This window comes from Enoplosus armatus, chromosome 22 (assembly GCF_043641665.1).
Source record: "Enoplosus armatus isolate fEnoArm2 chromosome 22, fEnoArm2.hap1, whole genome shotgun sequence".
Lineage (NCBI taxonomy): Eukaryota > Metazoa > Chordata > Actinopteri > Centrarchiformes > Enoplosidae > Enoplosus > Enoplosus armatus.
The window spans coordinates 17,673,643-17,817,821 of NC_092201.1; the positions used below are offsets into that span (position 1 = coordinate 17,673,643).

General features: G+C 41.9%; 2 protein-coding genes across 4 annotated transcripts in view; both read right to left on the reverse strand.

Annotated features, from left to right (window-relative positions):
- Nucleotides 1-789: 789 nt before the first annotated feature.
- mpped1 (metallophosphoesterase domain containing 1) lies at nucleotides 790-65,217 on the reverse strand. Its single transcript, XM_070929163.1, has 6 exons — nucleotides 65,039-65,217; nucleotides 62,393-62,574; nucleotides 41,952-42,177; nucleotides 8,855-8,970; nucleotides 4,379-4,492; nucleotides 790-908 (listed from the first exon to the last, which is right to left on the reverse strand). The coding sequence occupies exons 1-6, from the start codon at nucleotides 65,215-65,217 to the stop codon at nucleotides 790-792; spliced, it is 936 nt and encodes a 311-aa protein (XP_070785264.1).
- A 20,817-nt stretch (nucleotides 65,218-86,034) lies between these two features.
- scube1 (signal peptide, CUB domain, EGF-like 1) overlaps nucleotides 86,035-144,179 on the reverse strand; it is a 107,671-nt gene continuing 49,526 nt past the window's right edge. The window contains exons 5-23 of one of the 3 annotated variants that reach the window (XM_070929224.1): nucleotides 132,464-132,592; nucleotides 129,496-129,612; nucleotides 123,486-123,575; nucleotides 116,846-116,962; nucleotides 102,017-102,139; nucleotides 97,459-97,575; nucleotides 95,575-95,697; nucleotides 95,301-95,420; nucleotides 92,771-92,869; nucleotides 91,523-91,639; nucleotides 91,201-91,359; nucleotides 90,689-90,892; nucleotides 90,423-90,584; nucleotides 89,708-89,875; nucleotides 87,989-88,150; nucleotides 87,694-87,891; nucleotides 86,636-86,788; nucleotides 86,330-86,409; nucleotides 86,035-86,187 (exon numbers count right to left, since the gene is read on the reverse strand). In XM_070929224.1, the coding sequence (XP_070785325.1) occupies nucleotides 86,035-86,187; nucleotides 86,330-86,409; nucleotides 86,636-86,788; nucleotides 87,694-87,891; nucleotides 87,989-88,150; nucleotides 89,708-89,875; nucleotides 90,423-90,584; nucleotides 90,689-90,892; nucleotides 91,201-91,359; nucleotides 91,523-91,639; nucleotides 92,771-92,869; nucleotides 95,301-95,420; nucleotides 95,575-95,697; nucleotides 97,459-97,575; nucleotides 102,017-102,139; nucleotides 116,846-116,962; nucleotides 123,486-123,575; nucleotides 129,496-129,612; nucleotides 132,464-132,592 (2,591 nt within the window). The remainder of the gene's footprint in view (nucleotides 86,188-86,329; nucleotides 86,410-86,635; nucleotides 86,789-87,693; nucleotides 87,892-87,988; nucleotides 88,151-89,707; nucleotides 89,876-90,422; nucleotides 90,585-90,688; nucleotides 90,893-91,200; nucleotides 91,360-91,522; nucleotides 91,640-92,770; nucleotides 92,870-95,300; nucleotides 95,421-95,574; nucleotides 95,698-97,458; nucleotides 97,576-102,016; nucleotides 102,140-116,845; nucleotides 116,963-123,485; nucleotides 123,576-129,495; nucleotides 129,613-132,463; nucleotides 132,593-144,179) is intronic. The other 2 variants (XM_070929225.1, XM_070929223.1) reach the window with 2 other exon arrangements.

The following is a 144,179-nucleotide window of genomic DNA, read 5'->3' on the forward strand; positions in this document are numbered from 1 at the left end:
GCTACGTGGAAGGAGGAGTGGATAGGAAAGAAAGAGAAGGACGGGAAGTGCTGTGTGTGGTTTCCTCCCGGCCGGTTAAGAGGCTTATGAGGCCTGTAATGAGGCCCAGGGGAGCGGTGTCAACATGTCTGACACCCTGATTCTCACACAGCCCGTGGCAGAGACCTCTTGCTGCCCTCACACACTCACTTTGATCTCAAATACACACACACACACACACTGGCAAAAAACTAAACAAAACACACACACATGCTCTGGGCCTGAGGAGGGGGGAGGAACAGGAGGAAGAAGGAAGAAAGGAAATGACTGTTTGAAAGTAGGAAGGGCGAAAAGTTGTGTTGATGAAAATCCCTATGCAAATGTGGCTTGACCAAAACTCTCCTGTAGATGAGGCGTGGGGGGTTGTTTTTATTTCAGTCCAAGTGTTTACAGGTCATGTGTCTCTTTTGTCTCTCCGAGAGCCACGTCAGATTGTCAGTGCAGTAAAAGGGGACACAGGGAAATGTCCATTTGTCCACGTGTAAAAAGCTCTCTCCGCTCCGTCCATTTGTCTGCTTTCAGATTCAGTGTTGAGATGAAGAAATGATGGCACATAAAATAATATTAATAGCTTGGAGGGAGCGTCCACCCCCTCTCTTAGTCCGCTCCATGTACCATATATGTCGCGTTCAACACACACCTGTGGTATATTTACAGAATTCGGTTTTGTTCAGCCCACCGGCCTCACCTACCTCTCCGGGCCCCTTTCTCCTGATTGGCGATAGGTGTTTGGGGGCGAGATTCCTCTTGTCATGTGCTCCTGGGGTTAGGAAGGTCAAAGACGATGGGTGGGTTCATGGGCAAGAAGTTGACGGTGCAGGCTGAGGCGTTGACGAACGTTGTGGTGCCATCAGTCATCATGCCGTAACCTGGGGAGCCGTGAAGAAGGTGAACTCAAACCATCTTTGCATGTCTAGTGTGCATTAGGTTAAATACATGTTGTATTCAGAAAAAAAAGAGAAAGCCTTTATTTTGAATATTAAAATGACTTTTCAATGTTGGGAAAGCGAGAAATGTTTGCCACTTCAGAACGGAACAAGCTGGAAACACAACTCTGACATATCACCTTATGAAGTTAATGTGGTGACCCTGCAAACAGCTGCTTATGTGCACACCCAGCAGTCACAGAGAAACTTGGTCCTTCATGTGGAGTAGTGTTTCTGGCACCTGATGAATGGAAGTCCAATATTCACTCTCTGTTAGCTCTGTTTTTGGTTTCCACCAACTCCTGAGGGAAATATCTGGCTGTTTAGCTGCTAAATGCTCCACTATGTTCACCAGCTAGTCCCTAACTGTGTCTGTCTGCAGTTTGCTGCTGAGCAGGTGGTCTGCAGTGGCTTTATCAGAAAACAGCCGCTGTTGCTGGAGACCAGGTTGACGATGGAAGCTATGGAAATCAAAGAACTGAAATATGATTAAAAAAGCTCTGTAGAGCTGACGGGAACTGCAGAGTTAGGTGATCTTTGTTATTTTGTCAAATAACCCCTCTCACGTTACACAAAGTGTTCTGGCCCATTGTGATTAGAGCATCTTTAGAAATTCCTGAGCCCTTTCAGTCCCATCTGAGTCACAGTGAGATTCTTTCAAAAGACAATCTGGATTATACACCCTAAATTACCATCAGGGGCACCGCCTCTTTTATTCGCTGCGACATTCTCTACTGCTGTCAGTGCTGTGTTTTCATTGTCTTAACTATTACTGAAAACAGGCCGACGTTAACTTATCACTCACTGTTTTGATTCTCTCTCTCTTTCTCAGTGTTGGAACAATAAATAAATCAGGTTGAGCAGCTATTTGTACACATTTACATACTCTCGTCCCATATCTTATGCCTCTAAAGAGGAACACCTGAAATTACAAGTTGCACAAACTCATACACAGAATTTTCGGCAGTGCAGTTTTTCTTGTATTATACTGATGTAGTACTTTTTTTTATTGCTTACTACTACCTTTAGTCTCCCCAAAATTGAATCCCTATTAATTGAAAAAATGAAATCAGAGGAAGCACTGGGGTCCACTGTCAATCACACAATGAGAAGAATAGCATCATAATAAATACACATGGAGGTAATCTCTTGGATGTGCGAGCAGGAAACACCATAGCGTTTAGTATCACAGTGCATCTTCATCATTTCTAAAATTGTGAGAATCCTGTTTGAGCAAATGTATGCGTGAGAATGTGCCACTAACACCACTTCAGTTAACAAATCTCTGCTCAGAAGGCACTTTGGATTAACGTTCCCTCCAAATGGCAGATGTAAAAGTGTTAGCATTTCGTCAAGCATAAGTTAACTACCGTCTCTCAAAACGCACTACACTTTCACTTTGCACTATCCGTGTTTTTTTTAAAGTGTAGGTGTCACTTTCACCATCTCTTGGAACAGAACTCATGTCTGCGTTGGGCCCTTTCAGATTTGGAATACGTGAATACAGAACACAGTGAGGATTCATTTCTGTCTCTCTGAGTCCTCACATTAATGAAGAGGGCTGCTTTCAGCCCATTTCTCTGGGTATAAAATCTGATCTAGTTTCTAATCTGGTTCTCTCTGATGGGGGACCGCTGCTCCAGGGGCTCAGCGCTGACCTGATAACCCTGAAAAAAGCAATCCTCAGTCCAGGGAGACGGCCTCTCTGCCCTTGCTGGCCTGGATGAAATGCTGATAGGGACGTGGCAGCTCAGCTACTCTTTAATATGCATATACATATATTCATATATACATATATTCCTTTAATATACGCAGGAATTTAATTTTAGCTGATTTATGTAATAAAGTAAATGTTAAGGTGTTGAGATATGAAAGTGTCTACCTTCAGACAAAACACAGACACTGTAATTTAGGTCTTTCTTCTTCAGTTTATGATATTGCATCCTATGAATTCAGGTCATTAGGATTTATGTGAGCCTAAAAATCTGTAAACTGTGTTCTGTAAATAAAAATGGGGGAAATTAGTTTATATTTAGAGTACATCCCTGACTAAAAAAACATCATATTGAAAATATGTGTGTGCATATGTGGGGATATAACTGAATATACGCCCACACACATTATTCTGATATGAACATGTAATGTGTTCGGAACAGATACAAACGGCATTGAATTTGTGCAGGCAAGGGCGTCATTTCCACTGGGGATGGAGGGGACATTTTCAAAATCCTATTTTATCCCGTGACATTTATTTTTCAGTTTGGTTCATTCTCTAAAAGACTGGTAAACAGTGTCCTCCTCCTCCTGTCCAGCCACCAACATCCAGGGGAGAAGATCTGAGTTGATCAAAATGTTAAATGCTCATCTGAGTTGCCCTGTGTTACGACTGTGCGCTCACATCATTTAAGTTTAAGTAGCGAGTCAATGAGGCTTTTATTTGCCCTGGATTTTACCTCTCAGGTAACATACTAAGCTACCCTACATTCTTGGGGGAGGTGTTGGGGGCTGTACACAGCTTGTGAAGAAGACTGCAGATACTACTCATGGCCGAAAAAGTCCCACGACTCCTCTGTTTTTTCAGGGAAAAAAAAAAGACCTTATGTACAGATCATTCTCCAGGTAAAAGTAAAGGACAGAGCTATTTATAGTAAAGATGGAAATAAAACCTTATCTATTGAGTCTAAAGGTTCATTGTTGACATTGGAAATGGCAGTTTGAACTTTTTCTCAAACATCTTTTATATAACATCATGATTTATTTTATTTATCATAAAATGTCAGGTCTCTTTCAAGAGAATTATAGGTAATTATTGGGTTACTGCATTATAATGCAGTAATTTATGTGCCTTTTTAGTGGGGGTTCACTAACATAACTATGAAAAGCACAATAACCAATCATAATTAATCATAATTTATGATATTCTTTATTTTATAAATAGCTTTTCAGATTTGTCATTTTTTGTCAGAGACATCTTTATATCATCTGGGTCTCCCCTCATTACAACTTCTAGTTCTTAAAGAAACGTCGTTGAATCTGACCCCCATTCTGTTTTTATTATTCATGTCCATTAACATTTGATCAAATAACGCAATGAAGCGTTTAAAATAAATACATTCATTAATAAATGACTGTAACTGAATTAATTTAGTCTCTCCTGGGTGAAATGGATTTGTGTCACACCCCTCGTGTGTGTGCACATGTTGGTTTGTAAAAACCCAAATTAAAATGTATTTTGTTTTTTCTTGCTCATCTTGCATTTTCCGTATGCTGAAAATGAGCTGGTGAAATTAGTCAAACAAAAAGTCTGAGTGAGCACACTTGAGCATGGACTAGAATTTTCACTTTACACTGTCAAAAATATTCGTCGTTACCGCAGTATTGTGTGCACATGTTTTACAAGTACATGCACGTACCTTCATGAATGTGTCCGAACACATGTAATTTGGGCTGGACTCTCCTCTGGACTGTGTTGAGCAGCTCCATGCAGCCGACGCGCTGCATCTTTTTCGGGACCCAGTCCAGGAAACCTGCATGCAGTGACATGCAAAATCATCAAACACACCTCACGCCAAACGCGCTGCTCCATTTTTCTTTTTAAAGGTGACTATGCCCAGTAGAGGTGGAGTGGAGTAAAGTGTAAAACAAAAGTTCAATTAAAATGTGGTCCAGTGTTATGCATGTTGTATTTATATCTATTAAATCTATTATTTAAGTTTGTGTCTGTCAGATTTGACTGAAAATGAACTGGGTACAAACGATGACCTGTTCAATCCTTACTTTGACACAGAAATGTAGCAGTGATACAGTAATGATCCTGTTCGGATAATTTCAGTAATGTTGCACGGGCAACAGTATGATGTTTGATAGTGTTGAGTGGATTTTCTGTGTTTCCATGGCTGAATGTGTCTCCATGATGGTTATAAATTTCATCTCCTTTCAAAAAGCGATACGTCACATTTTAGAGCGAAGACTCCTTGTCTAATGGCAAACTGCACATCACAGCACAAAAAAAGAAGACTCTTAGAAAGCAGCCATAGAAAATAAAGATCAATCACAGCCTCACACAGATGCAGACCTCATGGTGTGTGTGACAAGGATGAAGCATGGAGTGTATATGATTTAGTGCCTGCTCTGCGAGGAGGGATGCTGCTTATGCTGAGTCAATAAAAGCATCAAGCCGGAGAAATGAGACTGAGGAGCTCATGCCTCCATCTTCCCTGCCTTCTGTCGCTCTGCCCAAGAAAGTAAACACAAAGGAAAAAAAGAAAAACAGAGTGAAGTAAAAAAAACAACAAAAACAAATGGTCAAATGAGGAAAGAAAGGTGAAAAGGTGGGTGAAAGTCACATAAAGCACAGCTAATCATAACTCTATACTATGTTAATTAATTGCTGTTAGGTTTATGCAGGGTGCGATTTGTGAAAAAAATCAGAGGGAGGGATGTTTTTTAGATGTTTGTATTCATGAAAATAAATCAGAAACCACAGTGGGCCCAAATTACACAAATAGAATGATTACAAACTTAAATAAAACAGAACTTGAACTTAATCACTGCATTTGCAGGAGCATTTTAATCAATTCTTTAGAATTTAATTAATCAAGTAGCGCGATATTTTCACTCTCACGCCTCGTCCTTTTCTCAAGCAGACACATAAGGGATGCCATCATACCATCATGTAGCCAGTTTAATTGATTATAGTGCCGCTCCACGAACGCTACGTTATGTGTTCAAATGTAGCCAAACCAGAAAGGTGTGGTGAGAAGTGTACTCCTATTCTCAGATTAGGAGATACTCCTATTCTCCCATTTCCAAAGCGTTGTGGGCCGACTGACCAGCAACTTGAAGTCAGGTCTAACGTATTTAAAGGCAAGTCCAAGTCAAGTCTCAAGTATTTAGGAGCAAGTCCAAGTTAAGTCTCGAGTCATTAAGGGCAAGTCCAAGTCAAATTCCAAGTCATTAAAGGCAAGTTCAAGTCTCAAGATTGTAGGGGAAAGTCAAGTCTCAAGTCGTTAACGACAAATCCAAGTCAAGTCTCAAGTCTTAAGTGTGTTACTAAGTATATTTATTCATCTGACGTGAAGTCTCCTTAGCTCTTTGCTTTCAAGTCAAGTCTTTAGGCAGCCAATTTTCAAGTAAGCCAAGTCTCAAGGCAGACGAGTCCATGTCGACTCAGGCCCGACATTTCAGCAGTAGTTTGAATTTAAAGAAAAAGTGACAGTCCTAGCCCCAGACCAAAACAATACAAAAGTTTGTATGCTTGTGACAAGTGAGCAGTAGCGAGTCACATGATTTTGGAAGCAGGTCTTCACTGGGGCAAAAGAAAAGAAGGAGAAAGGGAGAAAGATGCTCTAGGGATGATTTTATGATTCTTTATACATTTTTAGTTTTTACTACTGGACAGAGTGCTAAAAATCTCATTCAAGGCAAAGTTAATGGACCCACTCAGCACAGTTCTCATGTTCTCAGCTGGCAATGAATCAGTCATGCTGGTAAAGTGATACAGTCTGACTACTTTGTCCTCTAAATGTATCCATCTGCAAAAAAACCCCAGCACACTTTTAGTATCAGTTTAGGTATAAAACCCCTTAAAACTGTAAGTGTATTCTTTACAAGCCTTGGGAGACGGTAGAAGAGAAGTGAGAAGTTACGAGGGCTTTTTGTGTCTCGGGGTATTTTGCTCTAATGTGCCGTTTGTTTCAAAGCAGCTGCTGCTTTGGGCACCGAGCCTGTTTTCCTCTTTTTGTCTCACTTTCTCTCTTTCTCTCTGCTGTTAACTTCTTCCTCGCAGCCAGATAAAGAGGCCATATTTTTCCTCTCTAGCCGCTGATCTGCTGCTTTATCGCACCTCATAAAAGACGGGCGCTTTTGTCGCAGTGCGAAACAACGTCTCACTTGCACTCCTCTTTCCTTCACCGTCCATCGGTCTTTTCTCCCTCTTTTTAAAAATATTTGAAAGTAGATGTCTTTTCTTGGCCCTTTAAAGAATCCAGTTTCTTGTCCACACTTTCGTCCCCCATTCCCTTTTTCCTGTATCCTCCTTTCTCTATCGTGCCATTCCCTCTAGTCTTGCTCTTTGTGTGTGTGTATGTGTGTGTGTGTGTGTGTGTCTCATGCATTAGTAGCCTGCTGTAGCAGCTCCATATGCCAATGGCTTACGAGCAGATAGCTGGAGACACTCCGCTAAGCTGAATGGAAAATAAACGGCCGTGTTCGCAGCCGAGACTCAGACATAGAAATCAATCACACACACTCGTCTGAACACCACAGCTGCAGTGGGAGATGAGGTGTGAAAGTGTGTATGTGCGAGAGTGAGAGTCAGAGAGAGAGAGAGAGAGAGAGAGGAGTGTGTGTGTGTTGGTGTGTTTTTATGTGTGTGAGACAGACACGTGTGTGCAGGATGTCAGTTTGTGAGCCGGCATCTGTGTTTGTTCAAACTCTGGCGATGTTTGTGTGTATCGCGGGTGTGTGTGGGGATGAACACGAGTGTGTAGAAGCTGAAAGGTGATCACTAAGAAGGCTAATAAGCTCCTACAGGTAAAGTGTGTTTTCAGGCAGAGCTGACTGGCCTGTGTGAGTCATTGCTTTGATTCCCTTCACCCTTTATTCATCCACTCAATATGACAATGATTCATCAGCGCCACTTCCACTGCTCTCTGTCATTTCAGAGGAAAATAACTCATTTACAGTGTGCCTGTGATGTCTGTGTGTAAAATAGGTGTGCACAAATACCTGTATGTTGTTTATGTGGTTTGTATGAATATGTACAAGTGGGTTTATTCATATACTTGCACAACCACTGAGGTCAAGTCCTCTTTTATTGCAATGTCCAAGTATTGCATGTCATCCCCCATTTCTCTTTCCTCTCACTGTCATCCCCAATATCTAATGAAAAAATATAAAACACGGTGGGTATCTGATGATACTGATGCCAGTATTTATGTAATCATTGTATTTAAAGGGTGGTGGTCAGAGTGAGTGCGACTTTTGCGCCTGTTTTTCAGCAGGAGACGTGACGCATTCTGAGCCAAACACATGCAGAGTAATTAACAGATGCAGCAGGCTGGAGTCCCGTTTTGTGTTTCATTCGTCCAAGTGTTTGCAAGGTGCGTCTGCAGTGGTCCGCTTTGTGGGGAAAATGAAGACCAGGGGTAATTGATTAGTAGGCTTATATATAACTGAAAGCCCAGCATCAGATTAAGCAATTGTTAATGAACACAGTCTCCGATTACTGTAACGCAAACAAATAGTGGACCGAGAGTTTTGGTTTGTTGTCATCAATTTGAATTTGAACCATCAATGACCTGTAAAATCACCACAGGCTGTGAATGCATGTCGCTTTCTTTTATAACATTTACAGTGTACGTTTGGCTCAGTATAACATCCATGTCAACACCATCTTCTCTCTTTTTGCATGTTCGATTAGATTTTTTCCCTCGGGTGGACTTGAGCCATGGCCAAAGTAAATGTTTTGGACTCAAGATCATTTCAATATAATTTCTTTTCAAAGTTCGGGGATCTCGTAGAAATCCCAGTGTGGAACTGAGCTCTCCTCCACTTGCAGAATGCGTTGCGGAGGCAGTACCAGGAACAGTCCAGCTGACTTTCACTGTGGCCACAAACGTATTAAAAAACCCACCCCAAAACTATATTCCTGGAGGTGTGGAGAAGGTGAAATACCATTCAGACCTTCATGTTGGGAAATGAAATGTACCAAACTATAACTGTTAAAATGTGTAAACTGATGCCCATATGACCCGCATTTGTTGTTTATTTATGTACACATTGTAGAAACATGTGCAGTGCATCCCTTCATGTGTGTTTATGTGTGCTCATGTGTATGTATACACACATGCATGTTTTGTGTCTGTGTGCTGTAATGTGTATCTCACCCAGTGGGGGGCAGTGTGTGACCAGGAGGTCTGTGTTGTCGGGGATCTGGTTCCACTTGTCCAGCAGAGCCTGACCCCGTGGCAGGTTGAAGCCCCAGCCGTAGTACCATGGCTGCCTGCAGACTCGCAAACACACACACACACAAAAAAAGAGAGAAAAACAGACAGTTGGGTTGAAGTACACACTGTCAGAAGTACAGACAACATCATGTGCGATGTCTTGAACTTAAGAATTTATGTCCCAGCAGCGGCCACATGTTATACATCTCACTCTATCTCACTCCTTTCCCTGCTGTTATCTAATAATAATTAATAATACAAGTCTTTACAATGAGATTGGACATTTTCATATTCCACTCACATATGTAACAGTGGTCACATTGAGAGCACAAACCCAAACGGCAGAACATAACACACAACCTGCAACACTCAAATGCATTCATGGTGCAACGCTTTAAAATGTTTGAGTATTGACTATTTCATGTTAAACTGGACAATGTGAGTAGCTAAAGGTGCTAAAAGCTAAAAAGGTGTCCATGTGAGGGGAAACATTTGTAATTGAAGACATGGTGCGGCATGTACGGGCTGTGGACAAAATGACACATACAATTGTTGGTGTCAACTTGGGTTAAACATGGGGGGGGGCAAACATGTAGGTAATGACTGATGACGTCATTTTATTGGTAGACATCACCATAACAGCCTGCAGGGTTCTTTTCAACATGTAAATATTGAACACTTGTGTTATCTGGTGCGCCTCTTTTTGTTTTGATAGCCTACCTTGGAAACAGCACGATAGTTATTGCATTCGGGGCGGTGAGAAAGGCTCCGGCTGAAATCTACCAGCAGACACTGACCCAGCTAGCAGAGGTGAAAACACAGTATCGACGTGGTGTAGGATGTGGGGAGCAAACAGAACAGCCTACTGTCCTAACAACCGATGAAAAGAGTATAATGAAGAAACCTGGATTTATTGAATGTTATTTGACTCACGAACCTGGTGGACACACAGGTTACAGCAAGCATGGTGTTTTTTTCTGCTAATCTTTCAAGATTAGACCTTAGGTCTTTCAAAATCTATCACTGTAGCTTGTAGCTCTAGACCATATGTATTTCTTTCATATGACTACACTATAATCGAAAGCTCAAGTTAACTAAACAAGGCATTAAGGTGCTCTTAGTAAATTTGTTTCAGTCCCATGTCCCCCGGAGAGTCCCGCCCCCTTCCTCTAACGTAGCCAATAGAACAGTCTAAACTCGTAGGCTAAGCTCTGACTAGGCCGCTGCCGAGTGTCTGTAAGGAGGAATGTGAGACCTTAGAGACAGAACGTCCCCGTCTGCGCAGACAGTGTGTAGTGTGCAGCTGTGTTAGTAAATGGATTAAAAAGTTTTTCAACCCATGTTTTTCCCTGCTTTGCACCAAGATTAGATGGATGGCGCCACTGCATACAATACACTTTGGTGAAATCTATGATGTTGGATTTCTGCTGACTCTGGACACTTTGTTCAACTGGATGTTGGTGACGGCTCAGCTTTTTGATGATGATCTACTACAACACAGTTTTCCTGTGTTTAGCATATGCGTTTAACATTTTGGCACATGCGAGTGGACACATAATATTGACCCGTTTTCCCATTTTCCTAGCGGGACTTAATTGTGCTTCTGCAAAGATCATAAATCCAGCGTGGCCTCTCACATTGCTTTGTGCGGCCAACACAAACAACTGTCGGCCTGCGTATGAAGAGCAGCCATCTAGTGGAGGACGAGGGGAGGAATCAAACAGATCCCAGGAAGTGGGGGCGGGTGAGCAGAAACTTATATTAAACATCTCCTTGATCACAGTAACGCCCTGGAACGCTCCGTGACAGGAAGACGAGAGAAGAAAAGGGAGAAATGAGAAAAGAAGAGAAGAAGAAGAGAAAGAGGAAAGCCTTGATGGCTGGGGCTCATGTCCCTTTACTTTGATAGCGGGCGCCTCGGCCGTGAGTGACGGAGAAGAAATTAACATGTCACTTACAATCTGTACTCCGATCCATCTTCCTCTCCAACACGCCGCACATGTGTGTGTGTGTGTGTGTACAACCGTAGGCTACAACGCCCGCCACTGCTGCCGCTGCAACCGCCTTTTTTTAAATTGCCGAGTGCAGTCACTCGAAACGCCAACTTTATCGACGCTGCCCGACGCGCCTGTGCTCAGTGGAACATCAGATGAGGATTTTTTAGAATAATTTCCTGAGTGAGTGTGTCTGACATGCTTGGGGACTTCAGAGACAGATGGGGAGACAGAAAGATGGGCCTGAAGATAGGAAGAAATACATGTCACACACACACTGTCTGTGTCTATCTGTCTTTCTCTCTAATTTAGAAAGCTAAAAATGGTGACTTGGAGGTCACCAGCGCAGGGGGGTGGGGGGTGGGGGGTCAAGCACATGTGGCAGTGCATCATGGGAAATCACGCCCTATTTCAGCTGGAGTGCACGCGATTAAAATTCCATCACTTCCCGAACATCAGAGACTAAACATTTCTGACGAACGATCTGACGCTGCCATGAACACAATTTCAATAATTTACCCTTTGAATATTAAAATATTTAGACTGGCCTTAGCATATTAATAGGGCCTGTGGAATGTAATATTCATGTCCATCTTAACATGGACGTCTCAATTAAAATGAAATGAGCTCGGCGGTGCGATTGATGCTCCTGATTCCCTCAGCGTGAATGGAGGGATGAAGAGGAAGCAAAGGAGGAGAGGAAAAGAGGTTTCCCCCCGATAATGACCAACGTTTTGTCCTAACAGAGTGATAAGAAAGTCAAGTCAACTTAAAGGAGCATATTATACTTTTGCGGATGGATTTCTTATCCAACTCAAGTTTACTGCTCCTGCATGACGGCACTGCACTTTTTACTCTTTATACTTTATTGAGGCTATCGTCACCTTCGAAATGACAGTATCAGTTATGTGTTCAAATCCTTAAATAACCTATGTTTATGTTTACCTGAAAAGTAATGCCTTGTGGTCATTCAAATGATCATTTCATTGGTCTAATTTAGACAGAGACATGCATTCTGCCTGACAGTCAATAATCTTGAGGGCCTGAGCTGTACAATGGGCGGAGAAATTTCCCACATTGAATCTGAATCTCAACATTTAGCCACATATTTTGTTTAAAGATGTGGTACGCATGGTACGCGCTCCACCTGGTGAGCTACCAGGGCGGCCCTAATATTTACTCATTATGGTGGTGCATTCAACGATGTGCCTACATCCCATATTTGTGAAGCTTTGGTGTCAGAAAATTAAACCTAGGGAAGGAAAACACTGATACTGTCCAATAGATCATGTGAACTTGGTTTGACTCCTAAGGTTGTTGCTAAAAACACTATAGGGTGTCACACAGTCACACAGTGCTTACCTGCATTACCATGCAACAATAATATAACTGACCCCCCCCCCCAAAAAAAAATAGACTATATGTTAACTGTGATGCATTAGCTATCCGCGACAAGTTTCAGACTCTGAAAGTTTTTCATAATTGTCATAATGTACTGAGATGGACTGAAAGCAATTGGTTGCCTGCAAGGTTGGAAATCAATCTAAAAACTGATGGCACGCATTGGAAATCAGTGATTGAACAATGCTTTTGAGTTCCTGTCAAAGCTTCTGAAAATATGCTTTCTCAAATTAAAAACTTTCCTTTCTTTACATTTTTTTCGCAATCTAATTTTGGAAAGAAAAAAAATCATTACCTTAAGTTTGTCATCCAGTATGCCCAAAACAGTAATCATCCAGTCTATCATTTTGTCAACCGAGGATTACAGTATCCTTTATAAAGTACTGCAGCTTATTTTAATTTTGCGACATCAATCATTCTGTAAGAGACAGCGTCACTCCTTTTCAAAGTGGTTTATATCTCATTTTCTGCCTCTTCACGTGTCCACCGTGCCAGGAAAACGTTTCCATGCCGACTGTAGGCGTCTCCATCACAGTAGCTAAAAAGAGATTATCTCACGCGAGGAATTGACCGTAGCTTCTCTCCGTGAGAGACCCACTCCTGTGTTTGCTGAGCAAACCCGAGACTAACTGAATGTAATTCCATGGATAATATCCCTGCTCCAGAATTCTGATGTTTTTATCAGGTAAGGGATTACAATGGTACAAGTGATTTGTGTTAACTAAGAGGAGGAGAACCGGGCGAAGTGTGGAGTATATTAAAGACTCCGTTAATGTGCGGGGCTGGTATTTGTTATGGGTTTTAAAAAAGGAGAAAACAGATGTTTGTTAGAGCGCTCAATCCCCCGGCGCATCTTCAGGCAACACAGTGAAAGAAAAACAACACCGCTCATCCCCCCCCACACACCCACTCACACTTTGTCTTAAGGACAAGGGGAAAAGTCAAATTTAACACTTAATCTAAAATGCATTTAAGGATTTAATCAAACGGGGCAAAATTTTTGAGCTTGCATGTATGTATATGTGTGTATTTGTGTGTGTGTGTGTGTGTGTGTGCGTGTGTGTGTGTGTGCGTGCCTAACTAACGGAGGCCCACTGATATCACTGGAGTAAGTCCATGAATCATTGAATGCCTCAGCCGAGGGCTGTGAAGCACCCATGCCTGCGTCTCTCTCTCTCTCTTTTCCCTCATTCTCTCTCTTCTTCATCTCTTCCCCTCACATCTCTCTGTCCATTTCCCCTCTCCTCCTCCTCCTCCTTCCCTCTCTGTCTGCTCTTGACATACTGCTTCATCTCTCTCTTCCCCTCCTCAGCTCTCCCCCTCACTCTTGCTTGTTAGTGGGGGAAACGACCTGCTGCCAGGAGCAGCCTGCTCTCCGAGAGGCTGCCTTCCGTGTTTGATAGGGAATCTTTTAAAACCACATCAACGGCAAAGGTATTCTGAGGTCCAGCAGGGAAGAGGGAGGCAGAGTTTGGAGACAGTTCAGGGGGAAGTAGTGCTGGGTATCAAACTAGAGTACTAGAATACCGACCAAGTGGAAAACATTTTATTCTTTGATCACACATTGCCTTAGTACAATTTCCCCCGGGGGATCAATAAAGTATTTCTGATTCTGATTCTGATTAAACCTGCATGAATTCATTTTTTTGGCCTCTTGGAGGCAGACATATTGTTGCCTTTTAAATTGATATGGCTAACATGTTAGCAAATGTTGCCTATTTACACAGAGTACACAGAGCAACATTCAACAGCAGTCTTTTGGAGTAATGTTTCTGGCCACCTGCCTGCTGTGGCTGGAAACAAGGTGGATGAGAGTGGTGAGACATTAAATTAACTAGTTAACTTAGGTTTGGGAGCAGGGCCACGCCTCAACCACACCTCTAATTACCTGTCAAGCCTCCCTTTCCCGTTCCTTCTTTAATTCACCTTCCTACCCCATCCCTCCCTCTAATCATGCCTTCCCACATCCCTTCATTCTCGCTTCCATCCTCCCCTCATCCCTTCCCATTTTTTCCGATGCACACTTGTCTTACGTATCATTCTAGGAAGCACACCTGAGATGGAAGCCCCACACTGAGTCTCCCTCCGCCCCGGTCTCCACAACGTCCTCCCAGACCAGCATAACAGACGACATTCTTCTTCCACCTCCACGCCTCCCCTCCCTCTAACATCCAGTACCTCCACAATTTACATGACATATTGTTGTGGCGTGGTCCTTGCTGGTGAAAGTTACAGGCTGTATCAAACCAAAACAATGACCTGAAAGACACTAAAACACTGTGTAGAGCAGACGGGAACTGCAGAGTTGGGTCCTAATTCTCTGTTGAGTGGCACTTTCACACTACACAGTCATACGATCCATCGTTCATATGAAATTGTTGACTAGCACAGCTTTAAGTTATACTTTTGCTTATTTTAGACAGTATTTTTGTGTATTTGTATGTTAAAACTCAAGATATTCTACTGTAAATATTTTCTTCCAGTCAACAAATCTCATAAAAAGATCAAACCAACAGTGACTGTATCTACTAACACGTATTGTGTGTGTATCACAGCCTGATATATCTTCTTCCTCTGTGCCATAAAAAATATCATAAACACATCAATGAGCCACACTGTTACACTGGGTGACACATTCCTTCACCACCATGAACACACACACTGTAGTTTATTTTGACTCAACCCCACATACACCGCCCTGCTGACTCAAATACTCACGAGAGCCCCAAATGTGGATTCATCCGCTACTGAAAATAGTCCCCAACTGAAAATACAACATTTCCTCCTGTTTGAGTAACATCTGATTTAAAAACTACAATGATTTTTTTAAAGAAAGAAACTATATATTTGTGAGGTGTTTTAAAGATGTATGTCTTCACTAGGAACCAGTGGACCAGGGAAGTCAGAAAGTACCAAGAGGTGGACTAACACATTGTTGGTTTTGGTCTTTATATGGGATGTATTGACAATACAAAAAATCCAATAAAGCCGGCCTTATCCTATAAGTGTGAGGGTTTTGTAGGAAATACAAGGAAATAAGGATTAAAGAGGATTACTGTAACAGGGTCCACCGTAATGTGTAACTCGGGCCTTGTGCTAATCACTACATGCACTAACGCAGTGAAAACACCCAACCGTGATCACCTCTGTTTGATTTAATTAACTACTCATGACTTAACGACCCTAATAACAGCCTGGGAGGCAGGTTGGGGGAGTGGAGCTTGGCGGTCTGCATACACACACAGAAGCCACACACCCACATTTGTGAAGTGATTTTTTCTTTTGTGCGACTCTGAAGAATCTGCAGGTGCGACCGCCCGCCGGCTCGCCTCACAAGCAGACTCAGTCTCTGCTGAGGTTTTCCTCACTGCCTCACTGTGCTTTTCCTGCCATGTCAGTAGAATATGGTACGTGGGTCGTCTCCACAAGGCAGGGGTTAATGTGGGATGCTTCACAATCACTGGTTGCAGCTGGCAGCAGCTGTGTGGCTATCAGCTGACTTGTAACGACCAATCACATTCATGCAGGTGTGCCAAGCGGCCTTTATGACCTGACACTTCTCCACTCTGACACTGTTCACTGCCACAGGACCACAACCTCCACCTTTTGTGGTATTTTTTGGTATTGTTGATTTAACTTAGATCTAACGTTGTGTGTGTTTATTGAGCTCTTTCAGCAGAAATATCTATCTATCTCTTATAAATATTTGATGGATTGCCTTTTTTGAACATTTCTGCAGACATTCATGGTCCCAAAAGGATGAATACTAATGACTTTGGTGATCCCCTGACATTTCATCTAGTGCCACCATCTGGTCGAAATTTCAATTTGTCCAATACTTGTCCAATGGTTTTTGACCAAATACCTGCAAACCTAAGCCTCAACAGCACTGTGTTTATTGATAGTTAGCAAATGTTAGCATGCTATGAAGTAAGATAGTTAGTCATTGAGAGCTTTCTATAATGCACACCGTTGCACATGGCAACTATATGGTATCATTAAGGTTAGGGAAAGGTTGTGGTTATTATATGGATTATAAACTATTGCTAAGGTATGGTTAGAGTTAGACTTATAAATAGTAAATGAGTAAAACTTTATTTATATAGCACTTTTCAAAACCAGGGTTAAAAAGTGCTTCCCAGTTACAAAAAAGACGATCAAAACATTTGAATAAATAATTACAACGAGCAAAAAAATAAGAACAACATCAGGGCAAGGAAGCATCAATAAAAGACCTTTGAGATGAGATTTAAAGCAACAGAGTTGGCTGATCCCAGAGGGAGACTGTTCCAGGACAGAAAACACCTTGATCACCTCAAGCCTTGAACTCTGGGGCACATCCTGGAGCCCTTGTAAGGCCTGTAAGTGGTTAGCAACTCACTGATGTGTGGTGGAGCTAAACTAGTGTAGTAACTTAGAAGTAATTACAAGGATTTTAAATTCACACCTAAATTTAGCAGGAAGCCAGTGTAACATAGCCATCCCTGACGTGATATGGGAACTCATTGTAAAGTCATTGTAGATGTGCAATAACTTCTTGGCTTTTGAGAAGACAGATTTTAATTGAAAATAACATGACTGACTTAAGATATTAAAGGGGAAGGGATTTTAAACATGTGTTGGGGGAGTATGACTGCAAAGGTCTCCAGAGGGAGCTGTGGGAAGTCTGACCCATATCCTCAAGTGATGTCACTTTGCAGCATCAGTTTGAGGAAGTTTGAAAATGAATGAAATCTGTTGGTGTGGAGTTAGAAAGAAGTGAGCTCACCAGACTGCTGTAGCCCGCTGCTCACCTCTGCTGCAGGCTAGAGGCTCCAGGCTACATTGGCTGCTACTAGCCAATCTGTAGAGTTGAGTGAATCGTGTCAAGGTGCATCGTGGGTAATGTAGGCACCAGGTGCTGCTCAAGAGAAAGTGAGCACTGCCATGAAAAAGGTAATGCCATTTGAAACTTCAGTTATACGTTTTATAATCTTCTTTGAACAGCCTGCCATAACCAACAACTCAACAACTGTAACTAAAACATTATAGCTACAAGGCTGCTGTATTGATCCGAAGTAATAAAGTCGCACCATTCCTATTTCCAGTTATAAAAGTTAAATCCAACATTCTGTCTTTGAACTTGCTGCTAGTAATTAGCAGTTATATTGTAAACTTGTAGCTGCAGCTCTTAACCAGATCTCCTGAGCAGGAGTCTTGAAATCTAGTCTTGAATGCTTAGACCAGCAACAACTGTGAGGAGTGCCACCACCAACGCCATTGTTCCCTAAAAACACTCCTCTCACCCGACGACAGAGATGACAACTCAAAGCAAAGTCAAGGAATCAAAACAAGACATCAAAACACAGGATAAAATTAAAGTAACTCTTCTCGGCTTGGGGTTCAGAACAACAGCGGTTTTCAGAAAAGCGACGTGTGAAAGCGCCTTGTTTGAAAAGCAGAGGCACCCGTGGCCTTGCTTTCCTCCCGCCATCCCCTCTCCCCTCCCACACAATGGGATTAGCGGCGCTCGTCTTGGCAAATTTGACAGTTATAACTCAATAGACAAAGCGATGCTTGCGGACACATACAGGCGAGTGTGTAGAGGCAAAATGTGCCTGTGTGCTTTACCACTCATATAGCCCATGGTGGTACATGGCAAGCATGGAAGAGTTTGACTCGGTCAGCCCACTCAGCACAGCGGGGTGCCAAGTTAGAGAGACACAGAGCGGGAACAAGTTGTTTTATATGTTGCAAAGCTGCAGCTCTACAATTTAATTATTTACCGGGATTCAAAACCACTGCAGACACACGCAACCCCATTCCCTGTTTGCGCACAGACCTTGATGCGTAATCATGCGAGTCGGCCCGTCGTAGCTAGCCGAACCTTGGAGCAGAAGGAGGGACGGACGGAGTGAGGAAGCAGGGAGGAAGACAGCGCTGGAAGGCGTCTGACTGATAGCTGTGCCACACATCCTACCTCTACCTGTGTGTGACGGCTACCTTGATGAGCTGCCGCGGCTCGCACGCGTGTGGTGTCCACTGTGGTGCTGCTGCTGCCAGCCCTGTCTTTCTACATTGATTTTGCCTTTGATAATGGCCATCAATAACACCATGTTTAATTTCATTACATTATCAGTTTAATTCTGCGCCAAAAAACAAACAAAAAAAACAAGGTTTCCGCGATGCACACGTGCCGCTGATGCAGGATGTGTGGCCCGGCCGTAAGCAGGATCAGAGATCTGAAAGAGACTAGCCTGCAGCGCCCTTCTCGTCACTGTGTGTGTGTTGTTCTAACACCACCTGCCTCCATCCATCCCTAACTCACCAATTATTTTACTTTCCTTGTTTGATATCTGATGTGACTGAAGACAGCTGCTAAACGGACCTTGTGTTGAGAATGTTTGTTTTAAAGTCTTTACACACAACTGTATGTATGAACACCATTTAAGATTTCTGCAATACATTAGGAAGGAACATTTCGGTTTGTATATAGCTCAATTCAAAGGTCACTCACTGGCTTTTTGTTAAAAACCGCATCTTGTAGTCGTCATTAGTGAATAGAGTTGGGCTCAGGTGTCATCACATGACCGATAGCAAGTTTATTACAGCTGAGCTAAGAAGTTAATTCTCGACACAGCAGTTGACAAAACAAACTCACTCCAAGGTCCATTTAGTTCTGGAGCTTTTGATCATATGCCTGATCTCCATCCACAGAATTACAGGAATTGTTTTTTTTTCTGTTGAAATTGTTTCTGTTGGTGTTTTCAATGTCAAGAACGAACAGTGAACCTCAACTTTTAAGCCAACATGGACAAGAGGTTAGTAAAAATGTGAACATCTACAATTCCATCACGATTGCCCAAACCCCATCTACATCATATGAAGATCTTGTGATGTGATCCGAAGTGCCACAACAGCTACTAAATGGACCTTATTACCTTTATAATGGCCCTCATTCCAACTGGTGTAACTAATATCAATCATCATCATCATAAATAAGTTCTGCATTGCAATCAATGCGTTGCAATAATTGCTAAAGTTATGTTAATGTCATTCGTTCCTGCCACGACAAGTTAAAATGTTTGCTGTGAAGAAAGCCTATGAATATGATTCATTTGGGAACAATAAACAGTAAATGGACTTACTGTATAGCGCTTCTCAACCTTAACGGTTCCCAAAGCGCTTTACAGCTTGGTCTCATTCACCCATTCACACACACTGCCATGCAAGGCCATGCCATGCTGATCTACATCGGGAGCAAGTTAAGGGTTCAGTGCCCAAGGACACTTGGGCAAGACATGTGGACAGGGTGGGAGCTGGGGGGGGCGGGGGGGTGATTGAAGTCTCCAACTCAGAGGACAACTGTACCTCCTGACCTCGGCATCACCATGCAGCCCCATAAAGAACCAAGAAGGTGCTAGAAAGGATATAAACATTAAATTATTCAGAAAGCAAAAAAGTACAGGATGGACAGAGTTTTGATCATGTTCTTGATCATGTTCTTTCAATACATTTCAGCTTGGATCCTTTTGTTTCTACTGTAGTTCCCCCCACATTGTTACCTGTTGATAAAAATACAATACATTTCAGGTAAAACTGAAAGTAAGAGGACCCTTAATGTTGGTAATGATCGTTCAGTGTACATGGAAAGTGTGTGCAACTATGGTATGTACAGTAGATCCCAGTGGAAGCAGGAAGTGGGTTTTTAAACTGGGATAGATGTTTACTACAGTCACTTCAGGTCAGAATTTGAACCATCACCTTCCTGTTCTCTAACCTGCAGGTTTGTATCTCATGGTCTCACTGCTTGTGTTTCTTGAATCTATTTTTAGAGATGACTCAGTAATTAACTTGGTAAGTGCAATCTTATTATGACCAATAGGAATGATGATGCCAAAGTTGTGAACTAGATTTGAATTGAATTCAGTTTGACCGACTCCCAAACTTCCCAAGAGCCCCTGAATGCACTGACAACAGTAAGAGTGGAGAATGGAGAGTAAGCAGAGAGCAGGTTGTGTTGGATCCGAGGTGCACTGCTCCTTTAATCTGCCCTTCCTGTGGCCTTGGTTCCACCTGTGTGGCAGCGACTGTGTCTTCACCCCCACACCTCTCGACAGAGAGGCAGATTGGAGACATGTTGGCCCTCAGCATGACTTATGTAACTCACAGCAGGTCCCTGGACACACGCACCCTATCATACACATATGGACACACACATACAAACGCACACACACAGTCATTTCTAGTTGCTGTGCGTGTGTGTGAGAGAGAGAGCGAGAGAGTGACAGAGAGAGAGAGAGAGTGAGAGAGACCTGTAATGGTGTAATTGCAGGTAAGCAGAAAGTAGTGGAAGGATTAAAAGATTGCCAGAGCTCTGATCTGCACAGTGTTATACTAGATACAGTCTTCTCTCCGATAATACACTGGCAACAGGCACACACACACACACACACACACACACACACACACACACACACACACACACACACACAGTAGAGGGCCCAGTTGGGTTTAGTTTGCTTGTGTGTGTCCAAGCATCCTGTGAATCCTGGACAAGGACACTGTGGCATCACAGAGCCCATCTGTGGGACACAGAGTGGGGACATCTGTCCATTTGACACACAGACACACACACACACAGACACACACACACAAAGTGAGCGGACTTCATCAAGGTAACAGGGAGGGGACACAGAGAAACGCTACACAGGAGTGTGAGGTTGTGTGTGAGGCCTGGAGTGTATGCTCTGCACTAGCCTGTCTGCTCACAGCTGTGCTCATTCACAGCCTTCACACTCATCAGCACCATTACACACGCACACACGCGCACACACACATATACACACACACACTATGGGGGGTGGAAAGGGTCACGGAGGACAAGACGAACGTAGATATGTTTGTGTGATTATCCACTAAAAGTCCCATGTGTGTATGTATGTCTATGTGTGTGTGTGTCTTTTTGAGGTATAGTATTAGCATTTTCTTTTGAAAAATAATATTTTATTTATTATATATGGGCAAGATCCGTGACCTCCCCAGATTGGGACCAACACCAGGGCCCGTGCTTAATGTGTAAACCAGGAGGTCCAGGATCACAGAGAGGGGGCTGGTCCGGCAGGTCAGGGGTAGACAATAGGTCACGGAGCGCATCCACAGAGCCTGGAGTACACTGGACAACGCCTCTAAACCAAACTGTCATCACAGTTGGGTCAGGCTAGATTAGCAGCAGCAGCAGCACCTGAACTCCATGCAGGTGAGAGCTGCTGGCAGGATTTTGAGGTGTCTCGTTAATTGGGAAAAACAGAGCAGTGAATGGGTTAAAAAAAAGATTCAAAAAGAGAAAATAAAACAACATGAATGACAATACAGCTAAGACAAAAAAAAAGGTTCATAATAGATTAATATTATTAGCCTATAATTATTAGTAGGCCTGTTATTATTATCTCAGTTTGATTGATTGATTATCTGGAAAAATGACTAAAAACAAATGTTATATCCTGTTGTGAGTTATATCCTGTTGTTTGGTGCATCAAGCCCATAGTTCGTAATGTCATAGATCATAGAACTGCTTTATGATTTATAGTTAGTTAATAGATACATTAATTGAATTGAATAAACAGCTGGTGTCTGCTGTCTCGCTGTGATAACAGTGTTCACCTGCTGCTGCAGCTGAAGCCAAAAAACTCACATAGTTTTGAGGACCGGCAGTTCAAAACTGTAACAAATAATTATATTCATTATCAATTTATCTATTGATTATTTTCATGATACATTGATTCATTTTAGAGTATAAACGATATAATAAATTGGTTAGTGATTTCAGACACGGCTATAGTTTGTTGTTTGAACATTTCTGTTTGTGTGCTAATTAAACAAACCAGATACAATGAGAACAATTACAGTGTACTCACTAATCAACTTGGTGAGCACAATGTCATAGTAACCAATAGAAATTATAGCCAAAACTATGAAAATAAGACTTGCTTTGTATGAAGCCGGAATTATCCTTTAACCCTTTTTGGAGGAACTTCCAACAAATAAATGATTTAATATTCTGTCGGCATAAAAAGTAGTTTGGGACTACAAAAACTGAAAACAGTTTGTGAATAATCTGCTTTCCTCTTCTCAAACAACACAGGAACCATTCCCCAAGTGATAGCTGTCACTGGTAGCTGCCTCCCTCCAAAAACTGCACCGCCATCACACCAACTTTCTCTCATTTACCCAGTCTGTCCATCCATCTATAGTGTGCATCTATCCATCCATCCCCAAGGCTGTAAAATCTGCTTGTTTGCTGAAAGGCTGAAATATCACACCTCAAGGCCTGCATCATTTACACACTCACAACCACACATACACACACAAACACACCTGGCAAGTCTCAGTCTGCTTGATGTTTCCTGCTTTTTAATAAGAAAAAGTCTGCCATCGTAGAGGGATGGAAGGGGGGGGGGCTTTAGGGATGAGGAACGCTGGATAGGCAGACAAAGAGAAAGACGCAGAGCAAGCAGTGAAGGAAAAGGAAGAGGGGGGAAGAGCTGAAATGAAAGGAGATACAACGCTGCCAAACAAAGACACGAGGAATGACAGCAAAGACCGACACAGAGAGGGGAAAGTGGGATATTGCAGGACAAGCAGAGGCAAGGAATCATACACAGGATTAGTGACAGATGAATAGTTGAGTCCCCTGTTCCTGCTCTCCTCTGCTTTTCTGACACTCACTCCCTGCTCCTCTTCACTTTTCTCTCTCACCAGCCGTTTTTGCTCTCCAATCCAGTCTGATGTCAGGAGAGCCAGAGCTGATTCCAGCCCTCCAGGAAAGACGGTTTCATGTCATACACCCTCAGTTAAGATGATTTGGTCCTACGATGCGAAATCAACAAATGGATCACGCTCCCCGAACTGTAGACAGTGACAGAGCCATCCGTCAGTGAAGGCACATCACACGTACAAAAACAATACTGTAGTTTTTATGACTGCAGCAACACATCAGACAGGAGGTTCTGGGTGTTTCATGCGTCATTTTAAACACATTTCTCCACATTTAATTCAGCCTAGTGTATTTCTTTTTGTACTCTTTGGAAATTTTGTATTCTTGACCAGAATACAAAATGAACTTCTGTGGGTTTGAACAAAGCTTGACTGCACAGTGCTCAATTTGCAATGATGGCCCTGTCAAAAGCTCTGTAGGGTTTAAAAGAGTAAAAAAAGGGCATAAATTAATTCTCAAAATAGAGCTGACTTCTGTTCATACTGATGTTTTTAGTACCTCAAATTCTAATAGGGGACTATTATGGGACACTATTCACTAGTGTTCCCACCATGGCCGGTTTACCCTCGGGCAAATATGAGCTGATGGGCCCCTGTGTACAGCTGCACAGCTATTCTATGTTAGAATACAATGTAGTGCTCTTGAACACTACCTGACTTGTCAACTATGGTGGTGCAGTAGTTAGGATTGTTGCACGGGAAGTAGAGAAGGGTGTGTGTGTGTGTTCCATGTGTGTGTGAATGGGTGTATGAGACCTAAATTGTAAAGTGCTTTGGGAACCGTTATGGTTGAAGCTATATAAGTGAAGACCATTTACCCTTTAACTACTAAACCCACTAGTTGGTGCTTTTTATTTGATTTTAGCCAAAATCACCAAAATCACTTTAGATTTACAGTATTTCATGTATAAAACACCAATATGACTTGGTCCCTAAACCATTACACACACTATAATTCCACCCTCGCCTGCCCCTTCCTCCAAATTTGGACTGTTCAATGTGAGATCGCTGTCAAACAAATATTTTGTCCATCAAGATTTGCTGTAATTCACAAAAAGTTCCCTCAAGTACTCCATTATTTCTACAGAATGTTTGGCTTTTGTTGTAGATGGCACCCCGCCGGTCCTCTGCCTATTTGTTTACAGAACCCCCAAGGACAATAATGATTTTGTCGGTGAATTCTCTGATCTCCTCTCCCACATTGCTCCAAAATACGATAATATTCTCATTTTATGAGATTTCAACTTCCACATTTGCTGTCCCTCCGAAGTCATGACCCCATGATTTTATAAATTTACTTTGGTCTCTAACAATCTGTGAACGGCCAAACCCATGTTTGTTTACCCTAGATTTAGTTCTCTCCTCAGGTCTCTTTATCTCTAAATGTGAGGAGTTCCAAAACACACAAAGTTTTTGACATCAGAGCGAGTATTATTCCATCTGGATATAGTCTATCCATCTCTGAGAACACTGCAGTTCTAAATTTCCCTTAACTCCATCACTTTACTAGAACTTCATCATATATCTCTTGTATGAAGACCTCCACCTAAATAAACCCTTCAAAGAAGTTATTGGCAGCATTCTTTCAATTATCAATAGCTCCCTGGAAATCAGCCATGTTCCCCAATCTTTCCAACATGCAGTTGTCCAGTTACTTTTTAAAAAAATCAGTCCTTCAATAATTCAATAATTACAGACCAATCTCCAAACTCCCCTTCCTTTCTAAAACCCTTGAAAGAGTAGTTCAACCAACTTAACTCAAAACTGCATTTTTGAAAAATGCTCTTCACAGTACTGAATCTGCATTACTGAGAATAACTAAAGACCTCCTGCTAGCTGCTGACTCAGGTAACTGCTCCGTCCTCTTGCTCCTAGATCTAACTTCAGCCTTTGACATAGATCATTCTACTCTCATTCACAGATTAAACCAATGGTTGGGGGTCTCTGGTTCTGCCTGAAACTGTTTTTCTTCATATATATTCAACAGATCTTCCAGTGGCTCCATTACCAACTCTTTTTCTTTCTCAGCCCCCATCCCCTGTGGTGTCCCCCAAGGTTCCATACTTGGTCCAATCCTCTTCTCCATCTATTTGCTCCCGCTAGGCCACATTATTCAGAAACACGTTAAAACACATGTAAAAAATCTTGGAGTTATATTCGATTCAGGATTGAAGCTTTAAAAACAAATCATTCAGGTGGCTTGATACCCTCCTACCTCCATTATTGCAAATGGTTATATTTTGGTATCACTCAGTCTTGTTTATCTTGTCTCTAACTAGTTCACAATGCAGCAGCAAGAGTTTTAACAAGGTCAAAGAGAGGGAGCGCATTACTCCCATTGTGGCCTCCCTCACAGTGGGCTGCCTGTTAGCCATGGGATTGATTTTAATGATGTTTGTCTACAAAGTGTTGAATGGTCTCGCCCCCTCTTACATCAGAGAACTCCTATCCCCATATCGCACTGCGAGAGAACTGAGATCGTCTGACCAAAGACTGTCTGTCCCGAGATCAAGGACTAAGTGTTTTGGGGACAGGTCCTTCTCTATCGCTGCCCCAAAACTATGGAATTCTCCTCCTCCCACCATCTGATTCTCCCCCACTATTGAGATCTTCAAGAGTTGTCTTGAAACACTCTTTTACTCAGTAGCCTTTGACTGTGCTCAGGTGTTTCCCCTGAGGTCTCTGTGGGCCTGTGTTGTCAATATGAGCTCTGAGTGACCATGTGCTTTTATTATTAATATTATTATTTTTCTTCTCTTATGTTTGTTTCCTTCTTTTTTTTTTTTTTTCTGTGAAGCTTTTTGGTTTGGCTGTGTGTAAAGTGCTGTACAAATGAAGTTGAGTTGAGTTAATCCAGCTGTGACCCAACGTTTTATTTATCACCACAGTATATCTATCGCTTACTGTACGCCGATTTATATTCCACCAGTCAGCAAAAGGAGTAGCAGATAAATTTGTAATTATAACAGTGATTATCATAATCCTCTAATTGGGATCAACTGGTCATTTAAATAAAAGTTAAATTAATTTAGCCCTTATTTGAGGACCACTAATATTTGATTAGGTCCAACCACGCCTTGTCGTTCTACAATTTCAGGGTTCCCATGCTCAGAATTGTCAATGTTTAGGACTCAAATTTGCCTGTTGTGGCTGAGATAAGACATCAGTCAAAGTCAGACAGCTGTATGAAAGCAAACCTCCACCCTAAGGTGTAGGAGAAGTGAGGCCTTGATGTTTGGATTCAGAGAGGTGAGGCGCAATGATGAAGTGCCACTGAATGCCTTTTAAACAAGCACTTTGAAGGCTCTCCTTTCATTCATCCATTCATTACCTTTACGACTTCATTTAATTAGTCAATTCCAGCAACTTTCAAGGCCTGCGGGAGCCGTACAATACAAAACTAATCCCAGAGCCTTAATATGTGGCAAGATCTCCAGCCCATCTCATGCATATTGTAAAGGAATGAAGCTCTGCCAGGGCGCCATTGCATTTTATAGAACAATACAAAACTCATCCAAGAGCCATAATATGTTGCTAGATTAAGTGCAATGCTAAACTGTCCTATCCTAAGGAAAAATAATCCTTATTTCAATGTACAACACAGAGAAAGCAGAAATTCCAGCAATGCTTACAATGCAAACACAGAATACTTCAGTAAAACCCTTGTCAGGCTTCTGGATGAATTGATCAACACACTCTGATGAGGCCGACGCGCTAAAAAATGTGTGCTTGAGTCATAAATCTTTGCCTTCATAGCTGATTTCCTCCTTCCACAGTCTTCAGCCCATCTCATGCATCTTGTAAGCGAATGAAGCTCTGTCAGGGCCCCATTTTATAGTACAATACAAAGCCATGAACAAAACTGAATCACTGTAAACAATAACAGCGACATGACAAACGCCACATGGAAACACTCTCAGCACGTGTCACGTGACTCGCCGCCGTCCATCTCTGCCGACAAGAGTTACTGTCAGGAAACAAGAAAGTAACAAGCACAGGCTGTAAAAAAAATGCTTTGTGATGCTCCCCAGAGCAGGCAGCTCCAGACTATCCGCTCAACCCACCCCCCCACACACACACAAGCACATACACCACTCAACAACACCCCCAATCTGGGCTGGGTGGCGAGAGGGAACTGGGATGTGACAAATCAGCCGGGACCCTGGCAGTCAACTTCATGCCCGGCGATAATGAGCTCCCGCCGGAGACGACTCTCACAAGGAGGGAACAGCGACGTGGAAAAACGTTAATGACGCGCTAATCGGCCAAAATGGAGTGTGTAAAGAATTTTTAAAAGAAAAAAAAAAAGTAAGTTATCTTCTCAAGGAGGTGTGAATGTGAGAATGGAAGGAGGGGGAGAGAGTGGTCTGAAGACAGGCAGATGGGAGGACAAACATAACCAGGAGGAGGGGATGAGCGCGAAGTCTCCGAGGAGGCTCGGAGTGTGTGCTGGATGTGCAGGGGATGAGGATGGGCTGCATCAGAGCACATGGTTTCAGGCTGCGTAAGCCTCCCTCGGAACGGCAGGTGGAGGCTGCAGTGTGTGTGTGTGTACGAGAGTGTGTGTGATTACAGAGCAGGTGGGTGAATTGGTGTGTCATTTGGAGATGCTTGGAGCCTTACAGGTGATAAAGGAGGCCTAATTTAAGCCTGTGTGTGGGGACTGGAGGTGGAAGAAAAAGGTGTGTGGAACAAACTTCAAAATGCGTTGTTTGCGCATGCCCTCTACAACGACACAGAGAAGCATTTTCTCATCTGATGTCCTATCAGCAGGACCACATCATTTGCCTGGGTTGTCTTGTCATAAAACTGTCAGAAATCACATTTGAAAAAAACTATCAGTGTTATGATGTGACTATGCTATGCTTAAGGTTTGATTAGCTTTAGGCTAACTTAACCCCAGGATGAACATCATTTTGTTGCCCTCTCTGGTTGAAAGCTTCAAGGCCGTTTCGCCCCCCCACACCTCACCACTTATTACCATGTGTGTTTTTATTTTCCACCATCGGCTCAGGTTAATGTGACTTTGTGTTTTCACACCTGTAGTTTGGTTCATATGCTCAAACAAAGCAAGAGCTGTAAGCCTAAAATCACACTCACAAAGTCACAAAGAGCTCACCAAGGTACAACAACAAGGCATTTTGTTGTATTGTAATAAAATGATTGAACATTACAATGTGTAGTAAGGGTTGAAGTCGATCAGTCTATAGCTCCAAAGTGATTTACAGGTGGATGACGGCTGTCTGAGGTGCTGATCCTGAGACCTGCTGGGATGCAGGAGATGTAATCTTTACAGCATTATCAAGCTTCATTATAAATTGCTCAGGTGCTGTTTTGAGGCACCACTCTGGCCTTTTCGTTTTAGTCAGTTGCCAACATTCGAGTTTGCGCCTGGATGTCAATCGACTAAGAGTCACTGACAAATAGTGTGTATTCTAACAAAGTGAAAAAAAATGCCTTGAAACTATATTTTTCACATTAATATTGCTTGAGCATGATTTGTGCTGCAGGTGCTGTTATGCAGGCTGCTTGTTTTGAGTACTGCCACCGTCTTCATTCCAATCAGGCACTGGTTTGGGGTTTGTGTGGGATCAGAGAAAGGAGCTCAATTTCACTGCAAAAGCCTGTCAGAGAGCGTTTCTGCGATGCACGGCGACCAGTGGATTGTTATCCTGAGCACCGCTGCAGCAACAATAATTTTTTAGCAATATCGACAGTGATAAAGACAATTGGCTCCTCTACTGCTGTTAACAGAAAACAAGCCTTTTCTTCTCCTTTTTTCGGCAGGGTGGGGAAAGAAAAGGGTTGAGCCCAGGTTGGGCAACACGGCAGATTTGGACGTAGTACAAACACAACCAGTTCCGCCTTCAAACAAACCTCCATGAAATGTCACGGGGAGGAAAGTGAAGAAATCCTTGTCTTGTTGTGTCTGGACTGCAGCATGTGACATTTTACAGAACCGCCAAGACCCCCCCCCCAACTCCACTACCATGCCTTACTGTTAGCTCCAGCATAATGAAGGGCTGTTTAACTTGCATTTAGAAGCACTGGGGGAAGCACATTTGTCCTTTCCTGTTCTAAATAATGACCAATTACCAGGGAGTGTGAGGTGGGCTCAGCACCGTGGATGAGGCATTTCAGACAGCGGAAAAGCTGTCATGGGTGGGCGGCTGGGGGTTGGACAGTTGGGTTTAGGCCTCTAATTGGAGGCAGATTTCACACTGATATTTCTGATGATGCTGCAGCATGAGGGAAAGAGAAAGAGGGAAGGGGGGTTGGGTGGGGGGGGTATGAGGGCCTGAGCAAGAAAAGAGCCGATAAAGAGAGAGAGAGACAGAGAGACAGTGCAAGATGTGGAAAGTGGAATGAAGAGAGAAAAGAGAAGATAAAAACACTGAAAGAGGGATGATGACATGAAGAGGGATGAGAAGAGAGAAGAAAAAGAGAGAAAAAAAGGCCCCGCTGTTGTTTGTCTTGCAGGGATAATATTCCACCAAAGTCTAATACTGTCCATAAAAGCTGTTGGACTTTTTTTTCCCTCCCGCAACCCCCCCCCCCCCCCCCCATTCCTTTCAGAGTGATAGTTGCCTTGGCAACCGTGGCAAATCTTCCTTTTCTCAAACAGATGTCCCATTTAGTTGGAAATTAGAATGTGTAAAAAACCCACGAGACGCAAATTATTTCAAAGTTCTCCGGTGGAGAGAAGGAAACGAGGGGCGGGGGACAGGAGAAGAAAGACAGAAAGACAACAGAGAAAAGGGAGGGAGAGCCCCCCTCCTCTTGTCTTCTTTCCTTGCCTCCAGTCTTCTGCGCTTCAGCGTGCGAATTGTGGAGATTAGCCAGATCATCCAGAGCTGGTGGTTTGTTCGGGGGAAAGGGGAAGAGGTGCTGCGGCTGGTTGGGTGGGCAGCAGGGTGGAAGGAGGGGTGGCATGGTGGCCCCTACTCCTGCATCCGGACATGGGGTGGGAGCAAGTGGCAAGAACTGTAAGCCCGGTGCCAGCATGGCAGAAGGGACACACTTCGGTGGGGAGCACCGAGCTGGCCCCCAGGGAAGGAGAAAGCCTGCCCTGTGGTCTCTGCACACTGCAAAAAATATCCTGACTTCTAAATCTTTACAACTTGTATTCCTTATTTTCAATGCAAATAACCTTGTGTAAGAAAATATGCACCTTAACAAATTATTTATTGTTGTATTAAGTCAGAATTAAAGAGTCAATAATAATTTTTGTAAAACAACTTAAATTCTTGCTATTTCAAGGAGTGAATTGCTCAATACACAGAATGCACACAGAGAGACCAATCACACCACAGACAGTAGTCTCCATAGACCAAAATATGCAATGCAGCCTCAAGAAATGTTTGATCTATCTCAAGGCCAAGGAAGCTTCCTGTTTAGGTAGCATCATCGAAGGATACCAAATCTTTAGGAACCTAATGCTGCTGTTAAAGCAATTTACAAAGTGACCAAACAGCCTTACTTCTATCCATGATGTTTCCATCTACCGTGTTGAATCCAAAATGCTTCCTCACATCACTTCTCAGATGGTTTGGTATCATGATTACTCATTTATCACAGCTGGCTAGTTTTCTCCATTTGCGTTGACAATGGAAACAGAAGCCTGGTTTACTCAGATGGACGATGCATTTTAGGGACACGTATTTCACATTTCGAATAAAAGGTGCCAGCCCTAGTAGAAAGAGACTGGTGAATCAGCACTGACGTCACCCAAAGGGGGCCAGCTCGTTGGGAGATTCCAGGAGAGATAGTGGAGATACTGAGTTTTGCTATGCCGAAAGAGTGGATTGCTTAATTTGGAAACGTTACCATCAACCATTTTACCCACAAAATAAAACCTGAACTGCCTACATCAAGAGAGGAGCAGGGTTGTCGAAGACAGAAAATTCCTACCTGCTGGAGCAGCTCCTGCCACCACCTGCCTTACAGGTGGATGTTGCTTCACATCTTAGACCGCTGATAACTTGATAACTCAAGAGACAAACACAAATTTGCACCATGCAGAGCACAGGCACTTGTGTGGAAGGCAGGCCTTCTTTCTAAATTTCCTGCAGTACCCTGCCGTTTCACCACAAGTAACACTGTCGCTACTGCAGCATAACTTGTGTAAGGTTTCATGGTCAGTAAAGTGCCACTGAACAATTTTACATATAAAAACATTATTTTACAGCCAACAGACAGAGCCGGATTAACCCAATAGGGGTTGTTTAACCAGCAAAGGAACCTGATTAGGATGGTTTAAGGATGTATGACGTGACCTGCTGAATGAGATTGAGACTAATGCTTTGTCATCTACATAGAAAACCAACAGCTGAATGCAATGAGTCTATAGGCCAATAGGCATTCCTGTAAATGTAGGACTGAAACCAACATTAATATAATAAGGTGGTTACATACTGTACAAAAGAGTAAATTACAACAAATAACACCTGCAGTTACAATTAAACCTTCGTAATATTGTCAGAATATGCTCAGGTGTGACTGACAGGATTCTCTGTAAAGAAAATCTGTGGTCCTTCATTTCAGTACATCAACATGCTTCTCTTGCTTGAAAGGGTAATTTTAATGGAATTGGATCCGTGGTTAATCTGCCTTCTTTCACAGTGAACACATTTGTTTGTGCAAAATGAAAACTGTATTTAGAGGAAGCAGAATCATCATATTTTCTGGTTTCAAGTGTGTGACTAGAAAGACAGAAACGGAGACGATGTGACTCCCCAGTGTGGACACTTTTTGCTGCGTCCCTGGCATCCTGACTCTCCCGACTCTGTGGTCAAACACCGAACATAACCGCTCGGTGATGAACTGGTGAGACGGAATGAAGAAGAGGTAGGGAGTGTGTGTGTGTGTGTGTGTGAGTGTGTAGAGGCAAGAAGAGAGAGACTGAGGCGAGGTGGAACATAAGGACAGAATCACTTTAATTCAGTTTTTTTTCCTTGACAATGCCTCATGCCTTGGGGAGGGAAGGCATGTGTGAAATGGAGGAAAAAGCCCCGTAACATACCATAACACACAAGCACACACAAGTGCTGACACCCACGCACCCACGCACATTGAAGTCCTGCCCCTGGAGGCCATTTAACAGGTAATTTAAAGACAAATCCCTCCAGGGAAACGACACAGTAAATGTCCTCTCGTCTGCTCTTCCTCCCTCCATAACTGTTTATTCAGCTACAGGGTTGTAGACTGGCAGTACTTACTGAAATTGGAGAGGAGTAGGAAGAAAAAAAAAAAAGGGAAGCGGGGGGGAAGAAAAGATGTGTGAGAGGGTGGGAAAGTGACAAGTGTTAAAGTAGGCCAATTTTTTTCTTTTTTTCCCTCTACCAACCCCCTTAAGTAGCCGTTTATTAATGTTCAGTGTTCATAGGCTACTTTATTTGGGTCCTGTGGGAATGTAAGGGCTACGGGGATGGAGGTGGGAGATGGAGGAATGAAGGGATAGAGGAGGGGAAGGGAGAGAGGAGAGGACAGGGCCCAGGGGGTTTGAGAGTCTCACAGTGAATCTAATGTTAATTTAGTGTGGGCTCTGGTGAGGAGGTCCAGAAAAGCATTGAACTCCCAACTGTACGTCTCTCTGTCTTCTTACATCTTTAAAGCAGCACACCGGTGGGGCTGCTTCTTCAGCAGATGGAGTTTGCCCAGTTGCCATGGAGAAAATTCAGTTGTCACTGTTAAGATTTCTTTGTAAAACTTCAGTCTACTTGGTTAAGGATATGCAAAGAGTATTGGTCTTAAAAGAAACCAACGTTGACTGAGGCATGATGCAGACCAAAGTCAGACACCTTATATGCCCAACTGTCCACCACAAGTTCCTCCCAAATCCCTCGACCATATTAAAGGACCCAAGACAAGATTCAAATACTGCATTCGAAAGGATGCCAGTCATTGCAGAAGTTGTGAAAGTTTCAACTCACACTTGTAGGGAAGGTGTGCTTCGACTGCTTAAGGCATCTTGATAAACTTTAGGTAGCAAGAAGGTAGGCTATAGGAACGTAGGGGAAACCTAGACTGATGGATAAGCAGCAGATACTTTATTCCATGAGCTGATGTTTCGGCGAAAGCGCAAGGTCTTCAGAGCTGTGTCGAAGGTGAACTGTCACAGCTCTGTCAAAGTCTATGCTGCATATCTGTCATTCCAAATCTGTGTTCTTCCGTTTCCCGTGGAAAATTAAGAATGAATTTCCCACGGGAAACAGAAGAACAGAGTCGTTTTCTACATGGCTACATAATGGAACGCAACTTCAAACTAAATGGAGTTGAAACTGTTAACAGCCTCCACAATATAAATTTAGTGAGGTACCATGACTTGAAAAAAAAAGAAAATGATATGTTGATCTAGAAATAAAACACTTTGACGTGTGCCAGTACAGTGAACCTGTCACGAAATGCTGCCCAATTAAAAATAAGTATGTAAATTATGCACTCAATACAAACATGGCCAAAAGCTACAGACTTAGACTCACGCAATTTACACCTTTGCCTCTGAGAGAGGACAACCACAAGTGGTCGCTTCTCAGGAAAATGTTTATTTTAAGAATTTGAACAAATGGCCAATGCTGCTGAGCATTTGAAGAAACTCCAACACCCAAGATTTGAGACTTGGCTGCAAAACTCCAACCTTGTCAATGCAAGAAATGGCCAGAATCACTTCATCCTTTTCACAGCATCTATATTTTGCTTATTGTGTGTTTTCTGGATTTGAGTTCCAGTTTTTCTAGCAGCCATTTTTCACACCTTGGAAGTCAGACTGTCCTTGAACATACCAACGGGGACTGTTCTTCAAAGTGGTCCCTTTTTGCAACCACATTACCACATGATGACAGTGCGTAACAAAGGTAACCAAATGTTCACTCCGCTATCTAAGTTTTTGCAAGTTGATTTTCATAGCATCCTGAAATGAAGTGAAACCAATGGCTGCCTAGAAGGAAGGAAATCAGTCTAAAAAATGGCTGGCAGTAATGTAAACTAAAGACAATTTGTAGTTAATGGACTAAAACATTCCTTTAAGAAGTTGGATTTGTCACTCATTCATTGTTTTTCTCCATCATTCAAACTTCTCTTTCTCTGAAGTGTTTCCTCATCAGAGGGAGAACAAAGCAAACTCCAACAGCTCAGAGAAGAGAAAGAAGGTCAAATTACCATGCCATCTCCACCATCATTAGACTCATTATCATTAAATGAAAAGCTTTGTGCGACACCGCTGCATTTTACCTCTCCTTTTCCTCCCCTCCACTCTCCCTCCTTTCTCCTAGACTTCCACTGGGGCCATGAAAAGATGCAAGTTAATTAAAGTCGCAGAGAGTCCCTTCCATTTCTCGCTCATCAGTGAGGACAAGCCATCAAACGGAACGCAGGTAGTCCATTTCCGTCAAATGAGAGAGTGGAGGAAGAGGAGATGGAGAAAGAGAGGGAGGAGGAAGACGAGACGGGGGGTGGGGGGGTGGGAGGGGGGTTCTCTTCATCTCTTTAGTTTTTGATGAGCTTTCTTAATTGGGCCACTATAACAGGAGAAGTGAATCCTCAATAATTAAAAAATCTAATTAAGGAGTCTTTTGCATCTCCGTCCTTAATTATTCCATGCGGAGCAGTGGGGAGCGATACATTTCTGCTGTTTTCATTTAAAGAAGAAAAAAGGGTCTCTCGCTTTCTCTCCCCCGTCGCTCCACGCTAATCCCCCATCAACAAACACACTACTTTGCGTTTGTGTGTGCGCCTGCCTGCCTGTCTCACATTAGTCAGAGACCATCATTATAAACATTTAAAGAGATTTAACCCATTAGCACCAACGTATATAGACACTTTTCCTCCACTCACCTCATCTGCACCCTGATTGTCCTCTCTGGCTGTTTCTATCTGTCTGTCTCTCAACCCATTGACTCAGCCATTCTGCCGAGTTCAACAGCCAAAAGTACTCACAGACAAGATGGTACTTGAAGCGAACAACTCTCAACTAATGTATAGTACAGTCCCCGAGTTAGGCTTATATCTTGACCTTACCAAACATCCCCATAGGATTTGGAATCAAGTCTCCAACCCTATTTGTTTCAAAGTTATTGGGGCTGCCCCCTCAATTTCAATTATTCGAAGCATCTGTCAGAGACCCTCGAGCCAAATAGTCTCTTGTGACGGTTTTATGTCTGCTGTTGCCTTGAAAATAGGCTACATTTTTAAAGGATGAGGACATGAAAAGACCAAATCAGTGAATGTATCTACTGACAAGTATTGTGTGTGTATAGCGGCCTCACATATCTTCTTCCCCTGTGCCATAAAAAAAAAAATCAAAAACACATCAGTGAGCTACACTGTTGCACTGGGTGACATTCCTTCATTACCATGAACACACTGTAGTTTGTCTCAATCCCGCATACACCGTCCTGCTGCCCCCCCAAAAAATAGAGCACAAATTGGTCCAGTAAAAACAAACAAGATGCTGCGGTGGCCACTGAAATGGTTTTGTAAAGAGAAACCTCTATGTCTACTCACTTTACTTTACCTCACGACTGTCAGGACGAAAAGATAGGATGTATCAGATAGGAGTTTGTTCTTAATTGGCGGCTGATGAAGAAATTGCACAGAGCGAGAAGCGCATACTCATGGCTGTGTTTGTGCTCATGGAGGAGCAGATCCATAAATGTGCAAAGCTGCGTGTCCTGGCCATGCAGCTCATTATTAATAATGACTCAGATATAATCTGCCGAGGTTGCCAGATTGGTTTTCGCTGCCGAGAATCTTAGTTGCTAAATTATGAGTAGAGAGTAGTTCTGAGATACCGAGCATCCAAGATCTGTGATACCAGCTGGTGAAACTATTATGTACTTTCTGTGTGAATATTTAATTTCAAAAGTTGATTTTTTTAAAAGCAATATTCAGTCCAGTAATAAAAAGATGGAGTTTGCATTTAATTAATAAATGAACGACATTAACCTTATAATTATATGCTCATGGAATGGAACATAAATGCCGGAGTGCTCTCATCAATATTGTATATTTGTGCAAAATAAATCTCCATCTGAACTTGTAATTTACAGTCAGACTGAGTCCCATGATGTTACAAGTGAACAAATGTGCAGCAGATGATGTTTTTGCACTTTACTTTCCAAAAATCAGTGAAACAAAGGGTAATACACTGGGAGCAACTGGGAGATCTGTCACCCCACTGGCATCACAATTTGTGCTTATTGTAAGGAAAGAAATGGCTCACTGAGAGAGTAAATGTAAGACATTTTCTTTGGAGGAAGTTGACATCCCATAAAAATGGTATGGTATCTTAAATATAGCCACAGAACATTTTTCATGCATTGCTTAGCTCCTGTTGTTTATTATTTCTGACTTGCCGGACTGAATTTGTCTGAGCAAATAAATCAAAGCTTCTGCACACTGATACACTTTTTTTCTAAATTAGGTGTATACAATGGGGACAATAGTAAGGCAGCTTTTATTTATTTTGCATCAAACTTGCAGGTGTGCCATAGTTGAAAAAAAAAAGAAGCATTTATAGGTTATCAAAGTCAGTGTTTTTGATGTACTTCATTGTGTCACTTTTCTGGTGTGAAGACCCAACATAATAGACCCTACAGGTCTTTGTAGAATTCAAGTAATATGTACTGTAGAATGGAATTAGGACCCAGCAAGTGATTCTTGCAGTGTGTTGGAACCCTGGTGTGTTTGTCTGCTTGGTGTGGCCCAAACAATTGGACCGGGACCGCTTGAAACTGGGTGCTTCCGAGCGGACTGTGGTGTGGTCTGAAATCAAATGGACAAACCATAGAACTTTGTGACGGTAGATTTGTGATTTGAAAACCTAAACTACTATCAAATCCATCTGCTGATTGCGAACTGGTCAGACAGCGATCTGTATAAGCAATATACAGTATATTCATGCAAATCATTTTATAACCATGGTAGCACAAATACATGTCAGTCAGCTTGTATCCTACTATGTCTACTTTGGCCACAAGTCCATTACAAAGTGTGTGACATGGTGATCTCACAGCTGGGATGCCACGGTGAGGAAAATGTTCCCATTGGTTAATAAACTTGCGACAACACCAATGTTACTGGATACGCTAGACGTGCCTTGGCCCTCAACATGCCGGACTGCCACTCACTCCCACGGGCACACCTGCACGTGACGGAGGAAGAGCGGCGAACGGATGCCTTTGCGGCGTAGGAAACCAGGCATCCTCACAGGCACTTTTGCTTTTCGCTCTGACACCAAACCCTCTGCCATCGTCTTGTCGGTCAACTCTCCTCCTCTGTCAAGTGATGAATGGAATCTGACTGCTGCTACTCTGTGCTGCGACTCTCCTGCTGCTGTATGGAGCAGACACTTTCGGTTCATAATTGTAGCGTCTGTCATCGACTAAGTGTTGACAACACACTTAGTATTTAACAAATGACAGTATTTTTATTTGATGAACGTGGGCGGTGGGCAAGTAATGTAATCTGTGTGTAATCTGTGTATGTCCGAACACTGTGAAACACTGTGAAACACCATTAACACAGGAAGCCTATCTCACAGTAATACCCCCTTATAATTTTGCTGTCAAGATGGTTCTTTTTTCTCCTGTCTCAAGCCGTTTGTTATTATTCATAACATACGGTCGCAGTCTAATAATGCTCAGAATCAGTTATTTCTTTGTGACACCATGTAACATAAATTTACATGTTTTGAGAGCAGGTCATGCAGCACTTCAATGCTTCAGTCACCAGTACTGGATTTCCCCAAGCACAGATCAAAGCTCGTCGAAACTGTCCAATCAACTGTCGGTCTGTATAACTTCATGTTGAATTCTCTTGGTTGGTTTGTAAAAAGCCAGTCTGAACAGGAACCGGACCAGAACTAACAGTGCATTTTCTTTTTCCTTGGTCCGGACCACATGAACCGAACTATAGGCAAACAAACAGTTCAGCCAAGCACGTCATGTGCTGCCTCACCCAGTCAGAGACTGAGGAAGAAGAGCAGCCTGGCTGGATTGCTCTTCATCGTCAGATGTAAAGGAACAAGTCAGAGTGAATGGTCTCCCACTGTAACCACATTTTCTCTGACTGCAGCCACATGCACACACATTAAGCCACTCTCCACTCCTCATAATTCTGTTTCCGTTTCCTTTTTTTTTGCTTTCCAGCATTCAGCAGTTCCCTCTGCAGTGTCACAGACTACCTCTGTAGAGGAGAGAGAGGGAGAGAGAAAAGGAGAGGATGAAGTAGGAGTGAGGGATGGCAGAAGGAACGAGTAAATGGCCCGTGAAGCCAGATGGATAGAGGGATGGAGGAGGAAGAAGAGATGGGAAGTGGTGAAGACAATGGCAGACAACGGGATGGAGAATGAGAGGAGGTGACAGACAGAAATGAAGAAACAGAGAGCCAATCAGAACACAGGAAATGGGAGGAGAGGATAGTTAGGGCAGTCGGGCAGTATTATATGTTATGTTGGATCCGGTGTCAGGTCTGCAGAATACCCAGATTCACTAACCTCCAGCATTAACAAATCTCTTGTTGAAACTTTTGTCTCTCCTCCCTCTTTTTCATTAGCAAAGAGCAATGTACAGGGATGCACTGCAGGGATTGTGGCGATATGATAACCTTAATTTACTTATATGACGATATGTAAAGCTTGGGACAGTTAATAAGCCAGATATGGTTGAGTTGTTTTGATTTAGCGAACGCTCGCCATCACAATTTGGATGTAACGTTAGGTGTTAACGTCATTTCCATGGAGTCTAGTGTTAGCTAGCGTACATGTTATTCCATATTCCACTTGTACAACGTTACTGACGTTCGGGCTCTGGGACTACTCGTTTAACGTTACCATTTGACATTTGGATTCATTTTGGAACATGAGACTAATTTAGACATTTAGCTGAAAATCAGTTCAGTCCTATCTCATCTGTTCAGTCGAGACAGAAGACGGCAGTAGAGATGTTTGGATGAACAGATGCGAAGTTTCGGGGGGGGGGGACCACAGGCTTTGCCAAAACATCCAGTCTGCAGGAACCACAGACAAGGCCCAGCGGCAGAGGAATCTTCATCAAGAGGAAAGAAGGCGCCTTGAGTACGGCTGCCATTGTTCAGCCAATGCTCAGGAGAGCAAGAGGGCTACAGCCAAGGAGGAAGAAAGGGCCAGGTACAAGCATGTTGCAAAATATAACATAACCTGTGTTTTCCATTTGATTTGTCAGTTGTTGTGCATATTGAATTTTTGTTAGCTTTATGCACTCTAAACTCCCTTGACTGTTTTTTATTAAGTACCCTGAACTGATGTCTCCCTTACATTACTTTTGTAGCAATAAGATTACATTAATTCTTGGGTGAGTTTGTCTCTACGTCCTCATGCTTCCTTTTTTAAAGCTGATATTTAAAAAAAAAAATCTTCCCAGGGGGGCATGCCCCCAGGCTACCCTCGTGGGTTTGCATATTTGTCACCTTTTCCTTGATGAGTTTGCATCCCTGAATGTAGAAAAAACACAGGTTATGTTAGCAGGATTCTCACTTTTAGCCAGTGTTAATGGTTGCTTTAGCCAGATGAAATATCAGGAGCAGATTAAAGCAGCTTTAGTTAATTAGTGTTAATTCCGTTCTCTGGTTAATGTGCGTTCTGCTAGCCAGTGTCACGCTCAACAACAATGTGTGTGGCCTACAGTACATTTTCTGTTAGATCAGATTCCAGACTCACAGATTGATAAGCATTCACATAATCAGGCAGTCAGATAGTCAGACAGTCGGGTAGCACCTCAGGGTGGTGGAGGTGGTGGTGGTAGTGGTTGTGGTGGTGGTTGGGGGCTGGTAATGGGCCATAAACTAATGCCTGGCATCGCCATAGCAACGGAGGGACGGGAACAGGCCCCGTCCCGCTACTCCTGCCACAGATGGGAGCATGTGGAAGAGGTGGCTGCTGTGTGTGTCATTCATTTACATGCAGAGTCCATCAAATGATTGAGGAGGTGTGGAGCTGGGGTGGAAAAGGGTGCACAAGGAAGCAGAGAAGGATAGATAGAGGAGGTAAAGGAGGAGGGAAGAGGGAAGCAGGCAGTGCAGAGGGGGGGACACACGGTGCCTCCAGCTGGAGCCCCTCTGTGCTGCAGGAACACACCCTGAGGCTCACACACACACACACACACACACTAGCATTCAGTCCAAGGCAAGTGAGAGCACACACGGGTGCACACACTCACAGACCCACAGCGGAGCGTACATTCACACATTCAGACGGAGATATTCTTACAAACGCACACACACACACACACACACACGTCACCTCATGTGCCCATTACACCAGCCAGGGCCAGCCGGTGCATCTGAATAAAATTATCTTTTCCTAAATCTCCATCCCTTCCTCCCTCTGCTTGTCCGTCTCTTTCTCTCCATCCATCACCAGCTCTTCCCTCTTTCCTATGTCTCTCCTTTGTGTCTTGCCCTCCATGGGTTCTCTCATTTTCCCCCTCAGGCAGCTCGCTGCAGTGGCCTGAGCAATAAACTCAGGGGACCCCGCTATCACAGCCAACCAATTATCCAGCATTGGGGGCACACACAAACACTCTCAAAGATTGCCCTTGGGAACCTGTCACTAAAATACACACACACACACACACACACACACACGCCAAGCTGATCATGGATCATCACCTAACCAATTACACACATACACACGTGTTCCCACACACGTTATGGTAGAAAAATAGAAAGCAATGCAAAGCTAAATAAAGAAGCAAATAAATGATTAATTTCAATTATTCAAATATGGACAGACAAAGGTGAAAAAAGAACAGTAGGAGAACATTGCCATGATACCAAACATTTGAACTTTGGCACCAAGTCATGGCCAGATTAACCTGCTTTGCAGCCCAGGGCAAAAGTGAGCTGCTGACCCCCCTCCATAATGAAGGTCTTGAAACTAGTTCCTGACAAAATGAAACCCTCTGCCACTGTCAAACCGTTTGCTTAACCCTAATATAATAACCTAATATCTGGACAGAATGGTATGGATGATGAATAGATGAACATGTGTTTAGATGATTACCTTTCATGTTTGATGCTAGCAAGCCAATAATGGATTATGATGTGAAGGTAGAATATGCACACTGACAATATTTGGCATCTAGACTCAAAGGAAGCACCAAGCACAGTACAGCAGGGAATGGTAATAACTTTCTTACCTAGGGGGGATGTAGACTCAGAGCCTACAGCTGGATGCTGGGGCTAACCCACCTCCATGATAAAAAGGGTGCACTGAATTTATTTTTCAGTGAAAAGAGTATGCCATATAAATGTAGCGGCGGACTCAAGTTGACTGCCTGAAATAGCTCACAATAACGGCCTGTCTGAATGTATACACCAAACTGCAACCTCGATGCATGAGATGACGCGTCAGGATACAAATGATACAGTTTCTACAAGACACAATCGGTATGTGATCGGTATATGTATTGTTTTTTTTGTTTTTTTTTCAGGAGTTGGTTGGGGTCACCTGTGGTTAAATGTTCTCGGAAAAAAACTTAAAAGCAAAATCACTTGCATCTAGACAGCAGCAAGCAAGCACTCCAGACATAGAAATTTGGAGTCACCAAAAAGTTTCATCGACCATCCCTCCCATACATGACAGATAGAAATTTAGCTCTGAGGATTTTATAATTTCAAGGTACTTCTGTAATGATGTTCTTCAAACTTTTACAAAAAACTGCTGCATTTGTGGACACCCAACCTTGAAGACCAAAATATTGTGTAGAATCAAATCACAAGACTGTGTTAATTTTACAGAAGACAGTTACAGTAGATGTCACATGAAAGTGAAACCTCAACCAAGTACTTCTTTTTAATACCTGCACTAGGTGTTCACTCTTGTGTGCAGTGCAGTAGTAGAGGTTACTCACCAGGGGGAGCCGTAGATCTTGAAGCCCCGCACTGTGACCTCAGAGTCCTGCAGGTAGATGCAGTTGGTGAGCAGCGACTGGACGTTCTCGTAATTCTCCGGCTTCAGCTTGGAGGCAGAGGGGAAGTAGTAGAAGTCCTGCTTGATCAGGTCAGCCATAAACTCCTGGTCAAAGGTCAACTCGTGGTTTCCGGCAATTACTATCTTGATGTCATAGGGCAGGGTACCTGTCGGGAGGAGAGGGGGAAGAAAAGAGTGGGAGAAAGAGGTAAGGAGAAGGCAGGAAAATTAAAGAAAAGGGAAGATGGGATTGGTTGCTGAGTGGCAAGGAGAAATGTAGAGAGGAGGCGAAGTTTGATGAAGAAGCGAGCAAATGGGGTTGTGTGAAGATAAATTATGAGAGGGGGATAGAGGGGGTAAAGAGGGAGAAGGGAGAAAGAGGAGATGTGTAAATGAGGAGAAAGGAGGTGGAAGTGGTAAAGGCAAGAAAGAGGAAATAGAAAATGGAAGGAGACATCAGGACATAGAATGGGAGGATGGAGAGACAGGAAATGTCTTGGGGTGGCAGACAGATTGGGGAGGGACAAGGAGGAGAGGGAAAATTGAGGACGACGTGAAACCCATCCCAGACGGCTTGGCATTCACATGCGACAAGGCTTTCTCATTGTCCCCCCCCCCCCATTTCTAGCAAATCTGTACATCTGTCTTAGCTTCCCTCCATCAGTCAAGGTCTCAACCCAGTGCACTGCTGTCTTCTGTTTATGGAAGCATAGCTGAACGCATCCATCAGGGAATCTTTATCTGGAGGAATGATGAGGAGGGAAATCAGAAAGAGTGCTCATTGTGAAGTTTACGATGCAGAATATTAAACATTTACAGACTATGGCAACCGCTGCTGCATCTTTCCCCCCTTTCTCTCTCATCATCTTCCTCCTGTTAAAAAAAACCCACTCCTTCACATCACTGCCCCCCCCCCCCCATTTTCTCCTCTGTCTCAATGGCTTTAATTGGCTATTCAGAGCCTGGCACAGCAGGGCCCGGGATCGATCTGCGCCCATCAAACCCAGCAGCAGCCGGCCCTTCACAAATCTACATGATGTTTTCAAAGCTCTGCTGACGAAACAGAGAGTCAACACTGACAAACATCTGGGGGTCTGCTTTGTCAGATAGAGCAGATGATGGAGAGTTCAATCACCATGTCTTTTTTTTTTTTTTCAGCACTGCCAGGACGGCACGGTGAGCAGCTGAGCACACCGGTTTGTGTGTCAGCATGTGTGTTTGTGTGTCACTTTCCCCTCGTGTGCGAGTTTGCATGCATCTGTGCATGAACGTGTCATGTTAGAGAAAAGGAGTAATTAAACTGAGCTTTAAAAGAGGCTGACAGCCCGGCGAAGGCTCTGTCATAACAGCCAATCACAGCCCGGTGACAAAAAGAGAGAAAGACTGAGGGCATAGAAGGAGGGAGAGGAAGAAGAGAGCGACAGAAATACTTTAGGAAGCCCAAAAATTCTTGAGTGTGAAGGAGGAATAATAACCAGATGAAAGCAGCTGTCAAAGAGTGCCCATCTCCGCATTTTGGGCCGGGGCCGCCCCCTCTCCCCAACACAGCTCCCATTTGTTTGGCAGAAGGGCTTGTGTTTAGTTGTCAAGAAGAAACCAGAAAAGCCCCGTAAATGAGGGGCTGCACCTCCACAAAGGCACACGAACACACACGCCACCGCACAATCAAACAATGTTTTAGATTCCTTTTCGTCAGACTTTGACATTCCAAGTAGCATTCACTCAGTTGTCCCTGGATAAACCAAGGTTGAAGGAATACTCCCAAATAAAAATTGTATCATTATTTCTATCTCAGGCAAAGTGTTGAAGGTAATGGAGCTGTCTTCTTATACTGTAGCTCCATAAAATCCCTACACATTTTCTGAATGTCTAATGCAGTATCGTCAATGTGTTTCACGTATGCACTGTGGGTCATGAAGTCCAATATTTACGTCTCTCTCACAAGTATTGAGAAATGTAATGGGTGAGGAAATACAGAAATATTCAGTTAAACATCACACTTTTGGTGTGCAATTTGATTGGCAGGAAAAACTTGGATTACACTGCATATACTTGGGAACTTTCTTTTACCAATGTCCAGCTTTTGTGGAACTCCGCAGTGCACTGGTATTTATCCATGCAACATGTTATGAGATAAGAAAAGGTTTTGAGATAACCACTGAGAAACTCTGACTGCCACTGCAACAATAAAATGACAACTGAACAAAACATGCACAAACGTAAATTTAGATAAACGTATAGTCAATGTCAAACTAGCATTCCAGGCTAACGCAAACAGCCCATTGTGCTTTGTATGTCAGATGCCTGAAGCTGCTCCACATTAAAAGCCTTCAAGCTGTCGGAAATCTGACAAAACCAAAGCAGGAACAGGCATCACTGAAAAGCTTTTACTGTGAAGCAGCTGCAGGTACGAGACTTCCCGAACTCATTGCTCATGAATGACTGTGAGTCTAATATTCGTTCTCCTTTTAGGTCTGGTTTGGCCTCCATCAACTCACCGCTTTGGATAAAAGCGCTGTTTAAATGTAGCCATTTAACTCCTGAGAAAGACATCTGGTTCTTTAGCAGCTGAAATGCTAAATTTGCGGGTCAAACGAAAAATTAAATTCACAACAGAAGTTATCTCAGGGCACAAAGAAGAAGACAATGAGCTGAAAGATGCTGACAAGCTCCCAACTGCAACGCTGGGTGATAATTCTCTGTGATCTTTTCACAATGAGCGAGCCTTTCCACATTACACTTTGTCATTTGATCCTTTGTTGATATAAAAATATTAATTTGTCAGCTTTAAGAATAAGCTGGAATTAACTTGCATTTATCACACAGCCGACTATGTTCATTTCTAAGGTCTTTGCTTAGAGTATGTAGAAATCTCGTTTTATCGCATCTCATACCGCCTCACAAAATGCTACAAATGTATCAAACAACACATGCAGCCTTAATGACGACTTAAACTCACCAGCAAAGGAGCCAAGTAGCTGCATGGGAGCGCAGCGTCTACCTGGAGACTTATTTTGCTTGTTGTTTCAGTCTTTGAAGACTCGAGCGGCCTGAGTGGGACGTGATAGATTTAAACTGGACAGACCTGAGACTGCATGAATAGCAAAAACGCTAAGTATATTGTGAAAAATGAATGAAGTAAGTTCAAGCAGAAGCTACCATTAGTTACTTTAATCTTTGAGCTCTAAATTTGTAATATTTCTTTTCTCCAGTTCAGGGATTTTTTCTCTGAGGTGGCCAGCTTTAAATACAACAGTATGACCTTGTCTACCTTCATCTGCAAATAAACACAAAGAAATGTAATGGTTCAAAGGGAATCATCCATATCTAATATAGTGATGTTTCAACGACAGACATGATGAGGAAGAATGGAAGCTGCTTTGGATGAGATCATCAGCTAAATGCCTAAAATGCAAACATCAAAAATAAGTAAGGAAAATGGATATACTGCATGTGTGTCCATGCATGTGTGTACATGTGAGCCTGAGGGAAGACAGACAAGCGAGGTAACAAGGCTGTCATAAATTTTCAATAAATAAACACTATCTGTGTCTCCTCAGAAATTCTGCAACGTGAGCAGTTTTTCTCCCATGAAGTTTGATGGCCAACTGTAAACTGAGAGAAATAAATCACATGGAGAAATATAAAACTCCACCAGCTGGACACAAATACCACACCATCCTCCTACACACACACACACACAGACACACACACACCCACACACACCCACACACACCCACACAACGCACTCTTACTTAGCAGAATTAAATTTCAATTTCATGGATGAGTTTTTTGAAAGTTACCCCCAGAAAAAAAAAAACCCTGCAAGTGTGAATATGAGAATACCAACTAGCTGAACCTTACGTAGTTGAATCTGACTAAAAGCAGCCAGTGTGTGCATGCATTTGTTTATTGTAGGAATTCTCTGTCCCAGCCAACTGCTGTCAATAAGAAATAATGACAATATGGAAAAAGAAAGAAATGTGACAATACAGTCTCTTATTGTGCATGTCCACAAAGAACAAATCAATCACAAAAAGACTATTTCTGCATCAAATGAGAATGAATGTGCTGCTTTTGTGACAAAAGACAGAGAAGAAAAGGGACGAGGATGTGGGTGGAAGCGTGTGAGTGTGCGGGGGGGGGGCATCTAAACATTTGGGGCGACATTCCCCCCACAACACGCGGGCTGCTCTTTGTCGCCCCGCCATCTTTTGTCTTTCAATTCAAAAGGCTGTTTTTAAGCAACAAATAGTCTTAATTTGTCTGTGAGAGAATCAGCAGCGGCACAGGGCGGACGGCCATCGTGTTCTGCCACATCAAAAAACATAACAAAAGGAGAAGAAAAAAGTCAGCAAGTAAGCAACGGGGCGTGCAAAGACTTCGAGGAAAACATAGGACAGCGCAGGCTGAAAGCGAGGGGTGTGTTCAGGAGTGGAAACAGCTGGACTTCAGTCTTTCCTTCAGTCCCTTCATCCCTTTATTCCTCTCTGGTTCTTTTTCAATCCCTTCTCGTTCAGTGTCTGCTCTTTTGTCAAAGCGCCTGCCCCCCTCCAGTCATACGCATCCCAGATCTGTCTGTCACCACAAAAACGTCCGTCCTCCCATGAGCTCCACAAGGCGGCCTGTGTGTGTGTAAATGTGTGTAAAAGTGCTACATGTGCAGCCTGCAGGTATGTACATGGTCCTGGAGGTCTGTGCATAAGCATAATGGTTGTGTCTTTGTCTTGACGTGTGAATGCATATGATGGTGTGTGTGTGTGTGTGTGTGTGTGTGTGTCTATACATAACACTGGCTACAGTAGCTGTATGTGTGTTTGTGTGTGTCTCCCACCCCCGCCACAGGAAATCTTCCGGAGTTCAGCCACCATTGTTCCAATGCTGCGATGGGTGGTCTGCTCTTTGAAGAGGAAAATCCCTGCTCTGCCCAAAGCCCTGGCATGTACAGGGGGATTACTGCCCATTGTTTGTGCATGCGTGTGTGCGCGCTCGTATATGTGTGTTTGTGTGCATGCAGAAACGAACAAGCCAGAAATAATCTGCCTGCCAAGACAAACTTAATTTCTAAGGGTGTATATGTGCGGAGATACCAAAGACTAGTGGCCAAAACGTCCTGCCAAATAACTTAATACCAAATTGTGTGTGTGTGTGTGTGTGTGTGTGTGTGTGTGTGTGTGTGTGCGTCTAGAACGTCTATGAGTGTGTGTGCAGTTGCAGAAAACAGGGGCCAAATATTTCCTGCCAACCCAAAATGCTTAAATGAGTGTGTGTGTGTGTGTGTGTGTGTGTGTGTCAGTGAATTCATGTGTACAAGAAGCAGTTGCCAAAACTTTCTGCTAAAATTAAACTAAAGGAAAAGTTCCGTTCATCTCATTTTTCGTAACGTAGGAGCCTTTTTGGTATGTTTGGCGAAAGAAATTACAAAGTGATTATTATTATTAACATTATTGTTTTTCAACAAATTGATTTTTTTTTGTTATGTAGGCCAAATTTTATGTTGTTTTTTTTAATTGCATCACTCGAGACCTTTTACCCTCTCATTAGTAAGCTTTAGAACAGGTGTCCTAACAGAGCAGTTGACATTTTGGGGAATTCGCTTTCTTGATGAGAGATGAAGATCAATACCACTCTTGTGTCTGTGCTCAGAGCGCCAACAGGCCCGGCTGTGTCCAAAGTTCCAAAATACGCCTACTAACACTTCTAACCCTTATTAATTAACACACATTTTTACATTCCTGTTTGTGAACGACTTTAACAAATGAGATAAAACAGGCTAGCTGTTTCTTAGAGTGGTATCAATCGTCTCCTCTTACTCTCAGCAAGAAAGTAATTGAGCACACTTCCCAAAATGTCAAACTATTCCATAAATTAAAAAAAACTTAGCTTAGTGCTCTCAGAAAGTCCTGCATCCCGTCATATCAAGCCACTTCTAGTGTCTCTGTCCTCGTGGCATGAAGCTCACCACCTGTTCATGTTCATGACGGTCCACACTGACCTCTGTGCAGATATCCAGACATCCTTACACTCTACACAGAATGTACACGCTGATCGCACTACCTGTCCGCACATGTGATCGTGAGTTGGTATCATGAAGCCAATGGTCAAAATACAACAACGTTATTCTAAATATGAACGCAAATCACAGTAAATCAGTCTGGTGTATGTGTCACTTCACCTACAGAGTGCGGGCACGAGTAACAGGATACTGACTGCCGTTCATTTAACGGCACCAGTGTCTTTAAAAATAACGACTTTCTGAAAACTCCATATAGAACCTTTAAGCTGTACTCTAATGTTATAGTAGTAAGCCACGGCGGCATGGTGGCGCAGTGGTTAGCACTGTTGCACAGGAGGTAAAGCTGGTTACAGCGGGTTGGGGTTCCACTCATGTCGAAGTGTCCTTGAGCAAGGCACTGAACCCTAAGCTGCTCCCGATGGAGACCAGCACCTTGCATGGCAGCTCGGTCGCCATTGGTGTGTGAATGTGTGAGTGAATGGGTGAATGAGACTTAGCTGTAAAGCGCTTTGGGAACCGTGAAGGTTGAAAAGTGAGATCATTTACCATTTAAGTGTAGCTTACAGTATTTTATTACATTATTATTTACAGTATTTCCCTCTGAAACTTAGGAGTAGAAGTATAAAGTAATATAAAATGGAAATACTCGAGTACAAGTACCTTAAAATCCGAATCAGAAATACTTTATTGATCCCCGGGGGGAAATTATACAATAAGTAAGTACAAATTGTACTTACAGTAAGTACAGTACTTCAGTAAATGTATTTAGTTACTTTACACCACTGCGAAAGCGAAAATGATTACCCAAACTGCCACTGTAAACACCCATCACAGTCCAACGTGTTGGTTCAACTTTGACCTGCCATACCTTCCATACATATACACAATATTTTCCTGTGTCATTTTTAATGGCACTTCAGATGCAGATTGCTTACAACCTTTCTGATCATCTGACTGCTCCTGTTTCTTGCCATGAAGAACTTTCTTGTGGCAATGGAAGGATGGTTAGAAAATAAGGATGAGGTGGTAATAAACCAGAATAATTCTGTAATAAGTCAGAGACTGGGTTTATTGCAAGCACATATGCGTGTTTGTGTGTATACATCCCACAGCTTATGTATGTCTTCTTTATGGATAGAACATAGTGAGATTATAGCCAAACTGTGCAGTTTTAGCCGGCCTTTATCTGTGCCTGCTTAAACAGAAATGCAGTAATTCAAAGAGAGGCTTCAAAAGCAACGGCGCTGATGTTCAAAGACAGACAAGCTAAAGACTTAGCTCGGATAAGTCGTAATTCCTTTACAGCATGTGTGTGCAGTGTGTGCGCAGAAGACAGAGACAGAGAGGGAAGACTGGATGTGAGAGAGGAAAGTACTATGACACATGAAAGGGAGAAAAAGAGAGAGGTGAGTAAGGGATAGACATGCAACAAGGTAGAAATGGATGACGGAAGAAGAGAAGCAGCGAGGCTTCTGCCTTCTCACCTCAGCTTAAACTTAATACTCTCTCTTTCCTTTAACTCACCACCCACACACTGCTGCGTCTCATCACACACAAACATGTACACACACAGCCATACAGGCAGACGCAAAACAAAGACAGCCAGCAATTATGAGACGGTGTACACAAACACCACCTACTGTGCAACGCATCCAAAACACACATTTTATCTGAGTACAGCAGCACCTCCTAACACTTCACAATGTCCTCACTGAACATAATGCATTACACACACACACACACACAGAAGCAGTGACAAAGACAGATACAGCGCATCATCAAGCAGCCTCGTAGGTGGTCCCTCTCCTCTCTTTCTCCCTCCCACACTCCATCTCCGTCTCTTTCATCCTGTCTGCTCCACTTCCACGTTCAGTGTGACGACGTTGCCTCCAGGATAAAGTGGTTGAAGATTAAGCTGCAACTTTCACAACTCGCGACGTGGGCTTCTGCTGAACGCTGATGAATTAAGTGTCTGGCCACTCGCCATCTGTCCCATGTCTGTTTTTAAACTGGTTTGCAACTGATTCCACATTTAGCCAGTGTTAAACTACAATCTACAGTCTTCTGCAGAACGTCCCTTTATCTTTTTGTCAGCCAGTTCGCCACACAGAAGTGCAGCTGGGACTTTTTCTGAAAGCAGTTCCAAGTCGATGAGCTCAAAGTTTCTCCAACATCCAAGATTTAAGTGTTAGCGTGTTTGGTGCTGACCCTCCCATAGATCCTCTAATATACATGAAGTCTCATGTTCAGGCTTCACCAGGAACCAGGAGTGTCTTTGAACACACTAACAAGGCAGAGTTTTCATAATGGTACATGATGTCAATGTAACTTTACGATCAAGTGTTCACTGTGATGGTACCAATCTCAGTCAAATCCAAGTCTTTGCTAGCTGATTTTCATAGGGTTATGAAATGAACTGAAACTGGAACTGGCTGCCAGGAAAGTATTACTGTAATCTCAAAACAAACATCAGCACAGGGTTGTAATTTATAGGCTACAACATGCAAACCAGACTTTCTTTAACCTACATTTAAGATGCACGTATAATATATACGTCAACAAAGGGTCAATGACTCTGTGTCATTTGACTCACTTATAGTGATGAACCCACAGAGAATAATCACCCGTCTCTGCAGTTCTCCTGATGGAGCTCATGCATGCAACATTTTAGCTTCTTTCAGCTCATTGTATTTGTATTTCTGGTCCACAGCTTTGTCTTTTTGGTTGGTTGGTTTAGTCTCATGACTCTCATCAACCTTGTTTCCAGCAGGCAGTTTTTTTCTGAGCAGCAAACAGCAGACAGACACAGTTAGCAACTAGCTGGAGAACACAGTGGAGCATTTAGCAGCTAAAGAGTTGGTGGAGAGCAAACCAGAGCTAAAAGGAGAGGATCAGGTGGCCAGCAACGCCACTCCAAATGAATGAAAAAGATTCTCCCTGTCTGCTGGATGAGTAAATAAAGAACTATTTGCTGACATTTTTTCCACAACAACTTAACAAGGTGATAACATATTGTGTTTACAGCTTACTCCGTTTCCCCCAAGTAGTCAAAAACTCAATTAATGATTTGAGTGAGGCTTCGGCACTGGGCCTTTCTTTGCATTTCCTTTGTTCTTTATAAACTGGGCTGGAAGCTTCAGAAGTACAAGCCACCCAGGCACTCAAACTGAATCATTGTTTTGTCAGCCCATCATTATATACCTTGGAGTGATCAATTCTGAAGTGCAATTTTTCAGAGCCAATGCAGGAAGATGTGTGTCCTTAATGTAACTAGGTGTAAACTAGGGATGCACCAATCCGACTTTTTCTCTCCCCTCACCGATTTTGATACCTCAACTCAGGGTATCAAAGTTGAGTACTGATCCACCAGAGCTTTCATTTTCCAGATTAAATCTATCAAATCTTGGTTTCGCAGAATAATATCAAAGTTCAAGTTTTATTTTGTCCTTCCAAAAAAGATAATCCAGACATGTAAAAAGTATTTTTCTTTATCTTTATTTGTTAGACAGCAACAGTTGTCATCATTGAAAATACTGACAAATGTGAACAGAACCAATGACAATGGCTACACATTACATTGCATTTTGTTAAGTTTCATAAAGCAATTTGAATTTCTTTGTCTGTAGTCTGTATCTAGGTTTAACATTTGTCATCCTAACCGATGAAAGCGGTGGTCGAAGCGAACGAGAGATAATAGCTTTGTTACCGTTGCTTAAACTGGGTTCAGATGACAGGAGTTTTATAATCCTAACTGGTTTTGAAATTGGGTTGTATCACACTCATGAAGAGAATCTTCACAGATGTTCTGTTCAGATGAATGTCAAACATGCACACACTACAGGATATCATTAAGATTATGGTGCCAGAGGGAGCAATACACCACCTCACGTAATCTCGCGTGATCTCACGTGAACTCATGTAGAAGCAGATGTAAACAAACTGGAGACTGATGTGGTGCAACAACTTGCTGTAGTGATGCTTTGCAGTGAGAAAAAACAAAAGCAGAGGGCTAAACGAGTCTGGATGAGAAAATGGTTGAGGAGATGCTGTCAACACGGGTTGTCTATTCTTCAGCGGGAACTGGAGGTGAGATTTTAGTTTTAATATCTGTCAACAGTAGTATACTATGCTAATGTTAGCCTCAGGGGCCAGAATATTTATGATCCAGATTTTAACTCTTTATATGTTTGAAATTATCGGGGCGTCTCGACGAGTCTGCGAGCAGGTCGGGAGGTTTAAGACTGGATCTGCAAACTCCTCACATTACCAGATAATCTGGGCCGAACATTGGTACTGACCAAAGTCCAGACCAGATTTCGCCTCCGATTGTCGGGAACGGTGAATCAGGTATACATCGGCCCAAAACTCCTGTAGTCTGAGCACAGCTTTAGTGCATCCGTGGGCTTTGCCAATGCGGGTGTCAGAACAGAGTCAATTACAGGTGCGACCAAATCTTCTTTTACATTCACACACTAATTTTCACTCACATGTGGTGCAAAATGCTCGGCTCAGGACATCCCTAGTTTTATAGTGGGTCTGAACTCTGACCACAGTGTATAAGTAGAGAGTAGAAAAAAACCTGAGAGCTAGCTGTAGCAAAGTGGAGAGAATGTTTGTATAGCATTCATTTTCATTTAGGTCCCCTATACTGTACAATTTATTAAATGTATCTCGCTTGCTGTGCTGGTGCCTAAACATCTGGAGGGCAAAGTGGTTGATGCCTACATCTGTACACAGGCTAACTAATTCCCATCTGGCCTGGTTTGTTTGCTGTCATCTTGAAAGAGAGGGCTACTCCTGAATTCAGCAACAGTTTGTGTACAGCAAATTACATGCACTAAAGCTGACCCAGAAAACAAATCTGAAAGAGAGCGAGAGAGAAAGAGAGAGAGAGAGAGAGAGAGAGAGAGAGAGAGGATTGAATTGAATTGAAAGGGGAAATTATGACAAATACTTCACAAGCGATATCTGCAGATCTCTTCCGAATGTTTTCTCAACTTGGAGGGAAAAAAAGAAAAGAACTTGTTTGAAAGAAAAAGTGGAGATGTTTCTTCAGACCATTTTCACATCCCATTGCATCTTTTCCTTTCCCTCATGCTCACACACACGCAAGGAAGGCAGTCTTTTAAGTTTGCAAATAGAAGACACAAAAGCAGTGAGGGACAGATGGGAAATGGTTTGTTTAAATTTACAGTCACTTGGAATTCTGTCGAGTTTCCCAATGTTAAAAACCATAAAGGAGTGTCAAACTTCCTCGTTATGCTCTCCTCCAGCAGCACTCACTGCTGGGTAAACATAAGAGAGGGGGGTGAAGAAAAAAAGATAGGAAGGATGGAAAGCGGAGAGAGGGAGATAATGACAAGGAAAATGAGGCTTGGGCGAGGAAGGAGAAATGAGAGAAGCAGAGAGGGAGATAGGAGGAACGTGGAAAGAGAAGGAATGAGGGAATAGAGAGGGAGAAAGGAGGGGTGGAGGAAAGGGAGTGCAGGAAAGAAAAAGAGTGTGCCAGAAAAAGACAGCAGTCATGAAAGTTTAATGTCTGCGCTGTTACCAAGCTAAAGGGAGCAAGCTGGGAGGACAACGAGGAAAACTGAGGAGGTGAAGAGGTCCAAAGGGGTCCATAGGGTAGCTGCGGGGGGAAACACCTGACAGAGGATGGAGATGGAGGAGTAGAAATCACATACACATATGGATGCAGAGGCAGGTGCAGAGCTCCCGGGCAAAAAAACCCAAAACACACATACTTGCATTTAAAGTGCCTACACGGCAATCGCATCATGGTCGTCACTTATCTATTATTCAGCAGTGAAGGGGAACAGAGTACAGCAGGCGCTAAATAAAGAGTTGAAGCAGAGATGCTAAAGGCTGTAGACCCCTCAACCCAGAGTCAGAGAGAGAGAGGCCTGTGGTGATTTTTGATTAGGGGGACACTGAGACAAAGTCTCAATACCAAGATGAAAGTTGAGGTTACTTTGGTTTCAAGAGTCTCTTCTGTTCTCAGGAAGAGTTATTATGCATTTTTATCATCAAAATGCACTTAAAGCTGCACCAGTTAAGAGTTTTTATATTAACAATGGATCAAATGTGATGTGAAAGGTGTCTCATGTAGTGACAAACCCACGGAGAATCACCCATCTCTGCAGTTCCCAGAAACGGTTTAACCAGAAGTCTCGCTCTGAAATCTTGCGAGAGGTGAGTTGTTGCAGGAAGACAACTACTGGTTAATCTGGTTAAACAAACAAGGATCTTACTCTTTAACAAAAGGTCTATCTCTGTAGGGATACTTTCCATAATGCTGTCAATGCAGTAACAATCTGAGCACAATCAGAGTCACTGGCAAAAACTATGCCAGTTGCCCCCAAGTATTACGTTGCAGCCATTGCAGTGCTTTTGGCAATTATTACTCATTTAGACACCAGAACCTTTAAAAATAGGGCCCAGGCCACAATGATCGGCGCTATGGCAGCACGATGTGTGTAGGAAAAGGGGTGAGGCTTTCAGTCCAAATAACACCATCCCAACTGTGAAGCAAGGGTGTGGCAGCATTATGTTGTAGGGTTGTTTTGCTGGAAATGGGACTGGTGCACTCTACAAAATAGATGGCATCATTTGGAAGGAGGATTATCTGCAAATACTGAAGCAACTCAGCATCTCAAGACATCAGCTTGAAATTTGAGGCTTGGTCGTAATTGGGTCTTCCAGCAACAACGATTTTAAGCATATCGACAAAGTTGTGACAAAATGGCTCACAGACAACAAAGTAAAAGTATCTGAGTGGCCATCACAAAGCCCTATGGACTGAACTGAAAAGCCGTGTCTGAGTAACTGACTGAGGTACACTAATTCTGTCACGAGTAATGGTGGAATTGTGGAAGGCTACCCTAAGCGTTGGATTCAAGTGAACCAATTGAAAGTCAATGTCACCAAATACTAACAGTGTATTTAAACTTCTGACCCCCTGAAAGTCTGTTCTAGTAAACAAAAGCTGAAATAAATGTCTTTCTTGGCTATTTTGAAATTATCGCTCATAGAAATAAAGCAGATACCTTATTGACGTAACACATGAAATGTATGGTAACATGAAATATGTGGAGTTGCGAAGAATTGAGTTTAAACGTCTTTAGCTGTGGTGTATTTAAATATATGGCCTCAACTGTATATATGTATATATTAATAAACCGTTTTGATAAGGATCTCCCAAATTTGATTATTAATGTCCCCTCCACTCGGAAATGTGTTTTGCTTATTGTTACTTGACTTGGATGTTTACCTTAAATCTCAGTTTAAGACATGCATGTACAGGCATGATTTTGTGACACAAGACAAAAACAACTAGTTTGGAGGTCAATCATGGTCCAACATGCAACTTATGCAAATGTGATGAGGACACACGCCTCCAACTCACGCACACTGACAATGGACTATTCAGTGAAGCAGGAGACAACACCTTTGAGATTAGTTATTTGCTAATTGATAGATTCTGGATTTTTCAAGGAGGAGAAGTAGAATATTTAGTGATTCACTGGTGAAGTAATGACTGTCTGGAACATGCAGATAAACAGCAGAGAAGTGGATTGCACCGCAGGAATGCTCTGAAAAGTTTCTATGCACATTCTAATACATTTTGACACCTTTTTTTGCTGCAACTTTGGTCACCATTGGAAACCATTTTAGCTGCTGTGAATCCAAGCCGACTACAGCTACATCTCTGCAGAAGAGCATGCTACAACATTCAAGCCCACAAGTGGTGGATATATCATGGAGTATTGACGCTTTCCTTTAAAAACCCTCTGCTTAAGGAAACAAATGAGGTGGGGAAGTCAGGCAATCATTGGCAGCTCTATGTTGAGAAGTTAGCAACACCAGCGACCATAGTCATAGGGGCCAGAGCAGGCGATGTTGAATCCTATTTAAAACTGCTGGCTCAGGATAAAAGTAAATATAGCAAGATAATTATTCACGTTGGCGTTAATGGCACCCGATTACGCCAATCGGAGGTCACCAAAATTTATGTTGAGTTGGTGTGTACGTATGACAAAACCAGTGAAAACATGTATAGCTGCATGTCGGCGGACTTTCTGGAGGGGACCTGGTCTGATGGGGAGGGACGGCATTCATCCCACTTTGAATGGAGGCCATGTAGGCAATGTAGACCAAAACCATGACAACCCAGAGTTGAGACCAGGAGGCAGAGTTGCAGTCCTACATGCTTCTCTGCGCTTCCATTAGAGCAGTTACCCACCCCAAACCCCATTGAGATGGTGTCTGCCCCCCGACCACTTAAATTAATTGAATCAAAAGTAAACAGGAGAGGAGTCATAAATAAAACCTTAATAAAAATGAACATCACCACTGCTATAGTACAACAAAATAAATAAATTAAATGTGGACTGTGTGGAAAACACTAAAGCCAATTTTGTTTGTAATAGTGTACCACCCCCCAGGGCCATACTCCTTTAATTTATTAGTATTAATATATTTAGTTTTATATCAGGTTTAGTTCTTAAAACATACTTATACTTAATTCATAATTGTAGGTGATTTTAATATTCATGTGGACGTTGATAATGATAGCCTTAGTACTGTGTTTATTTCATTATAAGATTTGATTGGCTTCTGTCAGTGGGTACATAAACCCGCTCACTGTTTTAATCACACCCTCGACCTTGTTCTGGCATATGGCATTGAAATGGAGCATCTACTAGTCTTTCCACAGAATCCTTTCTTATCAGACCATAATTGAATAACTTCTGAATTCCTATTAGGGGACTACACGCCATTAGGCAAAAATGCCTACAATACATGTCTATCTGATAGTGCTGTGACTAAATTTAAGGAAGTGATTCCATCGGCATTTAATCTTCACTGACATGTCTCAATATAACTGAGGACTCCTATGCTAACTTTAGTCCCTCCCAAATTGATCATCTTGTTGATAGTGCTGCAGGCTCACTACGAATGACACTAGACTTTATTGCCCCTCTAAAAAAGAGGATAATAAAACAAAGGTGGTTAGCTCCATGGTGTAACCCCCAAACCTGCAAATTAAAGCAAACATCGTAAAGACTTGAAAGGAAATGGCGCTCCACCAATCTGGAAGAAAGTCTTAAAATATATAGATGCCAGAGCAGCCTATTACTCAAGGATGAACTTTCCCCCAAACATTATTCCATATGACCTCTGGGTCATAAAACAGACCTCAGAGTGGACCCTAATGGAAGTCAGGTGACAATTGGCCAATTAACTTTCATAATAGGCTATGGCATGTTTAACTAACTAACTAACTAACCTTATGAGTGGCGTTCATAAAAGAGAGCAAATGCCCAGAATATCCCGTTAATATTTTAAGTGTTCCGTGGATGGAAATTTTTCTCACACATAAGAGAAAAAGACAGAAAAACACTGTAAATTGATCTGTATTTTACTGAGAATCTTCAGTATTTTTGCCAGTCTGTGGTCTGTGTGTGTGTGTGCGTGTGTGTGTGAGACGGCAGTAAAGCAGCCACTGAACTAAAGTCATACAGAAGGGGAGACAGACAGAAGGAGAGAGCAAGAGAACAAAGCCTTTAAGAATTAAAGCTGCTCCTCTCTTGACCCCGAGTCGACTCCAAAGCACAATGAGATCCATATTTAAACACAACATTCACTGCAGTATATTCCCGCTCCGCTCCACCAGCTCACGCTATCACACGGCATGAATAAAGACGCCACTCAAGTCTACAGCCATGGCAGCGCCAAAAAACATACACGCACACACAGAGAAGTGTTGGCTCGACATACGAAATCCACATTAATGCTGGTTGTTGGTGTGTGTGTGCTCACACCCACGAGTGTGTGCTGAAAGCCTGATCAAAGAGGCCATTATTGGAGACAATTGGAGTGAAGTGCTGCTGCTCACAAGCTCGAGGTCTGCCCCTCGCCCTCGCTAACCCTTGTTTCCCTCCCCTCCTCTTTCTGAATCTCTCTTCCCCGTCTCTCCTCTCACCTGTCCCACATAATCAACCTCCAACCACCGTCAATCCAGCACTTGCCTTTGCACGGACGGCGGCTTTTCAATACCGCTTACAGTCGTCCTTTTTAGCTTATCGTGGCTCTTCGGGCTGCACACACTTTTCGTCAGAATATTTAAAAGATAAACTAGGAGTTTTATCAGTAGAGATTATGAGGCAAACAACCACCAATAGAAATATATACGTGCAGATGGATTGAAAAAGTCTGCACTGCATTACGTGACAACAAAATAACTTTGACGGACTGGATGTTCACTTTATTGGTTTGCACTTTATGCATATTCATATATTCATACTATTGACTCATTCTAATACCTGTCTTTTTGAAGAAAAAAGTAGATAAAAACAGAATTCACCTGTTGGTGGTGTGGAGAGTTCTGTTTTTACTCTCCCTGGCCACCATGGAACTGAACTCAGACAAGGCTTACCCTACATTAGAGGAGGAATATGAGGAGGAATATGAGTTGATAACCAAAAAAAAAAAAAATGTTGTTGATTCATTTTCTATAGATTTATTAGTGGACACGTTGACTAATCGTTTCGACAATACATTAGTAAAAACTTACATGAGTAGAGTAAAATAAGTCTGACTCACATAAGTTCAAGAAGCCTAGAGGGACCAAAATGCAGCAAAAAAATGACTTGTGAAAGATAGAAACACAAATATACACACAGTCCTCATACAGTGACTGACAGCTGGACCTGCATGGATCACCATGACAACAGGGGGCAGAAGTTTGGCATCAGTCTCCAGGGCTGTGAGTTGTGAGTTTACCCAGGTAAGACAGCCTTCCTCTGGGGAGAGGTATAGACTGTCTCCCTCCTCCTCTCCTCTCCAGTCTTTTTAAACCTCCACCTCCTCTTTCCCTGCCATCTCCTCATTTTCCAACTTCTCTCTCTTCCTTTCTCCCTGCATGAATTTCATCCCCCCCCCCCCTTTTTTTCTCTTCTTCTCACCACTCCCCCCTCTCCTGCAGCGTTCACCATCCCTGACAAAGCCTTGAGCGGCTGCCAGCGGCCCCTGAGAGCCAACTGACTTCCTGCTAAAAATAAGAGTTGAGAGAAGAATTGCAAGAGACCTGCCACCGAGGGCTGAAATGGGAGCGAGGGTTTGGAGAAGGTGGAAAGAGAGATGGAGCCAGAAGAATGAGTTTGAAGGAGGAAGAAACATAGAGGGAGAGAAAAGAGAGAAAAAGATGAACAAACAAAACGAAAAGATTGAGAAGATATTCCACTAGAGGAAAGATTAAAGAATACAAAGTTTGGGGGCAGATAACGTTACCTGACCGAGACTCAGTTTGACGAAATGAATACGCAAAACCTGATCTCCCTGTAAATCTGCTCTGCACACACTAAACAGCAGGAGTTACATTCATCTACAGAATGAGACGGTCTGTGTGTGTGTGTGTGTGGGTGTGTGTGTGTGTGACAGAGACGGGGAGCAGGAGGGAATGAACGAGAGAGAAAGAATAGGAATAGCCAGATTATAAATATTTATACGAGCAGACAAGAGGAAGAGTAATAGATTGCAGAGTTGCAGGGGAGAAGAAAGTAACGGCAGAAGAGAGGAGGAAGGGATGGAGAGGAGAGACTGACTTCAGAGGCAGCAGCAGGCGCGTTTGGCTCGGTTTATCTTTTCTTTCCCGTCTCTCCCGTTGCCTCTATCGCCGCTGGAGTGCGGGCTAGCGGATTTGCAGCTTGTACTCCCTGCAGCTCCCTTGTGTGTGTGTGTGTGTGTGTGTGTGTGTGCGTGTGTGTGTGTGTGTGTGTGAGGAGGGGAAGGACAACAAGTTCTCCCCTTATCACCCCCCCTCACCGCTCCCCTCCCTAATAGAAAGAGATGAACACACAAAGGCCCACGCACCCACTAACGGGCTTCTGCCGTTCCCAGCTCCCCGAGGTGTGTGCCGGTGTTGATGATGCCGATGACAACGATGGCGATGGTAGCAGATGTTGTAGAGTCACAGATTCGACTCTTTTTTTTTTCTTTTCTGTCACATGGTCACTCTCGTTCCAGGTTCCAACAGTTATCTCATCACTATGATAAGACCCACACTTGCCCCCAACACAGTGCAGAGATAAAATGCTTCCAGTGGAGGCTGATGATGCAAAGGATGACTTTTATTCACATCACTGTAAAAAAAAAAAAAAGGCTGTTTTTTGTGTATTTTTAGAAATGGATAATTTTACTTTTACTTAAGTACTATTTATCTCAAGTATTGTACTTCACTACAACAAAAGTCAATGGAACAAGAGAAAGGACCCAAATCAGCAGCTGCAGCAGAGAAGAAGCTGCTGGTGTGTCTGCAGCCACAGGAGGGCAGAGCTCCAGAGAGCTCCATGACCAGAGAGGAGACACTCTGGAACACATGTGTCCCTGGACTGGCTATAGTGGGACAGAGAGGCTGAGTGGACTGGTTATAGTGGGACAGAGAGGCTGAGTGGACTGGTTATAGTAGGACAGAGAGGCAGAGGGGACTGGTTATAAAGGGATGTATAGTGATGATTTGAGAATGAATGAGCAAAGAAGGTGAACCTAGACTAGATTAAGGTTAAATAGGTTAAATAAATTAAGATTAAGATTGAACATGTACAACAACAAACTCACTGCACAGATGAGAGTGTCAGCAACCACTGCGTTGCCTTGCAATGTAGCATTGTGTGTGTGTGTGCGCGCTGCAGGATGTGTAATAACTGTGCAGTCTCACCTTTGCTGTAATGTGTGTGATTGTGGGCTGCAATCACTGTAGAGTTTATATTGTTAAGTGTTAGACTATTTAATTTATGTGTGTCCATAGACCTTCTATTGATTTTTGTTTAATTGTTTGAGCTTTGTCTCTTTTCTGGTTAATTCTTGTGAGGCTATACAGAGGAAGTTGTAAATGTATAATTGATAATCAGGTGTGTGCTCAGACTATAGAAATGGAATTTGTTGTTTGTTTGGACATTAGGACCAATTAGACCTATGGCATGATGTTGTTCCCTTAACGCATAAGTTGACATTTAATGCAATTTATTTTGTAGTCAAAAGGTGTTTAAAGACTTCTATTATATTGGATGTTCTGTGTATAATGTCCATAGAAGCTCATTCACTCCATTCTCTGCTAGACGTGGGAGGTCGAACTAGAGGCTTAGTATCGAGGATATATTTACTCGTAATTTCAAACCTCTGGCAGTCCATCAAATCTGGAGTAGGTATCTTCTTCTGTGGATGACATTTGCTGGTTAACAGTCTGGGACAATTTAGATGGTACTTCCAAAAATCCCAACCACAAACTGCTACACTTCAACTTTCTGCACAGAATGTATCTCACTCCCAGGATACACTCTCCATCTGATGAAGCTCATGTTCTCTTCTGACTGCAAGGTCTGCCCTAATGGGGACACAGGGTCTTTTCAGCACATGTATTGGAATTGCCCGGGGTAGTGTATTTCTGGAAAATGGGATCTACAACCTTGTCTGACCTACTGATATTAAAGTGCCATATTGTCCAAAGCTGCTCCTATTGAATGATGCTTCTTGTTGGTGGTAGCCTCCTTATTCTCTCTCCCGGAATCATTGGCTACAATTGTTATTGGATATAGCACATATGGAGATGTCAGTAGCAAGAATGTATAATGCCAAACAATCAACCATCAGTGCCTGGGCTTCCTTTACTGACATAGGGAAAGCTCTTCCGAGCACCAAGAGGCATTTTAGCGTCTTTTAGCTCATTGTTTTTGTTTTACTGTTTTTCTTCACTCTCATTGCTCTCATCAAACTGGTATCCAGCAGCAGCATGCAGTGGAAAAAAGCTCTAAAAACCCACTGTGCACTACGTGCTGAGCACCAAACAGCAGACATACAATGTTAGTCACTAGCTTGGAGAACATAGTGGAGCATTTAGCAGCTAAAAAGGCAAGCACGTACATACTACATATTGTAGTATATACTGTACGTACTACAATCGGGGGTGTGTGTACTTTTCTAGTAGACTTTAGTAGAAAACAAGAGGGCGACCTGATGACAGTAAGAAGAAGAGTTCCTTTGCTTGTTGTATTTGACAACAAAAAAAGTCAAACAAATTACAATTAATTAAAATTACAAGCAGCTTTTTTTTTTAATTGCAGTCAGTGTTCTAAAACGTGTAAAACCTCTGGTATAGCCCTAAATTACAGTGAAAACAATAAAAATGGGAGCTTATTATGGCCCTGAGATTCTGAAAACTTCAAAGAATCCTTCCCCATTCAAAGTTTTCTTAAAAACTTTCAGCACCCAGAGTGAGTAAATTTAGCCTGGCACTGACCCCGGCCTTATTAATAGAGAGTCACAAGGGGACCCAGTTACAAAAAAACAGGACTTTCAGAGATGCTGACCTAGCCAGTCGTTGAACTTCTTGACCTCAGAGGGCAGTCCCAGCTCAGTGAAGTCTCCGGCGTGGATGAACACGTCCCCGTATGGCATCTGGATGGCGTCGGTGCGGGAGTGAGTGTCCGAGATGCACACGAAGCGGGTGTAGCCCGGTGGCTTGGGTGTGTCGTGGGGCATTGGGTCCACCCTGAACCAAGGAAGCAGAACAGAAGACAAGAAAGTCAAGGGGGAGAGGAAGGGAAAAGCGGTCACTGCAGCTGTTGGTACTTTTAGACAATACAGGAGAAAGAGACACAGTGCTGTATGCAAAGTCTCTGTGGTAAGAGGCTGACAATGAAAGAAGTTTGAATTAGTATCCAGCAGAAAATCATCCCCAAAGACTGAGGCAGAGGAGGAAACAAGAGACATAGCGGGAAGCGAGAGGCCACAATAAAAGCGCAGCACTCACAGAGACATAAAGAGAAATGTGCAGAGATAGAAAAAGAATAAGGCGCAGATATAGAAAAAGAGCAGAGTCCTGTGGGATTTCCAGCGAGTGTGCAGATCCACGGGGTCTCCAGGGGGAAGAGGGGAGATGGTGAATAACCGTGGCCCACTTTAGTGAGCTCTCCTCCAGGTACAATAACACCCAGCCCTGCCTCCTCCTCCTCTTCCTCCTCTGCACCCCACCACAAGAGAGAGGACGAGATGAGGGGAAGTGGGAAAGGAGATATACATGCATGTAGGACAGCCGGTAAAAAGTGTGAGTCACAAAGGAATGAAATACAGAAGAGGGTTCATGAAAATGTTTTCATTTCCACTATTGAGACACTATTGAAATTAAAGGCAATGTATAAGTGTAGGGTTTTCTTAACTAAACTTAACTTAACTAAAGTTAAAACTAAAGCTGAACTTAGATTTTTGCCCCACTTTTGGAAGTCAGAGAAGGCCAACAAGCTGTCAGTTACCATGAATACCTTAAAGCTGTGGCCTCCACAAACAAGTAAAAGCCATTTGTTAATAAAGGCCTGGCGAAACCATTGAAGGAGGACAAATGTACTTAAAATTTAATTTAGTATAACATACATATCTGCAGCACTAATTCCATCTGTACAACATATGTCATACTCGCCACTCTGCTGCTCACTTGTTCACAAATGAATTCCACTTGCTTTTACTTTTTCATTCACTCTCAAGTTTCTGTCAAAGACAGATGTTTCACAGTTTCACAAAAGCCTTCTAGTGGCTCAAAGGGTTGCTAGTAGGCCTGAACCATATGAGATTTTTCTTGGGTTTTCCTCAAAATAGCTGACAATCAAATGTAAAAACTACTACCCAGTCTGCACATTCTAAAACAAACACACTGTTGAGCCTTCCCTGTGTCGTGGGCCCAACTCAACTGAACCCCAGTTATTGAGAGGGTGCCCACCTGATGACCCTTTAGACTGACTGCGCTCTTACACTCAGCCTTCCAGTGGTTGAAAGCACACACTCCCTCTCTGTCCAAGTCAGCTTTTAATGTGAAACATCTACAGGAAGTGTTGTTTCATCAACAGTAGTTTAGGAATTAGTGCTGTGGAAATGTACGTCATGCTTAATCTATTAAAACAGCAGGTAAACACAGAGAAAGTTTTGAGTTTGCAATAACAGCAAACAGCAGCTACAGCAAATGAACAGGAGCAGAACCAGAAAAAGCCTCTTACTAAATGATATACTAAACTATATGATAAAATGTACATATAATGCAGGAAAATTAGAAGTCAAGGCCTGCCTCTAACATAAGTCTCAGATAAGCATCCATGAACTGACTCCAGCTTTGTTGTTCTGGTGTTCATGTTGGAAATCCAGTAGCTATTTTGTTTACCCCAACCTGGCTGGTCAGAGATCATGGTTCGTGACAGAGTAGCATCCCTGGATCTGTGAGGGATTCAGGGTCTTGCTCAGATCCAGGGGTTTGCACACTCACTTGCAAGTCCCATGCAAATCATTATTTTTCAAAAATACACCTATCAACAAAAGCGTCTAAAGCTGACTCATTGACAGGTAATGTATCTGGTTTATTTAACCTGTACAAATACAGAAATTAAAAATGGACAATTTGTGTTTTTTTGCTGGAATAATGTTTTGGGGAACAACAGCCAGGTGCAGTGCCTGTGCACAGTTTCCTGAAGTCTCAGACTTAGTCTTAGTCTGAAGACTTAAACCAAAAACTGGCAACCAGCACTATTGCTGGAGATGCTGTACAGACGTACTGGGTGGATGGATACCCTGCTGTTTATCAAGAAATAGCTCCAAAATGTAGCTACCCCTACAACCAAATATTTCATTCATTTCTACGTTTCTGTTTGTGTAGAGATTAGTTAAATGACATACAATGTGTTACTTAATGAGCTTTAGAGGTGTTGGTAGGTGTATTTTTAAATGTATCACACGTAAATGTGTGTTTTAATGGATAATCATTTCTGGTTTGAATCTCAGAAACAATGAAAGATACATCAAGAGTAAATGTTTCTTTAAAGAATCTCATTATAGCCACGATGCACAGGAAAATGATCAGAGGAAATATAAACCAAAAAGTGGTCAAAATGAAATGTGCCTAAATTCTAAAAGACAGCAGTATGCCACCCTGCTGCATATGAATTTCTACAGGCCTGTTCTTTATGTCTACTCACATGTGGACGTGTGGCGGCTGGAAGCGTCCCTGGTTGATGTTGTAGAAGGTGAAGGCCTGAGTGGGGTTGGTGCTATACTCGTCCACCTCTACCGCCGTCCTGCTGCCTCGCTGGGCGTGAGACTGAGCCTGCGACTGCTGCCGCCTTGCTGCCATGATCTCGGACAAGGTGAAGGCCATGGCACTGGGGACCGGAACAGAGCTTGTGGAGGAGAGCGAGGTGTCCGGTTGGAGAGTTTAGCTGCTTGTTGTGTTGTGTGGATAGCGTCCTGCCAGGCTCAAACCCACGCTGAGCTCACAGTGACAGTGAGCTGAGGAGAGAACATCTCCTCCTCCCTCCTGCTCTTCTTCTTCTTCTTCTTCTTCTTCTCTGAGAGGAAGACAACAGAGCAGAGCTGACATGAAGAGCATGCGGTAAAGATGAAGAGAAGAAGAGAAGTGCTGAAACAATTGACTGACAAAAAAATTGTCAAAAATAATTCATAGTTTAAGTAATTTATTAAGCCGAACATTTACTGGCTTCAGCTTCTTAAATCGAAGGATTTGATGCTTTTTGTGTGTTTTATATCACTGTAAATTGAAATTACTATATGAATGAATATGAACATACAGGCTAAACTAAAATACAAACAAATGTATATATGTATGTCTGTATATATATGTCTGAGACGCCATCAATTTCTATCAATTTATTTCTATTCAGTCGTTGTCTAATGAACAATTCACAATTAATCTATCTTTTTTTTTATATTTAACTATCAAACTGTATAGCTTATAAAAAGTGAAATAGAATAGTGAAATATGTTCAAGTTCTGAGAGCTCAAGGTGACGTCTTCAAATGTCTTATTCGTCTGACCAGCAGGCCATTACAAAAGATATTCGGTTTACAGTAAAACAGAGAAAAGCAGCAAATCCGGAACCAGAGAACATTTGTCATTTTTGCTTGATCAAATAAACTGTATCAAATAGTCAATTATCAATGTCAAATAAATGTTAATCAACACATTGTTTCAGCAGTGAATAATCATTTCAGCTTGAACACCGTGTATCAATTTCAACAAAGTTCTTGCACACCATAACGTTTTATTGACAGGAGTGTTGGATCACAAGGAAGCACTCAGGGGGTCACTACACACTTCTTTAACAGTGTGTCAGTCTGTAGACCTTCAACAAGTTAAAGTCAGTTAACCAAAAAAAGCACCCCATTGTGTTACGTAAATTCAGCACATTGGCCAATACAGAGTACCAAATCAGATACCAGTAAAAACTGTATACCTCACTCCATGGGACTGACTGGGATCGTTCTTCTATGTGTAATATCACATAAGGAGATATCTACACACCACCCCGTAAGTGGAAACTATGAGTTGCTATTTATGTTTAGTTCCCTGCAACAAATGAACAAAGCAGAAGAGAATGAGAATCCTGCAGTGAGAATGCAGTTAAAGGGACAGACATATAAAAGCTTGCAAATACGGATAAATAAGTGGCATTGTGGTGTTCAAAAACTGTCGGCTACCCCATGTTGCTGAATAAAGGTGGTATCACGGATGTTTATAGGGACAGTGACAACAAAACTGTATTTAATGTGGATCAGAGATGTCTAGCATTGTCTTCCAAGTGTAAACACTCATAGTACATTTACAGTTGAAAAAATATGAACCAAGAAGGTTTCTATCATACACTATCAACATCAATTGTTTTAAATTATTACAATTTGAGTATTTTTTATTATTATACATTATCAATACAGGCATAGGAAGCATTTTAAAAATCAAATATCGTAATTATCAATAAATCAAATCAATGGGATAACTATCATTAAAAGGAGATCCATCACGTAAGTTTATCAGGGGCCTCTCCTGCAGTGTCCTGAGAAAAACAATTATTCATCCATAGCCGGACAGAAAGTACAGTAAGTAAACACCAGCATGCCCCCCGTCGTGTCCTTGAGCAAGACACTGAACCCTAAGTTGCTCCCGATGGAGATCAGCACCTTGTATGGCAGCTCGGTCGCCATTGGTGTGTGAATGTGTGAGTGAATGGGTGAATGAGACTTAGCTGTAAAGCGCTTTGGGAACCGTGAAGGTTGAAAAGCTTAATATAAGTAAGATCATTTACCATTTATTTATTTAAACATTTGCTGGCGATGCATTCCATTGAATGGCAGAACTGTGGTGTTTTTGAAAGCTTACAGGCGAGTCCCCTCCTTATACTGTTGTACAAGCGCATCTGTTAGCTCAGGTTAAATCTGCTGTTTCAGTCTAACAGAGCCACACAGAGCACAACATTCTCACCATTCTCATGAATAGGAAGCTAAATGGAAAACAGATATTATGCAGAATGTTAGTCAACCTGCGAATTGTAGCGCAATGATTTATTATTTACAAATGTTCTTTAGTTTAGTCTTACTCTAGTCTAAATGTTTCTTGTGTATGCTGTGTGGTGTGCAGTATATTCTTTTCATTGTTTTTTTGAGAAATAAAATAATAAACTGAATTGATAAAATCTTTTCCATCCCTGTCACTGGTGTGTGAGGCCTGCGTGTGTTGCCCACCTAGACTGGATTCAGCGGTGCGGCACTTTTTTGGAGGATCAGGCGGCTGCTGGGAGAGAGCGGAGCTACTGAGAGGCACTGAGATGACGGGGATGCTTGGGAAGACGGAGGTGATAATTTGGGGACAGGCAGCTTTGGCAAAGTCTGGACCACCGTGTGATGTCGGCCTCATTCACTGCAACCTCACACGCTGACAATACACTGACGTGACAGATACACACTTCGCACTTCACACCGCAGTGGCTTGTCACGGGCAAATCCCAGCATGCTCGGTGGATGTGTTTCAGGAGTGCATATATTACATGTGTGTGTTCTGTGTGCACACAGGTTGATGTGTATGCAGGCCTGTGCATGCATATTTAAATGTGTTTCTGTTGTCATGAATGTGACAGTGACACTGCCAGTGTGAGACAGAAAGATGTATGAGCAGATGCTGCAAGATTATAACACATTGGGCCCAAATGCAGTTTTCCAGATTATGTAGGCTGCACAGCACAACTGAATCTTCAGTTCACAAACTCTAACAGCACCCTGTCCACTCTTGACCCATATTGTATTCACTCTGACTCTGTCTACAGTAAAAAAGGACTATTTCAACCAAATCCAAAATGGAACCAGAGATCTGTGATATTGGTGCCATTTGAAGAGCATACCCCCCCGACACAGTAACAGATAATGTTTCCTTCCCATTGTCTCGCAATCATTCTGGTCTGTCGTATCTTTGGGTCAGTAATATTTGTAAAGGTTAGGCCTGGGTATCTATTGTCAGTTTTTGATATTGGTAAGTAAACTGAGTTTTCGTACAGATACAAAAACTTGAGACCTAGTAAAACATGTTTTAAAGCTTTTTTCATTTAACAAAATAGCTCAAATGTTACAAATGCTGAACGTATCTGCAGCAGCATCCGTTCTCCATCAGTGTCTACACTGGAAGCATTCAGCCACAATACTGCTGCGGGCTCAGATGCGTTTTGACAGCACTCAGCCCAATATGCGCGTGAGACAGAAGAACAACATGAGAAAAACAATTATTCATCCATAGCCTGACAGGAAATGCAGAAGAAAACTGGGTATAAAACGCAAAGGAATGCAAAACCTTTCCTTTCATAAGGATCTAAAAAACACCAGTATGTTAAATATTTGCTGGCGATGCATTCCATTAAATGGCAGAACTGTGGTGTTTTTGAAAGCTTACAGGCGAGTGCTGCATCCCCTCAAGCTACTGTAGTACAAGTGCATCTGTTAGCTCAGGTTAAATCTGATATTTCAATATAACAGGAAGCCTGAGCATCAGTCAGGCTGCAAATTCTAGCTCAAATGAAATGATAGACATTTTTCTATTGTCACACAATATACATCATCATCCTGCACAGCCCGAGAAGACAAAAGAAATATGACTTGAATGGCCTGAAAAGACGTTTCAGGTTGTGGTTATGGTGTAAAGTGCAAGTACACAGCTGAGCAAAATTGCAGTGTATCTGTTTGTCAGGTGCGTGTGAGATGGACAACTGAAAAACGAGGCTGAAACGCATCTTTTGTAGACCGTCTCTTAGGGTTCAATTAAAGAACGTAGTCTAAAATTGGAGGTAGAATTAATGTGGCACCAAGCCTGGCAACCAAGTTGATGGGGTGAGTACACCTGGTGACTGTGTTGGTATTAAGGTCTCAGTATGCTTCACACAAAGAGCCTGTCACATCATCTAATTGTGTCAGATCATCTAACCTCTTTGTGGTCATTTTGGGTCTTTTTGTAGTAGTTTTGTGTCTCTCTTTTGTTGCTTTCTGTCACTGTGTGGCCATTTTGTGTCTCCTTGTAGTCGTTTTGCATCTCTTTGTGGTTGTTTTGCGTTTCTTTGTGGTCATTTTGCATCTCTTTGTAGTACTTTTGCATCTCTCTGTTGTTGCTTTCTGTCACTGGGTGGTCATTTTGCATCTCTTTGTAGTACATTTGCATCTCTCTGTTGTTGCTTTCTGTCACTGGGTGGTCATTTTGCATCTCTTTGTAGTACTTTTGCATCTCTCTGTTGTTGCTTTCTGTCACTGGGTGGTCATTTTGCATCTCTTTGTAGTACATTTGCATCTCTCTGTTGTTGCTTTCTGTCACTGGGTGGTCATTTTGCATCTCTTTGTGGTCGTTTTGCATCTCTTTGTGGTCATTTTGTGTCTCTTTTTAGTACTTTTGCATCTCTCTGTTGTTGCTTTCTGTCACTGGGTGGTCATTTTGCATCTCTTTGTAGTACATTTGCATCTCTCTGTTGTTGCTTTCTGTCACTGGGTGGTCGTTTTGCATTTCTTTGTGGTCATTTTGCATCTCTTTGTAGTACTTTTGCATCTCTCTGTTGTTGCTTTCTGTCACTGGGTGGTCATTTTGCGTCTCTGTGGTCATTTTGTGTCTCTTTGTAGTAGTTTTGCATCTCTCCTTTGTTGCTTTCTGTCACTGTGTGGACATTTTGTGTCTCCTTGTAGTTGTTTTGCATCTCTTTGTGGTCGTTTTGCGTCTCTTTGTGGTCATTTTGGGTCTCTGTCGTAGTTTTGCGTCTCTCTGTTGTTGCTCTCTGTCACTGTGTGGACTTTTTGTGTCTCCTTGTAGTCGTTTTGCATCTTTTTGTGGTCGTTTTGCATTTCTTTGTGGTCATTTTGCATCTCTTTGTAGTACTTTTGCATCTCTCTGTTGTTGCTTTCTGTCACTGGGTGGTCATTTTGCGTCTCTGTGGTCATTTTGTGTCTCTTTGTAGTAGTTTTGTGTCTCTCTTTTGTTGCTTTCTGTCACTGTGTGGACGTTTTGTGTCTCCTTGTAGTTGTTTTGCATCTCTTTGTGGTCATTTTGGGTCTCTGTCGTAGTTTTGCATGTCTCTTTTGTTGCTCTCTGTCACTGTGTGGACTTTTTGTGTCTCCTTGTAGGCATTTTGCATCTCTTTGTGGTCATTTTGCGTTTCTTTGTGGTCATTTTGCATCTCTTTGTAGTACTTTTGCATCTCTCTGTTGTTACTTTCTGTCACTGGGTGGTCATTTTGCCTCTCTTTGTGGTTTCTCTGTAGTCATGTTGAGTCTTTTTGTAGTGGTGTTTGTTTTTCATCTTTTTGTGGACATTTTGTATCTCTCTGTGGTCATTTAGCATCTCTTTGTGGTCATATAGCACCTTTTTGTGGTCATTTTGTGTCTCATTGTGCTCGTTTTGCATCTCTTGTTATGCATATTTGTAGTTGTTTGACTGACTTTACAACAAGAAATGTTCACAGTCACTTCAAACAGAGACTCTGGTCCAGGGGCCCATGACCCCTTTGGCCCTTATGCATGTTCCCCATAAGCCCATTCAGTAATCCATCCATGGGGAAGTCCATCCAGAACTTTTTCCCCATTTGTATGATTCATCACATCAAGACTACAAATACACACAAAGGACACAGAATTTGTGGAGAAAGATAAGGGAGGCAGTGTGATGGACTCAAGAGGAGGCTATGTCAGCAGACTTTTTGCCCCAGCTTCGAGTGTGGCCATTTGGAACAGGTGTTTCCATTAGCTGCAGTTGGATGACATGTCTTACAGCCTGGTTCGTTTGAATCATGCTGAACTCCTAAGCCATAGAAGTTAAAAAAAAACTTTAAAAAAGGAAGTTAAATGGAACCAGAGTTACAAATGTAACAATGGGTTACAAACATGCATTACAAAATAGAAAATGGTTATGGAGTAAACACACACTCCTCTTCTCAAGTAACACTTACTTAGGAGCACTGTCTTCATCTAAAAGGAATAACCCCTGTTTTTATCCCCCTTTTTTGGGGGGTTGGAATGGGTCAAAAAAGACAAAGAGCTTACACACACTCGAGTCAGCCCAGGCTATTTAATACATTCACAAGCTTTCGGTCATAGATTTTCTTCAAGCATAGAAGACATATCCCCTGGCCAAAAACTATTTTCTCACGGTTTACTGTGAAGTCTTCAGTGGAGTGAAAAAGTCGTCTTAGTCTATATAATCGGCTTTTTGGGAAACCATTTTTATAGCATGAGGGTGAGCACTACTGGTCAGAAGAAATGTAGTACAGTAAGTTTTTTTCTGCTACAGAGTGGTGATGCTCTATGCACATATCCATGACTTTTTAAAATCATATTCAAGAGTAAAGTGTTTCAGGATTCATAGTGTTAAGTAATACAACAACGTCTCATTGATATAGACAGAGCAAATTGTCCAGATATCTGAACCATTTCACATGATTTTGGAATGAAATTGAGGCTTTATGATTAAATACAAAACTGTGCACAAAGAAGCCAACATACAGATTTGCACCCATGGTTGTGCCCTTTACTTGTAGAAAGAATTCACCAATGAAGTTAAAATAGCTCTAAATTACGAGATGGGTTGGAATCAGAATAATTGTTTTTCTATGTCAGGTATTTGTTTTAATTCAGGCTCAGCAATAAAATAAATCACAGAAAGCATTTTTTTTTTTTTTATGTGCAAACACTTTAACAGGCAGTAGTCGCTGGACCTTTGTTCATAGCCCACACTGCCACAACGAATTAACTGTTGGTCAAGACACTACACAGACTATGGACGTTAATGTTTCAAAGGGACTTTTTGGAGTTCTCCTATTGACTGAGTACACCTCTGTAAAGAGAGATGTTATTGACAGTCAAGTCTCACAGAGGCTCCAGCTCAGGAGCCCCTGAATTATATGGGCCCCTAGCCTGTTCAATAATCCATCCACTAAAAAGAGAAGAGAAGAGGAACAAAGCCCCCGGCAGCAGCAGCAGTATGGACCAGAACAGTCACACAGATACAGCAGGCAGAGTACTGTGCCGTACTGTACAGGACGTTTGCAAGGCTTAAGAGCTCTTAAATGCAGAAACAGAAGACAGGCTGTCTGACTGATGCTCTCATGTTGAATGAGCAGCCTCCACATTACACTGTGTGGCAATCTTCTCTGCTTATTCACTCATTTTCTGCTACATATGAACACACACAGAAAATTAAAGTGCATCTGAGTGTGGCGCTGTATTACAGTATCTGTTTTAAGCACAGTCTGGAGATATAAAGAATGTGTGCTCATCTGATTTGGAGCCAGGGCTCTGTGAAATACGGTGAATTCAAAATCTACATGGGAAATTGCATCTATATAAAAAATATAAGACAGTTTCAACAGATGCTTTTTGGACTCTTCTCTTCTCTTTGTACACTATAGTCAACTGCCCTTCAAATCTGGCTTAATGCACTCACACACAATTTGTTTCAATCAAATATTTTTTCTCAGGCAGAATTTTGCAAACCCTCATTAAATCCTTTTAGCTGAATTATCAGTGTCCCTGTGAATTATCAGCAGTTTTCCTCCACTCAGAGGATTCTGCAGTCTGCGCTTTGTTAAACAAAACTTTTCAGCCATTCGGTCCCACAGGCTGCACCAATGGTCTCTTGAAAGCTCCAGTGCGCCTCTCCAGCCTGCACTCTACTCTGAGACTTTGCCCTTTGGATGTGGTGTTGCTGAAGTCTGATTCAACATAAAATCGTTCCGGTGGGCCCTGCTGGAAAGCGTTTACATCTGGGGACGCGAATGCCTGCCTACTCAGGCGACGCAGAAGCATGTTGAAAAGCTACACATTCAGATGAAGGTCCGGAGTCGAGATTAAGCTGGGAATACGCAGCGCTGTGCGGGTTCAATGCAAATCTCTGCTCCGGTCTTGAATACATAAGAGACGCCTTTGCGTAATAAATGCAGAAGATGAAGGAGAATCAACCTACCGGCTCCTGCGGTCAGCTCCTGCAGTGAGGCTGCTCGGTGATGGATGTGAAGGGAGGACGGTGTCTGCGCTGTGATGGAGACGCGCTGGTCAGTTTGAATGCACACCCCGTGGTGCACCAGTGGAACGCCGCGGAGAGATCTGTTTCCTCTCACTCTCTCGCTCTCTCTGTCTCTCCCTCTCTCTCTCTCTTCCCCGGATCAGTCCTGCCCACCGTATTTTCCCGGTGAGCGGTACAATGAGGTGGGAGGGAGGACCGAGAGCTGCTGCGCGGCTCATTCACAGCGACAGAAATCACGGCGATTTTACGATAGGGCTCCCACTGGGGGCACCAGGGCCGTGTCCAGGAATTTATAAATCCTGAGGTCATGAGTCCATTTATTCCCCCACCATCCTTAATAAATATTTGACAAGGCTCTCAGTAGAAGTCTGTATAATGTTGTACGCATATCGCATATGTTTTCTGTTCTGTTGTTTATTTTTTCCCCCAACATGATGCTTAAATAGTTATAACTATGGTCCTGATTGGGACTTTAAGGATGTGGATGTGTGTAAATGCTGTACATACATGCCATGTGTAACCAAGGGCTCCTATGTGAACATACTTGATTGATAAAATACTCAGCTTCCTGAATGGTTTGTTAGTTCGATTGATTTCATTATCAATTAATCAGAGTATAGTATACGCTTTATATAGAGAGCAGGTCTAGACCATACTCTTTATACCCTTCATACCATTATTTACAGGTCTGCGGTCATCTGCCTCGACCTGTTGGGTTGAGAGAGAAAGAGAGAAGGGAAGAGAGAAAGTGAGAGAGAGACAGAGATGGGGGTCACAAATGTATTTAAAATGATATTTAATATCACTCTTAATTAATCTAATAATTGTTTGGTTTATAAAATGTCAGAAAACACTGATAAATGAATCACTAAAGCCCAGGTTGACTCATTCAGACAGCTTGTTTTGTCCAACAGACAGTCCAAGGTATTCATTTTACTATGGTAGAGGAAAAAGGACAAGCAGCGCAGTTTCATATATGAGAAGCTGAAACCAGGGACATTTTTAAATTGTTGCTTCGAAATTACTTCAACAATTGTTGCTGTGGATGAACTAATTGATTGTTGGACTAATCGTTTCAGTTCTAGTCTTAGGTTGACTCTATGATTTCCCCGCAGGGACCTACAGTATCATTTTGATTTGGTCCACTGCAAAAATCTCGTAACAAGTCATTTAGTCAATCATTTAGTCTTTAAACTGTAATTTTCTGAAGACAAGCGACAAGTCTGCCAATGGAGGGATATACGTTCACTTGTTACAAATACAAGTCAACTTTTTCCATTCATTTTCTGGCATCATGTGTCATTTTCTTGATGTTAGTGCATGAGTGGGCCTGAAGGTAATTTCTCAAAATCCCTCAAAAGAGACATTAAAGGGAAGGACTGAATAGAGGTGAAATCATTTATTCTTGATTTGAGAAAAAAAAAATTAAAGGATGAATCTATGAAAAGTGCCCTGATATAACTTTTGTTATGATTTGGCACTATATAAATAAAATTGAATTGAATTGAATACTGGAGATAAAAAAAAGACTGTCTATATCTTAATGCAGATCCACACTTGCACACCTCTCTACAAGTAGCGCAAGTATTCAGACTCCATTTTTACTATTTCAAGCCAAATTTCTAGTGGCTTTAACTACCAGTACAAAAATATTTACTTAAAATCCCAAAAGCAAAAGTTCTTGTGCTTCAGCAAAATGTCCCATTGAATGATATATTATTATATCTGACATTATTAGATTGTTAACAATGTTAGAGCAGCATTTTATTGTTGAAGCTGCTCGGAACCACTGGTTTAATCTTTGACAATGCATTGCATTTTATCTTGTGTTTTTTTAATGGAACATCTACATCTGAAAAGTAACTAGTAACTACACATGTAAAATAAATGAAGCAGAATAAAAAGTACAGTATTTTCCTCTGAATTGTGAGTAAACATGCTTAGTTACCTTCAACCACGCATATCTACAGATATCATACAAACAACTATTAAAGAAACCCATGAATAAGTATATAATTGTGTAAATAAATATCCTGTAGTACAGGAAAAACTTTCTGAGGTACAGGATATATTTTCTTAAAGAAAGGCCATTCTGTGGCCAAACATGTTTGAATTGCTTTTAAAAGTAAAATAGGCACACTGTGTCCTGTGCTGTTGTATTATGTTGGAAAACAACTGACCAGAAATATGATAAAAAAATAGACTTGGTACAGATGGTGATCCACATTAAAGGACCAGGGCATCATTGCTTTTGGCTGAGCTTTATTATTTTCAAATGAAAAACAGTAATTGCAGTCACTTCAAACAGTAGCTCAAGTTTTGGAGGGCCCTGACTCCTTGGGCCCCTGGGCTTGTGAATATGACACTGTGTAATTTGTGTGACCTTTTTGCAGTGTTCTTTTGTATTACAAGTGTATTTCGTCCTGTCCGTATTTTCTATCCACCAATCCACCTTTGACGCCGAATTATCCTGTTCACCAGAATATTTTTCAGTGATATACAGTATATCATTGTTGATCAGGACATGGCATCCCCTTTGGATATTCTGATCAAGCAGATCAATACATTGTATTGTATTAGTAAATCTCCATAAGCTCCAGCCTATTAAATCTTTGCGTTTGTACTGAAATGGAAAAATAATTCACCAATTTATTGGCCGTGTAAAGGCTAATCAGTCGAATTACAACATTACAGCATATCACCACCTCTGCTCCTGTTTATCACCAGGTAATTGGACTGGGATTTAGGCTGGTAATGAGCTAAACAAATAGACAACAATCTGGAGCTCAAACACATGCATTGACAATAATCACCATGCTCAAAGTTGGAGTGGAAGCTTCCAGTCTCAAATTGGAGTGAGTCTGCCATCTGCTGGCCATATATAGTCAATTTGTCTATGAATTATAATCTATTGAGCACCAATCACTTAGTTCTTTATCCCTCTGTACTTGCACTTTTTTTTTCTTAATTTTGAAATGCGTGGACATTATATTGCAAAAGAAGACACTCTGGAAAATAAATAAAAAACATTATCAGTAACATTTTACTGATTTGTTCAGTATCAACATTTTGCACGTCCCTCATTATGTGGATCAAAAACTTAAAACATCTATGTATAAAGGGTTGCCTGACAAATGTAAGTCCAATATACACTCTCTTTCATCTCAGTTTTTGGTCTCTACCACCTCCTGAGGGAAATAGGTGGCTCTTTAGCTGTTAAATGCTCCACTACATTTCACCTGAAAGAATCTTTACCTTCTCTAGAAGTGGGAACATAGTCACTACTCACTCACTACTCCATAGAGGCATATTGGACTCTAGCTGAGTCATTTGGCTTTGAAGGTTAGATTCACATTTTTCAAGGCTATCTCAAAACGATACTCACATGCCCATATGTACATTGAAGCAATGTTTGGCCACTGTAATCCCTCCTTCTCTCCATACTGGCCATTAAGAGATCCCTTACTAATGTCCTCCTTGAGGTTCAATGGACAGTGTTTCTGTGCTGAGATAATAACACAACGACGCAAATTTGGAAAATACCTTCTTAGTTTGTCTAACTGCTGAAGCTTCATATTAGCTTTAGCTGTACTTACATTTTTGCACAGAACGCAGATTGTGGATTTTGTTCCTTATCTTTTATATTGGAATTACTTAGGAATGGGACCTATTCTCATCCAATACCATTACAGCAGCCACAGCTTAAATGTACACATGAGCATGTGAATATAAGACAGACTTGAAAAAGTGTGACCCTATCCTTCAATTTGCCATACTTTCGTTTCATTATATCAGTTTGCTGCAGTATTTGCAGGTTTTGATAAGATAAGATAAGATAAACTTTATTTATCCCACAGCGGGGAAATTTACAAGTCACAGCAGCAAAGACAGAAAGGTGCAGAAACACACAGCAGACAAGCACTGTGTCAATAAAAACCAGAAGTATTTAAAAAAACAAAACAATATACATATAATAAATACAGATGTAAAAAATATGGGGAACAAAATAAATATATACACGGAAAATATAAAATATGTACAGATGTGCATATTTATGTACAGAATTATGTAGTGCTGTTAAACAGTCTTATAGCAGTAGGAATGAACGACCTGCGGTAGCGCTCCTTCTTACACCATGAGTGTAACAGTCTGCTGCTGAAGGAGCTGCTCAGGGCCTCCACAGTCTTGTGCAGGGGGTGAGAGGTGTTGTCCATGATGGATGTCAGCTTGGCTAACTCTCCCTCCTCTCCTCAATGGAGCCCCGCGGACAGTCCAGAACAGAGCCGGCTCGCCTAATCAGTCTGTTGAGCCTCTTCCTGTCCCTGTCCCTGCACCCCCCCCCCCCCCCCCCCCCCAGCAGACCACAGCATAGAAGATAGCCAAAGCTACCACAGTGTCATAAAAAGTCCGGAGCAGTTTCCTGCACACACCGAAGGACCTCAGCCTCCTCAGCAGGTGGAGGCGGCTTTGGCCCTTCTTGTACAGGGCCTGAGTGTGGTCAGACCAGTCCAGTTTATTGTTCAGGAGAACACCCAGGAATTTGTAGTTCTCCACCACCTCAATGTCCAAACCTTGGATGTTCACCGGTGTGATGCTGGATGACTTCCTCCTGAAATCAATCATCATCTCCTTCGTCTGACAAAGTCGCTGATGACCTTCCTGTATTCCTGGTTGTTCCCCTCAGACCCGCATCCAACGATGGCGTCGTCAGAGAACTTCTGGATGTGACAACTGACAGTGTTGTGTCTGAAGTTCGAGGTGTAGAGGGTGAAGAGGAATGGAGAGAGAACCGTACCCTGGGGGGACCCCGTGCTGCAGACCACCACATCACATTTGTATTATAATTTATGTAACTTTAAGATATATCTGTGTTCCTTTAATGTTGTTGTAGTAATAGTGGGATAATGGGGTGTGGTACTTGGGTACTAGCTCTGGCAACACCCGCCCCTGGTTCCATTATCCAACAGTTTTTACACGCTGTTCAGTTTAGCATCCAGTGATGAATGTACACCTATATACACGATATATATATATATTTGCCTCATGTCATCATCCAATATGACTGATGAAGCCACAGTACTATCAATATGTCAGTTTGTTCCAGTCCTTTCTTCCCTCTGATGTGGCAGAATACATTTTGTAAAGCATGTAACGGAATCATTACCCAGCCCTACTGTATATGCAGCAAATTAATCTGGTAATTAGACCAAACAGTAGTGGCTTTGTCACATTTTTGTCACACAATCAGCCCTGTCTTTATCACCTCATATCCAGTGAACTTTCAGTAGAGCGACGATTGATAGAGGGAAGGCAAGAAGATAGCGAAGGGAGAGTAATCTTGGCATCTGGCACAGTTGCATTTGCCTGCAGATGCTGGCTGCTGATTGGACGTCCTGGAAAGATCACGTAGGAAATATCAGATCTGCCTGTCAAATATGATTAATGACCAACAGCAAAGCAGTTGAGGAGTTACAGTAATATTCTTAACGGGCTGTGAACTCCATCATTAAAGGAGACTGCCTCAGTAAGCAATATAGGCCATTTATATCTGGGTAAATATACTTACACTGATTATTCTATAATCCAAACTCATGTAATTGTTATGTGGATGTCTTAAAAATGCAAATTTTACAGTGAGACATTACTGAACTGCAGTTCTGAGGAAAAAAAAAAAGACACAACAAAGAAGAAGACACGGTTGCATTTTATAAGGAGACGCGGACAGTGTAGAAACACTCAGCTATTGGCTGGTGGCCACTGCTTGAGAGAGAAGTGTGAACTTTCTCACCTCTGCACAACTGGCCAATCAGTGCATGAAGGGGGTGGGATTGTCAGATTGTCTATGTTGGAAAGTTACACAGCCCCCTAATCACACAGTCTGAATGGCTTGTGTGTGTTATTGTTGTTTGATGATCCAATAAGCACTTTGTTTGAAGCATAGAGGTGGTTTAAGGGTTCCTGATTTGCTCATTTTCTGGTCCCTTGCCTGGGACAAATCTGACAATGACTGAGCAGCTACCCCTTGTGGATAACATAAACATAGACTGTATAGTCTGTGGTTGCAATTCAGTTACAAGATTTGCTTCATAAGCTTTCTACTGGAACAACAGTCATAATCTCTTACTGCTTTAAGAAAAGGTGAGAAACCACCTGGATGCATTCCTGGAAACTAGTGAGTGTCATCTTACTTAGGTAGGTGAGCGCACAGGAAGAGTGTATATCTCCTGAAAGCAGAGTGGTTCAAATGGGATCTCACCTCCTTCTCCCTCTAAGTAAGACAAAGAAAGAGAATATGAATGGGAAAACAAATCCTCCCAGTGTGGATGATGATGGGTGTTTCTGATGTAGCATTAAGATCCGCTGCACGGATTGTGTCGCTTGAAGATAAAAGCAACGTTAGCAGTGTCAGCTAAATTTTACGGAAGCGTACTTCAGGCTGGTGGCGTGTAACGGCACATGCAGCCACATCTGAGGAAAGATAAGAGATATAATGAGCACATACAAGTCGCTCCTAGGGCTCCTCTGTGCCTGTTTCACTGTGGATGAGAATATTCTACATGGACACACAAAAGAGACAACTTGAGTCTGTTTTCTGCTACTGTTTTATTTAATTTGTTCAGTACTGGAGTTTCATAGACCAAACAATGGAACAACACTGCGTTACAGTTTCTCTCTTTGGGTACAACCGACTAACACAAACGTTAAAATTATTCCTCTAAACTGGACTAAAGTACATACATACACAGTCTCTTTCTCCATCACAGCTTACATACACACACACACACACACACACACACACACACACACACACACACACACACACAGATACACACAGAAACGTTCACACTGCACACACAGTCATTCTCACATTCTCTCGTACACACGCACACACCCATTCATGAAAGAATACATTCTCAGGAAAAAAAACTGTCAATTATACATTTTAGAGCATTTTATATAATTTTGATTACACTCATATTGAAGAGTGCCCACCTAAAACAGGAAGTAGGCCATGCCATAACACGTCTGTGTGGCAGCTATTCGGCAAGGCCTGGAACAATACCTAATGACAGCTTTTATTCTGGGAAATTGTCTGATGATCCAGTGACCTCACTGACATTTGAGGTTATGGTTGAAGAGTCTAGGGGGCGATTATCAGCCAATAAAAATATGTTTTTAACATGGTTTCCCGTTTCATTATAGGTTATCTCAACTATTCAATATCTTATCTTATTTTGGAATAAACCCCCTAACCATGACCAGCTCAGTGCTACGCAGGACCATACTTGTGGTTTTACCTGCTTCAGCCCATTATTCACAAATACTTTACATGACTGTAGACAATTCTTTGATTTCCTACTTTCTAGCCATATTGGTTTAATTTCAGCACACTATCACAAGGAAGATTTAGTCACCTTTACTTTGTGTCACAGTTAGGTTATGTAAGCATTTTCAGAACTTGTATTAGTGGTATGTTATAGAATATTCCAACGTCCTGGATTTAAAAGTTGGATAGTTGGAACTTCAGATGCAGAAGACAAAAAGTAATTGACTGTGGATGTCATGGACAGGATAACGCGTGCCTGGAAAGTCGGAAACCTGAAATCCTGTGCTTTGGAAAATACTAAGAAGTGTACACGATTTATAGTAAATGGACTAAAACACGCAAAACCTCCAGTATGGTCCTTAAATCTATAATCATTGGGCTTTGATAAGCTCTAAATTAGTACTGACACTCCCTCATCTTCTTTCTCTTTTCAAGAATGACATGTTAATATGTTAATAGGAGTTTAGCTTCCAGAGGAGCTTTAACACCAATAAGGAATATCAGATGTGCATTTTTATCACCTGTCAGGGGAATCTTGCTTCTTTATGAACACAACACACAAATAAAGTTTGCTGGCTTACAATTGAAGCTGCAAGTGCTACGGACACACAGACACTCAAATAGGAGATGCCTCTTATTCCGATTGTGTCCCTGCCACTACATTCACCTCCAGACCAACACTCCAGTCACACCATACATTTTTCAACTATTTGTATTGTGCAGATATAGAGAGAGTCCATCTTCAATATGTGGTATAGGAGTTCATAGACATATTAGTACCAATGGAAATGACACAAACATTTAGTTGGGTTATAAAAGAAAAGCATAGTATACACACCATACTTCCTATTTAATGGAAAGAGATTGCATCTGGGTGAATGCTTTAAGTAGTTTTCTAGTAACAGGCATATACTCTAGTAGTAACTGTAGTAGCATGTATGTAATGCCATCATACAAGAAGCCTTTATGATGATGCTTCTTCTCTCTGGCAGCTATAGGACATGTCTGAGGGAGGAAGCAGGACTGGGCAGTGAAAACACAGACACACTATAGTAGTGGTGGCAAGTTTAAGTGATCCAATGCTTACACTGTTTTTTTCTATGTGCGCATTAGTTTACCATACAGTCTCTGCTTTTGAGATGCTGCAGCTTCAACCTAAATGTTTCCTTGCTGTGTGTGTGTGAATGGGGCTTGAGTGGGAGACTTAGGGGTAACTGCAAGCTACAGAGTTGGAGCGTAACAGGAGACACAGCTGTCTTTCTCTCTCATCGTCGCATATCACGTGGCACATTTCAAAACAACACAAAAACAAATACGTAACTTAGATCTTTTTTTTTTCCTACAGTTTAAAATATAAAATTCAAGTGCAATTAAAGTTCCAAATATTAGCTACATCACATACATTTCTCTCTAAAGTAACAATCTGTTACTTGCAGGTAGTTTATTTCATCTTGTTATATATCTTTTTTTATCATAAAAAAATTGCAATATCGACTTTCTGATTCACCCCATTTAATCTTTCCCTGTGCTCCAATGGATAAAGCACCCACTGAAGTGGAATGGTTTAGATTTCTTTCAATTCATTCTCCATTTTAACATGAGTTTTAAGTGCAACAGTTGTTTTTTCATCTCTGTCTTGTGCACATCGGGGCCAATAAAGAAGTCCAATTCAGGATACATCCATGTACACTGTGTGGGCCAATACATCTTAACACATCATGCGTGTACACATGTGTATGTCCACACAAACATACACGTCTTACACATTTGTGTACATCTGTGATGTGGGCTTCTGCAAGTTCTGACATGTTCAGTATAAATATTACAAAAAAAAACAACACAGAAAACAAAGCAGAGCAAAATATAATGAGAGAGGTGGATGTGAAAGGAAGATTGCAGGAAAGTTGATAATGAAGGTGCAGAAATCTGGGAATGGTTGGGAGAGAAGAAGATATAGTATATGGTATGCAGAAATAGGGTTTGACCGATATATTGGTTTGCTGATATTGGCCTTTTACTAAATACTGGGAGTACCACTTTACGATAATATGTACTTAAACGACTTTAGGAATGCATAATTCATTTAATTTTGTTCATGCTTTACAGATTACTAATACACAATTTAAAGAGAGTAGTTTGACATATTGGGAAATTTACTTTCTTTAAGACAGCAACCACCAAATGTAACGTGCCCGGTTCAAGTCTGGCCTGAAACCTTTTTTGCATCTCTCTCTCCCTCATTTCCTTATTATTTCAAAAACCCAATAGTCTGAAAAATTTCCCATTGGATCGAAAGCCCATTTGTCCCACAGCATGTTATCCTGAAAACGAACGCCCGTTGCTCCAAAGGCCCATTGCTCCGAAAATACACCCTCTCCCTGCCGTTGTTTGTTCAGTGCCTGCAGGCTCTGTCCATGGTGCTGAATCGGCAGGGTCCTTGCCCTTAATAGGCTATCTTTCTGGCCTTACACCAAACGACATTTCAAGTGATTTTACTTTTGAAGACAAATTTCCAATGTTGACAGTGAGTTTTTAGTTGGTGTGTGCCCCATAAAGATGCCCCAACTTTATCTGTATGCCCTGAGTCTTTAGATGTAGGCTGATCTTAAAACAGCAATATAACACACTGATGGAAACGTTGATAAAATCTAGCCGATTTGAGAATGACATTTTGAAAGAAAAATAAAACACCTTAGAAATGACTTTCATTAGCTTTACAAAGCTGGTATTTGCAGGGCCGTCACTCAGTGACCATTTTTATCCAAGGCTAATGCACAAAAATGCACAACATGGTATATGGATCATGAGTGAAGTTTTATTTATTCTTTATTTTAGCTATAATTTACTTTGAACATAAGCACATATAGAGTGGCTGAGAAGTAGGCCTACACTTACACACCCCGAGGATGAAAAGGCTATTTAAAAAATACTAAAGGCATCATAGGCAAACTATAAAAGACATGGGTGCATGTCATGGGACACATGGGTATATAAAGAGACCCACTCCTGTAGATCTGATTTGTGAATATAAGCCCATGCTATTGTATTTCATTTGATAAGGAGATAAAGAGTGGTAATTAAAGGCTCCGGCTAAGGCAACAATGTTTTGCCTTTGAAGTCACTATTATTATTATAGTTGTTAGTCTCTGCTCCAGAGCCTTATTGTTGTTATACATATTTTAATAGAGTTCTCTGGTCTGGTCTCTGGAATCTATAGGCGCGTTCTTTAGATGATTAAAAATTTCCATCAGAACTCCATGTGGCTTGCAAGCTTTCTAAATCTTACTGCTCGATATAAACGCCAGTTTCACAAAAGAGGCTCTACACAAGATGCTAGATTATTTTTGGTTTCACTTTGTTTAGTAGTATGCAGTTTTTAATTGATCAGCCAGCCACTTCATTTCATTGGCTGTTGATTACTGTAGGGTTTTAAATCATTCCGTCATTTTCAAGACTTAAAACTCCCTTATAACTTATATCAAACATGTGTGATTTTGTCAGAACAGCTAAGGCGACAAAAATATTTTTTCATCAGCCTACATCTAATGACCTAGGTGACCAGAATGGCATGGTGGTTAGCACTGAAGCTTGGCAGGTAGAGCAGGGTAGAGAAGGTTGGGGGATCAACAGGCTGTCGGATGGGACATTTTCCGGAAAATTGGTAATTCAGAATAATGGGTCATCGGAAACAATGGCATGGCACTGCCAGCGCAGATTGATTTGCCTTATTAGCTTTTACAGCTGGAGTGCGGGACTTTTACATGTAAATGAACGTCCGTTACATTCAAGCCCGTTGCCACACACACAATGCTGATTAAGCCTCCGCCAGGCAATTTTTAAATCTGGTGTCTGTGGCGACGTTCCGCGCTGGTGCACCAGTAGTGATGCGATTACACCAACCAGCAATGACTGGTTTACCGGAGCTGAGTGGAGGAGCAACCGTAACAACGGAGTAGGCTACCGCCATGTAAAGAGAGCCGCATCAAGGAAGTTTGTGCTTGACCGTCAAGTGATTCACATAGACTTCAAATAGTTCCAGGAAGTTCTTGGCGGGCAATTTGTGTAAATATAATACATCCATGGTAAACACAGAGAGACAGAGCTGCAATTTTTGGTAATTAGAGAATGGAATTGACACAACTCTCTCTCTACATAACTACTACTACTATACCTGGAGGCATAGCGCCAGAAGGGGGAGAAAAAAGCTCCGCACTCCAGCTTAAAGCTAAAAGACAAACCAAGCTACCTTTGCAGAGGATATGCACAAACCAAAAGAATACTTCACGTAAACATGGGTTCACATCTCTGTTCATTTATGATATATGATAAATATAACAGCACATTCCTGGCCTGTAAAACTTTGACAAACAATAAAAAACCAACGGCAGTCATTAAGGCCAAATCAGTATGCCATCTTGCATCTTTATCTGTAAACAACCAGTCACGACTGATCTGATGTAGATTCTTCCCCTGACTACAGCTACATAACAGGGCTGTAAAACATGAAATGAAATTGTATTTTATTTGTAAAATGTTCTGATTTTCTTTGTTGGTCAATAACCAATATGTTAGTAAATTATAACAGCAATATAACAGCTAATACAGCTACAATTTTCCTCTCAATATACTAAATCGACAAAACAGCTGCTTTAGCTTTATATATTCTTGTTCTTCTCAGTAACAACAATTAATAACCGTGTACTGTGATAATAATATAACTACTTGTTACTGTAACTGACCTTAGACAAAAGATGTGAAGGTCTGCTATGCTGTGTGTGACCATGTTTCTGTAGTCCTATGGTTTTTTGGGTGGGGGCATACTAAATTCTGTATTCAATATTAAATTGGAACATGCTCCACCAATGTTGTCAGATATTGCACTTCACTGACATAACATACAGGTGGTGTAAGCCACCTTGCCTTAAGGAACTGCTAAATTTTAACATACCAAACTGAGAAAAAAAACTCATTACTTGTACATGTTTGGTATTAAATGGTCAAAAAAAAAAAACAATATATACACATACAATATATATCAGGTGTCTTCTGCTACATTATAAAAATATTAATACTGGCCTTCAAAAACCCATATCGGTCAAACCTCTTACAAAAAGTTGCATTAACTGGAGGGAAGGGTGTCAGTTAACGATGTATTACTAGTTAAAGGGGTCAAAGATGAGGAAAGGCATCATGTGACAAATACAGGAAATTAAGATGTTTAGTCATGGAACGGGTACATCAATGTATTGACCAAGGCAGGGGAGAAGTAGTACTAACGGGGGTGGGGGGGTCTTTAACAGGACAGTGGAGAGGCCCCGTCTATTTGTACGGCCGTAGGAACCTGGTGACTTTGGAGCGCAGCAGCTTGATGAAGGAGCGAGGGAACATCTCTTTGGACTCCTGCGCTGTGTACCTGAAGTAGTTCTGGGGATGGGCCAGCACATCAAACAGGGCCTTTATCAGCTTCTTGTCCTGTAGCAAGGACACAAGGGCAAAGAATGTCATCCCACTGGTCAATTTTTACAACCTTTATTCATTTATTTATTTATTTATAGAATCGAAGACCAAGCACCATATGACCATAAGGCTGGTAATGTACTGTATCCTTCAATACCTTCAGTATCTCCTGGTGGTTCTCAGAAGCATAGAGCCTGCCATCTCGCACTATGTCCTCTATCAGCTGCTGGTAGTCCTCTGGAACACAACAGGGTTAAAGGATGGGGGCACAATTCATAATAGAGTATATAGAGTCTTGTTGAGTGAAGGTAGATGTCAGTATAAAAATCAGTAACAGCAAACAGTTAATCACATGATTCACAAGACTTTATTTTTTTTTAAATGATCAGGAACTCACTCATGGCAACCTGTATGTGAGATTAGATCAAACTCAACTGTCTCAACTGTGTTGAAGGTGACTCACCATCGTATGTGACATAAGGAACTTGGAAGCCTTTGCCACTGTTGCCCTCATTGGACTTAAATTGAATCCAGAGTTTACGAGAGCGAGAGGTGAAGGCGATGGGCCGCTCATAGGTCTGACACGTCTCATAGGTGGTGATGGAGGTGGGAAGGGCTGGAGGAAGAGTACAAACATGTTAGAATAGTACTCTACCTATAGTTCGTTTGCTCTGGTCCGAATAAGTGGATGAGATGTTGCATTTTCCCCTTTGTTCGGTTTATTTTTACATGGAAAAAAATTAAAATGAACCAAAATGCATCACTAAAAGCCACGTGAGAACGCTGGAAATCAAGAAATTGCACCTGTACGAGCTGAGATTGTTTTGTTGATTGCTGTTACCAAGGTTATAAATGAACTGTCAAGCTCAACCTTTAAGCCAACATAGATGACTTAAATGTCCTTGAGGTGCTCAGAATCTACTATCTCATGACAACTAAGCAAACTCTATCTGCTGATGAAGAGCATGTGATATGACCCAAAGCTCCAGAAAAAGTAAGAACAAGTAAGTTGACCCTAAATTGAGATTGTTTTGTCAAATGGTCTGAAATGACTTAAATCCAACTGTGGTATGGTTCAGGTGTTGTCACAACATAATCTATACTGCCACTGGAGAAAAATTCATGTGTGTGTGTGTCGTGACAGCATCATTAGTGTCTGTCTTGCATGGTTAATCATGTGTAGAAGAGGATTGTTATGGAGAAACAAAGAGATAAAATGCCTCATTGATGTACAGGCAGAGGTTAACATTCAAACAAAAGCTGATGGCACACACAGGAACGCACAGTACATTGTTCTTCATTTTTCTTATGTAGGTTAGGCAATAACAAGTGCCAAACCTGTTGCCTGGCAATGGGCCTTAACAGTCACATTTTGACTTTTTAATTAATTCATTTGTTGTTTTGTAATGTTGGTATATAATAATAATAATAATCTAAATCAGTAGTGGCAGACCAACAACATCTGTCTGATCAGTTCTGTTTTGGTAAAAAAATAATCAATGAACTCAAATTTCTTTTTACCGCTCTTCCTCATGACCAGCACGTCCCCACACTCATCCTCGATGGGAAGGAAGATCTCTGGTACCACGATGAGAATCCGCCTCTTGTGTGGTGGGTTGATGGTCCAGACACAGTCCACATTGGATGGGTAATCTCCAGGGTAGTTAGGAGACTCGATGTAGCCTGTGTATTCTCCCAGCTCACCTCCACAAAGCTGGTCTAAGGGCAAAATAATAAATACACTTTGCAATATTTTCAAAACAGGTTTCAGTTAAATACATTGGAAGAAGGCTAAATGTAAATGTCGATCAGTTACTTTTGCAGTGGGAGACGTTGGTGGCACCGTCAAAGTCAGTGGTGGTGTTCCCCGGGCAGGTGATGCAGTAGTTCTGCCCAAACTCGGACTGGTAGGTTCCTGCTGGGCAGCGGATACAGCGGTGGGTACTGGAGTTGTAGTAGTGTCCAGGAGCACAGTGCACTGAGGAACAACAGGGGGGAGTCAGTGTACACACAGTATAAACTAAATGAAAATATGAAATATAATTAAAATATAAACATATAAACAGCAGGCCATCTATATGATGCATCACACAGCTGTGATATTATTCATGCTTAGATTACAAAACAGGCATATAAACAAAGCACTAAACCCTATATAGATGACATCAGGCACTTGTTCAGACTGCCACCTCATACACATCTACACACTACTTTAAGACAGCATTAATAATGAAACTACTGACAAATGGCTTGTGTCATCGCAAATGCCAAGCATTAACATACACAGTTTTGAAGTGGCAGATAAAAACCTTCAATTACAGAGGAGAAAGTCAAGCAATATAATCTATAGAATATTAAACAGGACTTAGAGTCTACAACTGCTCGGTGAGGCTGTATTTAGGCAATTCAATTCATTTTTATTTACATAGCACCAAATCAGTTATCTCAGGGCACTATAGAGCAGGTCTAGACCATACTCTTTATGATATTAAGAGCATTTAGCTCAAAGCAGTGCTTTGCTAACTTGGACACAAAACAATGCTAACATGCTGATGCTAAGAAGGTGTAATTTATACCTAGTTCAGTTTGTTAGCATGCTAGCTAATTAGCACTAAGCACAATATACAGCTGAGGATGACGGGAATGTTGTTAGTTTTGCAGGTATTCGACAAATTAAAATTTTGACCTGATGATGGCTCTAGATGAAAAGTCAGAGGATCACCAATGTAATTACAATTCATCCTGAGGGCAACATTAATGTCTGTACCACATTTCATGGCAATCCATCCAATAAGACATCTTACAAAAAGCCAAAAATGTTAACATTTACTCCCAATCCATCTAGTAGTTATTAAGATATTTCAATAGAAATTGTTGGTAGCGCTAGATGACAAGTAAGGAGATTAACAAAAATAATTTGGATCATCCTCTGGGCACCATGGATAACTCCAAAGATTTCATGGAGGCACTAAAGGAAAAGTCAGAGGATCACAAATGTCAGTAGGATTCATCCTCTGGGGACCATGAATGTCAAAATTTACAAAATGTACTTGCAATCCATCTAGTAGTTGTTGAGATATTTCAATAGAAATGTGAAAACTTTGACTTGTTGGTGACGCTAGATGAAAAGTGAGGAGAACACAGAAGTCAGAGGGTATGAATGTCCGTACAAACTATTATCAGAATCTATTGAGATATTTCCGTCTGGACCACAGACATTGTCATCCCTAGAGCCATGCCGCTAGCATGACTAAAATACAAAAACAATCTCTAGAATACTTCAGTATGGATTCAAATGTGCTGTCACAGAGATAGGTGAACACTTGTTTAATAGCGAGTTTAGCAAATTGACGTGTACATTGAAGATACAAAATAAAAGCATGTCTCTGATAATAGCTCCCCTTGAATAAATGCTGATTAGAGGGTGTGAGTCGTAGCTGTAAACAAATCTGTATAGACAGCCATATAGTAGAGGCACAGACATGCACACTGTCTGACATATAACACAGTGACACACATAGACACAAAGCCCCACCTTTGGCCTCACAGTCCCTGAAGGAGACTGATCCTTCATACTTGGTCATGAGACCTCCTCCACAGGGGAAGCAGAGGACCCGGCCTGGTTCTGGTTGGTAGGAGCCCAGTGTACAGGGCTGGCAGGGACGGAACCCGTCAGCAGAGAAATGACCTGCTGGACACTGACCTGAGGGAAGGACAGAAGAATATCTTTGTGTAAAAGTGTAAGACATTGTTTGACAAACCTGTTTGAAGTTCTACATGAATTATACTATGTACGAGTGTTTCTCAGTGTAGGATCAGTTGGTTCATATCTCCGTAATCCCAGCTCTCCACAAAGAGCTCAGTAACTGAATACACTGGTCTGCTGTACTCTCTTGTGGCTGTAGCTAACATTCAGGCTGTATTACTGGCCACAAGGTGGTGCCAACCCAACATATGTATACATACATATTGTTTGTATGTGTCGCCAATGTAGAGAAGACTTATTTTAATGATTACCGGTTAGATGTCCAAATTTCTAGCAATGATAGATTCTGGAAGATAAAAGAGGGAAACAAAAGTCTACAGTTGATTGGCAGTCAGAAGAAAGATCTAAGGTACTCTAATGGGCTGTAAATCCTTCATTCAGCTGTGTTAATATGATTAATGCAGCAATGGTTTCTGTACTGTTGGTGGAAGAGTGCAAGATCTGGGGATTTTTGAATGACTGTAATGATGGGATGGTGCGTTACCTCCACACTGAGACACGTTCTTGGCACCAGCGATGCCCTGTACTTCAGTGCTGGGACACGGCTCACAGGACAGCTGACCCACTGTGTCCTGGTACGTACCGGGAGGGCACTGGACACACTGCTCCTGCTCCCCGCTGTAGAAGGTGCCCACACCACAGCTCACTGAGGAAAGACACCGGTGAGTACTTTGTACTCTCTGTGGCTCCTGTTGGTCTTCCTCATTATGACCGGGCAGCAACATCATGACACCAACTGACCACACTTACCACACTTTCCATCTCGGAGGATTTGTCCTGTGCTGCAAGCCTCGGCACCCTCTGGTACCCTGGACGGTTTCTGGGCCACCTCATACTCCGTCCCAGAGAACTGGATGTAGAACTGCTGTTTGTTGATGGACTTCCTGAGCGTCCGCATGGCGCTCTGCAGCTTCTGCTTCATCCTCTCCCGCACACAGTCCACATTACACAAGTCTGAGGCAAAAATCAAATTGATTCTTTCTGCTCATGTGCCTTATCTTGGAACATATGTACCATATCCTGATAATGTCTCTTGTTTCTATTATGTACGTCATGTTGTATTGTGTATATGGTTTGGTACCACAAGAGACTTTCTGTGGCTGTTTTTAATATTGATGTTAATAACTTCCTTAACTGCCATCTTTCCAGTTTGAACAAATGTATATGTAGGTAACCGCTTGTAATTCTCTTTGCACTGTATGTATATTTACTATTTCATTCCTAGTGTAGTTAGACAAAACAGGTAAGAAAGAACATAACACCTGAGGCATCCTCCTCCTTCATCTCCATCTCAAACTCAGCTGTGATGTGGGAAACCTCTTTCGAAGGAGATTTGCGTCCTCGTCTGCGCTTCTTGGACGAGTCGCACTTGAGGTTGACAAAAGTTACTTGGCAGTCGTCAGTGCAGGGGAACTGCCCTCCTTCCAGGTGATAAAAACAGAAGTGTAGAATGAGATGGAGTCATACGATGAAGATCATAAGGTATTATAATTAAGTGTTAAAGATAAGTGCAATTTTATAGATGGTAGTGTCTGATGGCAGCTTCCTAACTCTAAATGTGTACTGTGTGCTAAAGTTCTTTACCTTGCAGGTTCTGCTTGGATGAATCTCTGTGTTTCTCCTTGTTGCGGGGCCTCAGGTGACACTTGGCGTCTTTGATCTTAAACCTGGCCTTCTGTTTGATGGGCGGGGCCAGCGTGTCTTTATTCATCACAGCAGAAAGATCAGAAGAATAATGTTTATGTACTTTATGTATAAAGTGACAAATCAGCAACTGTATTATTTTGTGTCCTTTCTCAAGTGATTATGGAAGATGACATTTTTAACCCTTAAACTGATCTCTTACTAAAGTAGCAGGGAATTAATGTTAAGTGAACCCTGGTCTCTGTAGTGCTGTTGGAGTGTTTTTTTCCTCTGCGCTGTTGATGTTTACTTGACATTTTCTCCTGCTGCTGGTTGTGTGGTATTAATAATCTTGCTTAGGTTCTTATATTTTTGTAATTTGGTTGACTTTGTGTCAAATGTTCTCCTTTTTCTCATCCAGAGTGTAGTAGAACAAACTGCCTGGTCAGAGACTCCCATAACTCCCCTACAGTAGGCCCATGGTGGCTATTGTGATGCATGAATACTGGTGATACTGGTGGTACTTCTGACCCTGCTGTAGTTGACTGTTGTCTGCAGGTTGGACATGATTCAGTTACAGATTTACTGCAGCTTTTGTGCCGGATTTACTTTACTTTACTTTATTTATCAAATATACGCAGCAGGCTGGACTCCCAAATTTAAGGGAGGGTCGCGCAAATAATAGGAGGAGACATGTTAACAGAGACTATGTATTCCGCTGGATTTACTGAGGCCACGCTGTTTGCGACTGTCAGTTTTGAGGGGAAAATTCTCTGCCTCTGAAAGGGAGGTTTATAGTAGGGAAAGGAACATACATTGAATATAGGCCTGTATATAACTAAATACTGATTATCAGACAGAAGAATTAAGCAATTAGTCTATTACTAATGAAATATCTGATTACTCCAAAGCAAGTGCAGAGGTGATGAGGTTTGTGTTCATCAAACTTGAATTTTAACTTGACCATCGATGATGTCTTTTGTTAAAACATTTAAGTGTGTGTTTGGTTGTATTTACTTAAGTATTAACATCCATAGCTACACCACCTCCACCTCCACCTGCTCAGCTCGGTGAAACCTGCTGCTCTCTCTCTCTGTCTTTCTCCACCATCATGTATTTTGTAACATGATATGAGGCGCTGATTACATGCAGATTGCAACTGCAAACCCAATGAATACTACATTTCCCATCATGCTTGGCCTACTGTACCTGCACAGGTGGGTAAGGCAGCGGTGGCATTCCTCTTCTGAGGAGCTTTACCAGGCTGGACGGGCACTCCGCAGCTCAGAGTGTAGCTGTTCTCTGAGTCTGTAAGAAACACAAACACATATATTTCTTTAAATGTTTCAGTGCAATACATATATAGTCATACACAACAATGCAATACATAAATATATGTATATATATATATATATATATATATATATATATATATATATATATACACATACATATACATTATTATTGTATATATTTTTTTACTTTTATTTTTCACTTAAATACTGTAAATGTGTATATTTTTATTTTCTATTTCTTATTTTCATATTTTGTACATACTTTTAGGTCTAGATTTATGCTACTTTCTACTCTTAAATGGGAGCACCTGTACTGTACAATTTCCCTCCGGGGATCAATAAAGTATTTCTGATTCTGATTCTGATTCTGATTAGATAACAGCGAGAAAACAGAAATCAGACACGATGATGAGAGGTTGGGGAGGCTGAGAGTTTTTATTTCCCTCTGAAGGACTGCTTGACCGGGTCGTCCTTGAGTAGCGTGTGTATGTGTGTTGGTATGGAAGTGTGTGTTTCACTTGGATCATCAGTTCCTGAGGATTAAAACATTTTTTATAATGTTGCACGACCTTATTATCCTCCTGTTTTCAGAAACGAGGCAGAGAGCACACATGACCTTAAACCCTGATTGAGAAATTAAGCCCAAATGAAAGATCTTAGAATTCTGTCTTTCTGTCTTGATACACACCGAAAGACGCATTTCAAGTGAGAAATGAAGGATGAAGGCTTCAGAGGTCATAAAAGGGAGATGATTAAATCAGAGCCTGGGCTGCATTCAGCCACAGGAATTTACATGCCTCCCTCCTCCTAAAATTAAGACGCACTCCAAAAAGACAGAAAAACAAATATTTCACTTCATGCCTGAGAACTATCCATCATTCTCACACGATGGCTGCCAAGTCAAACGGAGCGAGGGCCGCGCTACGGAAAAATGGCGTGATCAAAGAACCTAATCGATTTACAGATGTGTGTTAAGTACTATCGCAGGAGGAGAGGTCGGGGTGCCAGCCAAAGTGAACCTCGCAGAGTGAAAAACACATCAGTCTTGAGTGGAGAGCCCCCCAAGGAGTCAAGAAATACAGCAATAAAGAGCAAGAGTTTCTTCATTAAGCCTCAGACAGGACAGGACGCTACAGAAAGCTGTGACTGTGAGCTGTCACCACCAGAGGGCAGCAACATGTGCAGCATGACAGCTAAAACTATACATTAGAGAAACTTACAGGAGTAGAATGCATTTCATTTGCCGGGTCACCAATTTAAGGCCCAATCTCCGACTTTTTTCACGAGAAGAATTACAGTTTTATTCTTATTTTTGCAATACATTTATATTGAAAGAAAGCTAAATTATTAACGAGCAATTCCACAAAGAATGATGTTTGAAAAATGAGAGAGAAAAGATTCTCTCTCATTTTTTTCCCCCTCTAAATAATCTCTTTTGCATCTCTAGACCACTTTCAGACCTTACATAAACGGACACACATGAATTACCGAAAATGGAAAAAAAAGGGGCAGGACAACAACCAAAGCAAGGATTAATAACTTCAGTGACCTCTCATAGTCACTTTGTAGTACATCCCAGAACGCTGCACTAAAATAATCCACAGAAAAACAAAGATAAAAAACTGTGTAATGACATGCAGCCCGTCTTTGTCACAAATTATTATGACCTGAATATCTTAGGTTCTAAGGCTATAGGTTCTGGATACAGTACGGAAGATATGAATACGTTTTAGGTGGAAGGTGGTAAAGATTGCCATTTAGAAAAAACAACTTGTCTATTGAGCCTATATTTTAATAGTTTGACATATGCAAAAAATACTACATATATGGCAACAAGACTAAGAGTCTAAAGTTATGCTAGCTGCACTGTGAGGCTGTACTTAGGCAAAGCGGTGCTTAGAGCTGAAAGCTCACAATGACAATGTTAGCAGATGATGTTTAGATATTTAGCTGGTATGTTTACCATGCTCACCATCTTAGTTTAGCATTTAGCACTGAACACAACATACAATGATGGGAATGTCATTAGTTTTGCAGGTATTTGGTCCAAATACCAAAGTATTGGGAAGAAAAATGTTTTGACCTGACAATGGCACTAGATCAAAAGTCAAGCCATCAAAGTTACTACAACTCATCCTCTTGGGGCCATGAACGCCTGTACAAAAGTTAATGGCAATCCATCTAATAGATAGTGAGTTATTTCAGTCTGAACCAAAGTGGTGGACTGACCGCCAGACAGACCGACATTGAGCCATGCCACCGGCTGGTAGGCAATGAATTCTAAAGCTGTAACAAATGTTTATTGTATATTGTTTCAGCCCTAATAATTCATGGTTCATTCTGTAAATCTGTAAATAGTCAACAACACATTTTATCGACATTGTTTTTGTATATGGGCTTGTTTCTGCAATACTCAAATGACCTGTGTGGACCTGTGTGTGTACCTGCGAGGAAGAGGGCATTGGAGGGGCAGGAGAGCGAGCAGACCTCTGCCCCTCCACTCTTGGTGCAGGTCAGCTGGGCTCGGGGTACTGGCTTCCCATTGGGCAAACACTTCACCGCCTCTGAGGAACACACAGAGTCACATCACCATGACAACCACCTGGACACACACACACACACACACACATACACCTGTGTTCAGGCCTGAGTGAGGAATCCACCGTGCCAAGTGGACAAACACACAACTCCCACACACCAGCACACACAGGAGCTTACCGATGCAGTCTTTCTTGTTCCAGTGGAGTTTCTGTCCGGGTGGGCATACACACTCGTAGCTTCCCTGGGTGTTTACGCAGCCATGCTCACAGCTCCCGTTGCTGATGCTGCACTCATCAATGTCTGATACACAAGCACAGAGAGTGGTGTGTGTATGAATTTTCACTTTTTTTTCCTGTTTTTACTTTTAATTAGACAATGGAAAACTAGAAAGGCAGACAGATTAGGGTTGACAAGAGATCTGGATTATAGGCACATGTGATTCTACAGATGACAGACTGTGAAGGTATAACCATTACAAACAAACACGAGCAATCCAAAAGGGTTTGTCAGTCTCCACATACTGTACCTTTAAATCATTGGTACATTAAGAAAATAGCCCTTGAATTCTACCATAATAGCTGTTTAAAAATCTCACAGGCAGTGTTCAGACCATGCACTCGAAGCTCCATGTCATGGACTCTGCTGGAGCCTCCTGCTCCTCCTGAACCCCACCCTCCTGCTGCTCCTCCCACACACACTCCCCAGTCTTTCATCTTCCAGCCAGCACCTGCCAGTTTTTTCCCTCCAGGCCCTTGGACATTTCCCCTTTTTCCCCTGTCTACCAATCACCCACCAGCCTGCTCTTCCTGACACTCACCTGCAGCCCAATTACCTCCAGTATTTATACTAGTCACCTTCCCTTTGTTCTCTGCCAGATCGTGGTTTGTGCTTAGCCTGCTTCGTATCCCGCCTGTTTGAACATTTGTGACCTTTTGGTTTCCAACCTGTACCTGCCTACTGGTTTTTGAGCTTCTGCCTGTTCCCTTTGTACCTCTGCCTGATTTCCTCGAAGGTTTGGATTTGACCCTGGAATTGTCTGTACCTTGCAAACAAATTAGTAAACTTAGTAATAAAGTAGTAAAATTAGTGACTGCTCTACCCTCGCCTCTGTCTGCTATTCTGCGTGTGGGTTCCTTCTGATTTGTGACACTCCGACTGAAGAATTTTCTGCCACAGCATCATAAAAATGGCTTCCCTGTCTATTAAAGCGATGGTATAAGTGCAGTTGGTAGTTTGGATTTTCTGTGACACATTTCATGTGAACCTTAGTGCTCTTGAGAAAATCAGATCCATAAGAGTTGTAAAGATAAGCATACAGGTAACATCTGGTGTCATTTCATTGGTTTGGAGTGTCAGTAACAGTCTCACCTCACCCTCAGGTCTCAATGTAGTTTGCTGGACATGTTTTCTTTCATAGATATTTTTGGAATATGATCCCTGAGTGTTTGTGATCCTTTTCCTTTTCTCTTTTTCGCCTAACCAGTTTTAGATCCGCCTAGCTAAAAGTAATACAGTTCGGCAATAAATCTCACCTTCGCAAAGGTTATAATGTTGAGCTTTTGTTGAATCTCTTAAAGACAGGTGTTCAATTCAACTGTATAGTCATTTGTAGGGTGTAGTTTGTGGTGCTGTTGTGTTTGTATTCGGAATTGGTTTTATAGTATATGTTGTTTACAGGTACATCCTGCTGCTGTGACCATGCTGACTCCACCTTTCCATCAGTGACGTCAGTCAGTTGAAAAATGGGGAACAGGTAATACACATAGGCAAGCAGGCAAACCACAGGAACACGTGCACACACACACACACACAAAGATGCAGGCACACAAACACACATTATACACACAGAAATGATTCTGGGGAGCTGAAGTGTGAGAATGCTTTCAGGAGCAGCCGTCTGCACACACTCAGTGACCCCTAACCTTCACACTCTGAAAAGCATTTACCTTTCAGATGCATACACACACAAACACACACATTTGATCTAGTCTGTTACACACACATTTGATCTACTCTGTTACACACACTTCAGCGATACATTTCTCCCATGCAGATTCTCACCTCCACAGTGGGTCAGGCCGTACAGGATGTATCCCTTGTTGCACAAGCACTCAAAGCTGCCAGGGTAGTTGATGCAGGTGTGGTCGCAGGTTCTCTCAAAGGAGCACTCGTCAATGTCTGAGGGAGACCAAAGAGATACATTACTCCTGAGAAATACTGTAGCTTTATGCAATGGAAAGAGTTGAGAACAGGAAATGGACACACTCGTGACTGTGCACGAGACATCATCATCAGTGACTGATCATCATTTGCTGTTTTTGTTCATTCACTCATTACTGGTTTCCCGGTCACATCAATACAATACAACAGAATCCTGAAAAACTAAAATGCTGCAGTACTTATGCCCTGGCTTCAATATTGCACTGTGGTGATTGCTAGAGTGTATATGACGATATATACTGTGAGAAAGTCAACTGTCAGAGATTGTGCTGCACTGTTTACACAGTGGTAGCTATGCATGCGATCGGGACTACCTCATGGCAATGTTAGTGCGTTTGATTTGTCTGGTATTTATCTAATACAATGAAATGGCCAAAAAACAGACATTACCATCAGGTCATTTCATCCATATATGGTTTTTAAAGTGAATTTCTAGAAAATGTACCATATCCCAATATACAGTATTGACCTTATGCTTTTCGGTAACAAGGAAGGACTCTGTTAACTTCATGTCTACACTGGAAGCTTGACATCTGCTGCTTGTGCTTGAGCCTACAATTTGGTAAATATCTGAGCAGTTGTTGTTGTTATTATTATTATTATTAAGTAGACGTGTGTTACTGCTGTATTTCTTCACCCATCTGGTTCATCTGGTTTTAGTTATGACACAGTCCAGTTTTCCATAACGTCACATAATATAACAAGCTGATCATTTAAAATGATATTCTTAATAAATATATATATATTACACAGTAGGGTGAAAGGTTGTCTTTAAATCCATGATGATAAATCAGACCAGACCAGCAAATTAAAACTCAGCTGATTGTTAGTGATGATTTGTGAACAATGCAAATAAGTTAATAACTTGCATCATCATACTGATAAGTATGAGGATCGTCTTCTTTATCTGATATCTGTGGTGTCAGGTCATATGACCCTGACTTGTTCAATATATGGACAAAAGTATTGGGCCACTCCTCTTAATCATTGAATTCAGGTGTATAAAATCAAGCACCCAGCCATTTGTAAAAGAATGGGTCGTTCTAAAGAGCTCACTGAATTCATTGAAGTCAGTGAATTGAAGTCATTTTGGACAATTCTATGCTTCCAACTTTGTGGAAACAGTTTGGGGAAGGCCCTTTTCTGTTCCAGCATGACTGTGCCCCAGTGCACAAAGCAAGGTCCATAAAGGCATGGTTGGATGAGTTTGGTGTGGAAGAACTTGACTGGCCCGCACAGAGCCCCGATCTCAACCCCACTGAACACCTTTGGGATGAACTAGAACGGACATCCCGAGCCAGGCCCTCTCGTCCAACATCAGTGTCTGACCTCACAAATGCTCTTCTGGATGAATGGGCAAAAATTCCCACAGACACGCTCCAAAATCTTGTAGAAAGCCTTCCCAGAAGAGTGGAAGCTGTTATAGCTGCAAAGGGGGGACCAACTTTATATTAATGCCCATGAATTTGGAATGGGATGTCATAAAAGCTCCTGCAGGTGTAATGTGTAGGTGGCCCAATACTTTTGTCCATATAGTGTATTTACTATAGCCAGCAACAGCAATATCTTGATATAAAATGACTGTGACAATTGAATCCATATCACCCACCTCTGATGGTTGCTGCCTGCACACTGACTTGTGGATGATGTGATTAATTTGTCTTTAGGGCAAAAGTATTAATTAATGACAAAATGATCTGAATTATACAACTTAAGGTTTTAGTACTTAAGTTTAAGTTTTGTGTCAAATTGGACATGTTTCACATGTTAATCAAAAACATTTGAGGGTTGCTGCACCAGTTCAGAAGTTCTTGCCTCACAAGTTTCATGAAAACCTGATGTCCTGTCGATGGTGCTACAACTGCAACACAGGTGTTGCTGGATTCCACACACATTAATGGAATTATGAACTGGTTCAGTCGAACTGGTTCAGTCACGGTTTAATATGAGTCTCATGAGAGAAAAGAGGTTTTGTCCCACTGCATCAGTGGAAGCAAAGGTCAACAGGATGAGAGGTTTACAGACATTGCAATCTTAATGACTCATTTATGGTCAAACAGAGGCTGCTCACCAAGGACTAAAGAGGCCATCCCATTAATCACAGTAGACATTATAGTAAACAAATACATGACAAGAGCTCATTCAAATAAACCAATCTGGAAAAACCTCACTGGACTGAGGTTGAGATGGCTCACATTCACCGTTACGTCAATGTATGTGTGAGTGTGTGTTTGTGTATGAGTGTGCACGCCTGCCTGCGCATGTGTTTATGTATACTTGTCCAGCACCAAATATTATTAACCTATCAGGAATGGAGGCCAGCGTTTCAAGCTCACCTGGTTTCAGTCTGTTCCACGGAGCTTTACAGGGGCTAAAAATACAACATGTTATAATGGATTTTGTCATGTGTGGAGGAAGTTGTTAAGGCCAGGATGTTGGCTCGGTAAATTCTCCAGGCAATGTGAGGACTTAGGAATGGCTTGCCTGTTTCAAGCTAGCCCACAAGCAGAGTTTACATAGCATACAGGAGTTGTCTACAGCTGTAAATGTAAAAGGAACATATATAAAATAAATGTTGCTTTCTGATTTGGCCACGATGAGGTGTTTTGACAGTGATGGCTGACATTTATCTAACTGCTGACAACATGCTCTCTAGCTCTCTGCCTTTCTAAACATTTAGAATAGAAGGAATAATTTGTGTTGCTTATGCAACTATGTCGATTAATCTTGCTGCTTTGGTTTCTTCGCCAGTTCTAGTTAATGCTCCAACACTGGCATGTAGTGTATCACCAGGAGCTATTTTCTTTGGAACCCGGTGGCACAGAAAGTGCTGACAAATTAAACATTATATTTCATTTTAAGGTCATGGTGAAGCTGAACAGATGTCAGTAGGTGGGACAAACCTGGCAGCTATTGGCTGGCATGGTAAGGTGTGTCAGAAATAGGTACTGACTAGGTATTGTGATGTGGCTAACAACACTCAACACCACATCATTAAAGACTCCAAACACACAACCAAGGATGCACAGTTAATCCAACACATATATACACACACACGTGTACACACTGTTTGGTGGTTTGGGCCCCTGAGATTTGTTGTTAATAAAAATCTTTTTGTGTTTGCCTGCTCTCCTGTCTCGCTTGCTGCAACTTGTAAGCAAGAATCTGCCTTTGGTTGTACAAACATAACCGCTGATCACAAAGAGGCTTCTCCATGTGCACTACAAACCTAGCTAGTGAATTTTTGACCTTTTCTCATTTATACGTTTGAACGTTTATGCATTTGGACATATTCAAAAGTTCACACTAGAGCAGACGAAATGATCAGTACAAATTTCTTCTCTGTGAGTCCAGTAGGTCCACTGGGCCATTAGCCTAGCATAACACAAGAATTGCAAGCACTGGGCTTGATGGAAAGTGTATATTGTTTCTAGACTAATGTTCTGCAGGAGCTACTGTATCCCTGGACTGGATGAGAGATCAAATTGATATTGATTTTCTCATCTGACTCCAGCAAAGATGCAAACATGCAGCACTCCACCAGCCACAAAGCCTGATTCAGTCAGCAAGCTTAATTTTCACCTTTTTAGCATCTTAATATCACTTCTATGAAGTTATACATTATGAAATGAACCGCAAAAATTTGTCTACTTCCCTGTCCCAGCCATGCAATACACACTAATAGCATCCTCCATATCCTGCCTCCTCTAACCAATAAAACGGTGGGATTCATGAGTGATTGGCTAAGAAGCAAATAAAGAGTCCAAACGCTGTCCCTGTTTGTATTTCTCTCTCTATCAATAATTGCAGCTAATCTTTTTTAAGAAATACAGTATTAACTTAGGTCTAATATTTGTGTTATCAATATCAACTTCTTCCTGTTTACATTGAAGTGTAGTATGGTAGCTGAAAGGATACACCTATCCACTTCCACAATATTAACCATTGCCAGCTCCACTGGTCCGGTCCAACAGATGGCGACAACACGACAAAAGTTGATAGCAAGATAGGTGGTAGGTTAAACTGGTGCCACTTTTTATACACACTATCAAATATTTGCAATACACAAAGAAGAATATTCTACATTCAGCATGTATATTGAATTGAAATATTTTAATTGAAGTGGGTTTTTTTTCTTAGTCCAAGGTATGTTTTGTTTGCTAGAGGATCTTGCTGCTTGGTGAGAAAAGAGGCAGTGTATCCCCGCCCAGGTAAATAATCACCAGCAGTCAAAATTGAAAACCTAATTGTCTGTGTATTTAGACTGCGTGAGTGACGCCCCGATGTACAATTTCCCCCCGGGGATCAATAAAGTATTTCTGATTCTGATTCTGATTCTGATATACCCTGGTATTAAGATGGTGAAGATCTGTGTGATTGACAGCTGTCAGTCACTGACCTTGGCATGTCCGTTCATCAGTGAGCAGTTTGTGGCCTTTCTGGCAGCTGCATTCGAAGGAGCCCACTGTGTTCCGGCAGAAGTGATCGCAGCCCCCGTTGTTCTCCTGGCATTCGTCGATGTCTGGGTGAAAATAATAGAAAGGCCATCAGTAAAAGCAGCAAGTTTGTTTCAAACCTCAAACCATGACTAGCACGTTCACCTGATTCACATTTCAGCTGCAGCCAATGTGGTAGAGCACACACAGTCCATGTTTAAATGAGAACCATTTACTTTGTTTCAATGTACTTTGAGCAGCCAACATGTTTCTCCAGAAATAGATTTAGTACCTGCTAGTTGAACTTATGCTTTGAAGACAGGGAGACTTGTGGTGTAGCTCAAAAGACACTAAATGAATAGGACACAGAGGACTGCCCCAGTCTGACAAACAACCTTCTGAGCAGTATATGGGTACACACGAAGACACACAAATCTGCATCAGACCTATAAACTGAAAGGCAACAGAGAAGAAAACGGTCTCTGGTCCAAGCTTAAAATCTATTCAGTGAAAAGGTGTGTACTGACATCAGTCACAGATATGTTACATCGAGGGATTTATTTCTGTATGCTCTTTATTTGTGTGCTTCAGTAAGCAAACAGAATTGGCAGTGCCGAAAGACTGTTGTCAAGTTTCCGCCTTATTTTAAACCACAATGCCAGGAAGTGTGCCACACAAACACAAAGACACACACGGGTCCCTGCACAGCAGCCAGGTGAGCACAAAACAGATTTTTTTACTTGTGATTACAGTAAAAAATATAATTTCTGTCTCTGTCCTTTAATCTGTTTGTTGACTTGTCCAAATAAGGTACAACGTTTCATCATGGTGTGTGTACCGGAATGGTACATTTAGTGTTATGCTTGTTTAACGGGGCTCCAGCTGGCAGTGTGGATCAGTCTTTGGATGTTTAGCTCGGGGCTTGTTCACAGGGATCCCACTGTCTCATCTCACGATACGCTAGTTACCTGGAACTAATGGAGTCTAGCTGCTGGGAGAGAGCCAGAGGAGAGACAGAGACTATCATTGAGAAATAAGTCTATTAATGCCCCTTCCTTTTGGAGGGTGGGGGGTGGCCAATAAAAGGGGTGACTGTAATCTCTTTATATTTGATCTCCCTCTATCTTTGAATCCACAACTTAATGTTCATCATCATTTTTTCAACGACCACCTTCAGATTAAAGATCCCCTGGACAGGATCGCACTGCCGTGTGCAAAGCTTTTAATTAAGTTAAATTCTATTTTGGAAGCACAAACAGAAACCAGACACCTGTGTTTTGCCTTAGAAAAACAGAAAAAAGGCTGCAAAAGGTTAATAATAAAAGGAAATGATGAGTGGAGGCACTGATAGACACGTCCGTCTTTTTTGTCTTTGTACACCACTCATTTGCAACAGCAAATGTGTTTAGAGAGAAACAGAATGCCTCTTGAATTACTGAACATAATGAGGATACGTTGAATGAACATATCTGCAAAGTTGCACAACACTGATACTGAACGTATCTACATGTTTACTGACAATGTATTTCATTTGTTTTCCTTCCGATCAGCTTATAGCAACTAAAGTGCTTCCTTCATCCCAAAAAAATGTTTTGCCTTTGAACAAAAAAGCAATTATGTTCCTGCAAAGCATATTTGGCAAAACAAATGAATAGTATATAAAGCCATAGACTACTGTTTTGTGTTTGATTTTGGCAGGTTATCAAGTTACTAGGGCTGCCCCCTGAGAGTCAAAGATTCATATCATCAGTCGGAAACCCCTAAATCGACTGAGATTCTTCAAGTTTTTTTGTCAGCCAGTGTCCAAAAGTAGCTGCAGAACATAGTTAGCATGCATTTGCTCAAAGGGCTAACTTGGCTTGTTTACTTTATTACTGAACGACGCTGTCACCTGAACGTCCCGCCAAACCCCGTTCAAAAATCAGTTCAATGAAGCACTGCTTGATAGTCTATATGAAAAAAAAAAAAAGAATCGGGTACAGCCCTACAAGTTACTAAGTTTTGTAAGTTTTAAAGGAGAGAAAGACCTGATTTTCAACTGTATGCCTCACTAAAATATAAAGTAAGGAAAAGATGGAAGGTAAGGAAAACTTTCAGGGAAGCATCATTAAAATGACATTCTATATTTGGGCCTTGTAGTAAAAAGTAATTTCTTGATCCTGCCAAGAATTGAAAGGTGATCAGTTTTCTCTGTTGTCAGAGAAGTCATAACAAGATGTTTTGCATGTTAATCTACAAACTAAGTGAAGATGAAGGACAACTCTAATGGCAGCGGTAAGAATTGGATTTCAACAATCATTATCAAATGCTGTATGGGACAGTGTTAAGATGCTGGTAACAACATTCACATTGGCCCCACAGTCAAACAAACAAACAGCCTGTGGTCCTGGGAGAAAGGGTCTGCCGAATCCCTGTGGAATAAAACTGGGACACCTGAGCTCTAGGCCAGGAGTGGTGCAGCCACCCAGAGGCACAGATTCTGAAATAACAATAAGGTGTATGCAATCGCCCCTCAGGCAGCATGTTCAGTGCCAACCGCAAACCTGCTGGCAGATCTGGTTTCACATACCCCAACAATCCAAACTCATTCCCTCGCCTCATCCAGCCTGCCCCCAGATGAACCCAAACTATGAAATCATTTCCTCAACCTACAACCTACAATACATTTTGCCACTCCTTATCTCTCATTCATAGCAAGTGCACCCAGATCATAAAAGTTACTTCAGTTGTTTCTAGTGGAGGAGAAGGGAAAGATTTGGAAGGTGGAGGAGGTGAGGGAGGATGAGGATGAGGAGGGGTGGGGGTGGGGGAGAGGGGACAAAAGTCTGGCAGATTACACTGGCTAAACCCTTTTTGATTGGTGCTCTAAGTGATGAAAACTGTGAGGGATTAACACCTAAACCCTCAAGCTGGGGAATAACATGGAGAGCAAGACACCACCGAGAAATAGAGGAGGTGGAGAGAAATGGAGAGAAAAAAGGAGGAAGGGAGACAGAAGGAAAAACAAGAAGTGAGTGAAAGAAGAGGTAACACTAAAATACTGCTAAACTCTGTTTCTCCATCTTTGCTGTCCATCAATAGCTTTCTGATCTCAAATAACACATATGCAGTTTACAAATGATAGCAGCGGCAGATTACCATCAAAACTCATAGTCTTTTTTTTTAAATAATGGGTCCTTGATTTTAGACAAAAACAAGCTCCTCATGTTTAGCTGGCAACCCTCGATTTTGCCAGCTGAAAAACTTGTATCAGCTGTAGCTAGCTAGCTAATTAAGTTATGTTAGCTCCATGAGATGGTTGAAACACTGTGTAACGTAACTTTTTTATCTAACATTATAAGAGAAAAGGCTTTTACAGGAGTGATGTGTTTGGCAAACGTAATGCTATCTCGGGTGAATGCTGGGGGTGCTGGAGTGTCCCTAAATCCAATAATAGGACGGACGAAAGCTGCTAAGGTTGCTGGAAAAATACTGCACAGTGGATGTGCTAGTCGAGAGTGAGTAACCTGTAAACCCACAAACCAATGTGTTTGTAATGTAGTTAACCATGTGTTACTTGTCCTGAAGCTAGAAAACGTTTTTGTCTTATGCTCTGCGAGCAATTTTCATCAAGTGACTGGGCACTATCTTGGAGTCCAGTATCCAGTTCTTATAATACATCACTGGGAGAAATTAGAAGCTTTACGGGCCTGCCGTGCCTAGTTACACGCTAAGCTATGATTGGACAAATGAACAGTTACAAGAGACCCCGGGCTCCAATATTTTGATCTCTGTTGTATGCATCTTTCTATGTGATTTTCATGTTGCGATGATGTACTTGTCAATTGTGATTGTTTTGTAGAGCATCCCTGAAATAATGCCTTTGCCAAGCTTATAAAGTGTTGGTTGGTGGTAGGCCACAATGAGTGAAAATTGTGGGGCGGTTTTGCAAGGCTATATTAACCCTGCACATATTTAAACTATTAGTATGTATGTATGTAGCTTGATCAATTCAGACCCAGCCATTAACAGGGTCAAGTGAAGGTGGCGAGAGCACAGAGAGGTCCAGTCATCACACACTCTCAAATGGCCCTCAGTGTAGTGTGATAGGAGCCCTTATAAAACAGCCAGTAACTCAGCCACTGTGTTTTTCCATCAGGGTAGACTCAGGCCTCCCTGGCCTGATCCTCTCACTCGGTATCCTCAGGGAGCTTCTGCTGAATGAACTCTTCATCTAAATATGGAGCCGAGACAGGAATCCACAACGAGCTGGCTGCGCGCCGCGGTAAAAATGTAGTAAACTGTCTGTCCCGCTGTGCCCTGTCAGCAGCCTTTTAAAGGGATTGTCCCTCCATCTGGCTCGGCTCAAACGGATTTCCCCATGGCTGGCGGGAAGACAATTGGCTCTGGGATTTTTTGCGAGAGTGGGACAGGTAAGGACGTTCAAGTACACTCAAGTGTCCGTCTATCATCCCAAAACATGATGTCATACCAGGAGAAAAGTATTTGGATTGATTAGCTCCTTTCATTTTCTCTCTGCTCTCACTGCGAGTCAATTACCTACTCTTGACTTTCAGCAGTTTTGCTCTCTTGATTCCTCTTCATCTTTCTTCCTGTCTTATTCTCTTTTGTTTTTAATTTGTTCTCAGAGTTACTCCTCTCTGTGTTTTCTCCTCCGATGCTCTGTTGGCTCGTGTCTAACCTACCACGCCGGCTGCCCCAAAGGATTCAAATCCATGGCCTTTCCCCTGTTCTTCTCTTCGACATGCCGACAGTAGCTAGGACTGATCTCAGGCACAAAGTGATAAACACACACACACACACACCATTCCACAACATCCCCCCTCTGCCCATGTCGTCACCGCTCTAATGCCTATGTAAAAACAGTGGATACCACCCTGGGTCTACCCAGCACAGACAGACACAGATTGGTAATTATTCTGGCAGCCACAAACACTGGCAGAACCACCGCATCTACCCACACTTAATGGCCACTCTGGGGATGGCTGAGCTTTATAACAGGGTACATAATTACCTTTAATGGAGCTTAAATAAGCTTTGAGCCTAAATAAATACATTAAGCCTCGGAACATCTTGAAATGATAAAGTTTGCAGAGAAGAGAAGGAGGACAGATAAAGGCGAGTCTGGAGAATGGGTGAAGGCAGAAGGGAGGGTGGCCTGACATGTGCGGCAATTCTGAGAAAGTCAGAGTTGTCCTTCCACAACTCAAATGCCTTTTAACCAATTACTGTAACTGTTACGCAATATTCATCGGAGATGTTTTATCTTCGAGGACGTAGCAGTAGTTAGAGTTTACAGCCAAGCTTTGAGCTCTACGAGGCTGCTCACTGTCAAGAAATCAAACTGTTATATAGATAAAATGTGAGGTTCAAAATTGGCCTTTGATCTTTAACAGTCGTGGTGAAGTAAATGTAATTGGCCAAAGGGTGGTGTCAAAATAAAGGTCTTTAGGATTTGTCATGCTGTGAGCATTAAAATGTTAAGACATGTGTATTATGAGTATTCGTTTACTTGTGTGAGGACGGTGTAAGCAGATAGGTCATATTTCACTTGTCACTTGTGAGATTTTATGATGTCATATTTAAGGTTGGATGAGCAAAGATGTGAAAAATGAGCCAGAGAGATATAAGAAATACAGTCTATTTCTGAATATTTACGTTTAAACTGTAAAGCATTACTGGCTGTCATTCCTGTACAGTTTAAACATCATCAGAGTTTTCATCAATGTTTACCACCATCCACCATTCTTCATGTTAACATGCTAATATTTGTTTATTAGCGCAGGGTACAACTATATTTACATTTTACATTTATTCATTAGGCAGGCGCTAAGTGAAAACTTCGACTCGTTGGTGGTGCGTGTGAAAAATTGAGGATGTAACCTGTTTATAATTCAAATAAATTTGATTGATAATAGTTGTTGAAGTATTTTAGTCTGGACAAAAGTGGTGGCCTGACCAAACCTGACATCCATCCTCGCCGCTAGCATGGCTACAAATGTAAGAATGCCTTTGTCTGTATAAGAGTGTAAGCAGTAGAATTCTGAATTCTGAATAAATTCTGCATGTTCACATGAATGGGCACCTTGATGTGATCATGCACAAACATCTGGGGTGCCAGAGGCCATCTTGCCCAAGGTGTTGGTTAATAAGGACGCTCCTAATTAACTAATTAATGCTGCACATGGACAGCACAGCACTGAGAAGCACAGAAAACCTGAGAATTGTCTTATATCCAACAATCACACAAATAAGCAAAAAGCATGCACACATGTACAAATGTGCACACACACACACACACACACACACACACACACACACACAGTGGTGATGTTATGTCTCTCACCCCAATGTTTCCTTCACAAATGCCTAACTCTTTCCATCTCTGTCTGCCCTTGTGAGAGAGGAGTCATTTGTCACTTTCACTGCACAAGGCTTGTGTTTCCACACACGCGCATACACACACCGGCTGTCTCCAGGGATCCATCTCTGACATTTACTCTAGACAATCAATATCTCGCTCCTGTCTTCAATCAATAATGCCATCCTTTGCCAAGAGCTGTGTGTCTCTTTGAATCTCACAGAGCTCTCATGGACATTTCAAATCTCTTACTGACAGACTGGAAATCTACCACTCCCTGGAGCTTGCAGGTTTCAGAAAGCCAAATTAACCTTTTTTCAAGCTGCCCACAATTGGATTTAAGAGAAATTTAACAACCAAAATAAAGAAATAAAAAAGCTGGTAAAAGTAATGTATTGAATATAGCTAAAGGTTCTGACACTATCTGACACTATAAAAGTAAAAAAAAATGTTTCCGAACATCTTGTGAAACTTGTTAAAGGGCTTTCAATGAAAACATAACATCATGTTGCCTTAACCCTGTTCTATATGTAAAGCTTTATGTGGTGCTCATTGAAAACTGACACTACTGCTGGTCCAATTAGATTTTGTAGGAGAAGCTACGCATTTCATGCCACTTGCCATATTTTGTTTGTGTTCTTCACTCTGTGTCTTTAAAGACTCTGTTATTACCATTATTTTATATAATATAAAACACGATGAAAACAAAAACAAAAACAGCAGTTCTATCAGAGTTTCTCAACCATAACTGGCTTCTTACCATATTAGGTAGGTCCCAAAACTGTCATGATCTCCACCAGCAGGATGTGTTCAAGGGTGGAAAAAGCAAAGAGGGAGTGTTCCTGACATGAGTCAAGTTGCCATCCTAATTTAGTGCTAATTCACAAGTTCAAACAAAAATGCGAATGAATGTGCGTTTCCATCCTCCACTGTTAGGTGAATATTAGGAGATAAACACCTGGTGGAGTTAATTCTGCAGTCTGTGCCATTAAACCATCGCAGATGAAGAGGACACAACAAGATGACATCATGAAAAGGGCTCCAGTCCAACGAACAAAAACCATGTGAAAAACATGATGGAAATGTGACATTTTTGTTTGTTTTATATATTTATGTGAGGAAGGTTACAGTCTTCTCATCGCTCCACATAGATCTGATTCAATTTTCAATTCTTCAGTGGAGCGGACACTGGAGTGACATTTAAGTCACATGCTTCACTGAAGATGCGCATAAAAACGCACTTATTAACTCATATGATATTAGAGTCATTTGCTGGTGCATTACGGCTGTAAGACAAACTGTCCATGTGCAGTCCTATGTCACACTATCAAGAAAATAAAATGTTTTCATTGTAATGCCAGTCCAGTGATAAAATGCTGAAGCGATGGATTCAGAGTTGGCAAGACGTGTCTGACCATGAAAATCTTAGACTGTCCTTCAGAGCTTCAGATTCATCAGGCTGAAAGTTTGCTTGATGTGACAGTGTGTATTTGATTGTAAATCTCATTCCAGTGAGATGGCAACATTGGTTAGGAAAACCATATTCTAGCACTTTTTAACACAATACTTCGTTAATCCAAATAATAGGCCTTCTACACAACAGGGTTTTAATTGAATCTACTGCTGGAAATTTTTCTTCCAGGGTAGACATTGAACTCTTCACACTGTGCTTGCCACGGCGGAGGTTGGGGGCCAAATTAGACGGCTTGCTAACATCCGCCTGGGCCAAAGGAAACAAGCCCTCCACCCCCTGCCTGCTCCTCTGTGAGCCTCGGGGCTGTGTTTGAGAAGTCCAGTGTTTGGAATGGGTAACCTGACTCCAGAAGAGACCCCGATGCTGCTGCAGGGCTCAGCTGCCTGATAAAGACCCCCCCCCACCCGATTGATCAACTCTGCAGCCTAAATCAGCTGCCACCAATGAGGGTGGAGTGGAAGGACCATAACTCCTCACCTCTGATGCCAGCATCCAGTGCAGGGTCGGGCTGTTATGTAAAAGGCTTGTCTGTCCACCTCACTCCTGAGAGAAAGACTGATTTGGAAAAAGCGGGCTAAAACAAATGGTTTTACGTTGTCACTTGAACTGCATTTAGACTTGCTTGTAGGAATGTGCAGCTCATACCTCCAGGGTGCTAGCTGCACACAGTGGTCAGTTTTACCAAATATAGTTTTACCAAATATTTGCAGTAAAAAGCAATTAAATGGAATACATTTGCAGAAACCCGAACCTCTACAAATAATTGTGGATGGGGTACAGGGGATCTAGTTCTGTTGGACAGCGTTGGTTTTCCTGATAGGGTGTTGCCAGCGGAGAGGAAAGACATCAGGCCAGGAGGTAGCGTGTATTTATTCAGGTATTAAACAACCCCAGCGCTCGATTCTGTTCAATAACAAACAGTCCACGGATGCATGTGGGCCAAGGCAAACTCTCAGTTTTACACAACAATGAAACAGCCTGTGATATTGTCCCGCTTTGGTCGGAGTGGGCACTGCCGGCTGTGCTGCTGTCATGTAAGGTGATGGAGACTGGTGACTGGATTAGTGCACCTGACAAGTGTGGACACTAAGGGGGCCGCTGATCTGTGACAGGGATACCAGGCCACCACTAAGAGAAATTGTACTAATACACGTGCATTATCAGTACAGAACAGTAATAATGGCACAAATATTATAACCGATGTAATAAAATACAATACAAACATAAATGGCACAGTTACTGTCTCCCATCTATGTACCTAATATCCACAACAGTAATCCAGTTTATGAACTTTAATACTCGCACCCGAACGGTTTTGTAGCACACCACACATACTTTTGATGGGAAAACCATTTTCAGACATGGAGAACATAGCATTGCGGGCTTCCTCTCTCTATAAAAGTGATGGCTTTTTGTCAGATATGGGTGACATTCATTTTCATTACGGCTTCATTCAGACATGACACATTTAGAGTAGAAATTCTTGCAGTGGATTCCGCACCTTGGTGCACGAGAGAGAGAGAGCAGTGGAGGAAAGTAATACATAAACACACAGAAGTGTTTTCTGTTCTCTCACAGGCTGCATGAGCGACGGGTTTTAGCCAATTTTGCCGATGAAGCCTTAATGACCATCGATCCTCTCACTAGAGAATCCAACGATAAACATTCTCATCAGTTGAATCATTTATCAGGAATCATGTCGCACAGTGCAGAAGCTGACCGTTGGGACCTTGGGACCCTTGTTTAATCCCAATTAACTTGCATGCTATATGTAGCAGCATTTTGCTGGATATTCATGATTTCATCATCCAGCTGTCATGAAATAAAATCGAAACTAGAGAGGGAGTGCTGTTCGAATGATTATTGTATTGTATTATTGTTTGCTTGCACAGTGAGAGAAAAACATTTTTTTTATAGACCTTATATATATAGACTCATTCCTCCTTTCATAATCTTTTATTTCCTTTGTTCATACGTTGGAACTAGATGTGCTCTCTTTTATTTAACCTTGTGTTACGTTAATCGGACAGCCTTCAGTTCAGAATTTTTACGTAAAAGTGACTTGGCGTATAAAATTGCCATATGAGTATATAGATCAGCAGCAGTTTGTGCATGTGAATAAGCGCATTTCCTTCTACCTGTTTCATTTTCATAAAATGAGAAAAAGAAATTAGAATTAGCTGTAAATTAGAGACAATATTGAGTGCTTAGCTGAGGTGTATTGTTGGTGTATTGATCAAAGCGAGGTGCAACAAAGTGCGATGGAAACTTTCTGTGCATGTGTTATGATGTTTCTTTATTAGAAGCCTGTCAGGTTCCTGGTGAATGGATGTGATCATGTCCTTGTCTTAGTTTGATCTGATTGTGTGTTTGTCTGCATGCATGTGTTTTCAGGTCTTTTCAGGTGGAGGAGGAATGTAGGCCAGTGGGGACGTGTCTCAGGTTCCAGTACACACTGTGTGTACTGTACAGCTCAGTACACAGACCACACACACACACACAAACACACATCCAGCCTCCAATGAGCTTGTATATGCGCAAAATAATAATAATAAATTTGTGTTAATTAACCCACAGTAACAGACGCACACATGGACACACACACACACATGTACAGTAACTCATCCAACCTCCCATGCGCACCTTCTAATCAAACATCTGGAAAGTTTTCAAAAAAAAAAACCAAAACTTCTTCCCTCTCTCCTTCTGTGTGTCTCTCTCCCTCAGTTGTCGGCACGAGAGCCCCGTGATGAAACGCCTCCTCGGGTTGGCGTGTCTGTCATCGTGAGAGGCTGAACCGCCTCGTCTGTCAGCACAGATGAAAGGGCGTTTATCGGACTGGTGGGTTTTAAACATGCCCTACATAGTTTATATTGAAATGATTATGATAGACAGGCATGATAGGGCACATCCCCTTGGCTTTAAGTGAGGTAGAAGCAGACAAGGAGAGAGAGAGAGAGCTGTCTGTCTCTATCAAGCAATTCAGTGGCACATTAGATGAGACCACCTCACAGCATGGCACTTATCTTGCCTCTAACTACTATGTTAAGTAAACTGCTAAATGCCAGTATTTCTACTCCAGTCTGTGCACTACAATACACTCCTAAAACAACTATGATTATATGTGCCACAGGAGTCGACATATTCCCAGAAAAAACACGCACGTATGGGCTTCAGCAGAAGATATTGATTAGCTGAGTCTAAGACAGCCACTGCAAGCTGTGTGTGCTGTCGTCAAGGTTACAGGAAGACTCTGTCATACTGGAAGGACTCGGATTTACTGAATGCTGTTACGTCAATAAAGACAGGACTAAAGCCCAAACTTACTCCAACAGGGAGAAACGGCCTCCAGGCAAATGACAGAGATTAAATTGAAAACCAGAGTTGATACATTAACAGAGTGGAAGGTGAATAAAATGGTCGTGGTGTTATATAGGTGCTACCAGCTAAATTAAGCTGGGACCTAAAGCAGGGGAAGCACAGGGTCTCAGTGGACAGTCACCTTACAGCAAGATTGTTCTATGTTTGAATACATTGGCAGCTTCCTCCAGCTCCAAGACATGCAGTTTAGGTGATGTGAATGTGTTTCTATGCATGTTAGATGGGAACCTGTCCAGGATGTAACCTGCCTTTTGACCACTGGATGGATAGCCTCCACCCTGAACAACAAAGGCAGATGGATGGGAGCAACTTGGTGGCCTAGGGGTTTAAGACACTGACCATGCTACTGCAACATCCCCTGTTAAAATAATTTCATCCCCATCTCTCACTCCCCTCATTTTCTGTCTGCTCTATGCTGCCTGTTGTCTAACAAAAAATGCATCAATGGAATAGACTGAATGTGTAAGTCCATGTGAAGTCCCTCCAGTGGCTACCAGATCCAGACTACAATGAAAACGTGGACTGTATTAAAGGGTCAGTTCATCCAAACTACAAAAAACAAATATTTTCTCACTTCCCTCTACTGATATCTAGCCATGCAGATAGTATATGAGATTCACAATGGGAGCGAACTGAAAAATTAAAGCAACATATTTATTTCCAGCAACAATGTCCCTGTTGATCCACATAGGGACATTTTCTTCAGTAGAAAACAAAAACTGTTCATCGTGTGTTCTGCAGATTATCCAGAGTCATGGGGCATTGGTTGTGGAAAGTCAAAACCTGGACTAATGAGAGCAAAACTATCTGTTTGGATATACACCATTAGAGATAAGACTGAAAATATACATTTGTTAATTTGGGTGAACTCATCCTCTAAAGTGAGTGGGAGATACAAAGTCAATACATCTTGCCAAACAAAGGCAGTGACAACCCTTTCAGCCTTGATGTGGTTGCCACATGCTCCTACCACCTCAGCTCCACCCAGGATCCAACAGATTGTCCAGATATGGATGTTTGATTACTGGCTCACTCTTGTAATTTAAAAAGATGGAGTTGATCAGTCAACCCACACCTCCCCACAGGGTTAGAAGTCCTGCACGTCATGGTCCAGCTGAGTTACAAACAGCAGCAGTAATGTTTCAGTGTGTGAGTTTGTGTTTTCCTGCTTGGTGCCCGGGTGATAGATAGTGATCGATGTGCACTGCCTGCTCTATGTCTCTCAGCTCCCCTCAGCCCTGTTCCCTGTTCTGGGATTTATGAAGCCCCTGGGCTGATCCACAGCCAAATTATGTGGGTGGGGCACAGCTGGACCGCACTCCTATCCATCTTCCCCACTCAACTTTTCATCTTTCCACCTCTTCTGTCAGGACTACAAATCACCTGGGGAGACAGAGTGGAAGTTTTCGCACAAGCTGCTGGGCTTGAACTTGACATCAGAGCAGCAGGCGAGATGTTCTCCCAGCATGCAACTGCAGTGTTACATGCCTGTCAGCAGACGATGCTGCTAGATGGGCTGCTAGAGCCAGATGCTTGGCCTCACGAACAGGGCTTTTTCTTTTTCAATATGAAAAACGATCGCATCAGAGGTCTCAGCAAGTGCCCCAAAACAACATTTGTTCATGTTCAAGTGACAGCGCCCTCTAACGGCCGTAACAGGTGATGTTATCTTAAAGTGACAAAGTCCATGAAGAGAGCAGGTCTGGGTGGATGGAGGATCAACAAATAAATTACACTTGCGTGATGTCGTTTTTTTAGTGTGCATCTTCTCATCATCTTCGTCAGGCATTGTCAAACAAGCAATGTATAGACAGACACACATCTTAAATCAATGTTCAAAGATCAAGTTTACAAACGAGACCAACAACTCACTTCTTGTCGGCCATTCCAGATGGCAACTACAAGAGTGCACAGTGCCCACAATGTCACATTAACTCATCCGCATTCTAGCAAAAAAACAAACAAAAAAAACCCAAAAAACAATATCATGAATTGTAATACAAAAAACTTAATCTTCATGATCAAATGTCCCTGTGGCTTGGCTTATGTAGGAGAAACAACATGCTGTTGCAAGACCCATATGCACAAACGATCAAAAGAACCCTGTGGCTAGGCATCTGAATTCAAAAAGCATTCAAAAGCAATCCATTCACATCTGAAAAGGATGCTCATCACACTCTATCACCTAAGCGCTTACTTTTACATAATGATCCTTTTTGGGTTATAGTGTGAATAAACAAAAAAAAGAGACATCTCAAGAGTTAATATCTATTGATGTAACCTCCTTTTTTATTCCTGTGCTGTACTTAAAGCTTCAAATTGGGAACAGACTGATTTGTCCTATCTTCTAGTTGAGTACGAGTACATTTGCAAGTCAATTCTAGTATTTACTGCATCTGCAGCTGGATGATGCTGTCTGGGTGAGTGTGCGTGTGTATGTGTGTGTCATGGTGGAAGAGAGAGAGAGAGAGAGACAGAGAGAGAGAGAGACAGAGAGAGACAGTGGCCAGCGTGGGCCTCACTGTTCAAACATCTCAAAGTTTGCCGACATGTCGTCTGCCTGCCAGGCCTGAGACAGCTCCGGCTCCAGGATTTCACACACCTACATGCCACATTCTTAAACTGGCACTCATTTCGCAAACACACATCCAATGCAAAAATGTAGTCAAAAGTTTATCTGGAGCAGAGTTATACTAATCAAGTGGGTATTGTTGCAGTCTTTTAAGTATAAAATTGCCTCTTTTTGTCTCCCTGAACACTTTGTCTTTGCTGGGCTTCCATGGAGGGAAAACAAAATATTGTCCCACAGTCCATTTTGAAGATAATGACTAGATTGATCGAATTTAGACATGTCTGCCGGGAGCGAGGACTGTAAACTTTGTCAACCAATCTTTTACATTGGAATCGTGGTTGAAAGAGATCTTTTTACAGCTACTATGAACAGGAGGAACAATAACAGCAACCAATAACTTCTTCACTGTACTTATGGGCCTGTGAGTATAGTTTTAGAACAGACAGAAAATGTGAACGTACCCTTTAAAATGAACCATATGTCCTTATACATGTGACCAAACACCACAACAGAATGCCTCCTCCTACCTACTCACAGCCCACTCAATGCTGCGTTACCCAGCCCTGAGGAGAATGAAGCATCGCTGCCTGTGAAGACTCAGTTTCAACCCACAGGCCAGCTTCATTCAGCGAGGCTGTTTGTTTAGAAGAAAGCCAAAACACGACAATAATATGTTTTGGGAAGTTTAGGCCCACGCTGTGGTGGCCTTCGCCTTGGATCACCATCATTGACGTCACCGATGGGCTGTCGGAAGTGGACAAATACTCGGCTGCAAAATCAACAACAACGGGCGGCAGCAGTGGCAGGGACCGCGACCGGAGCTGCGTTTAGTTGGAAGTGAAGCGGAGGGCGGGGTTGGGTTTGGCTCTAGATCACTCAGACACCAGTCACAGTAGGCTCAGGTGCACAAACAGAGTACTCAGTGAACATCAGCTGTGCGCCATTGACCCTCACAGCAGGCTTACAGGCCTCACACATGTTTATTCCCACACTTATTTACTGACCTTTGCAGGTTTTGCCGTCGGGTTGCAGGGTGAATCCCACAGGGCAGCTGCAGCGCACCCCTGTGGCCGTGTCTTTACATGTCCTGTCGCAACCGCCGTTGTTCACGGCGCAAGTCTCTGCAGATGGCAGCACAGAGATGGAAAAAGAGAAGGAGAAAGAGAAGAAGGGGGTGTTAACATGTGACCCCTGCTTCGGAAAAAGAAACTAGACACTGAAGGTGATGTGGGTCGAGACAAAGCTTCATGCAGTAGAAGAATACACAAACAACAGCACTATAATGTATACTTGTGTTTTCTCATGTAGCTTTGTCAACACACAGACAAAGAAATTACATCTCAACACCCAAGTTTTCATGAGTAGAGACATTTTTGTATAAATACAGTGTTCATACATTACATTACAAAAACACATGACACTGTGCTGATAAAGGAGGATGAAGAACTCTTTGGCCCAAAGGTCGGTCCTGTTTCCAAACGTGACAAGAAATTAGTTAACGCAAATAAAAAGGTACGGCTAAGGTAAGTAGATAGGAAAATAAAGTTAGTGCAAGGTTGAGTGCTGTAAGTCTAGAACACACTTGACAGGACCGGCGTGTATATTTTTCTCCAGAAAAATGTTCTTGTACGTGGCGCAGATAAGGTTTGCTCGGACTTGTGAATATTGCCTGAGCTGATCCCAAAACAAACACGAGCTCATGGTAACTCTAGCTCACCTGCCCAGCCGCTGTTGCTTTAGCAAAGCTCAGCACACACTTTCCCAATGGGCCCCAAGAAGTGCTGAGGAGGCTGAAATTTGACGTTGACTCATGTTTGTTGAAAGGGATTCAATAAAACTGCACCTAATAAGGAAGTTTCACTTAGTAACTATTCTGCTTTTGGTGGCATTGACTTCAGTAATTCCAGAGAAAATCCAAGTCCTACATATTACTTGTTGCTGTGAGTACATAAATTAGGAGTGAAGAAATTTCTCTCCAAATGGGTTAAATTTAATATATAGCAACATCAAATAAATGTTCTTAAGTTGCTGCAAAGTTGACATTTTGAATTCAAAGGCTTTTGCTGGACAACAGCAACATGTAAATTGAGGATGTTCTCCTCCTTTTTGGCTGCTTTTCCCATTTAATTAAAATGCCAGGATACTGTGTGCCTGAGAGAAGCGAAGAGGGACGTAGGAAAAGCCCTTTCAGGCTGGCAAACACATCCACATCTAGAGGTCAAGGCATTAGCATAATGCCCTTTCAGAATGCAGAGTCACAAACACATCAGAGCCAAGATGGCTGATGCTTTCTATCATGAAACAGGAAGGTATTTGTAGATTTGTTTGTGTTTCTTCATGCAGGTCCAAACAACATCAATCTCAAGGCTTCTTCCCTTAATCTCTGTTTTCCAGCCGCCATTTGTTCCTCGCTGTGTTTATGCGTCAAAGCTCTGTATCCAACATTTGCAATCCTTTTCATGTCTAGTTCTCTCTCTGGAGAAGTTCTGGGGCCAGATAGCAAACTATTTCAAATTCCAAACTGTCTTAAATGTGGAAGTATTTTTGAATGGGGGCAGGGGGTTTCATAGATGTTGCGTTGTACAAAAACAGCAAAGAGGAAGGAAGGCTGGAAGGAGAGACAATCCATCATCCAGGCAGTCTGTCTGATGGGCCCTGTAGGGTACGGCAGCAGACCCCTGTCCCCTCTCCTCTGTCAAGTGTGTGTGAGAATGTGTATTGATAAGTGAATTAATAACTTAAGCTTAAGGTCTATGAGCCTGCACAGGTGTACACAGTCAATAAGACTTTTTGTGTGAGTGTAAAGGTATATGTGCATGTGCGTGTGGAGGTGGTGTTTATAGGTCAGAGTGATTTATACCGAGTACAGTGAGCCCTATCATTAGCTGAGGGTGAGCACAGCCGTGCTCAGAGCCACTCTCTCCAGGCCACGCCCAATCCAGCCCCAGGGCCAGACTGAGTGCGGGAACACAGATGCACGCCTGGACTGATTGATATGCTGAACAAGACCCCCGTACCCCCCTGAGCCCCCTCTCAAAGCCTCTATACCCTCCATCTAACCTTGCATATTTCTCTCCTAGCCTGGTTTGTGTGAGTGTGTGTGTGTGTCTTTCTGAATGTAACTTGTTTCTCATGAGGACCGGAATCACCAGTAATGGATCCTGATCACATAGCTTTGTTTGTTTGTTTTGATTTCTCCCACCTTTTATGTCATCACAAAGAGTGTGCAAAAAGAGTGTACTAGTAGTTTTAATTTTTTGCTGACACTGTTCACAAAGTGAATGGAAAAATTCAGCAAATGCGAATGAGCTGCTGATTATGTGTGAGTAACTAAAGCAATAAAACATACGTAGACTACTTGTGTTTTGTGTTTTTTTATTTTATTTATTCTTTTTATTCCAAATAAACACTGATATATCATTGGATATTTTGCTCTTGCAGAGATGTCTAGAATCAAATGTGACAAAGACTAAAGGAATAGTTCCACATTTAGCAAAATACACTTTTTTCACTTTCTTTTCAAAAGTTTGATGATCTGGGTTCTTCTAAAGGTAATAAAATCTGCCTACTAGCATCTCTAAAGCTCACTGATAAAAACAATATATATATTTTGAGTCTGTGTTGATTGACTAGCAACATCACCTGACACCAAGATTCCACAAAGTCACTGCACTTGGCCGAGAATTCCCCTGTAAAGGTACAACTTTTCAGTTTTACACTTTGGTTGTTAAACACACACGATATAACATGTAATATGTGAGCTTTAGAAATGTTGGTAGGCAGATTCCATAAACTCTGGACAGAGCCAGGCTAGATGTTTTCCCATCAGTCTTTATGCTCTGCTAAGCTAAGCTAACTGCCTCCGGACTGCAGCATCATATTCACAGACAGACAGGTGAGTGGTATCAATCTCATCTAACTCTCAGCTTGAAAGCAAATAAGTCTATTTCCTGTCTAATTATCTATTCTGGGTAATTGACTATTGAGTCAATTCCCACACTTCATTCACTTTCACTTATTTTTTGTTGAACGTATTTGATAAATGATAAAACAAGTAAAAAGTTATATACTTGCAACTGTCGCATGTCACCTGGATTTTGAAATATGTTAGCAATTTTGTGGTTAACTTATAAATTCACCAGTAATGAACTTGAACATCATGTCCATTCATTTTATTCACCCAGATAATAAAATGACTTAAATTGTTTGTTCACTGTTGTGCATAAGATTTCTACTTTTGGGACTGTTAGCATTATTAAATGTAGTTTATTAGGGCTACTTAGATGATAGAGACCAGCCACTGGGTGCTTTGACTCTAGAAGAATTGAATACAACTCTCCTCCTGCTGACTGAACAAGGGCGGCAACTTCATCAGCCATGATTACAATATGTCAGCAAGGGAACTAGGAACGAGAGGGAAGACAGTAAGTATACACATGTCTGTCACACTTCTCGTATGGAAATGCTGACCGCTGCAAACTGCTCTTTCCATGAGAGGAGGACACATGTTCTATTGATTAAAGCTGGAGAGCATGAGAGAGAAAATCATGTGCACTGTGTATACTAAAGCATCATGCCAACTAACAGCAACTGCTGCACTGTTGTAAAAAGGTGAGAGGAGCATGATCACCTTTCAGCACTCAACAAGATCCAATTTTGCCCAGTGATGGGAACCTAAATCAGCTGTCAATCAGTGTAGCTCTGGCCTGTAATAACACTATATGGATATACCTACTGTACACACAGCTTAGCTCCGTCTGTCCTGAGCCACTATAGCACCATTGAGTCTCTCTTTTGCTGTGTCCAGAACCTGGCTCCTGATTTAACTATTCCTTCAATATCAACATCATGAAATTTGTTTAATAAAGTCGCCCACACTCCCGCCTCTCCTCAGCCCTCTCTTTCCTTTCCGCCTTGCTCTCTCTCTCTTTCTATAGCCACCTTTTCATTAGAGCCTTGGTTTCAGTTCCACTTGTCTTGATCAGCGTGTTGTCTGCGCAGTGTGATGGCAGTGGGAGCAGAGACAGGAGCGCCGCGTGTCAGAGGAAGCAGACAAACTGATAGCAGTGTCAAATCTAACATACTGATGCTGTTCAGGCCAGTGCAGCACTGGGATGGCCTCTGTACTCTCAGCAACCACGTGCATGCACACGTGTCCATTCATGCACATAGGCATGATGGAGGTAAACACAGACTCAAACATGAAATGTTTCATTAAAACACAGACACCACTGATTATTTCACTTTTAGGGTTAGGGTCAGGTTAGTATCAAAATACACTAGGACATGAATTAGTGCTGATGCTTGTCCATGAGTTCCAGGGCAAATTCAACATGTCTATGACACCGCTACAACTTGAGATTGGGTTTTGAAGACATGGTGGGATATTGTTTCGACTGCATGAACTTTTACAGGGCACTTTTATCCCAAGTGCTTCACAAATTTGCCTCGTATTCACAGACACACACAGACACACACACACACACACACACACACACACACACACACACACACCGATGGCAGCAAGCTACCATGCAAGCAATTTGGGGAAGGACATTTCGATTTGAGCCGAGGATCAAACCAGCTCTACCTGTTGAGCTACAGCCGCCATGATGAGTAGCACTGCTCTCATGAAATTCAGTTTCTTTCAGGATTCACAGAAGCTGCATATAAGTTTCACATTTAACATCAGTCCAACTTGCTGTATGTTTAATGGTGAAGTCAACCTCAACAGAGTTTTGGCTGACATGAGTAAATTAATTTTCATTTTGTTGTGAACTATTTTGTTATTCCTATCTGTGCAAATTTTTGAAGTATAATGAGGGAGATTTGTTGGCAACCAGTGGGCATCAAATCATTCAGAAACCTGGAGGCAATTACAATATATATATGGAATTAAGCTGGATGTCATAGTGTCCACAGAGCCTCTCAAACCTTAGACCAGGTTTAAGTCTGAAACAAGTCTTTAACAACACACTGCATCACTAGCAAGCTGTGCTGCTATGGCTGACCCTGATCTCAATGGGGTTGATTGGGAGGTTTTCCAATGTAATCCCACTGAGGTGTACATGGTGTACAGCAGGGCAGTCCTGGAACACTACAGGTTACAAGTGGAACACCATCAGGTCAGGTGACATGCTGGACAGGAGGTAAACTAGGTTTTAGCCAGTGAGGAGAAATACAAAATTCAGTTAAAAGGTAAATGAGGGAGGAGAGAGAAAGACAGAAGAGGGACGAGGAAACGTCCCTAAAACCAAATTCTCCTTTCTTCCTCCTGGCCAGAACCTGCTGATATGAAACTTGTATAAGTATGGAACGTGGTTTAATAGACTACAGACTGTACAGCACATCGGTTTGGAGTACTGGATACTGGGAGGGATTCCTGATGTGTCTCTGTCTTAGAAAATAAAAGAAAGGTTAAATTCAAAAGAGTAGAGGACCAACGTAGTGCTTCAGAAAAAGCACAACTTCACTTGATACACCCTTTTGATTTAGGGAAACTGTGATAAAGTCATAAGAAAAACAATCATTAATTTATTGAAAGATGGATTGAAGACCTGAAAGCAAGAAGTGGCAGGGTGCAGTCCTTCTGAAACCAAATCATACTAATTTTTTTAAAAGTAGAAGTCCATGGTACTCTAATTTTCCTTAATAGCCATCCCTTGGCATGTATAGTAAGATTAGAACACCTAAAGAAGAACGTAAAAACAGATTGATCAGGTTTGACCAGTAGTTTCTATGTGGTCTAAGGATGCCCAGGGGTTCTTGATGGCGTTTCATACAGCCCCCAGAGACAAAAGCAATATTTGACTATTTTCGTCTCATGTTTCACTCACAATCATCCCATCAAAAGAACAGACGTTTATGATGCAATTTTAAAAGACACATCTGATGATAAAAATCTCATAAGATGAGGTCTAACATGTGATTTGAGGTCTAAAAAAGTTTTTGGACCAAACATTTCATCCTTTGGCCACAGGGTTGTCAAACCTGCTGACTTTAATCTAATTGAACACAAAGCCTAACAAATGAATTAGAGTAGATCTAAAGTAGAAATGACTCGGATGTCTGAGACAGTTTCACCAGCACCAAATTATGGGACTGGTGTTTTGTTCCTCACTTTTACTGCCTATTCTGAGGATTATAGTTTTGATATTAATATATATAATATTCTACCAAGTGCAGTACAAAACCTCCCTGACATAGTTCCATAATCATTGGACAAGTTGGATCTACGACCTTTTCAAGGGTTTTGCTTTGCTCGTAAGGTATCCTGTTTTTCAAAAATGAGGGAAATGGTACACAAAACACTTTAGTAAGGTGCAACTGGGAAAGTAAATGTTAGTCATTGAGAAAACCTTAGAGCCATCCAGACATTTGGTAGGTAGAGTTAGGGAGGAAGGGTTTAAAGGAAAACAGCGACCTCTTTTACTCCGTTTCCATCACGTTAGATACAGTTGCAACACAACTGTGACTGTGGGAGGAGACACAGTGGGCATCAAAGGTTTACTAAAAAAAAATAAAAAATAGATTAAAAAAAATAAAGACAGAGAGAGGAGGACGAGGAGGAACGGAGAGGAGTGGAGTCGGGGATACAAGCACAAGCGCCATGGCAACACATAGAAAGAGGAAGAAAAGAGTTACCCATAAGTAGCCGCCGTTTCACCCGCTTGTCCACATCAGCTACTGACGTGGCATTGAACTCAGAGCTCTCAATTGCAGCCTCATCTTTCTCTAAAACACAAGTGACAAGGGGACAAACAGTGAGCAGCAGGTTAATGAGAAGCCCAAATGACCAGACCTTCAGCCCCTCTTGGCGTTTGAGCAAAAAACCAAAGCCAAGAAGCAAGAAGCGATGAAGAAGTGCCAAAATCCCTGTTAGAGTGTTAATCCCCAAACAAATGATAAATCCCCCAGAGCAAACAAAAGAACAAAACAAAATAAATGAAAATGATCAGTATCAGTGTGTAGCTTACAAAATGAAGCGGTAGGTAGGCAAGTAGGTGGGTAGGGGAGGGGAAGGGCTTACATATGAAAAAAGTAAAAAAAAAAAAAAAGATAAGTAGAGGTGTGGGGTTTGGGGATGAAATGGGATTGGGGTGAACGTTAAGGGGTTAATTAACGTTAATTTGAATTCTGATGTTGACGTTGCTGTTGTTGCCGATGGAGTTTCTGTCTTCCATATCAAACAACCACATTTTGTCAGCAATGATTCCCTTGCTTTAGGATGGAGAAGGAAGACGAGAAAGAGAGGGGAGGGGAGTATCCATGTCCAACATTTCCAAGACAAGCTGCTTTAAATGGGGCACAGAGACAGAAGTAAAGAAAAAGGGGGTGACGATGAAGATAAGAAAGAGGAGGAGGGGGGGTGTGGGGGAGGAGGACAAGAGGTCAAACAGCAGAGGGAGGTGCTCGAAGAAGCGAGCAATGACAAGATGATTGAGAGGGAATGATGAACAGAGTAGGAAAAGAGAGCAAGGGAGAGAAGGATGAAACAAGACAGAATCATCATGGTCCACAATGGGAGCGGTATATGAGGGGTGCACACACTGAGAAATGGGGTTTGAAAGGGGAGTGTAGGGAGAGCATGCAGAGAAATAAAAAAGCACAAGGAGGTAGTCTGGGGGCAGCGCTGGTTGCCTGTTTGTCTATGGAACACATCACAACTGGCTTTAACAGTCAACACTGGAAAAACCATGTTCCCAAAGGGCAGTGGCCGTGTCTGAGGGGTGGAGGGGTGAAGGTGAGGTAGGAGAAGGAGGAGGGCGGTTGACCATGGTTGTAGAGGATCACTGTTAAGATGACATGCAAGTGGTGCGGTGGTGGGGATGGTGAGTTTGATGTTGGGCCTGGGAGAGGGAGGCTGCCTTTCACTGGGCCTGAGTCATTAGGGCCTGAATGAGCATCTCTCTGTGAATGGACGCCACTTGCCGCATAAGACTGGGCTTTGATGCACACACACAGTCCTATGGGGTGGTGGGGTGGGGGGTTGGATATGGGGGTAATTAATGTCCCTTCCCTTCCCCAGCCCGCTCCCGTTTTCTCTCTCTCCTCTCAGGCGCTTGATGGACAAAGTGGAGGACTCTCTGAAGTACGCTCAGGGATGAATGGAGGCTTTCTGGTGCTCAGCTAATGGGTGAAATGTGGCTGCGTGTGTGTGTGTGTGTGTATGTGAGTGTGATTGTTGAATTGAGAGCTTGTGCATACCAATGTGCGTGCTTTTGAGCGTCTGCTTGCTTGAGTGTGTGAAAAATCTGTCAGAGAGGGAGATAAAATGCAAGTATGTGTGTGTGTGTGAGGAGTGGATGTGTAAGACAGGTTGAGAAGGGGCGGGAAGAGAGGAGTCCCGGCCACCCGCTCCCAAAGAGTCTATGGGAGTCTATGGTTGGAGGCCCACAGAGAGGGGGGAATGTTTTAGAGAGCCAGACCTACACAAGACGAGGAGGGGGAAGCCACTCTACACGACTACAGCTAGGAGGAGGATGGTAAAAACCAATGCACTGCAAGGAAACAGACGAACCATGGTCGCTATAAACAACAACAACAATAAAAATGGACTTCAATTCAAAAAGGGGAAATAAAAAAAAAGAAAACGGGGGAAAAAAAGGGAAACCACACAAATGCAGTGCAGGCTCTCCAATGCAGCTGGACAAGCAGACAAACAGACAGATGGACGGAAAAATTAGTAAAAGAGGAAGTGGTGTACAAATGTTGTCGATGTGGTACATGTGAGTGGACATGTTATAAGAGCGAAGAAGAGAGAGTCCCCACCTCTCTATTAAGTTGTATGGAGCAAGTAGGGGGCTGATGGATGGGGATGAGGCATGGAGGTCATTTTTGGGTTTAAACGAGTCGGTTGCTTTTTGTTTGGGACTCATGAGGAGGTGGAGCATGAGGAGGTAGTGAGAGAGCTGGAGGAGAAGGAGGTTAAGGTTTGCTTTCGTGGGAGCTTTAACTAAGATCAGGCTGCAATTGAGATGTCCGTTTTTAACCACAGAGTCTAACACACACCCCCACCCCCAGAGTAACTCTTTCCTCTTGCACACTGAGGATTAATCCATTTTGTTTTAACATGGATGCTCAGACAAGACAGGCAATCAGGTACTATCACCAGAAAGCAGGAGGAGGAGAAGGAGAAGGAAGGAGGAGCAGAGGGACATCGCTACATAGAAAGGGTAAAAGGGAGGGTGGGGGGTTAAAAGTACGTCCATAGAGCAGTTGGGACAGTCAGACCACAGACACAGAGGTCTTTTCTCTCATCAAGTAGGAAGAGAGACAGAGAGAGAAAAGACACAAGACACTGGGAACGGAGGGAGAGGAGGGTTCCCGCTCGCTCTGCTTCCTCTTTGAAGCCTTGACTTGATGGTGAGTTTCACTTCTTCAAAGCAGCTGGATAAGAAGAAAAAGGGGTTATCGGCAGTCAAAACCTGGTGCTGCTAAAAAGCAGCACAGCAATATAATCGAGTGGTGAGGGTGAGAGACAGAGACAGAGAGACAGAGAGAGAGGGAGAAAGAGGGGGTGTTTCCAGTGTTCCAACACAGCAGGAAGGACAGTGCATCAAATGACATCAGATAATTGTGCTTCCATGTTGTGATCAGCAGCATGGACATCATTCTGAGATGTTTCTCAGACTTAATGTGTCTTCTAGATGTACAGGTAGTTATAATCTCATCAGTTTACATTGTGTTTTCTTTGGTTTTAACCACGTGGAAAAGTTTACTTGATTTTTTTTTGGTTCATTAAGGTTTACACTGCCCCATTACAAATGAACCAGAACTTGTAAACAAAAGTCACATGGACTCCCAAGCAGCTCATTAATTGGACAGAGATTTGGTGACCTGTCATCCTGCCAGGTTAGCCATGCTGGCAGCAGGGAAGTCAAAACAAATTCCTGTTTCAAGGCTTTCTGCCTAGAGTGAACTGTTATGAACACCTTTTGTGGTTTTTGTATCAATCATGAAGAAATAGCCAAATAAGACACCAGTCCAGACTGTGGTTTGGTCTTGGTTCACTTTGTCATGCTAAACTTTCCAAGTTTGAGGAACAGCTGGCTATCAGATGTCAACCTCCATTTCATTATACCCATAAATCCCGGATTTTTGGGAGGTTTTCTGTAATTGGTGTGGATTTCGTTCTCACTCCTGACAAACCACACTGCAGGAGAGAGACCTTTCTTTGTTAGCCACCTGAATTCAAAGGCGTTTGCTCTCCTCTATCCAACTGAAGAAGAGCTGTTACCTCAGAGTTCAAATGAGTCGTTCAATGTATGCCTACATATGTCCATAGGTACTTAGAGTGCTACAATGTACGGCCCACTTCTTAAAAAATGACCATAAATGTTGAATTGTGTTTTGGACAAGCCACCTCAGCCAAAATCACTCATGTGTATATGTGTTATTAACAGAGCTGACTATTGCTCTTACCTGAGCCCGTACATATTGATGTACATTTTTTGAGTTTTGCGCACAGTTTATTTATACCTTCAAATTAATAATTCCACCACAAAGTAGAAGGACAGAAACACTATGTTGCCAACATGTGAAATACATCTGCATACCATAATCTAAAATCAACATAAAATTGTATTCAATGTCCCATTTAGATTGTGTGTGACCTGACCACTTTGTTTACTCTGTACTGCTTTATACAGGAAGATTTGAGCAGCCACCAATCAAAGCTGGTCAGCAAAAGTACACTACAACTTCTGAAGCAACATCCAATGTAGCATCAAAACTGTATGAGAAAGACTGTCCAGGGGCGAGGACAAATGGACCGAACATGATTGCTAAATCCTATTAATCAAATTCAGGCAACAAGTCTGTCTCACTTGAGCACCTACTTCTACAATGAATGAATTTTATAATTTTACGGAATAAAAATTTTAATTGATTGGTTGATTCGTTTTAGTGAAGAAATAACTAATTTCTGCACACTAATTATTAATATGAGGGTACAAATGACAAATTTGTGCGCACAAATGATCAATACCTTAAGACCTGCCCGGGCTCCATAGATTACATGCTCTCAATGCCAATATACTCAAACTGTGACTGGAGCAAGCTGCAGTAGACTGGCTACGAGAACAAAGTGGTAATGAAAAAAATTCTCTACAAACTATTTCTTCCATTTATATTAGCAGGAAGGAGGTGAAGAAAACAGAGTTATGAACAACTCCACTTACCTGGTGGAGGTCATCCTCTACTGATAAGAAAAATAGCAAGATGAAAATGAATATCCCACTCTTCTCTTCTGTTGACAGTCATATGTACAAATGACCCATTTGGGCAGAGAGAGCTGCCTGCTGCTTGCTAGCTGGGCTCACTGAGTCAACTGAGTTTTGACATGATGAATGTGTTTTTCAGAGTCATTCATTTTCCACCAGCCTGCTCATTCCTTGGCCCTGACACTTTACCACTGTGATAATCCCTCCAAGACTTACTGTGGGCATTATCATAGCATTTGTGTGTTTGACACATAGATGCTTACGTGGCAGAGAAGATGGAGACAGAGACTCAGAAGTAGTGTTGTATTTGTAGCTCGTGCATCCTGATTTACTGAATACTCTGCAGTTTGGTTCTGTCTCCAAAAGGAAAGTGTTGCCTCTTTCTTAACCATTGGATATTAAATAGATAGACAAATATATATTTGTATTTTTAAGATTTTTAAAGCTGTCAAAAGTGACATGTTAGTTTTTTGTTTCATTTGAAATCTTTAACACTGGAACACTGCCATGAATTACACCTCTACGGCAGCGGTTTACATCCAAGGTGAAAGCTCCACCAGTCTCTCAGTCCTACTGGTGGAGAATGTGTCAGCAGCCTGAGAGGCTCAGCTCAGGACAAGAAAGCCCACTCCCCCAGTCGTCAAGCTAGCTGCTAGGTTGACTACTTGGTTAAGATATGGAGAGAACAGATGAACCTCAAGGAGAAGTTTAATAGCTGCCTGAAATTAAACAAGGTACTATCTGCAGCACGCAAAGCAGATTCATGCTATTGTAGAAGTCACATTGGCAATTTTCAACTTTGGTCTAATTTTGAAATCCTTGCACCTATTGTGAGCAATGACTTGATTTCAGCTGCTGAATAACAGGGTTATACATAATAAGAGAATTGTTTAAACTACTATTGCAGGTAAGATGTGTGTGCGCATGAAGCTGGACTACAGCTTTCATCAACAAGGCATTGATTGAATAAGGTCTCACTCTTACTTCTTTTCACTGACAGCATGTCTTAACAGCAGTGGGGCTACAATGAAACTGAGTCTCATCCATGTTTGTACTGGTATTATTGAGAGTGTGGATAGATCATATTTATAAATCAGGGTAAAGCTGGATGAGCAGATCATTCTCTGTTTAGTGTGAGCAGCTCCCTGTCTCTTTTTGTGTTCCAAGTGTTTAAATAAGACGAGGCCTGGGGAAGAGGAGAAGAAATTTGAGGGAGCTGGGAGATGACCTATCTGCCACCTCACCACCAACACCACACTTTTACATTTTGTTACTTTTCGTCTTTGAAATCATCTCTCTACACTGAAACTATTCAGGACCTTCTATCATACAACATATGTTACAGTGAAACAGCTGTGAGGGCTTCAGGGTATGTGTGTGTGTGTATGTGTGTGTGTGTGAACTGAGAAGCCATCTTAGTTGTCACTCACCGATGCAGGTCTTGCTGTCTGAGTGCAGGGCGTACTTCTGGTGGCAGCCACACACTGGCCCTGTGTCAGTGTCATCACATGTGTGCTGGCAACCGCCGTTTCCATAGTTACACGTCACTAAAAAAAACACACACACACATTCGAGTCTCACTCCTGGCTTGTATATGCTATACGTAACACATAGCTCATGACATTTTAAGTGTCCACTAATTCCTTATTTAGATACAATGATGACATGTTAATCTACCAGACAGAAGCCCCAGAGGGGTATTTTACTGTCCAGAAATATGGCCTGACATGACAGGTGAGTGGGTCATAACAGGATGAAGAGAGAGAGGGAGATTATGAGGGAATGATAGAAAGAGAGATGAAGAGGAAAGGGGTGAGGGAGATACATCGAGCAGAAAAATTAGACTAGAAGAATACAGAGCAAGCGGACTAAGCAAGAATAAGAGAAAGAGAGAGGATGTTAAAGAAGGGGGGGGGGTTACAGTAGAGGGAAAACTGGATGAGGAGGAGAGAAGGGAAAGAGGGGAGAGAAGGAGAATAAAGAGAAGGAAGCATAAAGATGGGGGGAGGGTTAGATGGAAAAAATAGAGAAAGAACCAAAAGTCATAGTGCACATAGATTCTGTGCAAAAATCATCATTTCATATCCAAAACCATGATACTAGTCCCTTGTAAACTGGCACTAGGTTCCCGTGTTTGAAAAGCAGCTACAGATCCTAAGTTCCTGGAACACTTCCTGAGGTTGAAAGGGGGGGAAAGGGAAAGAGAAAGAGTTACTTTTTCTAAATTCTTTCTTGAGAAAAAAAGAAAAATAGAAAGAATGTGAACAACACCAGAGATGAAATGTGAAAGAGCGAGTAAGAGAAGTCACAAAGACAGGATGGGGGATTGAAAGAAAGAGACTGTAACAAGGAGATTTCACTGCTGGAACTTTTCTTTGAGCTATTAACCTTAGCCCTTATCCACCAGAAAAACAGGTTTAAACTTTACTTCCTTGGCCCTAAAACAGCCTGCTAAGTAATACTTTGTATCGGGCCACAAACTCTTGAGATGGAGTGTGCCATAATAAACATTGTCTGATTTGTCAAACAGCAACTATGTGAGACATTTGACATTCTGGAGCTTGTCCTAAATTTTGCAGTTCCCTAACCTAATCTGGACAATTTTTGGAGCTTTTGGTGACTCTAGGGATAAAAAAGAGGGTGGTAGGCAAGAAATTAAAAGGAGAAAAGATGAAGCGGAGAGTGAAGGAGGCAAAGAATGTGGGCAACAGAAAAAGCGCTAAAAGGAGGAGAGAAGTGGTTGTACTAATCACGCACGCATGCATAGTACAACTCAGCCATGCACATACACATGCCTGCACACGTGTGACTCCAAACCCAGGCTTCAGCTGCAGCAGTAGGTGAACACTATTATCACAGAGGCAGCAGAAACCACCTGTTTATCTAATTTAATTAGTGTATCTATTAACAAACTATAAATCATAATAAATATAAATATAAATAAATCAATGAAACTAGGAAAATAATTTGCCCTAATTATAGGCAATAAATAACTATTAGTCTATTATTGATATTCTGACCCAGGGCTTCGTTTGTGCTGGATCCTGCCGGAACAGGATTCAGGACCTCCCCAGATTAGGACCGGCACCTATGTGATTGGATCCGGCACCTCCATTGTCACAATCAAAATCTGTAAGCACATTTTGTGTAATATTTAATGTTGTCTAAATCAGAGGGTGAGGAGGTGCAGCGCTGTCCATAGTACTGAAACGGAGCGGAAGAGACAGACATATATATATATATATACTGTATATAATAAAAATATCAATATTATACCTCAAAAGGACAGGCTAAAAGCAGTGGATAAAATCCAATTAAAAAAGCCTGTAAGTTTTTAACACATCCTATTTGATTCTGCTGGATAAAATACGTTAACCTGCTGCCTCTGATATAACAGTGTTCACCTGCTGCTGCAGCTGAATCCTGGGTTAAGAGTCACATGTGCATGCAAGTGCGTGTGCATGGCTGAATTGTACTGAGCACACACATTTGCACATACATACACATAAAGTGGGACTTTTAGTAGATAATCGCATGGACTATACGTCCATGCGTACGTGCGTCTTGTTCTCCGTCTTGTTCTCTTGTTCTCCCTTTTCACCCCCCATAGTGTGTGTGCATGTGTGTGTGGACGTGTTTCTTTCATCACTGGTTCACTACTGTCCACTGGGTCCCTCGCCACTAATGAAATCTTACTATAGCAGGGGACACATTAGAGCCTTTCAGAGGCTTCCACAATCTTTACACTCTCACTGTCTGAGAGAAGAACAAGATGTGTTGCCAAACAAAGTGTAACTAAAAGCTTACTTTTCCCCCTCAAAAGCAGCAGCCCTAAATTCCATGGCTGCAGGCACTCGGCATGAAGTGTGAGAAACAGGGATGGAGAGGCAAAGGGGGGTTAGAGACATGAATTCTCTCTACTGAATCCTTCAGCACCTTCAGCTTGGCCTGAAACGCTTCACTGATTTTGGTATTAAATGTCCACCCTCATATTTTACCGCTGAAGGCCTACTGGAACTTGTCCATCATTGCTATTACAGATGTTTTTTACAGGAACAGTTTAGATCCTTCATCGCATCAGTGTGCAACCGCAATAAAATCAAGTCTATGAAAGTGTTAATGCCTTGCTGCCATGTGAGTCGTAAAATAAAGTGACAAGTCAATTGACTAAAGCTTAACAGATGACAGAAGTCTTACATAAAAGTACATTTGACTACATGTAGGATTTCAAGACATCCAACGTCTGTGAGCTGCTCATTTAATGTGAACAAATGTAATCAAACCCGACAAATAAATCGGAGACCAAAGGTTGACCTAAAAGCACAGTCACTTCCTGGGATGGGTGTGTGTGTCAGTGTGGGGATGTGTTGTAGCACTGAGGTCAGGTGTGATACATACATGTACAGTCTTTCTGGTTTTTGGCTAGCTCAAAGCCAGGACGGCACTCGCACGACACCCCGCCTTTGCCTGGAGCCTCTCTGCAGATGTGTGCGCAGCCGTGGTCCTTGTTCATGCAGTTCATCCCATCTGTACAGGGAACAGAGAGAGTTTAATTACCTTTTAAAGCTTTTGTCTGATTGCACAGAAGAGAACACAGCTGACAAGTGAGTTATGAAAAACAGAAAAAAGAAAGCCTCTGAAACTTGGCATCAAATCGTAAGTATTTCTCTATAACATTAAATATTCATGACTACATAAGCAGCAGTCAGAGGTATAAAAACATCTTTAGTTATGATTTATGATCACTCAAACACTCTAATCTGCTGTGTGAGTGTGGTTTGATCTGATTAAATTGACAGTGACAAAACAACCCACCAACTTCAAATCTTGCAAACTCCTGATTGGTGCAGGGAAATACATGAAATCCCCATCTAAATCAGGCCCACTCACTTCAAACCGATAAGAAGAACACAGAGAAAAAAAGGAACTCATGTGAAAACAAGTATAACTCTTCTAACTTCGGCAGAAAAGATTGTGTCCATGCAAAAACCCATCACTCCAAGTAAGAAGCTGAATGACAAAATACATTTTTAGGGCTTTTAAGGTTTTGCTCGACCGTGATATGTCTATGCCACGTTATGGACATCATGCCTACTGTGGCCATACTGAACGACCCAAATCTGAGCTTTAGAGAGAGTTTCGGCTCATTTTTTAGCTCTCCGGCCCACAACGGCACTCTCACAGCAGTAGCTGTTTTCAGGGAAAAGGCTGTAAAAAGCCACTCTACACTGCCTGCTCAGCAGCAAACAGCAGACAGACACAGTTAGAGACTAGCTGGTGAACAGTGGAGCATTTAGCAGCTCAAAAGCCAGATATTTCCCTCAGGAGTTGGTAGAGACCAAAAACAGAGCTAAAAGAGAGTGAATATTGGACTTACATTCATCAGGTGACACAAACACCACTCCAAATGAAGGATTATGTTGCTTTGTAACTGCTGGAGGTGTAAATAAGCAGCTGTTTGCTAACAAGTTCCCAATATCAACTAAAAAGGCCCAAGTTGCCAAAAAAAGGTTTAAGTAACACTTGCAGCTACAGCATATATACATGTATCAAGCATATACTGTATGTATGTTAGGCTCTATCCTACTGTTGCATACCAAGATGCACCTCATGCAAAACTCAGGCACAAGACAAACATTTTTTATTAAGATAATAAAAGCTAGCTAGCCATCAGGTAAGTTTGGACCATGACACCCATAACAACATAAGGAGCAACATATACATTGTCCCTCATGTTGATGGATGCTTTTGCTATAGCAACACATTGAATTTGAATTTGGCTGTCCTGCTTGGACTTTATATGGGCCGTGAAGACAAACGGTTGACAGACAAACAGTTGGTTCTTCTGTCAGTCAGTCCACCACTTTGGTTCAGACTGAAATATCTCAACATGTATTGGATGTATTTCCATAATTGTACAAATTATGTACATGTATTCATGGTCCCCAGAGGATGAAGCCCTTGACTTGTCAGTCTAGACGCCCCAGAGTAGAGCTTTATTTTGTCAGTCTAATCAATGCACATTGTGCGCAGAGCAACACTTGACTTGCTGTTAGGAGGCTGCTCTGTACTGTAATGGCTGATGCACATTAGAGGATTTTCAAATCTTAAAAAACGTGCGAGACCACAAACATAACGACAGATTTAAACCATTTGTAATATTTAATCGTAAGAACGCAGACGTGACTTCAGAATAAAATAAACATGGAGGCGGACACCTGGCTGTACTTGTGTGTGCTATGTTTTGCACCAAAAAACAGAAAAAGAGAAAAAAACAGTGGATGAAGCCATGGCCGAGAAGGCGGAATTAGCATTGTTTATACATTTTGCAGCACGAAATAAAGCTTCACTGTTAGTCTCAAACGAGGCTAGTGCAAGCTACTGCTACAAGCTGACAAGTTTCTGTTCTACACAAGTATGCAACATCCGGTTGGTGACGTTTCCCAATTCTGCTCATCTCATTGGCTATTGCAGGTTTCTGCTCAATATTCCGTCGCTGTTCCTTTCACACTACAGGATTTCATGTCACAAATATCAAACTTAAATGAAATATCAATTCAATATCAACCCATTTAGGATTGGAAATGGGGAGACTCCGATTCTGTCGCTAACATATAGATTATGTCTGTAAACCCCTCACACTATAGGATAATTTGGGCAGACAATATGTTCAGACCAGCCAATCGGGAACATCTCCGCAATTATTGGGAGGTGCGAATCGGACCCAAAATCTGCCCAATTATCCTCTTGTGTGAGGCCAGCTTAACTGGGCAGAGGAGTGAATGATTTATCTCATAATTGTAGGTGAGGTGTGTCAAAGAAAAAACATGAGTACTAATCTGGTGGTTAAAAAAAACCACATCTCTCTATATACCAATACTGATTTCTGAAATCCCACTTTCTCACACACTCAAATCCGGACACATTTCCTCTTCTTCATCAGCACCAATTAAGCCCTACTCAGCCCATTTTCTCAGCTGTCACTGATCCAAGGCTTCTTCTTGTCAGCACTGACACGGCTGGTCATCCCTCCTACTCGTCTTCTGATCGCTCCGTCCCTCCATTCACTCTGGCCTGTTTGATGTGGTCTCCTGTCCTGGTGATTTACAGAGTACACTGTGGCAATAATATCTGAAATAGGCCAGTGTTTAAATCTAAGACGGAGGGCCAACGCTCTCCAGAGAGGCTAGTAGAGAGGGAAAAGCCAGCCAAAGATATCACTGAGCTCTGGGAAGAACTGGAAAAGTTGGTTTGGGAGTGTGCTCATCAAGGCACAATGAGATGACTTCACTCACTTAAGATGGTCTGTTTACAACAAAGCTTTATTACTCCAAGCTGATAAAAGATTTAGATATGATGTTTTCTTTTAACTCAAAGAGGACCTATTATGCTTTTCCTTATTTTCTGTCATATATATAATATTAAAATGTCAGATATTCATACTAAACGTTGCCAAAGTCGCCAAATAATGAGGTGAACGTATGTAAACGCAATCCCTGTGAGCCAAAAGCTCAGTTTTTTCAACCGCCGTGTCTATCTGATGTCAGATAGGCACAGACGTCCTTATATGGTATCTCTGCTCCAGACACAGACCAGATGTTTATGTTTATGTCAACATTGCTTAGTAACATTTAGGTTTACAGTTTGCCTTTGGAAATTCTTCCAAAGACTTCCGGAACTTGGCCAGCCAATCAGAAAAAAGTGGGCTTTTAGGGAGGGGGGGGCCTTAAAGAGACAGGAGCTAAAACGGCTTGTTTCAGATACAAGGTGAACTGAAGGGCTATAAGATAAATCAGGACTTTTTTGAACTGTGAATCATGCAAAGCTACTCAAGTATGAAAATATAGAGCCTGAAATGAGCATAATAGGTCCCCTTTAACCTGTTATTTTGCATGCTCGTCTGGAAGAATAGCCTCCTTCACATCTCCTTCACATTGTAAGAAGTATGTAAGAAGCTCTTTTTCTCCCCACAGATCTGGAGCTAGTCCATAACGTAAACTGACAACCTTGTGGCCACACTTGGCTCCTCATGTCTATCGATCTCACTTCTTGTGTGACCGGGCTGCATCAATGCACTTTTGTGTGACTTTCCTGAGGAGTCTTTATTCTTCTGATTTATGAAGCACTGTCCATCATCAGCATCAGTCATTTCAGCAAGTGCCCCAAAATGGCATGTGTTACGTTCAAGTGACAAAGCCCTTGTAATTATGATATTTTTCTCTTAAAGGGGATTTTATGTTTCTGTTTTAAGGGGTTATGGCGTAACTACAAATTTGGGGAACATGATTGATCACATATTAAACATCTGTCTAGTGTTAAGGTGGTGCAATCAATGATCAATAAACTTGAGCACAGAACCATAAATGAAAACGTACAGCAGGACTGCCCCTTGCTTCAAGTATGCACCCACCCAAGTATGCAACTCCTGAACTGTGTGGTGTAATTTCCCCCTATGAAGATTCTCCACAATTAAGATTCCCCCCCCCCCACATTTCACCTGATCTTCACCAAATTTGATGCATACCATATTTGGATTGGGAGAAAGGTCTCATAAAAACTATTTTTTTGAATTGTGCCAGTGCAACTAACTGTTGGTGGCCAATGAACTTAACAATCTTGCATCATGGCACTGCTGGCGCTACAGCAACAAGATAAATTCAAATCTGTCTCACTTTCTCATTGTATTCATCCTTTACAAAGTGCCATTATTTCCAGCATTAAGATAATCTAAGAATCATGATAGTCCATCACTATGTCTACTTTGATGCTTTACATATAGAGCAGGTCTAGAATGTACTCTTTGTAATATTATTTACAGAGACCCAACAGTTCCCACCATGAGCAAGCACTTGGTGACAACGGCAAGGAAAAACTTCCTTTTAAGAGGCAGAAACCTTGAACAGCACCAGAGAGGGAGAGAGAGAGAGAGAGAGAGAGAGAGAGAGAGAGAGAGAGACAGAGAGAGAGAGAATGAATGAGTGAATAACTTGATTGTCATTCATTTACATCTTTACGCCTCATGATTTGGTTCAAAGACACACTATTTCCCTGGTCCTCGTGGTGAATAATGTCCCTTCATGGGGTCCAAGACTGTTTCAAGTACCTCATTAGGATGCCATTTCCCCCAGTGAGTCCCCTTCACAAACAAAATGTAATTTCTTAAACACTTGCCATTCTCTTCCAACAGGACCATTCCACCAAAGTCCAGAATCAAAGGAGCCAAGGGAAATTGTGCATCTACATGATTAATGAAAGATTAATGAAATGAAACAAAATCTGCCCTCTTTTTCAGCATTATATAATTCAGACAATATATTTCAATCAACATCTGACTAACAAGAATCTGATGCACATACCCTATACAACCCAGAGAACTAGCAGCAGGGGATGAAAAAATGTATTGACCCTGTTTGAAAACTAAACTCATAAGAAAGCAGAGTATCTACAATCAATTTAAACTTGGGAGAAGTCAAATAAACTGAGGCAGAGGGAGAAGGTGGACACAGGCCTGGGACTCAGCACAATCGAGCCTAAAACAACAAACAGAGTGGCGGCCGCAAACTGTGGCCTCTCAACGTGTCTGATGTGACGCGGCAGCGAGGCCGAGAAGCAAGGCCTGTAGTTCACTGACACGTTTACTAGCTCACATGGGTCCCTGGATACATATTCAGCAAGATCTGATGTCCCGCTCTGTTTAGATCAACGTCAGCGATGACCTGCTGGTACAGACAGAGACCGGCAGAGACAACATAGACACAGTCACTTACAAATGAAGCAAATATAAAAGTGACTGTCAAGTGACACATTGCACAAAATCTTCCAGCACAATACCTGAATAATTCCTGCAAGACCACTTCACAACTCAAACATATTCTTGAGGGACTGTTTTGTGAAGCAAATGCTGGTCCAGATTGCAAAATTAATATGTTAATATATATTAATATGTTAACTAATATGTGAGATTTTTAAATATAGTTTAATTTTCGCTGCTTTCTCTAACACACACTACTAATTCAACCAATGCCCAAAGTTTTTACATTTTTACTTTACAAACACCAATATTGCAGTCCGTTCTCCAACAAATAATTCCTCAAGGATCATACCAGAACTTTTGTGCATACAAACTGTATTGCTAGGCACCATAGTATGACCAACATACATCACAACATCTCTGCAACGGATTACGCAAGTAATGCTGATATTGTCTGTGATATTTTCTTATGTTTTAGCAGCTTCTTGGATATCAGCTTTCAATGATTGCCTGCTATGTTTCACCATCTGAACACTTTCACTGCCACATCATTGATGTAAAAAGAAATGTCAGTGATTTTGTGGCATGATGTTAAAAATGCTGATAAAATGTCTTGAGTAAATACATTTTCTGAAATTAAGTGAAATCAATGGCTGCCAAAAATGAATGGGAAAAAAATCCCAAACATGATGGTATGTTTTGGGAAATGGTTGGCTGTAATGTAAAATATGATTTGAGTAATTTCAGCTCTGAAGGTACAAACACGTGTGTGTCTGTGTCACTTTTGACAGCAATTCTTCAGTTTACAATGAAAAGGTAGAGAGAAGGTTGACTTTTCTTCTTTCCAGCTCAGTGTGCAGCTTTGTTTAGATTGGGAAGGTCAGCAGGTTTACAACTACTGAAGCTCCTCACTGGGAGCCCCAGCAGGTCCAGATAAAACACTGAGACACGTCTTCATGGCCCAATAAGAGCCCCCTGGACAGCCTGTCTCTCACACAGTCTCTCCTCTGTCTCTTTTATTATCCTCTGTCTGTCTTTCTCTGTCTTTTCCCTGCCTTTCTTTATCCACCTCTCCACACATTTCTCTCTCCCTCTCTCAGGAGCTCTGACTCGAGATGAGGTCCAAGCATATCACAGCCGTGTTATTACAACCTGACTCTTGCAGCGTTACACCCCAAAGCCCCAAAAGTCTGGCTGGCAGAGTATAATGGGAGAAAAAAAAAAAAGGAGGAATGAAGTGAAAGACAGAGATGGATAGAGAGAAAAAAATGAGGAAGAGAAAGGTAGAGGTAGAGAGAGAGAGAGAGAGAGAGAGAGAGAGAGAGAGAGAGAGAGAGAGAGAGAGAGACTCCCTGTTTCCTCTGAGGCTGATGAGGAATGAGGTGATGCTGAACGCCAGTCTCACAACCTGATCTCCTCACCAGGGAGAAAGAGAGATTTCACAGTTTCAGTCAACTGTGAAGAAAATATTATGTTAACTTTTGAAGATGTTGCAAGATTTAAACTTAATAATAATTTGAAGCAACTATACAAATCCTTAGTATAAAAATAAAGCCCTGTGATTTAAAAAAAACATAATTTAAGGATGTGTTTTTATCTACTTAACTAAATGTCTTGCAGTTAGTTTAGTTTATTTGAAATGCTGGTAATCTTAATTCTAATTTACATTTAAAAGCTGCAGTACTTCAGTGCCATTCCAACACATTTACATTTTACACACCTATAATTTCACATTTCTTGCTCAGGCTGTATGAATGCTTTGATCAATACTTTTCACATAATATTATGTGTGCATAGGCACATAATTTGTGAACATGTCAACTCAATTGCCAATTTAACACATCACCCCAAAGCTGCAGCCATATCTATTGCATTGCACTCCTGTAACACTTTCAGACACAGTCTTTCCAACTCACGTCTTTGTAGCCTTCAGCCCCAACTGACACTGACTCAAGTGACATCACTTGAGGACATTTATCAGACTTCACTCAGCTCCCTCTGAGACACTAAGAGCTTTATACTACTTTTTTCACCCATAAATTTGGTGGAGTTAGGCTGGTTATGGTAATATTTTAAACTATACATCTACATGTGTGTCTGTATATGCACATCCGCTAATGACCATGTGCATGCCTGTCTCTGCCCACTCATGTATTAATTACTGACTGTATGGTAATAATAGTATAATAATAATACATTTTATTTGTATGGCACCAAACCATAATTACAATTGCTTCATAACAGCAAAATAAAAACAGAATCCAATAAAATAAAAGCATTATACAAAACATAAAAGTAAGAATAAACTAAAATAAAGTATATGGTAAGATATTCAAATAATAAAACAATATAATTTACTATTAGACATACACAGCAAGGAATGAATGAAGTAAAAGTGCATTTAAAAAAGTGGGTTTTTAAAAGATTTAAAAGAGGACAAAGATGTGGCTTGCCTGATCTCCTCCGGCAAATCATTCCAGAGCGACATAGTAAAGGCCTGGTCGCCCCTTGTTGTCAATCTAGATCTTGGAAAAAAGGTTGCCACAAAGCCACCCATAAAGAACTCCACTTAAAAGGCATCTTCTAAATAAAACTTTTAAAAATCCTCAATAATATAAATCCTCTGTATCAAACAGGAAAAACGTATACTGCTACAGCTTCTGCTTGAAAGAAAATACTGCTGCAGACTGGCTAGTCTGCATTTCTAAAGGAAATTTAAGAGGGCAAAAGTCCCAAAATTCAACTTTTCCTGAGGAGCAATAGAAAGCATCCAGTCCTTACAAACTGGCATGGGATGTGCACAGCCCAGGACCTGAAGGCTCTGCAGCATGTGACTAAATCTGCCCAGAACATGAAAGGTACCCATCTACTGAGCATCAGTGACATTGCAGAGGTGCCTGCGCAGTGCCCAAAGGATACTAAGAGACAACTAACCCTAACCCCCCTCAACTGTATTCCACCCCCTCCCTCCACTTTTCCATCCATGCTCTTGTAAATGCCATTTTAATTGAAATCTGTCAGACGCTGGCTGCGTCTCTCTCACTGCTCTGCTCAAACCACAGTGCTATAGGTGCTAAGCCATGAATTTCAATGAGCGCTTTTCTTCAACTGGCTGCATTGAACTCCTTTAAATAAGGACTGTCCCTTTCTAATAACCCTCCCCAATCTCTTCTTCAAACACGAGAGAAACAAGCACCACACACATACACACATCCCTCTCCCTCATTCTTTTGCTCTCTCATTCTGTATCTCACTCTAACTTCACACATATCACAGTCTGAATTAAAGCACTAAACAGGCAGCAGGCCCTGTTCTTCCAGAGCAAACACAGCTAAAGCTCAGTAGTGAGCGGTTGTAAAACCTGGAACTAAAAAATTGTGTTTATCTTCCGCTTCAGTGAATCCCCCCAAAAACTGAATTCCCCCGGAGCAATAACAGAGAGAGGGGACAAGTAGCAAAATCCCCTTTGTGACCTGAATCAACAGCGTGTATGGGAAATGTGGTCTTAATTTAGAGAAACACCAACAATCACAAGATGCTAACAAACTGCCTTGACGGTTCTCTCTTTACAGTTACTTCAAAGATCACAAGAAATGTCCAGTTGAACTACCTGGAAAACGGGTTTTTTTTGTTTTCCAGGGATTCTAAAATAACACGTTTTTTCCCAGGCTGACTGGGATTTCTTGCTGCAAATAAAGCTCAGTTTTAAAGACAAAAGTGAGATAATTAAACATACAATTATTCTTTTTCTAATTAATACATTAGTGGAGGAATAATATATCTTGGATGTACATAGATTCAAGAGTCATTTAGCAAAAAGCACATACTGGATGCAAAGGTGGAAATCAAATCTGAAAGACAAACAACACACAAAACTTGATGTTGATTAAATGATTAAATGATTGATTGTTGCAGTGTCTACGTGCAAATCCAGCTCTATAAAATAACACAATTTAACAAATGTTCACTGTGATGGATTAGAATCTAAAGTGTACTGAAATGAAGTGAAACCAGAGGCTGCCTGGAAGGAAGGAATATGTCTAAAACTGATGGCGCTCTTTGGAAAATGGTCAGCAGTCATTTTAAGTATATATAAAGTATATATTGTAGTTAATGAGTTACAACCTGCCAACCCCAAGTATGGTTCTTTAAATACACAAGCAGTGTGGGCACTCGTGTCCTCTGAGCAACAGTTATGGCGTCAATGCAGCAACATTTAAATGGAGGCCAGAGAGCAGGCGAACCAGAGTTCAGTGTGTTATGTTAACAGAGTCCAGCTGAAGAGAGGAAAACATTTTGGGTAGCTGTTTGATTCACACAGCCCTTGTTAACTGAAGTAGTATGGCTACAAAGCATGTGTGCGTGTGTGTGTGTGTGTGTGTGTGTGTGTGTGTCAGTTCCGGCTGAGGCAGATGTTAGTTTCCTGTAAAAAGCTGGGAAATTATGAAACAGGAGGACGTTTACTTCATGCGTATGTGTGTGTTTTCATTCCTACAAAGTCCAGTCCTCATGTTTCCTGTGTTTGCTACTGAGCAGCAGCTACACACCAGGTCAGCTCCACACCCTCGTATTAAACATTTCCACTGACCAAAGACAAACTCTGGCCTAAAAATACAGCGGAGGAAGCTTTGGGGGGGGGGAAGACCAGAACGGAGAAAAAACGTGGATTCCACCTTCCACTCACAGGTAAATAACTCATATTTACCACTGAGAGAGAAAGAGAGAGATTGCTAAGTTATTACAGCTTGTTTTCAAAGTTAAAATCACATGCTGGAATAATATTTAAGCAAAGTATTTATAAAATGAAGGAAGAATGAGGGCTTGAGAAGGAAAGCATTAGTCAATTTCAGCACCCCAACCATGCTCTGATGACCTAGTCTGTGTGAGTTTGTGCGTGTGATCCACCTATAACGGGCTGTCGTTCAAGGAAAGTTCACGCCTCAGCCTCAGCCATACAGTAGCACAAGGCACGGAGGTAAAGCCTTTCAGCTTCACAGCATTCAGACAGAATCCAGACAGATGCTTGGCAGGATTCAACACACTCACATACAACTAAAAATGAAAAAGCAGCAGAATGCAAAGACTCCTACAGTGATGCTAAACCCACAGCATCCAAAGACACACACAAGCACCAGGATTTCACCTTCACTCACCAGGGCCTTTGGAGAAGAGAGGGGGAGAGTTAATACAAAACACATACAGAGGCCTCTCCACTCTGCCTGCTCACTGATTATGCTAATGCCGTTTCTGCTTTATTGGGAGGACGGCACCTGGCACAGAGTGACAAGAAAGATTAAATGCTGTAGTGTGTGGCGTTGGTTTATGCTACTTGTTTGTCCTTATACAAGCACTGAATGAAATAAGGGGGGGGGGGGGGGGGGGTAAGGAGTGAGGGTGTGAATCACATTAGTCATGTTTTGGCTGTGATGAGAGCTTGTTTTCTGTGGATAAAAAAAGTGTCAGAAGATACTTTATGCTGTATATTATATACTTTATTGATTGATAGGGACACTGAACACTTGATTAATGTTTATTTACAACTTTGTGTCAGAGCTAGAAACTGTCAGACTTCGTGGTCTTCAGCATGGAATATTCATGAAAGCCAGAAGATGATTCTTATTCTTAATGATTTTGGTGAAACCCTGACTTTGTCTAGTGACTCACATAAGTGAAAAAAACAGTATCCCTTCCTTAGTGTTCATAAGCTATATAAAGATGTAATAAACGATTTATGACATATAATGTAGTTGTAAGCAGTTATAAGTGTTTATTCATGTATTTGACAGCAACTATAAGTCCTCCTGTGGACATCCGTAAATGGAGGCTGGTTTACAAACTGATAATAAATGACAAGATAGTTATTAAACACAGTTATTAATATAAAATATGTAGGAAATATTATACTTGCTGAGAAATACTGTACATTAATAAACACTTAAAATGTCCTAATATCTGCTTACAACTACATTTTAGTTTGTAAGCCATTTGTTAAATGTTTATATACTGCTTATAAATGCTAAATAGGGTCAAAATGTTACCAAACAAGCAAACAAAAAAATTCTAATTTAGTTTTTTGCTTCTTTTACCTGATGGTGTGTATTCTTTTTGACCTGATGTTATTTGACCCTGTTCCACAAGTTGAGAACCACTACCCTAGACCCACAGAACGATATATCTGTACATCATCTGTTCTATTTTCAATTTTTCAATTCTGTCAATTGACAGAATGATGGTGCCAGTGTTTCTAAATGAGAAAAAAATGTGGCTACATCAGAAGACTGGTGGTACCAAACCAGAGCTAGTCCAAAAGTAGGCATGTGCAAAATACAAGTTAGCTATCTAAATGTTCTACTGTATGACTCA

What these genes read in the sequence shown, in the direction of transcription:
- mpped1 (XM_070929163.1), bottom strand. Translation starts at nt 65,217, where the DNA reads ATGGCCTTCACCTTGTCCGAGATCATGGCAGCAAGGCGGCAGCAGTCG. An exon ending in GAAGTTCAACGACTGGCTAG is followed by an intron (nt 42,178 to 62,392) that starts GTCAGCATCTCT and finishes TCCTCCCGACAG; the next exon opens with GTACCCTGCCCTATGACATC. An exon ending in AAGATCTACGGCTCCCCCTG is followed by an intron (nt 8,971 to 41,951) that starts GTGAGTAACCTC and finishes GCGAGTCTGCAG; the next exon opens with GCAGCCATGGTACTACGGCT.